Source organism: Myotis myotis, unplaced genomic scaffold (genome assembly GCF_014108235.1).
Source record: "Myotis myotis isolate mMyoMyo1 unplaced genomic scaffold, mMyoMyo1.p scaffold_m19_p_8, whole genome shotgun sequence".
Lineage (NCBI taxonomy): Eukaryota > Metazoa > Chordata > Mammalia > Chiroptera > Vespertilionidae > Myotis > Myotis myotis.
Window position 1 is genome coordinate 26,204,972 of NW_023416390.1, and position 121,896 is coordinate 26,326,867.

Genomic DNA, 121,896 nt, shown 5'->3' on the forward strand with positions numbered 1-121,896 from the left:
TTGAAAGTTAGAGCATTGACTTTTCTACTACAGAGCATTGCTCCTTTCTATGACTATCATGAACATTTGGGAACTAAATATCTTAGATTGCAAGGCTGAAAATTTGGAGAGCTCCAGAAGTCAGGCCAATTTACTTCCTCAGGAACAAGCAGCCAGACGTATTTCGACCACAGCCCTGGGAAGTCTATGGGGGCCTCACCCTGCCGAGCGCTCTGCAAACTGAGTAGCTGAATTCTGTAAATGTCTTCCATTAGTAACTGCCAAGCAGCCCTTTCCTCAACTGACTTCGCTTCTCATTTAAGTAACATATTTCGACTTGTAATTTCTCCAAAGGGCTATTTTAGACATTTCATTTCCTGAAATTATATGTGATTGTATATTTTAGGCTATTTGCAGCCCTGTCTTATCCACCAGAGATTGGGCGTAGAAAGATGGAAAGAACATTAGATTTCCTTTGGCCACATTTGGTTTAATCAGTATGAACTTCACAAAGAACATCTTGCTCACTTCCCCAGGGTCAAGAGAGACTTATGGAAGCTGTTCTACAAAATAGCAATTGTATTTTAATTTGTCATCTCAGTATTTTCTTGGAAAAGCATAGCCTGGGGTTATTTTTGCCTTAGGTTGCAGGTTTGACTTAAATCTCCACCTATACTTCCTGAGGGTAGGAATTTTGTTCAGCAAGTGACAAAGAGCCTGTCTCTAAGAATTATGATGAAAACCTTCACACTGGAGATTTGAGGATGTTTTGGTTATTCTGGTTAACTAAATTACATTCGTGTCATTCAGCTGAGCAGCTCCTTTTTTTCCTCTAAGATTTAAAACTCAACCACCAAGAGTCACACATAGAAATAAACAGTGTTGGCAAAATGTCTCTGAGAAAGAAACTTTACCTTTTAATTCTTTGTAAAATAAAAAGAACGGTATTATTTCCACGTACACTTCCTCTGAATATGAAAGCTTAGCAAAATGCTGGACTCCAGCGTGGTGGAATTAGAGACTCCCTACCAGGGACCACCCCAGGAGGCTGTGTTCCAGGGACTTGAGCTGGCAAATTATTGAAGAGCACAGGATGCTCTGCTCCCTTCCTCCAGGCTAGCTGGGTTTGGGGGATGAGCTCAGCTTTCCTGAACTGAGATCTAATTTAAATAATGGTGGATTTAAATAATAGCAATTCATTTGCTCCCACTAGATCAAGACTGCCAGAAAGGGTGAGGTTTGCATTTATTGAAGGCTGGGGGTGTAGGTGGGGATGGTTGTTTCCACAAAAAGAAATGCCATTCATCCTGGAACAGGAAATGTGGGCATATTTTGGGATTGAAAGGGCGATAAACATCTTCCACTCCTTAGCCCAGGGTAAGAGGCCATGGGGTGGGATAATAATCTTGACATGTGGCTGTGATCAGAGAAACTTCTGGAAATGTTGCGGTGTGCCTTGTGGAAAATGGTGGTGAATGGGTAGTAGGTTTTTAAGTTATGTAAGTATAAAACATGGCAATAGTGGCCTGGGCCCAAGGTGATGGGAAGCAAGCATAGATGCGTGTAGCCCGAGGTAGACTTCCCCTGCCACCCCACTCCAGAGATGCTACAGTAGGTGATCCAGGGATTTCAGAAAGGCATAGAGAGATAGAGAGCTCCAACACTGAGTTCCTCCCATCCCCATTGTGTTTCCTTCTAGGTTCCCCAAAGTAGCCTATGGGCAAAGAATGTTCAGGATAATTGACTTACATTAAATTGACAGGCAGAAAGTAATAGACATTCAATTAGCCATGAAGTTGCCTGTGTGTGTGTGTGTATGTGTGTGTGTGCCTGTCTGTGTGAGAGGGGTGATCAAGAGCCATGGGCAGCTGAGAAGATCGACTGTACTATCTAACCCCCTCTGGACAGGTGAAGTCACCTCTAGAGAATCCCAGATTCCTGGGAGGTTCTTCCCAAATGGACAGGATGCAGTACAACTTCAGAACCTGCTTTAGTTCTCAGAACAGAGGCTGTCCCCAAGCTGAAACCCTGAAACCAAGGTTAGTAGCCTGCAGCTGATACTGGATCTTTTATGTTGTTCTAAATGAAATCTAGAGCAATTCAGCCAGGCCACACGTACTATTATGTGGACTTACTTGCACTAAATCTATGTTTATGAGAACATAAAATACATGTTATTCCTGTTGTCAGATTTTATTATTGGCAATGATTTCTAACATGTGCCCATCAACTGCCCTTTTAATCATTGTCAGTTATTCTTTTCAATTGCATCCAGGTTTAAACCAGCAATGATGGTTTTAAAATAAGGCCCTTCCTCTGCTCAACTGCAGTTAGGGCTAATTAAGAGTAAATAACTATTCTCAGCAAGGAAGGCAGAATCCAAGCAAATCTTTGACAAATGCAGCCTGAGGAACATATTCATGTCCGCTGCCAGTAAATACTCCCATTACAACATGAAGAAACTGTTTCCTCTCATTGAGAATGTCATGCTGCCTTGATACAAGTAGAGAAAAATAAATACCAGTCAAGGGCAGAAAGAAAAACACAAGTAGCATTTAATTAAGAAAAAATATATAATTCCATGTTTCTTTCCATATATCCCAGTTCCATTTGGTTGCAATCACAGGCTCTTAGCTCCCACTCAAGTCTGACATTTCCCCTAAATCTTCCCACCTCCTTCCATTCCCACGCCCTCTGTGATGCAACACAATTCATTCACTATAATTTGAAGGTCACAGTCAATTGCTCCAAGACAAGAATGCAGATTGGATCAGATCAGGCTTCTTGCATCACGAAGGTTCATCTTGATTTTGGTTCCAGGATTCTGTTCGATTTTGCTTTGATTGGGACTTTTAATTTCCCCTTTAATTTAAAACGGAGAGTTACTGTTACTTCATGAAATATAGATTTTAATATTTCTTACATTTTCACTTCTCACTGGAATCTTAACAGTTATTTTTAAGAATTCCTTCTAACTGGTAAAAGTTAAAATAAAATGTCTTTCCAACCCAAAGAAGGAGAATGAAAAATTGTATTGAAAGATATTTAAGTTAGACTGTATATAGAAAGTAAACTGTGAGCTACCCATATGGAAATATAAAAATACACATATTTTTATATTTATCCCAACTTATAGAAATGTAAGAAAATTATATTACACAGAGAGTTGAAAGTAATTAACATAATAAAAAGCAAGAGTACAGTTTTTTTTAATGCAAACATACTTAAACAAGTGTGTTTGATTATTATCAAATTGTACAGATCAGGGGAAATTTAAAATTCTCACTCTGAACACCAGCAGAGCCCTAATATTTGGCTGTTCTGGGGACTAAATTTGGTTTCATGCATTCAACAAAGAGTGGTTGAACTTCAACAATGGAATGCATGGTTTAGTCCTCCCAAACTCAATATGAATTGACAAATAAGATGATCACAAATACTTGCCAACAAGAAAGTGCTCAATGAAGAACAAGAGACACTTTTCTGCCTCTTAGCAATTAAGGAAACAAAAATTATAGCCCATTGAAGAACTAAGGCTGGCCCTAGGATAGAGCATCAAGCCTGCGGACTGAAGGGTTCTCGGTTCGATTCCAGTCAAGGGTACATGCCTGGGTTGTGTGTTCAATCCCCAGTAGGGGGCATGCAGAAGGTAGCCAATCAATGATTCTCTCTCCTCATTGATGTTTCTATCTCTCTTTCCCTCTCCTTTCCTCTCTGAAATCAATAAAAAAAAAATTTTTAAAAAAGAAAGAAAAGGCTGGTTTTCCAGAGTGATTTTTAGTTTGCTAGTGCTGCCATAACAAAAGACTACAGACTGGATGGCTTAGACAACAGAAATTTATATTCTCACAGCTCTGGAGGCTGAAAGTCCAAGATTAAGGTGCCACAGGATTGGTTTTAATTAGCCAACTGCAGCCTTCTTGCTATCTTCACATAGTCTTCCTTCAGTGCTTACACATCCCTGGTGTCTCTCTGTGTATCCAAATGCCCTCTTCTTATAAGAACACCAGGCAGATTGAATTAGCGCCCACCCTAAAAGTCTCAGTTTAACTTAATCACCTCTATAAAGGCCCTATCTTCAAATATAGTCACATTTTGAGGTACTGGGGGATGAAGACCTCAACACAAATTTTGAAGGAGCACAACCCAGCCAGATGAAGTTATCAACAGTTGAGAGACTAAAGGACCAAATTTAATTCCCAGAACAGCAGAATACTAGGAATCTGCTGATGTTCAGAGTGAAAATTCTAAATTTCCCCTAGGTAATAATCAATCACAGTTTAAGTTTAAAGGGTTAAAAATGGTGTGTGTGTGTGTGTGTGTGTGTGTGTGTGTGTGTTGACATAGAAATGAGCATAGTAAAGTTTTTCATGTGGAAAGCGGAGTAGTTAATATAAAAGAAAAAAATGAAAACCACTGCCCAGGGTTTTAAACTTTTCAAAAAATATAAATCTGATGTTAGAGGAAGGTGAACCCCTGACTGGGAGAGAACAGAGGAATGGATATTGTGTCTTTTGTGTGTGGGGGTATATGTTTTAAATTCAATTTACTGGGGTAACATTTATATAACAACATTATATAAATTTGAGGTGTATAATTTTATAACACCTCTATACTCTTATCATTACATGTATTTGAATTTTATATTCCATACTATTTTTATTTTTATTTTTATTGAAAAAAACTGTGACTTTTATGCCCCAAGTCCTCAAGAAAATTTATGTCCCAACAAGATATATCATGCTTGGCCTGACCCCTGGCATCACAGTTACACACCTGGATTATTTATTTGTACCCCAGTTTGAGAATTCAGACCTCAGAGACTTAATTTCCCTTGTAGTGGGGGGGGTAGTCCTCAGGACAAAAAGTTTGACACACATTCTCATTAAGCTTTGGCCAGAGGACTTGCTCTAGACTTATTGTGAGTAAATGAAAGTCTAGAGTCTAATGCAGACAAAAACAGAATGTCTCCTTTCCCATCTCCAATTCTCCCTGACCACTCCAAGTGCCCACCGGTCTTTGGTTAGTTAATATAGCAGTTATCTATTACTACGATTTGGCTGCCTAAAAAACAACTACAACCTCAGTGGCATAAAATAATAAACATTTATTTTCATACATGACTCTGGGTTGACTGTGTAGTTTTGTTGGTCTTGGTTGGGCGCGGCTAATCTTTTCATCTTTGCTAGGGGTCACTCACATGTCTGGCAGTCAACTAGTTTCTAGTTAATATAAGATAGTTTGGCTGGGATGACTGGCTTTGCTCCACAGTCTCTCATCCCTGAGGAAGCTAGACCAGGCTTGTTCTCATGGTTCAGGCCAGGAAAGTAGAGGTGTGCAAGACTTCATAAAATCTGGGTTCAGAAGTGAGGCCCCAGTCTAAATGAGATAAAAGAGCAGCTCAGATTCAAGGGATAGGAAAATCCCTTGCATTCTTGATGGAAAAAGTGGAAAAGTCACATTGTAAAGGGTGGAGATTCTGGGAGGGTTGGAGAATTAAGGCATTGTCTCAATTCGTTTACCACAAGGAGGCATCTTGAGCCCTCCTTTATGTAAGCAAAACTCTACATTGATATTATCTTTTTTCATCCTGCTTACTTATGGAGCCGAGTGAACCTTACTGAAAACCTGGATGGAATATTGGTGTGAGAAGATTTGAAACTCTCTTTGGACATCAGCTTTAGCTCCTTACTCATGCTCTCTTTTGGGAAGAGAAGGGTGAGTGCAGATCTCCCATAATAATGACTTCCTTGAAATCTCATGATTGACTTCAGTCATGGGATTGCTGTTGGAGCCAAATCCCTGATAAAAGTGTTATATACTAATGAGAGATTTATCAGACTTGTGACAATTTGGCATCTGCTTGAGCAAAGATTGCAATCCTGTAGAGAAAGAAAAGACTGTCCAAAATGTGGAGGAGGAAAATTATGTAAGTCAGTAATGCTTAGATGTGTAGAGGAAAAAAAATAAATTATGTTTTTGAAGATAGTTCAAGAAACTTCAGGAATTATGAGCCAGATTTATAGGCCATAAAATGTAGTTTTTCCATGGAATCAGATCACACAGAATATACAAAGGAAGCGAACTCTTCATTTTTATAGTGTATATCATTATCCTGCTAACATATTTACTTTCCTGTATTCATGACTCAAGGTCAGTGTTAGGGGAAGGAGAAGGAAATCTCACATAGTTTCAGGAATAGCCAGTCAAGATGAATCTTGAGATCTAGACTGAAGGGACACAGAGAACTACATTGACTGGCACTGCCACAGGTATATTATCTCATTTGATCATCACTATAACATTGTGGAATAGGCACTCATAGCCTCTGAGTTTGTAGATGAGGAGGCTTTGGCTCAGAGAGGACAAGAATGTGCCCAAATTCACTCACAACTAGTGAGAGTGAAAGCCAAACTTTAAGTTCTAATCTCCTTGTTTTCATTTTTCCCAATGTGATGGGTCCACAATAACAAATCACTTCCATTCGGATAACCTCATCTTTGTAATTTGAAAATAATTTTGATTTGAAGGTTCTTTTCCCTCAAAGGCAGACAAAGAGAGTCTATTTAGTGGCAGATGAATGCCAAACTCTGCTCATGGTCTTCCCTAGAATGATTGTTGTTACACTGAAGACAGAAAGACTAGTCCTGAGGGAGAGAGGAAGAAGGAAACCAGTGGAAATGACAAATACAAACAAAGCAGTGACTCCAGAGTTTACAGATTTGAGAAAGAACTTTGCTCCCGGTAGGGCTTGAGGAAGAGGAGTGATAGCCACCCACACCAGATGTGTGCCCAGGGCTCTGCTTCTGGGGACACCCCGTGCCAGCATCCACGGTGAGGCAATTCTGAGGAACAGCAGGACTCATTCATCCCACATGCCTTCCCAGACAGTGAGAGTAAACAACTTTCAGATGCATTTCCTGTTAATGTTTTTTTCCATAGTGCCACTAGTCAAATAGTATTTGAAAATTCCCTTTTTGTGTTTCCTCTAAAAGTACTTGCTTTTGCAAGAGGTTTGCTGGACATGACATCATCCTAATTATTTCTTGACCAACCACTTGAAAACTCGATCATTTATCTGGGTTTACAAGGTGGTTGGGATCACTCTGGGAATGTCCGAAATAGGAGCAACAGGAACATTCCAATCCTATGTCCAGATCCCACCGTTGGACTGACGTGTGACCTGTCTACCTGGTGAACATTTACTACATAACCTGGACACGGAACTGCTTGGTGGTGGAGTCATGAGGAACATTTCATAAGTGACTGAAAAACACTGTGATTGAAAACATGAAAGAAAATAATGAACTGACAGCTAGTTCTTACTCCATTCTTAAGAGCAAACTATTCAGAATTATTGCAAAAGCTGACACTTCCAAAATTGTCTCGGTTCCCTAAATAAAATTTAGAGTTCAGTGCTTCCCATTGTCCTGTCCCGGCTTTTCTCAATGATTCTCAACCAAAAAAAGCAACACTCCTGGGCTCCCCAGAGGTAGGTGTAGACAGAGTAAAAGTTGAATCCAGAGATGTACTGTTTTATAAGATTCTTGCCTCAAAGGTGAGAGAAAAAAGAAAGAAATGGCATCTTGTTAATAAAATCATTTGAAACAATAAGTCATTCTTAGAAAAATATAAGGAAATAGACATTCAATATTAAGTTTAAAGTTAGAGATAGTTCAGAACTTATTTTGAAAATGACATTTGTCATAAATAAAGTGTACTTGAGGGAGAAGAATCTCCTACTGTAAGAATCTTTTTAGTATCATGAAATACGGTAGCTTCTAGCTAAAGAATGTAAGATAGAGGTCAGCACCTCTAGCTACAGTGGCTAGTTACTGATGTATGTAGTCCAGCTTCTAGAATCCCACCTTTTTTCAAAGCAAATTCTTTTTGGCCCTGGCCACTCATAGGATTCAAGTGCCCTCAATAGTCCATGGAGGTGCCACTCATGACCCCAACAGCATGAGGATGAAGAAGGCAAGCTACACTATCTGGGGATGGTTAGGAATGGGCTGCTGGAGTCTTTGGGCTCCCTCAGCCTGGTAAACCTGGGAATTGGCCCCCTCCTATCCTAGCCGAGACAACACAGGGATAGATTATAAATGGCATTGATATTTCACTGATGCAGAAGATGGGAAAGGGAACCAGGTGTGAGAGCTTGGCAAACTTTAACATAAAATCAGGGGTAGCCTTATAGCTATCAAGTGACTCTTCTGTCTTAGAAGAACCCCACTCACCTTCTGAATGTGAGGTTTTCTTCACTTCAACACCTGCCTCTTCATTATAGTCAGGGTTGATCTGGCTGACCTGCTGGCTAAAAAGAGGCTCTTTCCTTCCCAAACCAGCATTCTCTCTTCTGTTAGCCTCTGTTCCCTACAGATACAACTTTTCCCCAAACCTCCCAAGTTATGAAACTACTCTTCCCCGCCTCCCCCCTCACACACACTAAAGGCACCAGGATCAACCAGGGCCTCTGATTTATTTTTACAAGAAGGAGAAGTGAGTAGGCGCGCACTCCTTTGGAATTTGAAAGACATTTCCTTGCCTAGAGGGCTGATGATTTGAGCTTCATTTCTCCCTTTCCTTCTAAATTCTCTCCTTAAAAAATAACCCAGAAAAACCATAGTTAGTCATTGACAATCAAATATGTGAAAATCATGAGCTTGGCTGAATCACCTTTCCGGTAAGGACAGAAAGAACAGTTTGAGGCAGCTGTTGAAGAATGGTAACCCTGGTAACAGGAAGAATTTGGTTTGCTACAAGATATTACCATAGGGCAAGAAGACCGGTTAGCAGGCTGCTGCAGGAATCAGGTGAAAAATGACAAAGGCCGGAATTAAATAGAGCCTCTGGGTGTGACGCAAAGGGGGCTCATTAAATATTATATGTTCAGGCCTCAGTGGCTAAAAGTTATCTGAAGGCAGATGGATTTGGGAACCAAGCCTAAAATTTATGGACACAGGAAGAAAGGTTTCTACTACTTTCTCCACTTCCTCCTCCTCCTGCTCCTCATCCTCCCCACACCTGATTATTTTCCATTTTCAACATTAGGATATACCCTTGGGTGCACATTCAAGGAAGTCAATGTTACGAAAAATTCCAAAGCTTATTATTGCACTGCACATCCAAACCATATTCAAATGCCACTAAAAATTATTTGTGAAAATGCTTTTGGTCAGCAACTCCATGACTAGCCATTGGAAAGAATCTTACTGAAGAAAAATACTAATAAATAGAAAGCACACAAAGGAAACACATATAAGGATGTTTTTGTCTAGGACTAGAAAAGGCAGAAAAAGAAAAAGATAAGGAGGAAACAATTTAGGTAATTTATCATTTTTTTGGTAATGAACAGAAATGTGTAATTTGTAATGAAAGACATTTGTAGCCTTGATCTTAACTAGGCAACTCAAATGTTTGCAGTAATCCATTATAGCAAAGCATGCTAGCAATGTCATTCTGAAATTGAACTATCTCCTGACCTTGATTTTATAAATATATTTTCCTACATTAAATTAGGTGGTGGTGCCTTTGCAAAAGTTCAGAAATATCTTGCTTCCCAATAAGCAGTTTCAGCGTCTTTCCTTTGACCTCACTTTCAGCTAAAAGACTATGGTATACCTTTATCTATCTATTAATATTTTTAGCACTAAGTGTTAATTTAATTGATTTGGGAATCCTAAGTTTGCTATTCAAACTTTAAGAAAAGTTACAAGCTCAATGTATAACTTTTTAAACAAAAATTGATTTAGGAAAGAGACAAACTATTTTTGCACTCTCAGATGTTCTAATTTGACTATAAGGGAAATTTTTTAAAAAATAGTTCCCTGTTTCACAGTGTTCTTAGTAGATAGAAAAAAATGGTTCTTTTTTTTTTTTTTAAGATAAAATGAAGTCAGATTAAAAAAGAGAAACATATTCCAATAGAAATAGCATTGAGAATTAGTTATATATCCTGGAAAAATAAGACTTAGCACAACTATATTGATATTACTTAGTACAATTGGACACCAGACACCAGAATTGGCAAAAACATTTCTTATTCAACTATTTTATGGAAATCCTATGAAAATAATTGAAAACAGAAACATTAAATTGCTTCAACAGAGAGAATGCGCATTCTTTCTCTCTTACCCTCAATATTTTGCAAATCTATATAAAGAGTTTGGAAGGAGAATATATTTTAAAAATCCTCAATATGTGGAATAGATATAAAAATTAACTGTGAAGCAAGGTTTTATGCATCAAACTTTTTTTCCCACTGACTTTTATGAATGAATATATTTTACTGCTTTAAAACAAAAATGACCTACAAATGGAAATAAAAATGTCACCCAAGAATGCAACACATCTCTACAGAATACATTTAAAGTAAAGTAAACTGGCTAGGTGACTCATATTACACAAAAATACAAATGTCAGAAGTGAAAAGTACAGAATGTGGAGCTGTTGGCTGAGGCTGTGATGCTTGAGAATGTGGTGTTTGCCGGCATCCAAGGCTCACCGATGTGGTTCTAGTTTTCATGGATACAAGTCTGTCCCAATTCAAGTTTCTACTTTACGGCTTGTTTTTAAGTTTACTGCCATTTACTAACCTCTATCAATTCAGTTTTCATGAATTTAATGCTGAGTGATCACTAGATTGTTTAGGACCAGTTATTAGCACTAAATGAACAATTCACTCTTCAATGATGATTTATACCAGCCTTAACATCGGAAAATGCTTATAGCAATTGAATACTGCGGTAATGCCAAAGAATGGGCTTTTAGTAGGAGCGCCTTGTTCAACTACAAGTAGACCAAAATAACTCATCAAACAGAGTAAACATTTTTTAAACCTTTTCACAAGTAGATTGAGAAATAATGAATTATAATATATAATCACAGTCCAAGTGTTGGAGCAGGAAGGTGCCAGCTGAAAAGGAAAGAACTGCAAACTGTATACACTGTGGCCTTCTGAGGCTCCTATTTCTGATTCCTCAAGTCATCTAGTTTTCCTTTCTGGGCTACTTCCTGTAATGTTTATCCAAGCAGTAATGTGTTTCCAGTTTAGCAAGGATCACTCTACTTCATTGCCTGATGTCCAGTGTTAAATAGCTTTGTTTCATGTGTAGTTTCCCAGGGCTTTGCTTGCTTTCAGCTAGAGGATAAATGCAGTCTCTGTCGCTCCCTCTCAATCAGAATTGTCCTTTCTACTGATTTTTAAATTATTTTATATATGAAGAATGACAACCTTTCATCTCTCATATCTTAGACAGAAATTTATACTTAATTTAGTCTTTGTGGAGTTAGTTCTGGCACCCAGGTCAAAGGGAAAAAAAACAAGAAAGTACAAAACTCATATGAATCCAAAAATTGTGCTAGAGTTGATTCATACGTCAAATTGATTCTCTGATTGAGAACTTGTATAATGGTGATGTGTCATGTACTCAGTTGGATTGCTTTGCAATAGGAGACTGATAAATGTACACCTAGGAATAAGCTTTCTTGTAAATAGGTCAGATCTATATGTTCAGGCAAATTTAAAACAAAATAAAAGCAGCTAAATATGAAAACATTAAATTTAACTCATATTTAATTCATTTCTTCATTTAATATACATACATTAAACATTTATTATGTGCCTAGAGTTTTTAAAATACAATATAATTTAATACTAAATACGAATTATAAAATAAACTTTAGATGACACATGTACACATTGGCATGTCCTAAATTCTCTAAAAATTAAGTAGATAATAAGTTCAACCCTTTGAAGCACAGACCTATTTTCAAGTGCTGTTTGCTCTGAAAAATTGAAGAAAAACAAAAGTCGAATGTTTTCAAATGAGGGCAAAAAATAAGAGTTTATTACAAGTGTATCATCATATATAATAAAAGGGTAAATTGCAAATTGACCCTAATGGTGGAACAACCAGAACAACTACTCGACCCATCACTATGAGGCGCACTGACCACCTCTTGGTCCCTTTCACCAGCCAGCAAGCTCCAATTGCCCGATGGAGAATAGGGAACTGGGGGTGGGTGATGGGGAATGCGGGCAGTGCCAGGCAAAGGCCCCCACCCCACAGGTCACCCCACACACAGAGGGTGACCCACGGCGAGGGCAGGGCCAGCAACCAGGCGGGAATGGCTGACCTCTTGGTTCCTACCCCTCACCAGCAGGCTCTGATCACCCGATGGCGAATGGGGAACTGGGGGTGGGTAGCGGTGTGGGGCGAGGCTGGCTGTGGGTAGCCAGGGAAGATGGTCGTGATCGTAGGCCAGGCCTAGGGACCATACCCATGCACTAATTTCATGCACAGGGCCTCTAGTTTAAATATAAAAAGGAATTAACTTAATAGAAGGACAATATGGAAATATTTGGCCTCTAGTGAATTATGTACAATATTAGTCTATCAGATATTTATATTAAATAATTTAGTACTACAAAGATAGCTAATTCTGTCATTCCAATCCCCATGATGATTTGTTCAAAATAAAAGTTACATTTCCAAAATTATAGATAATGCAATAGAGTAAAAACAGTCCAGAAATTTCAGGTTGGATTATTTGTTAGAATACTTAAAATTTAATGTGAAATCTCAAAGTAAAGGCAGATGTCCAAAATGTCAACCAATTATTTCCATTGCCAACCTAACCCAATCAATACAGTACTTATCAGTACCCACTATATTAATTAATCCATCACAATGACCAAAAATTAATAAATTATTTTGGAATGATTTTAAATTTACAGAAAAATTGCAGACAATGCAGAGGGTTCCCATATATCCTGCTCCCCACATAGTTTTCCTTTATGTTAGACTTTTACATAAGTTACTATGGTACATGTATCAAAACTAAGAAACCAACATTGACACATTATTATTAACTAAATTCTAAGTATGTGGAATAACTAAAAAAGATTCAAATATTGAGTATAAACATGTGCTTTTTTTAAAGAAAAAATATTCTATTTTGGCTAATCAATTATTAATGTCCTGGAGTTAAGTTCTAGAGATGTAATTCTACAGAGTTCTCTTGAGGAGAATTGAAAGTAAACTAATTTGGACAGATTTTATAGTGAAATCTTCTTGGATGAGAGCTGTGTGCCCCTCATGCTGGGCTCAACTAACTGAAGGTAGGCATAGCAGCACCATCCTCTAAATGCCAAAGGACTCCAGGGAAGTGGTTTTCCAGTTTTTGCAGTAGGATTTTTAAATGCTTTGGATTTACTTTTTCTTTCTAGTTTACTCAAATTGTACTTCTCCTTAAATTTTCTTAATAAAGACTAGGACTAGTTATTTGACAAAATATTTTTTCTGTTTATGTATTAGTACACCCATAAAAGTAATCAAATCACACAAGCATTTGAATTTTTATAAATGGCCTTTATTGCAAAGAGCAAGATTTCAGGAAATAGAGGTCATTCTGGAAAATCTGGGATGTATAGCTTTTGTCTCCATGGCAACCAACTAACTGGTTGCACCTGGTCCTCCACGGTAATTAATTTCTTGCATGCTGGGATGGTCTGCTGATTCTCAAGGCTAGCAGAAAGGAAGAAACAAGATGACCTTTCTTTAAACCAAAACAAACAAATCTCATATAGAGATGCTCTAATTTCACTCTTTCAGTGGGTTTTACATTTGAGCAATATGATGGGAGGCCAGATTTTTAGTTCTGTTGATCTTAATTTTCAGAGAGATCTATTGAGCTAGCCATTTTTGTAGGATCTCAGAGATTCTTTTCTCCTGCTTGCATTAGTTCAGCTGAGTTAGTACATTATTGTGGCTATAGTGTACTTCCCTGAAAAAGAGAAAAATGCCAGAAGACAGACATACCAAGTATAGACATACCTCAAAGATATTGCAAATTCGGTTCCAGACAACCAGAATAAAGTGAGTATTGCAAGAAAATGAATTGTAATCTTTTTGTTGGTGAAGGTCATCCCTACAATTCATAAACAATGCAACACCTGTGAGGTATAATAAAGCAAAGAGCAATAAAACATATGGCTGTAGCTGAAAACTGGTTATCTTGAACCTGGGTGCCAGTTCATCAGATGTCTATCACATCTGTATTGATTCGGGTCTATGTAGAAAATGCTTTCAAATGTCAGTTCAGCATTTTACAAATAAACATCTATCTACACGGTATTATTTTAGGGGCACAAGGTATTTGCTGTTGTGAAAATGGCAACATTTTGTAATAACTAGGATACATCTAGACAATGGATTACTATGCACCCATGGAAAAGAATGAGGGAGACTTCTATGTGTGAGATGGAAAGATCTCCAGTGTATATTGATGAGAAGCAAGCATGGTATAGAACAGTGTACATCATATGCTACCTTTTTTTTCAAACGGAGAAATAAAATTTACATGATTGTATTTGCAAAAAATGGAAATACTAGAAGGATGAACAGGAACCCAATAAAATAGTTCCCTAGGTGGGAGTGATACAGGGTGGCAGGGACTAGATCTTTCTGTGTTTACAACCAAATGAAAACTCTGAACTGACAGCTGGTAACAACCTATAGCATTCCCTATAAACATAAATGATTTCACAGAATTTCAAGATCAAATGAGGTCACACCATGTCCGTTATGCAACCAGACCCCCCAAAAAAGATATGCTGGGCACCATGTAACCACAAAAGTAACAAATATCTCTCTGTCTTGACTAACATGAGTCCTTTTCTTTCTCTACCTTGACAACGCTAGCTTCACTTCATTTCTCTTGTCTCCTAGATAAAATTAAGATTCTCAATCATTTAATTGCCCTTTTTCCCCCCAGCACCTAATTTGGTCAATGCTAGTGTTTGAACATTCAAAAGAATAACAGTTCTGAAACAGAATAAAATTATTAACAATCAAAGATACATAATAAAGTCATACAAGTTATTATACCAATCTGATTTTATAGTTATCTAAAATAATGAGCCATATAACTGTATTCTCAATGAGTATGAAGAAACTAATTTAATGCAAGACCAAAAAGACCAGGTACAAGAAAGATATGCTAAAATGGAGGTAAAGCAGAAAATATACTAATTTTAAAAAGTTGGCACAAGACTTGAAATTTCTCTAGTTAAGAGATAAATCTTTTCTTCAGCCAATATGAATAATCTTAATATAAGACTTTGATCTTCTTGCTTTTAACTTCATTTCTGTAATGAGATGAATAGTATTTTTCATTGGTTCCCAGTCTTTGAACAGCAACCATGTACCTGGCACAGAGGATTCAAAGATAAATAGGATCTGGTCCCAGCTATCAAAAATTTACTTCCTAGCGGGTGGAACCTGAACTGCTCTGTTCCTTCTCAATTCTGTTCAGATGTCTATTACCCAGGAAAGCTTCTCTACAGTTATGTGTTCAATGTCTGTCTTCTGTCTCCATGATGACTAGTGGCTCTTGGAGGGCAGGGACTATTTATATCTTACTCACCATTACATTCCCAGTGCCAGCAATGCATCTCATATAAGTAGACTCTTGTACTTGGTTGAATCATGTCTCCCCAAAGTTCACATCCACCCAGAACCTCATAATGTGGACTTATTTGGAGGTCTTTGCAGATGTAATTAGTTAAAGTCATACTGGATGAGGTCATACTGAATTAGGGTGAGTCTTAAATCCAATATGACTAGTGACCTTATAGGAAGAGAAGATACACAGAGGCACACACAGAGAGGGAAGAGACCATGTGGTGACAGAGGCAGAGACTGGAGTGATAAAGCTGCAAGCCAAGGAAAGCCAAGGGTTATCATAAACTTCTAGGAACAGGCAAGGAACGCAAGAAAAAAAAGACTTGCAACTGCTTTCTCTGATTCAAAGTGTTTTGGAAGCATAAGAACTTATGTCTCCAAGCAACTTGGAAGGCATATGGCACAGTGGTTAAGAAGCAAACTTTCAGCCTGGCTGGTATGGCTCAGTGGTTGAGCATCAACCCATGAACCTGTAGATCATGGCTCGGTTCCCAATTAGGGCATATGCCCAGGTTGCAGGCTGGATCTCCAGAAGGGGGGCATACAGGAAGCAACCGATCCATGATTTTCTATCTCTCATCATTGATGTTTCTATATCTCCCTTTCCCTTCTTCTCTCTGAAATCAATAAAACATTTTTATATATTTTTTAAAGAAACAGGACTTTCAGTTAGTCTCTGGGTTTGAATCCTGGTTCTACCACTGTGAGCCTTAGGCCAGTTGACTTAACCTCTATGTTGTTTCCACATCTGTAAAATAAGGAAAGTAGCCCAGACACGGTGGCTCAGTGGCTGAGCATTGACCTATGAACCAGGAGGTCACAGTTTGATTCCCCGTCAGGGCACATGCCTGGATTGCGGGCTTGATCTCTGGGAGGCGCATGCATTGAAGTTTCTACCTCTCTCTTTCCCTCTCCCCTCCTCTCTAAAATCAATAAAAATAAATTTTTTTAAATGAGGAAAGTAATAACTACCCTTGGTTGTGAAGACAATTTAATAACATTAGGCCTGTAAAGTATAAACCTGTACTATTAAATACATAGCCCTGGGCCACATGTGGCTATTGAGCACTTGAACTATGGCTCCTCCATGTTAGATGTGCTATAAGTAAAATGTAGACCAGATTTTTAAACACTTTCTATGAAGAAAAGAATTTCAATATCTTGTTAGTACTTCTTTGATACTAATTACATTGTAAATACAGATATTTTTTAACATATTGGGTCAAACAAAATATTAAAGTTAACTTGACCTGTTTTTTGTGTATGGCTACTAGAAAAATTAAAATTGCATATGTGGTTCAAATGTACAGCTCATATTATACTTTTATTGACCATGCCTAGAAATAAAGAGTGCCTGGGCACCAACAAAATTGCTTCCATATAAAAATATTTTGAATTGTGTCAGATACTGATCCAGAAGTAGAATATAAAAGATTGGTGTGGTTGCAGTGAGATAATTCTATACATAAAAAAGATCATATAGTGTTGTTGACCCAATATAGACGCCTTCCCCAAGTCACTTGTCTGTTCTTCCTCAGGGTTACCATTTAGTGAGCACTGGCATTGTGGCAGACTGTAGACTAAGTATTTTGCACTCATCATCTTATGAATAGTGTAGTTCTATTATTTGTGAATAATATACGTAACTTATATTGTTTGTGTTATTTAGAGCCAATATTGAGGTTTTTACTATGCTAATATCCATCACTGGCTCTTGCATCATAATAATCGCTCTGGAGTAGGAAAGAAACGGTAGTCACAGCAAATGTGTGCATGTCACAGCCATAGTGAGTACCTGCAACCTGATATGTCCATGGGAGTGTGGTTCAGATCCTAACATTATCTGATTCGTCTTGGTGGCAAAAGGGCAAGAATCCCTTATGGAGAGAGAGCAGAAGACAAGAAAACCTTCTAAAACCTGGCATTTCCTAGAAGCATCATTTTCACTGTAAACCTTAAAGCTCCTTGCCCTCCAGACATGAAATGTGAACCTACTTAAATAATATTTCTCCTCTTTTGAATTGAGGTGCTGAAGAAACTCCTCCTCATCAAACTGACATTTCAATGGAATTAATCCCTAAAGGAATTGTAATCTCTCATTAAGAGATCTTATCCTTGGCATCTATTCAGAGGCAAGAAAAAGGGAAGAAGAAAGTATCAATCTTGTCCCTGTTGGGGCTGTGTTTATGCTGTGTACTCTTTAAGGAAAGAAGAAGGGTCAAGAGATATTCTTGGCACTGATTTGTAATCCCTCAGCCAAAAGGAGCAAAACTATTAAGAACTTTGGATAAGGCGTTAACCCTCCCCACCAAGGATATATGTCAGGGCTTTATCTCTGGAAGATACCAGAGTAAAAGTGCCTCTTTCTGTTTTCATTAGGCACAGAAATGACCTCTTTATTATAAGATACAGTGAGAGTGAGAACTTGCTGGGTCGCTAGAGTGAAAGTGTGAAGAGTACTGGTTAGATGTCTTTTTGCAGTGACCTAGAAGATACAGATAAGTTTAAGGGCTAGGTAGCCAGAATTTAAGACTTTTCTTTCTTTTTTTAAAAAAAATATATTTTTATTGATTTCAGAGAGGAAGGGAGAGGGGGAGAGAGATAGAAACATCGAAACATCAATGATGAGAGAGAATCATTGATCGGCTGCCTCCAACCTCCTGTTGGGATTGAGCCTGCAACCCAGTCATGTGCCCTTGACTGGAATCAAAGTGGGACCCTTCAGTCTAGTCCACAGGCTGACACTATCCATTGAGCCAAACCAGCTAGGGTGAGACTTTTTTTTTTTTTTGAGACTTTTCTTGATTTGGGCTGGAAATGTCTTACTCAGGAACTTTCTCAAAGTCCTGTAAATAAGCCTATAGCCTTAATGCATTTCCCCTCACCCTTAACTTCTCTTCTATAGAGCAGGGAGAGCCCCTCCACCGCGGAATGCCAGTTCTCCACATTCAGGCAGCCCTTGCTCATCCAGTCTTCCCTTCACTATCTGGTCTTCCTCCTTAACGTTACTTCCTTCTCCTGCAGCCGTTGTTCTTTCTTCTACCCTCCATAGTTGAGTTGTCTGTGCTTGCTGTTTCTGTTTCCTCGCCTGCCCTATCTCTGTGTACTTCAATCTCACTTCCACAGACTCCACCTGAGTAGTTCTCAATGAGAGACACCCAGGTCAGCAAATCCAATGGCTGTTTTGCCATTCTCATAGCCCTTGGAATCCCAGTAACATTCTACCCAATCAACTCCACCATACTGAAATAGTCTCTCTTCTGGCAACGCAACATTCTTGGATTTTCAGTAACCTCCCTGCCCATCTTAGTCTCTTTGGCTGAATTTTTAATATTAGAACAACACAAAGTTCACTAGGAGGCCCAAGTGTCTTCTTCCTTGGTATTCTTTTCCAAGGCTGTGTCATCCACTCCAGGCAGACACTCCAAATGTCATCTCCAGCTCAGATCACTCTCCTGAGTCCAGACAAGTGGGATATCCAATACCTATCCAGCTTTACCACTTAAATATCTCACAGGCATCTCAAACGTAATGTACTCAGAATGGGGTCTCTAATCTCTCCCCAGGCCCTTCTCCCAACACCACCCAGTCTTGGTCTTTCTGAGATGGCAGGCTGTTCACCCCCAGTGTATACCACTGCACAAATGGTTCCACCATTCACCAAGATGCACAAGTAAAAACCCAAGCCTTTTATTTGTACCTATTTCTTCTTCACCTCTGATAGCCAACCAATCACCAATTCCTAAATAGCATTTTATGTCTATTGCAACCACCCTAGTGGGCTTGTGCAAAAGCCTTTTGACTAGTGTCCCACACCTCCACTCCCCCAGCCAAAATTCTGCAATACAGCCAGAATGCATCTCACATCACATTAATTCACTCCCTTACTTAAAACTCTAAAATTGCCTTCCATTTCTGTTTGAATATTTGCTCCAAATCCTTAAAACAGCTCCCAAACCTCTGCATTATCTGTCCCACTGTCCACCATAGTTCCCTTCTTCAAACCAAACCCATTTCTGCTCAGAATTTTCATGCATTTTATTTCCTCTGTCTTCCCTTTTCTCTCTCCTTGCCTTTGAATCTGTTAGATTTAAGCTGATATGGCTTTTTTTTCCCCATGAAGTAATTTTTTATCCCCCAGCAAAACTAAGTGCTTATATATTCTCTCATGTAACGCATTTGAGTATTTACTCTTTGATCTTGTAGACATTATAAAGGTTGTAATTAAATTACTAATTGTATAATTAGTATCTTAATGCTTATTCTCTGCATGAAGACAGAGAAAATTGGTAGGTTTATTTTTTTTACTGCTGAATCTCTGTATATAGACATAGCAGTTGCATAATAAACACCTATTTAATGAATACCTAACATTTAAATGGAATAGGAAGAATATAAAAATTTTCTTTAATACATATATATAATATTACATGCTTTATTATCTTTTGTCTTAAAATGAGCTTTAAATTAAGTTATAGATATTTAAGTAACAAACTGAGGATTTCTGAAATCAATCCATAATCACATAAATTTACAGAAAGATAATTTAACCTACTGTTATCACAGCTAAATAGCGAAGGCCAAACTAGCAGAACTGGCACCGCAGAAAGAATTTTTAAAAACAATCCAATAATATTATTAATAACTAGAGGTCTAGTTATTATTAATAACTAGAGACCCAGACCCGCTGTCGCTGTGGGACCCAGCATCAAGTCCCACCGGTGCCCCGGGACCCATCAATGCACCTCCTGGTGATCGGTCTTTGGTCGTTATGGCGTTACAACCACTAGGTTTTTATTATATAGACTGTGATACTAAAACATTATTGACAACTTTGCAGCTATGTATCTGCCTGTAAAGTACAAATACAAATACCTTAAATTGGTCCCTTTGAATGCAAGTAGAGCAGTCTTTCTCAGCCTTTTTTTTAAAACCATTACTCCCTTAGGAGCCATTTTAAATAATTTTTTCCTACTCATTCTCCCCCAACCCCAGAAATTTTAATACCACAGATATACTATGTATTTGTTTATGTACTGCATGTATATCTGTGCTTTATGCATAAGAAAATAAATATTTTTACCCCTCAAGAATAAATTATGGTTCTCCTGGGAAGAACATTGCCCCTGTTGAGAATGTACAACCTGGAGTAATTCTGTGAAGATAACAATGCATAATCAACAAATTAATAAGTACCCTTAAAATGCCTTTCAGGAGTGAAAGATGCAGACCATTTCATTCTACCTTCTCAGCTCTCTCAAGTTGTCTTCAGTCCACTGGCTTGATACATGGAGCAAATTATCTAGTTATGGTGACACACTGCTCCATGTGGACACTGTAGCTCAATCAATACTGCCTTCAGGGACAGGAGGGTGTTTCATCCAGAACTAATTGTTACAAATAGGATCTCCAAATTACTGTAATTTTTAACAGCCAAAAATATTATTGAATAGAAAGCAAGCTTGATAATGTAATGTAATAATAATATTATCACAAAGGAAAGAATTTCTGGATGGAAAGTGATAAGCTTTTGCTTAGCTTAGTGTCAATTATTATAAAATAATAATATAATATAATATAATATAATATAATATAATATAATATAAGTGCCCAGAAGCATGGAGGAAGTATCAAAGAACATTATTTTAAGCAAATATACTTTTCTGATAAAAGCCCCAGTACTCACCAATGATCTAATTACTAAACATCTAAGAGTAACCACAGTCAACATTTGAATCTTTCTGCAGCTGACACATTTGCCACATTTCCACTGCTAAAAATGTTTCTCCTTGAAACTTTTCTTCTGTTATTATTAGTTTGCTTTTTATTAAGAATTATATGCTTTTGAGGCTGTCTTTTCATTGACCAAATTTTAAGATTCTGAAGGACTTTGAGCTGGAAACCATGGTGATGGCTTTTGTAAATATCACATTAGCATAGTAAGCAGCGGATTTTGATTTTACAATGGGAATACACATTTTATCCAGTATTAAAAGTAAATTATTGAGATTATCTTGAAACCAATTGCAGTAATCCCAACAAAAACGAAGTAGCATGGAAAAATCTTGTGTTCCAAAGGAGTTTGCTGTTCTGAGAACTAAGCAGTGTTCAATTGGACTCATCATTTATCTAGGCTTCAGACCTCTTACCCAAAATAACTTATTTTGATGAGCAATAACTTTCACAAAAGAAAATAAGTTCATTTCACTTGATTATCTGAAACTGCTAAACTTCTTGGAAGAAAAGTAATAAGAGCAGTAAGCAAGCATCATTCTTTCCTGTTCTGAGGAGTATATGCTTAATGTGGTATGTTTTAGATGCAAGCATGATAATGAAATACTAGTGAAGACTAAATTGCCTACTAATCATATGCTTAGATGCATTTTTTGTTTTGTGTTAACAATATGGAATGCAATTTATTAATACATCTTGATGTTTGTTATCTGTTTTATGGATCATTGAGTAGTTACAACTATGTTACCTTCAATTAACATTGCAGGCAAATCTTCATTGATATTCTTTATGATTCCTAGAATGTGCTGAGGGTCAAAAGAACCATTGGAAAAAATTATTTTGTTTCTTATCACATTCAGGCCACCATAGGACTCATTGGTGGCCTGACCATCTTGAGCCACTGAAGCACTCTTTAACCCAGGAACAAAGATATCTAAATATATCTGAAGGAAAAAACTGCAAAGAAAACAAGACAAAATTGTGGGTGTTTTTTGATAAGGGGGGAAGAGTAAGTAGCTGGACGGTGAAATACTCCTTCATGACAGAAAGAGATCACATGGTTTTAATCAGGAAGCCTTGTAGTGTCCATTCAGCTGAGCAGTAACCCCAGGGGTGTTCTCCTGGTGGGTCTGACGACTGAAGCCCAGCTTCCCTATGTTTGGGAGAAGTCAGCCATCAATTCTCACATTAACTACAGACTTAACTGATGACTCTGGCTTGGTTTTCCAATCACGCTCCACTCTATTTCCACCAGTAAATGCACAAAAATCTAGCTACACCCTGTGGAGGCTGAGAAAGGTCTGTATCACTTTCAAGCTGTATAATTCTCTCTACACGCATCATTTTTATTCATCCGGCAGGAAAGTGCCCAGGTCAACACCTATTATCTCCAGAGGAAAGAGTTTCAGAAATTACAAAGTGCTTCCAACCAATCTCATGTACTTTTATATTTTTTTAAAAAAATGACCCTGAACAGAAGAATGCAGACAGGGTTCCTGCCAGTTATATCCGATGCAATATTCCCCAAACAAGGCATTGAGACAGGACACACACCCATGCATAACAAATCCTGATTTCTCTCCCTTCTGAATGCCTAAATTTTACACTTTTATTGATAATCAGCATCAGAAGAATAAAATTTGTAGGAATGTTCATAAGAGGGTGATAAAACAATATTTCAAATTTGCTACTTATTAAACTATAAAAGTTTTACTGTAGATGAAGGCTGAACATGTTATACTTTCTTGAATTATACTTGTTGAATTGTCTGTGGATTTAGGCATCCCTAATGCCACCTTCCAGAGAAAATCTGAAGCTTACTATTAACACATAAAGGGTTGCTACAGAAACTAAATGTAATGAAAGGAAATGTAATTATCTTTTATGCATTTGCTTTCTCACATGCGATAAGACATTCCTTTTGTGCGATTAAGGTGAGGGGTAAGGATGGATATGAGTGGTTGTTATAGAAGATACATCTTCAACTCCACTCTGCAAAACATCACATGAGGCCACGAAATCTGCATTTTTAACACACATTCCAGATACTTTTGATGTAGATTGTCCTTGATCCACAGTTTAAGAAATTCTGGTAGAGTTGAACCCCTTTACAGCTGCTATTGAAAGACAGAACTACCTCCTGACTCATAGCCTATAGGTATAGCTGAAGCCCAGATACTACAGGAAATGGATTAACAGTTGGCTTGTGTGAGGGAAAAAGCCTCAAATCCATAAATTTCCAAGTGCTGGGTATGTACATGACATCACATCAGGTATCAGAGTATTAACTAAATTCCTCATTTCTACCAGGCTATTCAAAAGACAAGTAAGTGTTCATTTTCAGAGAGCCACGTGAATTTCAAACTACTCCCCTAAGGGAAGTAGCATAAAAATCCCCTTACCCCAGTCTATTTTTGTCTCTTTCCAGAATAAGTTAGATTTTTACCTTTAAAAATTCCATGCTGTACAAATTTTAAATTTGCTGTTACCAACCCACATATTTCACAGAATGTTATAAAATTTTAGTTATGAAGCAAAAGGTATAATAAAGCCTCTTATAAATAACAATCTTGAAAACTTTAAAAAAAAATTAGGCATCAATGAGAAACTTCCATACTTGACTATGCTTTCTAATTCCAAAGCACACCCCAAGACATTACTGGGATAGTTCATCAAAATCACAAGCCGTCAAGTGCTGAGGAAAAAATCTGGAGTGAGAAACATAAAGTTTGTATTTGATTTGAATGAGCACATGGGCTCCGTTTAAAAGGAAGAAACTACTGTGCTGTTATTTGCAGAAAGGACTCACATCTTGGCTTTGCCTCATATGGGCTGTGTGACCACCAGTATTCACTTGGTCTTTTGAAGCATCAGTTACAATGCCCACCTACAAGTGTGGTTATTAGGAGTAAATGAGATAAAGTGAATGGAAGTGTCTAGCAGAGTGACTGATTCATAGTGGATGCTTAGTAAACCTGATATTTTCTACCATGTTAGAATGAACATTTAATTTAGAAAGAAAGAAAAGCAAGTGAAGGTAAAATAATTTAATTAGCTTGGAATCTTATAAGTAGTTAAGACAATGTAATCTATGAGATGGTGAAGACATGGCTTTTTAAGAAATTCAGTTTTAAATCTTGACTAGGCCCCTTAGTAACCTTGTGACTTTGGGCAAGTGACTTAAAGTTTTAAGGTTGCGATCCTTGTTTGTGAAAATGAAACTAACATAAAGAGACTATGAGAATTTCCAGGAGAAAGAGTATAAACTACTTAATATAATAAGGTCTGGGATAAGATACACCCTTGGTCTGCAGCAGATGTTATTCCTATCATTATCTCATTATTATCATTTTTATTGATTAACACTATGGACCAGATTAAGGCCTTGAATGTTCATTTCTAGGCAAACTTATTTGGCACAAGTCCCATACCATACGTTTACAAAAGGTCAAATTACATGATTTTAGCCTTCTGGCAAAACAACTTTATCAACCTCAAAAGTAACCTCTATACTGTTTTTCAGATCACTGGAGGCTGGCCACATGATATTTGGCTTCTAAATCCTGGAATGGGTGTTATTTTGCAGTGAATTTGAGACAGCAGAATAGGAGACCTGGTGCACTCCTTACAAAGTGAGCAAGTCCCCTGGCTCTTTGTGTAAGAAGATGGGCGAGAAGTTAATCCTTGGGGTTTAAATCATAGGAAAATGCCTGTACCCCAAGCATTCATGTAATTCTGGTAAAATGTGAGCCTTCTGTATCCCAAAAGAAATTAAAATGCACATATCTTCAACGCAATTATTCAGAGTAATAAAAGAGAGACTTATGCATGATATGCAAATTACACAACAGATATGCAAATCATAACTCAAGTCTTTCCTTGAATTAGAAACAATTAGGAATTGGCTCTACTAGTGACTTCCAAAGGGGATAGGGAGGAAACTGTCACCCTCATCTTGTTCCATGCAACTGAAATATCCAGGTGTGGCGGCGGGGGGGGAAGGAGGGGGACAGAAAGTAGATGTGTGATTCTGCTATTTCAGATCCTTAGAATTGATGTTTGTGGACAGGAAGAGCTGGGAGTTTGTGGACCTTGCTATTCCCAGCACATGTCATCAAGAGTTAGTGGCAGCTCCTTTCTCAGAATGACTCTGGTTTTCAGAGGATTCTGAACTCAACACTGGTTTTAGGTTTGTTTGCAGTGATCACTAACCCAGGTATGTCTAACTCCTTAGAAGAGAGCCATATTTGTAAGACCTATTTTCTCTTTTTGGAAAGCTAATTTTCCACCTAGAGTTGAAGATTTACTTTTACAACTACTTCCTGTGCCAGACCCTGTGTGAGCCACTCCACATACATTATTTCATTGAATGTCCATGATGTAGGCAAATTAGCCCCAAGAGACTTGGCAGTAGCATCCACCTCATGGGGCATCCTGCTACAACTCACGCAGTTAACAAGGGGCAGAAGTTAGGGGAAGAGGGTTTGTGAAGCTCTAGACCCCTAACTTAGGGTGCTTCTCCAAACATTAAAGAAAAACCAAGAGTGATGCAGAGTCTCTGTCTTAGAGGAGGAGGGTATGATCTATTGCAGGCATGTATCCACATGAAACCAAACCAGGTGAGAGAATAAACTCAGTAAGACTGCAAAGAAAATACATGGAAGTTGGGTTGTATCAAGACAGGAGAAGTTTCATCTGCTTGGAGCAATCAGGAGAGATTTCAAGGAGGAAGTGGCCTTTCAGAGGCTAGCAAAGCATGAAGTGAACAGCATATTGTAGACTTTGACTTAAACATAAATTATACACATTAGGACATTCTACTGGGGCAGACTGAACACATGTTGTACTAGCTAATTCTGTTGGTGAAGAAGACTTTTCTCAAAGTGCTTTAGCAAGGGAAACAGTGAGCTAAGAGCTGTGCTTTAGGAAGATTCATCTGGAACTGTGAATAGGAATAAGTGGGATGGGGGAGACCGGAGGCTGGAAGACTCATCAGTAGGTCTGGGAAGGGTCCATGGAGGACAGACCACCCATGACTGCCTTCACCAATCTTTCTAACACATAGCACAGTGTCTGGTACTACATTTGTTCTCGGTGTGGAAGGATGAGAGCCAGGGAGGAAAAGAGAGAGAGAGTAAGGAAAGAAAGGAGGAAGGCGGGAGGGAGGGAAGGAGGGATGTTTTAGGGACTTTGGGAACTTATATTGCATATTCTCAACTTGTAAATGTCATCCCCCAGAACCTCCCACCCCACAAAAAGGAGTGCATGTACAACTAGTCAAATCCAAGGAAGATCGGTTGTACAGTTCGCTGTATCATTCCAGTGTCAATTTCCTGGTTGTGATAATGTGCCATCGTATGTAAAAGGCTAACATGGGGAAAGCTGGACAAGGGAACATGGGAGTTCTCTCTCTATTTTTTGCAGCATCTTGTGAGTTTGTAATTAGCTCAAATTAAAAGCTCTTTAAAAAATCCATGCAAGTTGTAAAACACTTTCACACACATACCCCACCCAGTTCTATCAGATGGCTGGCCTTGCACTGACTCTCTTTGGCAGTTCACCACGCTGAGCTAGAACAGGGTGACCTGCAGGGCAAGACTGCCTCGGTTAGTCGTCCCCATCTCAGGGACATGGCCCTTAATCTCTGACATTCCTCAAAGCCCATTCTTTCCCTAATCTCCCCATAGAATTGTTATTTGTTTTCTAGATGTATCAAAGTTCCCAAGTTTTCCATTTCAAAACTCTTATTTCATGACCCAGTGTATCCAAAGAGCTAAACAATAATGTTATCAGTATATTCACACTTTCTTTTAAATTTCCTGCATCTGCAAGATATTCAGATCATTATATGTTATTCTTCAAATGCTCTATAGGACTTTATTCCTCCCTGATTATTACTTATATCTATATGATATTTCAGCCACCTATTTTGCCACACAAACCCCACTTTTCTGCCAAAATCGTAGAATGCTTTAAATTCCTACTTACCATCTCCTGTTTTTAAGATTCCCCAATTATATGATGAAATAAGCATCTATATATATAAAAGACTAATATGCTAAGTGTCCCTCTGAACATCCAACTGGTCGCTATGACACGCACTGACCACCAGAGGGCAGACGCTCAATGCAGGATTTTGCTGTGACGCGCACTGGCCATTTACAAAGAAACAGTACCGTGGACCTGGCGCTGACAAAACAACACTTGGCTTCCCCCAAGTGGGACACAGGCCCTGCCACCACCCTGGAGCGACAGCCCACCAAATCGCAGCCAATGCTGCCGAGATCCTATGACACAAAATGCGCCCACAGCCCAGCCTGGAAATGGTGGCTGTGGGTGCCAAGTAATGACGTCACGTAGCAATGCCTGGCTTCCGCTCCCTAGCAACAGGCCATCTATAATAATAAAAGCATAATATGCAAATCAACCAAACAACTGAATGGCAGAGTGACCATCTGGACAACCGTCCCGATGACCTTCCAGATGACCACACTATGACACGCAGTGGCAACAGGCCAGCCAAGGCAGGTGTGATGCGATTGGTCAGGGGGGCCCGCTATCACCCCACGATCACCCACAGAGAGAGGCCCAGTCCACCTCTGTGGGGCAATCAATGGGGGTGGGGCTCCGCAATCGATTGCCCCAAAGAGGGAGGCCCAGGCCACCCAGCTAGTGACCACAGAAGGAGGCCTAGGCCACCCGGCTGGCAGTGCTGCAGCAGGTGGGCAAGGCCTCCCTCTGTGGGGCAATTGATCTGGGTCCCTATGATCAATCACCCCGCAGAGAGAGGTTCAGGCCAGCCAAGCGATCACACCCCATGCCTGTCGCCTGCAGAGGGAGGTGACTGGTGGTGGGAAAGAGGGGGGCAGCACCTCACAGATGGCAAGCAGTGGCAGCAGTGGGGGCGGTGCCAGCTGCTGGCAGCTGGGGGAAGAAAGCCCTGATAGACCCTGATCACTGGCCAGGCCTAGAGACCCTACCCAAGGGGTTCTGGATGGCAAGAGGGCTCAGGCCAGGCTGAGGGACACCCCTCCCATGCATGAATTTCATGCACCAGGCCTCTAGTTTGACAATAAACAACACTATGGACCTGGTGACCACAAAGCAACACTTGGCTTCCCCCAAGTGGGACACAGACCCTGCCACCACCCTGAAGCGACACCCCACCAAATCCCAACAAACACTGCCAAGACCCCTTTGTGCAAAATGCAGCCCACAACCCAGCCCAGCCCAGAAACTGTGGCTGTGGGAGCCGGCTTCCTCTCCCTAGCAACTAGCCTCCTTGCAGTTTCTTCAACCCAGGAACTTGACTTTCTTTAGGCAAGGTGCAAACATTTTACACTTTAACCAAATGTCTGTGAAGCATTTTCCCATGTCTCATCTCATTTGATCCTCACAGAAGTCCTGGAGTAGGTAGGTAGGAGACTCAGTGGAATCCTATTTTCTTTTTATTAGCTGGAAAATGGAGATTTAGAAAGTTTTGAAACTTGACCCAACTGAAAAGAAGTAAGAAATGGTGGACCTTGAAAATGACTTCAGGTTTTCTCACTGTGCAGAATATAGTCAAACACTACTGCAGTTAAATATTTTACCCTTTGTTCTCCCTGTGCAATCTGAAATAATAATCTGCTTCATGTTAATATTTATTGCTGTGTTGCTGACAACTACCTGAAAGAGAAATTGGGGTGCTTCACTGGGCTGGAAAAAGTTTAGCTAAATCAGAAAGCTGGTCTAGTTAATCAAGTTTATTCTCTCTATATAAAAGACTAAGTTGACTCGTGCATGTGTGATACATATAAATCTCTTACTGGTGCCAACTGCACACGTGTGTTTCCATCTGTCATTGTCGATCGGGAATTTGGTTGACACTTCTGTTATAGAGAAAGGGTGAAGAGCAATATTAAAATATTTCTCCTAATTAATTTCCTTTCCATGTGCACAAATTCGTGCACATATAAAATATATTCATATAAAATGCTAAAAACCGTGCCTGTACCAAAATGAGTACTTAATTATATATAATATCATCAGTACGTTTTATTTGTCTTCTCTCCTTAACACCTTTTAGAAGTGTTATTCTTTTCATTCTGTAACAAAGTTTTGCCAGGGCTGACCAGCAGACCCTGAGCCATGGATGAATGATTACTCTGCCACAATGTTTGCTGTGAAAGAGAGGTCTAAGGGACTGCCTGGCTAATGGAAGCGGGCAGCCTCGATTGCCTGCCTTGTAAGGCTTTTATTGTAGCAGCAGTTTGAGATAAAGTTTATCTTTTAGATACATCAGTAGGGTAAGTAATATTGGGAGGGTACATGTGCTTGTAGTGTCCTTTAGGCAAGGACACACAAAGATTAAGCATAAAGATTCCAGTAAACACCTGGGAGTTTGCATGTGCACAGACTTGTTTGGGAAGGTCAAGGAATAATTAGGGGCATCACCTTTGGCACTCCTCTAAGTCAGAATTCCGATAAACAGGGTGGGCAGCCTTCCACACACTTCCCTTTTCTCAGAATGTCTTCCTTACAAACTTTCCAACCAAGTCTTATGTTTCCCCACAAAGTTTTATTTTTTTATTTTTGGTGTTATTTAATATTTTGCTTTATTTTAAATTTAGTGTAAGGAAAATATGCAAATACATAAAACAGAAAATACCAGAGCAATCTGCCATATTCAAAACTGGTTTTGAGAATAAGTCATTCTAAAAGTTCCTCAGTCTTCATTGCCTATTACCTCTACACCATGTCCTGAAACATGTGGCATCTCTCCCTTTATTAGTCTATAGTCTATCAGTTGGTAGTTCAGCAATTTTCTAACTTATAACAAATTAGTTTAAACAAACCAAAAGCTGAGTCATCTCAGTTTTTCTGGAAGCCCGAGATCAAGGTGTTGGCAGGACCATCTTCCCTCTGAAGGACCAAGGGAAGGTTCTAATCCATGTTTCTTGCCTAATTTCTGGAAGTTCCTTGGCTGATGGTACCAAATCCTGAAGCACGGGCATATTATGAGGGAGGAAGAGGGGTCTGAGTACTAATCTGATATTGACTTGACACTACACTTTAATTTGAACCCTATTAAATAACTGAAAGTAATATAAAAACAGGACCTTCTTGAAACTGTGACATAGTTCCAAAGCAACATGACTTTTTCATCAGTTTTTAGCTGGTGACTGCTGCAATCATCAAATCCAGATGATCTATAATCCTTAACTTGCATTTTACTTTTTAAAAATTGAAATAATTGATTTTAATGAGTCATTCCAGACTCAGTCATTAGTATATTTTAAATGTCTCCCTGGTGTTTCTTCAGAGATTTAATCAGATCTAGTGCTCTTCAGTACAATTTTCAGGCACTATTCAGAGATTTGGCTTTCAAGATTTATTTTTAAAATAATGGCATTGAATAAACAAGTTACAGAACAGAATTATGAATAGTCACATTTCTGTATGAAATATATGTGCATGGGTACATGTATGGTAGTAGGCAGGGAGACAGGCATGAGCAGAGCAGGACAATAGGCCAGGTACAGATGTCACAGGGCAGGAAGTCCGGGGCCACCTAGCAACAGGCAAAACTGGGAAAACAAGGACCTGGCCCCCAGGGTAACTTTTCTTCCCCTAGCATATGTCTGCCCATGAAGTTTAGACTCCCTGACTGTTCATATTGCCGGTCATGCAGTTTGGACACTCCTCTGACATTCCCTCCTTGGCATGTTGCTAGTCACATGGTAGACGCTCTTGGAGGAGGAATAAGGGGCTAAAGAGTGGCTTCATGTGACTTCCATATGGGCCCTGACAAGACCACTCCCTTAAGCATTAATTCCTAAGATAACATCTAGGCCTCAGTTGTGTTTCAGCTCCAAGCCCAGAAAGCAGCAAAACCAGAAAAGCGATGCCATGGCTGACCTTAGTACCTGCTGCATTGGATAATGACCCCATGCCCTGGTGCTGACCAATCAGCACAGACCACCACCCTGAAAGAACACACCTGCAAAGCTGATGATTATTCTATTGAGATCCTGCCTTGGGAGCTCCCTAAAAAAACCCATCCTTAAAAGTCCTTAGAAAGGAGAACCCAGCCCTGCTCTCTCCTTGGAACACGCCCACCCCCTTGCTCCAGGCACATTTTCCTTGTTTCTCTTTCTCCTAAGCACTAAGAGCCCTGCTTTTGCCTCTGGAACTTGTTTTTTGAACCCATTTCTTCTATGGCTCACTTCTCCCACCTCTGTGATTTTCTATATAAACCTTCTCTTATAGTCTGAGTCTTGGCTCTGAAATATTTTTTAGCCAGAACTCAAGTACCGAGGTTGCTAAACTGAGGTCCTGTCTGACTTCATGGATCTAACACCTGGTGACGTTTTCATATTGCACACTGCATTTATTTTAACACATGGGTAGAAACAATTTGAAAGAACAGACTCCAAGCTGTTAACAGTGGTTATATCTGAATGATTGAGATTGCAGAAGACTCATTTTCTAAGAGATGTGTTTCCATAATATTAAATCAATAAAGATTAAATTATATTTGATGCCCTTCCCAATCAAACTGGCAAACAATATGTATATATTGATCCATTCCTACCTACATCACTATACACACACACACACACACACACACACACACACACACACATATTAGCAGATCAGTATCCCTGTAATAACAATGCAGACAAAAGCTTTAGGGAAGAATCACAGGCATTGTCTTTCTTGCCTCTTATATGTTAATCCAGCCATACACCTCAGTGCTGCTGGGCCATTATATCTTGTTCCTAACCCTTTAACCCTTTCTTTGTCTTCCTAAGAGCCTTTGGGACTATAACACAACCTCCATCTCACTTGTAATCCTAGGAACTCAGTATTTATAAGTAGTCTATGATGCTTGAACCTTACCTTTGTTTTACCCTTTTGGCACAGAGACTTTGTGAGAATTCCTTCTGGGGCTAGTCTTGGGAAAAGTTCCCAAATCCTGAGCTATAGCCAGGGCAAAATACACCTAGCAGCATGGATGTATTATGAGGGAGGGAGAGAGATCTGAGTGCTAGCAGCCTGGCCAGCATGCAGGAGGGGCTGAAATGCTTGCCCTTTGGAGACCACAGACCCAAGATAGAAGATGAGTTTGTTGACAGTTTGAGCTCCCTTCTGCTGATATTCTTCCCAGTCTACATATATATAGAATTGGACCAAGTCATGAAGAGAAAAGCCATAGCCCTGACTCTCTGTGGTAGAAGCCAAAGGTCAATTCACTAATTATCAGGTGAAGGGTGAGGGGACCACAACTCTGAAGCATTTATGAGTCAAAGGCTTGACTTCTGATGACAACAATCACCCTTTCCCCTGGAAAGCATCTATGCACAGTCACACAGAAGTGTGCATAGTCTCAGGGGTTTCAAGAACCCAGCCAGTTTAAGAACTTTTAAATAGTTAAATTTTCTTGGAGAAAGTTAAAACTCAGTGGAAAAGCAGAAGTTCTTAGTGTGGAATTTAGAATATTTAAGAAAAATATGGGGGAAATAAAAGTAGGAAAATTAATCACAAAATAAAAGCCGAGATTAATAGGTTTAGTAAAATAGCAAAATCTCTTTAGACCAGACTTTAAACAGAAAAGTCATCTAATAAAGCTGAATGTTTTCTCAAAAAAAAAAAAAAGCAACACTAGAGAAACCCCAAGGGTCGGCATGGGGGTGGGACGCTATCTTATATTAAATAGAGAAGGAGTGGGAAGAAGCTCAGTTGACAACACCCAAATTAAAATTGCAAAAAGAAACTTGGCTGGCTTACCCAAGGGAACACAGAGAGATAGCAGGTAAATGGGCTAAAATCAGGAAAATAAAAGCCAGAAATGAGATGCAAATTGCAAGACACCAACAAAGACACTTACAAAGTTGTTTAAATACTTAAAGCATGAGAGAAAATTATAGGAAGACTAAAAAATTGCTTTTTAAAAAGTGGCAATAAAAAATCTTTAACAACTTATAACTGTATAGAAATGTAGTTTGCAAAGTTCCTTACAGTCAATAATAACGATAGTGATAGTAATAATCATAATAGTGCCAATATAACATAGACATGAAACATAAACCCTAGGCATGAAACTTTGTTGTAATTCATATATTCCACCAACACTAACTTTTGGAGCAGTTTAGCAGACATCTTAAATGAGTAAATCCACATAAAGCACTCATAAAAATTAGCTATTAATATTCTTACTGTTATCAATGTTTCTGCTTGCCCAGCATTCATTCTCCTTGCTGTGGTACAGGAATTCCTTTGCTCCCGTTGGAAATCACTCTCATCCTACTCTCAATTCATATGCTTCAGATATGACTGACCTCTGCTCTTAGTTTCTGGAAGGTCTCCTGAGATTGCAGAAGACTCATTTTCTAAGAGATATGTTTCCATAATATTTAATAAATAAAGATTAAATTATATTTGGTGCCCTTTCCAATCATAATGGCCAACAATATGTATATATTGATCCCATTCCTACCTACATCACTATACACAGGAGTGGGAAGAAGCTCAGTTGGCAACACCCAAATTAAAATTACACTCCTCAGCCACAGTAGTAGACTCGAGAATGAGCCCGGGTAGTAGTCTGTGATGCGTGAACCTTACCAATGAAATAGACCAATGAAAACCCTAGGTGGGATATTTGCTGACATGATTTTTTTTTCTAAGACGGGGTACTTGGTATCACATAAGCCTGAACCAACCAGAGCCCTCTTGGACCCTACAAAGAAAGGCAGAACATGACTAAGAATAAAAGCAAACGAAGGAAAAATAATCCAAGGAACAAAATTTGAATCTAGGGATACAGCTAGGATGAAACCACCCATTTCTAGTTCTAGACTTTTTAGTTACCCAATCCATTGATTACTTTTTCTTGCACAAGTTGGTATGAATTACATTTCAAGAGCTTGGATAGATGTGCTCCCATGTGCATGTTGGAGAAATAGTGGGGTCTAAGACAGATTAGGTCTCTGTCCTCATGAATCCCCGAGTCTACTGCGGAAGCCTGGCATGAACAATTCATACAAATGTGTTGAGAGTTATAAGGGAGGAATGCAGGTATCCAATGCTGAAATTAAATAATAGGTGCATCCCACCTGGTCTGAGAGGTCAGGGAAGACTTCCCCAATGAAGAGACACTTATTCTGAGACATGAACTATAAAAAAGGAATGCATCTGATTTAAGAGATGACTCTAAACACATACACACACACAATTCTTGCACATATACAAAATCTTTGCACAAAATTCTCACTCCACATCTACACTAATAAAAGAGAAACATGGTAATTGGTGTACGACCGCTACCCTTCCCATTGGCTAATCAGGGCGATATGCAAATTAACTGTCAGCCAAGATGGCGGCCGGCAGCCAGGCAGCTGAGAACAGGAGGCTTGGTTGCCCCAGCGATGAGGAAGCTAAGGTTCCCTGTCTGCAGCTGTGGGGGCTCTGAGCTCCTGAAGCAACAACTCCAAAAGATACAATGTTTCAATTACAGAAGCTAAAAGATGGCGGTTAATTTGCATACTCAGGCTCCAAGTGGAGCGAAGCCAAACAGACCTGAAACGGCAGGGCAGAGAGGCCTCAGGGCCCCAGGAACAGTGGAGCAGACAGGCCTCCCGGCCCGGGATCAGCAGAGCCGCGAGGCCTCAGGACCCCGGGATCAGCGGAGCCGAAAGGGGTCCTGGCCCCGGGATCAGCGGAGCAAGGAGACCTCCCAGCACCGGGATCAGGGTGACAGGGGGCAGCGACCAAACCTCTGATCGCCCTGCAGCTGTGTGTGTGACGGGGGCGTGGCCACGACCTCTCTATCGGCCCTGCTCTGTTCCTGACAGGGGGGAGCTCTTCAACCCCCTGATGGGTCCTGCTCTGTGACTGATAGGGGCAGCGCCCCAAACCCCTGATTGGCCCTGCTCTGTGTGTGACAGGGAGTGGCGCTGCAACCTCCCCATCAACCCTGCCTTGAGTGTGACAGGGGGCGGTGCCCCAACCCCCCAAACGGCCCTACCCTGAGCATGACTGAGGGTGGCATCGCAACCTCCCGATCCGCCCTACTCTGTGAATGACAGGGGGCGGCGCCCCAACTCCCCAATTGGCCCTGCGCTGAGCCCGACCAGGGGCTGCACCTAGGGATTGGGCCTGCCCTCTGCCACACGGGAGCAGGCCTAAGCCAGCAGGTCGTTATCTCCCGAGGGGTCCCAGACTGCAAGAGGGCACAGGCCGGGCTGAGGGACCCCCCCCTTCCCTCCCGAGTGCAAAAATTTTTGTGCACCGGGCCTCTAGTATTATATAAAAGGCAACTTTGGAGGAAACTAAGATGGCGGCATAGATAAACACCGGGAAATTGCCGCCTCCCACAACAATTGAAAAATGCCGCAAAGGACAGAGCAAACATCATCCAGAACAACAGGAAGGCTGGCTGAGTATAAATTCTACAACTAGAAGGAAAGAAAAGCACGCTGAGAGCCAGAGGAGCTGCGGAGGTGAAGTGCAGAGGTACGACGGCTCGCGCGCGAGCGGAAAGGGGGTGGCACCTGAGGACGCGGCTGTCTTTTTGAATCACAAGCTCCTGACTGCTCTGAACTCCGGTTCCGGGAAGTCTCTGGGGACCCAGGACTCATACGGGGAGAAGCTGGTCTGTCGGCCAGCGGGCGAACTTGAGGGCGGCTTTCCCTCAGAGGTGCCTGCAGCAATTATCGGGTCACTGAGACGCGCGACTCCGGGCAGAGAATCAGCCATAGCTGCTTTCTCCGCCCTTTGACTCCCTGAGACCCCGCCCCACCCAGGCTGCGGCAGAGGCGTTTGCATGTGAATGTACCTAACTGCAGCCGAGCCAGGCAGACCTGGAACTTCCAAGAGAAGGCCCAAGGCCCCGCAGCGGCTTGCACTGCTTCACAGCTGAGCCTCTTCGTGGCTCCTGCTGTGTGGCCTCAGGCAGAGGCTGAATTAGCAACTCCTTAGATCCAGGAGCCACTTTACCCAGTGGTCAGAGGGGGACCATCCAGATTGCAACTCCTCAGAGCCATAAGGGACACACTCAGGGAGCAGACTCAGTGAGCACCAAAGCCCCACTGAAGCAAGTCTTGCCCCAGAAGGGTGTCTCAGCACAGAAGTTCTCCCACTTCAGACACAGCTGATTCTCACAGCCAATTGGCCTGTGCTGGGGTCCAGCCCCAGCAGGTCCAGGGGTCCCCAAAGGTGTGGATGGAGTCGGCGAAGAAGGAATGACACAGAGACAGCGTTCAGTTGATCAGCAGCCTAGCCAGGATCTCTAGCCAGGATCTCCATCCAAGTTCTGGTCTGGATCTCCAGCGAAGTTCTGGTTAGGATCTCCAGCCAGGTTCTGTGTCCATGTTCTCCAGCCAGGTTCAGTTGCCAAGTTCTAGTCAGGATCTCTTGCCAATTTCTGCAGTCAGGTTCAGTCCAGGATCTTTTGCCATGTTCTCTCCAACGAAGTTCTTCTGTCTCTAGAGAACGTTCTGTGTAGGTTCTGTGCCTAGGTTCTGTCTCTCTTGGTTCTGTATTCTAAGTTCTGTGTCTTGCTGTCTTGTTACAACTGTATTTATACCAGTTGAGTCAATCCTATCAATCTCTATTACAAAGGTTAGGGCGTTTCTTATCTCCATTCCAGGGAGTAAAGATTATGTAGCTTAAGCATGATTGTTCATAGTTAAAGTGATTAATTACCCACCTGGCACTTAGTTGAGGGGTTTTATTCCCTCCCTAACTTCAGGGGAAAATCCCTACCTGGGGAAACAACCTTTCTCAGAGAGGAGACCTTGGTTAAAACACAGTGCCAAGAAGGTGAGCAAACATATTAAGAACAGTATGCCATATATGCCAGGTCCCTTGAAACAGCAAGCATGGACCGGCTCCCGGCAGGCCTGGAGGTCAATTCCTCCCAGTGATCCTACAACAACCAAGGCACCAAGAGTGCACCAAGAGTGTCCACCCCAGGTAACTGGGGAGGCTGAGCCACTGGGCCCTACAGGACACCTGGCGCGCAGGGCCACTCTATCAACACAGGGAAGCAGCCAAAATGCGGAGACAAAGAAACAGGTCACAGATGGCAGAAATGGAGGAAAGCAAATGACTGGATATAGAGTTCAAGGCCACGTTTATAAGGTTTTTCAAGAATTTTATGGAAACCGCCAATAAATTTAATGAATCCCTCAATAAGTATAGTGAGACCATGGAGGACATGAAAAAGGACCAACTAGAAATTAAGCATACACTGATGGAAATAAAGAATAATTTACAGAGATCCAACAGCAGACAAGAGGATCCCAAGAATCAAGTCAAAGATTTGAAATACAAAGAAACAAAAAATACCCAACCGAAAAAGAAAAAAGAAAAGAGATTCCAAAAATATGAAGATAGTGTAAGGAACCTCTGGGACAACTTCAAGTGTACCAACATCAGAATTATAGGGGTACCAGAAGGAGAGAGAGGGCAAGATATTGAAAACCTTTTTGAAGAAATAATGACAGAAAACTTCCCCTACCTGGTGAAAGAAATGGACTTACAAGTCCAGGAAGCGCAGAGAACCCCAAACAAAAGGAACCCAAAGAGGACCACACCAAGACACATCATAATTAAAATGCCAAGAGCAAAAGATAAAGAGAGAATCTTAAAAGCAGCAAGAGAAAGACAGTCAGTTACCTACAAGGGAGTACCCATATGACTGTCAGCTGATTTCTCAACAGAAACCATGCAGGCCAGAAGAGAGTGGCAAGAAATATTCAAAGTGATGAATAGCAAGAACCTGCAACCAAGATTACTTTATCCAGCAAAGCTATCATTCAGAATAGAAGGTCAGATAAAGAGCTTCACAGATAAGAAAAAGCTCAAGGAGTTCATCACCACCAAACCAGCATTATATGAAATGCTGAAAGGTATTCTTTAAGAAGAGGAAGAAGAAAAAGGAACTCTTAGCATTTGCCACAGCATGGATGGAACTGGAGAGCAGATAAATACCACAGGATCTCACTCATTTGTGGAATATAATGAACAACATAAACTGATGAACAAGGACTGATCCAGAGACGGAGAGGCATTGATTGGACTGTCGGGCCTTGGAGGGAAGGTAGGGGAGGGTGGGGGTAAGGGGGAAGGATCAACCAAAGGACTTATATGCAAGCATATAGGCCTAACCAATGGACACGGATAACGGGGGGGTGAGGGCATGAGCGGGGGGGGGGGGGTAGAGGGTAACGTGGGGACAAGGACACATGTAATATCTTAATCAATAAAAAATATATTAAAAAAAAAAAGGCAACTTTGAATTGACTAATAGAGGATGCAATACCAGAAATGCACGGTCAGGATACACAGTGCATAGAAATCAAGGTATCTTAAAATGTAAGATATATTAAATTGTAAAGAATGAGAAATTATATACAAGGCAATGACTAAAGAAATATAGAAGTGTTCACAAATGCACATTGTCAAAGATTATTCTGGAGAAACAAACAGTATTGGCACAATTTAGATGGTAGAAGGATATTCTGCTGAAATGTTGAGGCATTGGATGTTCTGAGGACTGAAAATTACTTTTGTGGTCTTATTAAAGTCATGTAAGTTTTTAGGCATCAACTTTTTAAATGTAAAAATCTGAGTGGTAACTCAGATGATCTACAAGAGCCCTTGCAGTAATTAAATTCTATGATGAGAGTCTTGTTTGTCAAGCTTAACTTTGACATATTAAGGTTTCTTTCAGACACAGCCAAGTGCTCACTTTGCTGAGTTCCTATTTCACAAGGGCATTTACATGATTATTCTCTACTTGTAGGATTGTAACTTATTTAGAGAACTTAACTTTTAAAGAAAGATCAAAGCTAAAGTTCATGTTTCACATTGTAGAGCATAGAATGTTGGTACAGCGTGATGCTTTTAAAAATCAAACAGTGCTCCCAATGCTATTCACAGAAATGTGTCTCAATTGAGAAGTGATATAAAATTAAATTAGCCCAGCCAACATGGCTCGGCGGTTGAGCATCGATCTATGAATCAGGAGGTCATGGTTCAATTCCCGGTCATGGCATATGCCTGGGTTGTGGGGCATGCAGTAGGCAGCCGATCAACGATTCTCTCTCATCATTGATGTTTCTATCTCTCTCTTCCTCTCTGAAATCAATAAAAATATTTTTAAATTAAATTAAATTAAATCCATGGGGTATGAGTGTAAAATAATGTCTGCTTTCAGAGCAAAGATACCAAGAGGGCAGGATCTCTTTCAAAGAAGTCCTTCAGGAATAAGTAACATCATCCCAAACATGTGCTGAGCCATACAAGAGGTATTTTTGGAAACTACTTTTTTGAATTGCCTTTAGAGACATAGCTCATTATTTTGACTTCTGTTAATAGTGATAAAAATTGCCCTTTGGGTGATTTTTTGAAAACAATAAAAGAGGACTTAGCTCCAAGTCAGGTGAAAAAAAGTGAGTACCAAGCTGTAGAATTTCACTTTGATCTGAAACGTAAACCAGGGAGTTTTGTTCCCCTGTGCTCAGACTGACTCTAGGGCAGTTCCAAATAAGAGCTATGGAAAAGTAGTTTTGCACAGCGACAGTATCTTGAGAATAAGTGTGTCTCCTGATAGGTTGACTGCTCATGTACATACTCTGGACCAGCTGATACATAGGTAATTTTTTATTGCCTATTTTGCCAAGTTGAATATATGTAGAATTAAAATTGGGGGGTCCATCCAATAATTATCTGTAAACTTATCATTCCAACATACTTTGGAACATCTAACATGAGCCATGCCCTGTACACAACAGGCACTCAAAGAATAAGCACAACTGCCAACCTCAAAGCAGGGCAAATGCAAATAAGGACTGGACCCGTCCTTGAGTTTACATCCCTATTATGGGGCCTAGAAAAGGATCATCTGAAAATAGGTAGTGCCAACAGGATGAAAATGCAATACTATAGTGATGGGATGTCTGGGAAATTAAATGTAACTTCTGAAAGATATTTTGAAAAATTAATGGGATCTAACTAAGTATATTCTGAAAAGACAAGTTTTCTAAATGATATTTGAAGTAATATCTTTGAATAAATGTACAGCTTCATTATTATCGCTAAACCACAAACAAATTATCTATAAGAATTATTAAATGTAGGCTATTGTCTTTCTATATGTTTACTGACACTAGTGGGAAATAAATTTAAAATTTTTTAATTTCATGTTTAAAAAATTGTAAGTCTTCACAATTAAATTAATGATATTCAAATCCCACAGTAGTTCACAATCTAATTTTACCCTTGGGAGAAGCAATATTTTGTCAATTTAAGTAATAAAAATTCAAAGAAACTCACCAGTTGCTAAGTTTTTTAATTATAAAATATAATCGATGTTAGTATCCTCATTTCCCCTTACTTAGGAAATACTCAAAAGGAAATACTCAACATGAACAAAAAGTTTCCTGAATTATTTTAAATACTCAAATCTTGAGGGGGTGGGGAGGAAAGTTGGTAATATATACTATAATTTTCCCCAGAAAATATTTGTTTATACTGAAATAAATTAGAAAAAATACTAAAATGTGGGAGAAGATAAAAGAGGAAATTAAGATGATCATATTTTACCATTAGCACAACTCTACCAATAATACATTCCACACATTTACTCTGGCAAGTATCTTTAATTTCCACTTAGGAGAATTTTAATATCCTCTAACAGAATTCACTTCTGGTCAGAAGCCATCTAAAAATGTTTATGTATAACTTTAGTAACTAATGTTGAAGTTTTAGTAACTAAATATGAGTACTAACAAGTGAAAAAAAATTTACTAAGACAAAGGAAAATACCGTTGTTTCATCCATTTTATAAAATGACCTAACTCAAAATTGTGACTGCATCAGCAAATCCATCTACTCAATTCTGAGTTTAAAAATTAGAGGTATTCTATTTTAGGGTGAAAATTCTATAACAGGGACTGTATTTTTCTGCCCATCTGGTATTAATTTGAGTCAAAAAAGATTTTATGAGACCAAAATTTTCATATTTTCTGGTTTGGCACAATCCCATTGAGACTAGTGATCACAGAGGCATGGACCAAGTTTTCTAAGACTCTAAATATGACCTTTGGGAAATGCTTCTCCTTCAGTCGAGATTTCCACCACTCCATCTCCTCCTCACCCTTAAATTTATGTAGAAAAAAATAGATATATTTCTAGAACAAAGACTGTAGGTGAATTTAAGATTCTCTTTTGTTGCTTGATATTTTCTATAAACACTAAAATGATCTTGCATATTTTTTGATTCCCATGTGTTCTCCATGTCTAATCAATTTACAAGTATTAATTGAGCCAACTTAGTGGGCCTATAGAAAACGGCCTTTGACCTAGCTGGATTTGAGGTCTAGTTTCGCAGATAAGAGACACGTGGGAAAGAACAGCAAGATCTACAAATAAGTGCTGGTTTGCAGGGTTCAGACAGCACGTTCTGGGAAATGATGAGACAGGAGAGACGCTCAGGAGCTGTACTGTGCAGTGAAGAAGGAAAGTGGTCTATGTAGACGGTGACAGACAAATGTCACCTGGATGAGACAGCATGTCCCTTGTCTGTCAGTTGCAGAGTGACGGTTAGGCTAGGTGTCTCATTTTGCTAAGCCTCCATGTCCTCAGCTGTATAAAGGGTTATGGTTATCATGAGGATAGCCTGAAGTGATGCCTAGCACAATACCTGTATGTAGTTATGAGCTATTATTTATTCAGGAAATAGGACTTCATCACAATTTTGACTGATGGATAGAATTTTAAGGTAAAGGGAGAGAAGATTTCAGAACTGAAAGTGACATGTGAACAAACCCAGAGGCACAAATAATGATGCTGTGTAGAGATAAACACTACTAAAATTTTCAAGCTTTCTACCAACTTACACTAAGATACAGTTTTACAGAATGACTATGTTGTGCATTTGACCACAGGGAGAATGTAGATACCTATTCCTGTTTCCCTGGAGATTCTGATTCAGTGGGTCTATGAAGAGATCCAGAAATCTGTACATTAAAACACATTCCATGTGACTGTTTTGATCAATTTGGGGGTATAATTTTGATGTTATGCCTAGTATCTAAAGCACTTTAACATTCTAACTATTCTCTGATTTTATGAAAGCACATTTTAACATAAATTGTCAGATGATCATTTACAAAAAGTTTTAATAACTCAAGGCTGTGTATTCTAGAGACAGAGTTTAGAGTAGCTAAGAAGTAGGTGGAAAGCACAGAATCTCAGAATTATTGGTAGTGACATTGGATAACATTCTTTCATTTTACATATGAGAAAACTGAGACCCAAAGGAACTAAATGACAAGTTATCATAGTCACTATAACAATAGCTACAGTATCAGAGGCCTTGGGTGAAAAAAAAAAAAAAAAAGCCTAGTCTTTCATCTTTACATAAGCAGTTTAAGGAATTCAATATCAGTCAGAATGGAAGGGAAGTGAATTGGACAATGAGAAAGCTGTGAGCCTTAAGGTTTTTTAAAAACTGGCTCTTATGCAGGTGCACAGGCAAGGTCCTGAAGCCTATTAAAGCCAACAGAAATGGATTTCACTCAGACTCGGTCAAAGGGGTATCAAAGCAGCTGGGTCTTAGTGGACAAACAAGTAACCTTGCCATGCACCACAAGATGCATAGAAAGTTGCAACCTTCATCACAGTAAGAAAGTGTCCGTGATTTCACCAACTCCTCCCAGATAAAGTCAAAATTGGACAGAATTTTATCTACTGGGCATAGTTAAAACTGAAATGAACAATTCCATACATGAAATAAAAACAAACTCTCATATTACTGAACACTTCATCCCATTGCTTAAGTTTGCTTTGGACATTTGTATTAGGTCTGTGATTTTGCTTGCACATTTACCCATCCAAGGTCAATCACCAGTACAAGTGTCTTAATATATAAAAACTTAACTCTGTCTAAAAATTAATGGGGGAAAAAATATCCTCAGGTGAGTCTTAGAAATAAATAAATAAATAAATAAATAAATAAATAAATAAATAAATAAATAAATTTGGAGAAATGTATTCCAGGAGTTATTCTTGATATCTACCTATTTCTCATACCTTATATCTAACTCATCATTGATATTTACCCCCTAAATCTTTCTAAAACCTATTTCCTCTCACCATTTTTAGAGCAGTAATTTATCCATATCTAGTGAGATACTAAAAGCTTGGGGACATTTGTATATACCAACACCCATGGCAGCTCCTAGATGGTAAAGATAATGAATTACCAACTGTGGAACCAAGGTTATGTCTTGGCAGTAATTAGGTCTCAATGAGTCAGTTTTTCTTTGGGAAGGAGCAGAAGGAAGAGGTCATTCTGAAAGGAGGGGACTTCGGGAAAAGGCAAATTTTAAGGTGAAGGATTTTGAAATTTAACAGAATGAGTGAGTTTCTGAGAACATCTGTGACTTGGCAATACCCCCCAGGGCCCTGAGAACAGATGCTGTGTTGCTGAAAATCTTGCCTGTGCCACTAGCCTGGGTTGCCAGTGGCCAAGATGGGCTGTCAGGACTTGCTACTATGCCTGTAATTCTTGACTCCCATTTTGAGTCTCCCTAGCTCTTTCCAGTCCAGTCTTCTTCAACTTGATATGTATTCCACTCCTCTTCCCCATCTAGGAGAAGGAGAAGGAAAACAAGAAAAAGAAAACATCAAAGAGAAAAAAAATTGTATATATCTATCTGCCAGTTTTTATCAGTGGGGGAAAGGATTAGTTCTCCCTCTTACTAGTTTTCCTTTCCTTGGTGGAGTTATCTGTCCTTTATTATATTGACTTAATACTTAATGTAGTCCTGTTTCCAAGGAATACATTCCTCGAAGCTATTCCTTCCCTTCACAGTTCTCTACCCTGGCTGTGCACCAGAATAAACTGGTGAGCTGTCTACAAACACTTCTGTCTAATCCAGTAAGTCTGTATTGGGAGAGGGGTATAGAATTTTTAAAAGTATCCTAGGGCTGAGAATGACTGTTTTAGTATGTCAAGGGTGTCTTGAATATTTCATTATAGCCAGGATGGAGGAAAGACTGGCAGAATAAGAAGAAGTAAAATAAGAGAACAGGAATGACATTAGAGGAAAATAGTAAATGAGAAGAAGAAAAGCTAAGAAGGTTTCATTTAGACTCCTAGAGAGATCCCCACATGCAAAAGCTTCAGCATGAATGAGGCTTGGGGCAGAGCCTTGTTTAAGCCACACAGGACTACAATCCCACTCTTTTGAACACTCGTCCACTGTTTTTGAACCTAGAGGGTTTTGAAGAGCAAAGCTTAACTCATATTCCAGCTCCAGTGGACAGGGTTGGGGATGGGGGAGCAGGCTATTCTAATTTGGGAGTTTGGGGTCTGGAAGCCCAGACAGTCCTGGTCCACCCTGTAGTTCTGGTCTTGGAGTCGGGGTCACAGCCTGGCCATGTAGATCAGGAGGATCTGCTGAGCCTGCAGAGTTATGGGTCTCAGGGCCTGGGCAGGGAAGCAAATGAGGCCGTGGCAGCTGTGTCCCTAGTGTGAGCCGTCACTTCAAGCGAGACTCAAGGCTACAGCTGGCAGTGTCTGTCCTGCAAGTCTCAGCTCTTGCAGGAACCGCTGCCTAGATGAGCTTGGAGCAAAATGGTCAAGTTTCCCAGGAGATCCCTGCAGTGAGTGGACTGGTGCACTAGAAGAACATAAACAGGAATGAACATGAGGTAAATGAAAAAGGCTTGAAAAAAGTATCTTCTAATTAATAGCTTAACTGAATATAAGAATATATAAAGCAAATATGCCTTGTGGTTTGAAGATAAAATATGATTGATGAGTTAAAGTTTGAAGATTATCTTCGTTAAGCAACATTTAAAATCTATAAACATAATAAAAATAAAATTATTTTCATTTATAGGAAACAAATGTCTTGACTTTCCACTAGTAGATGGCATATGTTGAAATGATTTTCCATTCAAGGTGTTGGATTTCCATTAACCTATTTGCATGATCTTCTCCTGTCCTCTTGTGGCCAAAGGTGGACATTTGAGAGCCAGTTACCTGGGTTAGATCTTCTTCATGGCACAAAACAGAGCAGGTGGGGATGAAAGCTAGTGCTCCCTCCCATCTCATTAGAACAATACCCTATCTAGACAGTGCCATGCCTAGAGACCTCAATGATTTGATGGATTTAAAATTAGTCTTTGTCTGGGGAAGATAGAAGGCCTTTGAGATGACCTTTATGGTCTAGGAAAGGAAATTTAAGGGGAGAGCACCCCCTGCTGGAAAATGTAATCATCACTCGAATTTAATGTCTGAGCCAAAGGAACAACTAAAATGAGACATTATGCAAATAAGGCATGTTAATATGAGACTTATGCAAAATTGCAGTTTCTTTCAGCAGGTCCTCTGACAGCTTCACCTCTCCCTCCTTTAATAACTGGCCCGGTAAATCATTCATCTTCAGGTAGTTGCTACCTTTCTTTACTCTAACGTAAGTACCATTAAAATGCCTTTGGATACCAATAACCCACTCTGTTTCTTCTTCCATTCTCGGAGGTAATGCCAAATGCCATCATTTGTTATCCTTCATCAATAGATTATCACTTTTCCTCAAATTTATTTTTCAGAGAACTCTACCACATTCAAAAAAAGAACTTCCACCACTACCATGGAAATCTCTAGTCTACATCTAGAACAATGACGGCAAACCTTTTGAGCTCAGCATGTCAGCATTTTGAAAAACCCTAACTTAATTCTGGTGCCGTGTCACATATAGAAATTTTTTTAATATTTGTAACCATAGTAAAACAAAGACTTATATTTTTGATATTTATTTTATATATTTAAATGCCATTTAACAAAGGAAAAATCAACCAAAAAACTGAGTTCGCGTGTCACCTCTGACATGCATGATGTCATAGGTTCGCCATCACTGATCTAGAACAACAAAGACTTCCTTATTCAATGAGAGGAAAAATCAAAATACAAATACACTTCTGTTCAGTTCTTGAAATCCTCCAATACCATCTTATGTCTTAGTAGTCCAAATCCTATTGAAAACCTCACCATTGTTTGGGTCATGGCTAGCTTCATCCTTAACCACCTTCTCCAGAGCCAGTGTTTGGTGATGTCCTTGAGTTGCCTTTGGAACCCAATGAAGGTACCCACCCTCTCCTGTTCTTCATGAGCCTCTATCTCTTGTTTATTCCTTCAATATCTACTTCCAACAGATTTAAAAACAGTCACTGTGGTCCCAGTCTAACCTTCTCATATAATGTAAAATAAACAATATCTGAAAGGAATCAAACTGTACAAAATCTTCCCAGAAAAGTAGCCTTAACTTAGGGGAAGAACATTAATGATGTGAAATTCAAGTCAAAACTAGACTATTTTGGCACAGAACCTTTTCCACACTAAGCCGTCCACTCATGTGAAATACACTGTAAGCTTTGTAAAGTTTTTCAGCTATTTCAGCATGTCCACACTGCCATCTGAAATCTCTTCCTCTCCATTTGGGTATTTGCTGTTTGCATGGTCAGAGACCTTCAAACTACTTCAAGGCACTCTAAGAATAATTTTAAAGTAATAATAATGAGCCAGTATGTTTAGTATGGTTTAATTGTATTCATTTCTAGAATTATCTTAAGTTTGCAATTACCTCTTTTTTATAATATGGCAAATCTAAGAAACTGAAAAATTAAATGATTTTGCCAGGATGCCACAAAATCACTAGCAAACAGAGACTTATTTACTGTATTCTGCAAATCCTGATCAGTTAGCCAAGTGGGATGCAGCTTTACTCTAAAATAAGCAAGTAGAGGAATGCCTCAACATTCCAGCTTTCAGAATCACTGGACCACATAAGATTTTATCAAAGTTATAGAAGGCTGAACTTGAATGGAGATTGAATATGTATTCACCTTTGAAAAGTTCAAATATTAAAACAAATTTTACCAGAAAATATATAAATATATATATATATATATTTTTTTTTCTTTTCTTTTCTTTTTTTTTTTTTTAGTTGTTCCATTTTGGTGTTTGTTTTTGGCAAGGAAAACTAAATCAAGTAGAAGTTTTCTGCCTTACTCATTTTCACAGGAAAATGTCTGTAGAGGCCAAAGTTGCCAATCAAGAGTATTTAATCACATGGGAAAATCCTAAGGACATTAATTACAAATGGTTTGAATTGAAAGGCAACTTTGAAACAGGAAGTTTTGCTTCTCAAAAAATAAGAGCTTTTTCTATACTCCTTTGGAAATCACTAAATCATAGACTCTCGCTATCAAAGCAAGAGCTGAGACGTACCTTACCATTTACCCTGTTAAGAAGCTATCAGTAACTATGTTTTCAAGGTTGGATAACAGCTCTGTCATGTTTCTCTTGTGGAATACATCATGTGGGAGGTGGGCATAGATCCAACTCAGGTTGGAGTGACCCTGCATGCTATTGGTCCCCTTGGTATGATTATTTACCAGCTTACAGACTTTTTTTTTTTTGTCATTTAGTGCATTTTCATTATAAAAATCAACTTTTGCTTGGAGCAGTGCCCTTCTACCCAGGGCTGCAGCAAACAGTTTGGGATATTTTATTCCCAACCATACTGCAAGGGATCCTGGCAAGAACTGCCAGCTGCCAACCTGTGTTTTGATGAGCTTCCTGTCCTCTATGATTGCCATGCTGATGTTGACAATGCAGGCTGGCCGCTGAGGTAGAAAGGGATGGAAGTGCTGAGATCTCTACAAATAGAGCACAAACACTCTCTGTTTATGAAAACAAGACCGAGGGATCAGCTGCCTAACATGAGCCTGGCTCTAAAACAACAATGTGTGTTTTTAAAGCATGTTGCCACGAGGCCAAGCTTGGAGATTTAATTAGGCTAATCTGGACGACAGTGAGACATAAATGCATGAACTAGCAATAAGCACTTGCATTTTTGAACTCTCATTTATTTCTATTATGTCATTTCCTCTTGTCACCACTGTGAAGGAGTTCCAAGGGCCTGTCTCCTCCAGATGGTGACATTTCCAAACCAGGGCCATCAGATCATCACCCTGACTCAGAGAATAGCTCATTTCTAAGACTAAATGATCAGTGAGCTAACTCTTTCCAAGGAAGTAAGAAAACGCGCAGTTCACTGTGCCCAGTGCTGTTTTTCAATCTTTCTGGTTTGCCTGCTACGTAAGACATAGCCATACTGGAATCGAAGTTTCCTCAGTCAAAGGAAAACTAAATAAAGTGTGCTACTTAGTTACTTTTCAATGACCTTTCTTCCATAAGAAGATTTTCTATAAACCCAGGATTTTCTTTTAAATCCTAATTACTGAAGGGAAAATCCCCTGACACACTCAATTCACACTGTATACTGCTAGGCTACAAGTAGCTAAAAATTAATTTAAAAGTAGACACACAAAAAAACTTAGGATATGTGTCAAGAAGAAACACAAATGGCCACCAAATATATGAAAAAAGCTTAGTTCTTTCTGTTATCAAAGTAATGCAAATATAAAATGAGACATTTTTTCCTTCTATGAGAGGTTTCTTTTGGCTGACAACACACAGCCCTGGCATGGGTGTTACCAGGCAGGCATTCTCAGGCATCACTCCTGGAAGCACTGAATGGTAGAACCTTTCCAGAAGCAATTTGTCTCATATAACAAGGGCTTCAAAGGGCAAAAATGTAGCTTGGCTCAGGAATTCCACTGCTGCTGACCTGCTGATCTTCCCCACCATGCCACAAAGAGAAGATCTGTTCTTACTGTAGAGCTGCAGTCTCAACGTTCGAGTCTTTTTCCTTATTAATTAAGAACTTTCACCTTTGGCCCAGCCAGTGTAGCTCAGTATCAACCTGTGGATCAGGAGGTCATGATTTGCTTCCCGGTCAGGGCACACGCCTGGGTTGTGGGCTAGATCCCCAGTACGGGGTGTGCAAAGGAGCACCAATCAATGATTATCTCTCATCATTGATGTTTCTATCTCTCTCTCTCCCTCTCCCTTCCTCTCTAAAATCAATAAAAATATTTTTTAAAAAGAAAAGAACTTTTACCTTTCCACTTAAAGGAAGACTTTTATGGCTTCTCTTTGGCATATCCGAATTGCCAGCATCACTACTCTTGTGTTTTGGGGCCATTATTAAGTAAAATAAGGGTCACTTGATCATAAGCACTGTGAAACAGCAACGGCCGAACCCGCCCCACTGCTTGGCTGTGTCCAGAAAATCTGTATTCCAGAAGTTTGGGGCACAGCATAAGCCAATGAAACCTCCCCTCAATTTTTGCTAGAGCTATTGAGTAAGAGGTTTTTCTGCCCTCCAGTGTTGTTAGTAGGACCTTCGTACTATGATTGCACAGACAGACCAAGTCTCGGGAGCTATGCAGAATCCAACTAGAGTTGTCAAAACAAGTTGGTGTTCAGGGGACTATAACTAACACCGGTGATGATATATCTAGGCAAAGAGAGATCAGGGTCTAATTAGCCCATTTCTAATAGGACTAGAATGGAATTAGGCTAGATTCGGCACTTCTGGAACATATAAGAAAGTCCTGTAGGTCAGCAAAAAAACAACAAAAAAACAAAACAAAAATAAACAGAGAGAGGATATGCAAATTTTTTTTAAAAAAGATAAAGGATATTAATAGAAAATTCCCATAAAAACTAACCTAAATGAAGCCTCACCCCTTTAATTATCAGGGCAAAGCAAACTAAAAAACAACAAACCAGACACTATTTTACAATCCTTGGGTTGTCGATAATTAGAAACTTATAGAACTCTAAGCTCTGGTGAGGATGAAATATTTAAACTATCTAGACATATAGACACAAAATATTTTATAATCAAGTTGTCTCCATTGATTGTGGTTACATATTTTAAATATTTCAGAGAAATAGAAGAGAAAAGGAGGACGAGGCGTAGAAGTAGAAGGAGAAGGAGAGGGAGAGGCCCTAGCTGGTTTGGCTCAGTGGATAGAGTGTGGGCCTGTGGACTGAAAGATCCTGGGTTCAATTCCAGTCTAGGGCACATGCCTGGGTTGCAGGCTCAATCCCCAGTGGGGGGCATGCAGAAGGCAGCCAATCAATGATTCTCTCTCATCATTGATGTTTCTCTCTCTCTCTTCCTCTCTGAAATCAATACTAATGTATTTTAAAAATAAAAAGGAGAGGGAGGGAGGAAGGGGGGAAAGACAGAGGACAAAAGGAAGGAATAGTCTTGGGGACCTTTGTGAACTGAACATGCCTCTCAGGTTCACTGTCAGTGTGGGATTGGAGGGTGTTAGTGATACCAGCATTCCCCCGGAGATGGAGAGTGGGATGTAGGGTTTTTGAGTATTCACCTGGAAGCATTTTCATGGTTGCCTGGACTTGAAGCCCTGCTGTGCAACTTAATAGCTGTGTGATCTTGGGCAAGTCATTTCATTTATTTAGGCTTCAGTCTATTCATTAGTAAAATAAAAACAATAACATCTACCTTTGTTGGAAAAACTCAGTCTTTGCACCTATGTTTTTCCTTTATTCTCACACCACTATACGTTCACACTTCTGACACTTATGGTCACCAAATGGGTGGGGGATTTTCCCATACCAACCAATTCTTGGCACAATTTTATTCAATTCTAACACTATCTACCTGAAGACAGTGTTAGATCCCACGAGATTGCCTCCCACTTCAGATGTCAATCAAAAATAGTAGGCCCTCTGGTCACCCACAATTTCTGTTACACTTGGCTACAAATGGGAGATTCCAATGATTTTCTCCCCTTTGGATTTGACTGTTTGTTAGAGTGGCTCACAGAACTTAGGGAAACACCTATATTTACCAGTTTATGAAAGGATATGATAGGGCATACAGATGAATAACAAGGTGAAGAGCTACACAGTGTGAGGTCTGGGAGGGTCCCCAGCCCAGAAACTTCTGTCCCTATGGAGTTGGGGTACACCACCTTCCCAGCTCATGGATATGTTTTCCAACCTGGAAGCTCTCTGAACCATGTACTACTGGGATTTTTATGGAGGCCTTTTCATGTAAACATCAATTATTAACTTCACTTCAAGCTCCTCTCTTCTCTCTGGAGAAGTTGAAAATTCTAAGTTTCTAACCATGGCTTAGTCTTTCTGGTGACTAGCCCCCATTCAAGAATCCTCCAGGAGCCTGCCTACCCAGAGTCACCCCATCAGAACAAAAATTCTCCTAGTGCTCTGATCACTTAGGAATTTACAGGAGTTTTAGGAGCTCTGTGTCAGGAATCAGGGGCAGAGATCAATATATATGTATATGTATATGTGTGTGTGTACATATGCATATATACATATCTTATTATTGCAAACTACTTCATAGGGTTTTTGTAATATTAAATGACAATATATAGGGCTTAGAACAGTGCTTGGCATGATGTAAGCCTTACATAAGTGTTACCTACTGTTTTAATTATGTGAAAGAATAGTGGTTATACTAGAAGTTTCAGGAATGTTCTCTTGGCACTGAATCCAGATCTCCTAAGATATATATCCTGATATCAAGCCTTCCCTGCAGAGAGAGATATAAATTAAGAGCAGCAATAAATGTTTTCTCTGTAAGGAGCCTGCCTCTTCTATTATTTGATTTTTGTCATGGAGTATTAAATGATTTGTATCGCCCTGGTCCCATCTCAACACAGGCTTGGATACTCATAGAAGTTGGAGATAAGGATCTAAGAACTGACTGCAGGGAAGTTTCTTATCCCAGTCTTTTAATTGCCCCCCACCATGAAGTTAGAGGTTACAAAGCGGTTTGAAGACAGATTTCAGTCTGAAATTTCTGACTGTGTCAATCATCCAATCAGCAATTCTCCCTTCTGTAGACCATATAGCTTTTAAAAAATAATATGAGAAAAATAATGATAATTCCTCTCTTTACTCCATATGGTACTTAATGCTAAGAATTATCTGAATAAGCCTATCATTTGATTTTTGCCTATTACAAATAGAATGACTTCATCTGCCCCCTTACCCCTTCCATGCTTGGGGAGCAGTATTTCCTGTCCAATAAAAGAAAATGGTTATGGGTGTGATAAGGGAAGTTTTAGGGTTGCTAAGAATGATTCCAGCTCTTGATTACGGTGATGGGTACACAACTGTAATTATCTGTCAAAACATGTTGAACTATTTTATTTTTTAAAATATATTTCTTTATTGATTTCAGAGAAGAAGGGAGAGGGAACATCAATGATGAGAGAAAATCATTGATCGGCTGCCTCCTGCACGCCCCCTACTGGGGATCGAGCCCACAACCGGGGCATGTGCCCTTGGCCAGAATCAAACTTGGGACCCTTCAGTCCTCAGACCAACGCTCTATCCACTGAGCCAAACTGGCTAGGGCTTATTTTATTTTTTACATTGTATTTTATTGAGGTGATATTACTCAACATGAACATATACGTTTCATGTGTGGATTACTAATTTACAAAATCTGTATATAGGACCATGTACCCACCACCCAAAGTCAAATCTCCATATGAGGTAACAGGAGATTGAACTATATATTTTTAAATGGTTAATTTTATCATGTTTAAAGTATTACATAATAAAGCTAATTTTAAAAAACCTCACAGAAGTCTTAGAATGTGGGCATTTAGTTGGATATAAATTATAACTCAATAAAGTTAACATAAAAATAATGAATCACCACCTACCAAGAAAACATGCTGAGTTCTAGAGTCTAGAGCATTTAGGAGAAGAAGTTATCAAATACGGTCAAATATGGCAAAAGAAAAAGAGCAGGAAAAAATACTTTAAAGCCAGCAACCACTCTGACAAAAATAGTGACAGCTGCCTAGTAAAGGTCTCTGAGAGGCAGGCACGGTTACTCAATAAGGGGCAATGTTGGCCATGGATGAGAAGAATTTAGCACACTTTGCATGGGGCCCCAATAATGTAAGATATACAATCTTTCTAGTATATGATAAATCTCTGGCCTTGATACTTTCCTCAGTAAATAAAGTTTATATTACTTTTAGGATTCATGTGATATTATTCCCACAATGTGTATGTTGGCATGTGTCTCACTTTCACTTGGTGAGGAACGTTGACCCAAGATGAGCCCTGCCAAGGAATGGCTGAGCTTTGGCACAAACCTCTCTTGTTTTCCTTGTTCAGGAGAAAGAAGGAAGCTGCAAACAGAATTCGGGGGATTTCCCACAAGGAAATTTGAAAGGTTTTCTCAACAATGAATCTTAAAGAGAGATTTATTTTAATAACTTGGCTGTTTTCCCCAAAGATATCAAATTAGAGGTGGCCTGTAGAGAGGTGCTGGGCAAACAGGTATATCATGAACTCAATTTTCTCTAAATGTCTGACTCACTCTCAAGATTTGTTGATTTATTGTTTGGTACTTTAAGGGAGTAAAGTCCTTGGGTTCTTAATCTAAAAGACTGCAAATTCTTATAAAGAACTAAGTCAGGAAAATAAAACATAACTAAGGAGAGAGGATAATGAGCATTTTGGCAGGTGTTACACAATGACTTTTCCCGAGCTCATAATGATGTTGCTCTCTGTCAATATGAATGAACTCAATTCAAAGGGAATTTGCAAAGGTTAAATACCACAAAAATGAATTCAGAGTGCTTATCATAATGGGAATAGATCATTATAAATATATGACATCTTTTTCTCATTGACGTTTATGTTTTTCAATGTAGTCAAATGAATGGAATGAATTTTGACTGGAAGTCCAAGGGAGACTCAGGGATGCTTAGGCAGATGTTATCCTTTCAGACCTACTTTTGACTTGCCTCACACCAGGACTGTGGCTCCTAGAACAAAGTCTGCACTTGGGAGGGACCTGGGATAATTAATATCTGAGTGTAGCTCTAATATTAGAGCTCTACAATAGGCATAACCTGGAGATTTTTCTGATGAACATTGTCTAGAAGTGGCTTTTTATTTCCTGACTAGTGCCCCAGTGCATGGATTTGTGCACATTGAAAGGAAATTAATTAGAAGGTGGTTGGCAGGGTGGGACTGGGCAAGATGGGCTAGACATGCCCTGGAGCCAACCTCCCGCAGTCCACACACACACACCCCCCGCCGGCTGCACCTGGGTTGGAGCAGCGGCTTGAAGGGCATCTGCGGAGTGAGCGGTGTCCCTCCAGCAGGTGGGGTCCCCTATCTGACCTGTGGGGAATGGGCCGAAATCAGCTCTCAACATCCCCTGAGGGGTCCCTGATTGCGAGAGGGCGATTACTGGGTGATGCACTCAGAATTGGACTCCCTTCTCTTTGGTTCCAGGGTGCGTCACCCGAGAACCACCGCTGCCAAGTCACCACAGCTCAGCAGCTCCTGCATTGAGTGTCTGCCCCCTGGTGGTTAGTCTGCGTCATAGCTACTGGTCAGAGTGTCTGCCCACTCGTGGTCATTGTGCGTCATAGCTACCGGTTGGACAGTCGCTTAGCCTTATATCCTATCTAACAAAAGAGAAACATGGTAATTAGCCGTACCACTGCTACCTTTCCCATCAGCTAATCAGGGCGATATGCAAATTAACTGCCAGCCAAGATGGCGGCCGGCAGCCAGGCAGCTTGAAGTGAACATGAGGCTTGCTTGTTTCAGTGATGGAGGAAGCCAACGTTCCCCGCCTGCCGCTGCCGGCCTCTGAGCTTGCAGTTTGAAACATTGTTACAAATATAGAAGCTAAACAAAACCCCCAAAACCAGCTTTCAGCCAGCCAGGATCTCAGAGCTGGAGTTGAAACAGTGTTTCAATTATAGAACCCAAACAAACCAGATACCGGCTTTCAGCAGCAAAGGCCTCAGAGCTGGAGCCAAGCCTCAGAGCTAAAGCTGGCCCAGAATAAAAAACAAAAAAGAAAAAGAGGAGCGGTTGGGAGCTTCAGTCACCCGCCAGCCTGAAAACAGCCCTCAGCCCCTCACCCAGACTGGCCAGGCACCCCAGTGGGGACCCCCACCATGAAGGGGGTGTGACTAGCTGCAAACAGCCATCATCCCCTCACCCAGGCTGGCCAGGCACCCAAGCGGGACCCCCACCCTGATCCAGGACACGCTTCAGGGCAAACCAGCTGGCCCCCACCCGTGCACCAGGCCTCTATCCTATATAGTAAAGGGGTAATATGCCTCCCAGCACCGGGATCAGTGGAGCCACGAGGCCTCCCGGCACCGGGATCAGCATGACAGGGGGCAGCGCACAAACCCCCTGATCGCCTTGCGACTCTGTGTGTGACAGGGGCGGGGCCACAACCTCCCTATCTGCCCTGCTCTGTTCGTGACAGGTGAAGGCGCCACAACTCCCTGATCAGCCCAGCTCTGTGCCTGATAGGGGGGAGCTCCCCAACCCCCTGATCGCCCTGCGGCTCTGTGTGTGACAGGGTGCAGCACCCCAACCCCCTGATCAGCCCTGCTCTGTAGGTGATAGAGGGCGGTCTCCAACCCCCCACCCCCCAACAGGCCCTGATCTGTGTGTGACAGGGTAGAGCCATAACCTCCCCATCGGCCCTGCCCTGAGTGTGACAGGGTACGGCGCCCCAACCCCCTGATCCTCCCTGCTCTGTGCATGACAGGGGGCGGCGCCCCAACTCCCCTATCGGCCCTACTCTGTGAGTGACAGGGGGGAGCTCCCCAACCTCCTGATCGACCCTGCTCTGTGCGTGACAGGGGGCAGCGCCCCAACCCCCCTGATGGGCCCTGCTCTGTGAGTGACAGGGGGTGGCGCTGCAACCTCCCCATCGACCCTGCCTTGAGTGTGACAGGGGGCGGTGCCCCAACCCCCGAATCGGCCCTACCCTGAGCATGACTGAGGGTGGCATCGCAACCTCCCGATCCGCCCTGCTCTGTGCATGACAGGGGGCGGCGCCCCAACACCCCCATCGGCCCTGCTCTGAGCCCGACCAGGGGCTGCACCTAGGGATTGGGCCTGCCCTCTGCCACCTGGGAGCAGGCCTAAGCCATCAGGTCGTTATCTCCCGAGGGGTCCCAGACTGCAAGAGGGCACAGGCCGGGCTGAGGGACCCCCCCCCCCCCCCCGAGTGCACAAATTTTTGTGCACCAGGCCTCTAGTATATATATAGATGAGCTACCTATACTGCAAAGCATTCATCCCCCAACTTGCTGGTTAAACCCAACTTATAATTCCTCAGACTGCACTGTGGCTACTGAGTACTTGAAACACAGCTAGCACACATTGAAATCTGCTCCTTTTGGAGGATGTAATAGTAAAAACATATAAAATATCTCATTATATTGATATGTTGAAATAATCCTATTTTGGATATAGTGGGTTAAATTAAACCTATTACTAAATTTAACTTCACCTGTTTGTTCTTTTTATTTTTTAATGTCATGTGGAACTGCCATTTGACCCAGTGATCGCACTTCTAGGAATATATCCTAAGAAACCCGAAACACCAATTAGAAAGACTATAATGCACCCCTATATTCATAGCAGCACAATTTACAATAGCTCAGATCTGGAAACAGCCCAAGTGTCCATCAGTAGATGAGTGGATAAAAAAGCTGTGGTACATTTACACCATGGAATACTATGCAGCAGTAAAAAAGAAGGATCTCTTACCCTTTGAGACAGCATGGAGGGACCTAGAGATATGTAAGTGAAATAAGCCAGTCAAAGACAAGTGTCCCATAATCTCACACATATGTGGTATCTAATGAATAAAATAAACTGATGAACTAAAGAGATTCAGAGACATAGAAGCATGGAATAGACTGTTGAATCTCAAGGGAAGGTGAAGGTGGGGGAGTGGGTGAGAAGAGATTAACCAAAGAACTTATATGCATTTGTGCATAACACATGAACACAGACAAATGTGTGGTAAAGGCCTGGGGTAGGGGCTGGGGGTGGCTAGAAAGGGTCATTGGGGCGGGGGGAAAGGGAGAAGTCTATAATACTTTCAACAATAAAGTCTTTTTAAAAACTAAACTGCTGTATTAATAAGAGAATTGCGCAAATTCTCTGAATACCAAAATCAACTTAAAAAGATCAATTATAATCTATATTTCTGCAATACACCACTTAAAAATGATGTTTTAGAAGATATCATCTACACTAGTATAAAAAGTAAGTTCTACAAGGAACATGCTTTGTAGTGAACACCACAAGACAGAATCTTGTGAATAATTCATGTTTTCTATTAATTAAGTAAATTCAAAGTCATCCTTAAGATATCACTTCAATGAATTTACATGCTGATGTTGAAAGGGAGAGACTAGTCCTTATCTACTGAGGTGAGATTTTGCTATATGTCTGCTTTTGTCCTAATCATGCTAACCGTGAATAAATTTACATTAATGGAGAAGGCCAAGGATAGAAAAACAAACTGTAGACAGTGCATGTACTTCTACACTCTAGGGGTGCAAATATGGGGCTATGAAAATTTGTGGGTTAACTAAATAAAAATAACTAAATGGGAGATGAAGAATTGAGGCAAATAAGGATTGCAATAAAATATTCACTAAAACATTCTTAAAACTGTATATATAATATATTTTAATTAAGTAAGGCCTCTTTAAGTTTATTTTTATATTACATTTTGTTAGCCTTATTAATATTAGCTATTGAGTAGAGGTAATATTACTCATCACAACACTAATGAAATTAAAAAAAGTGAAAAAAAATCTGAATGCTATAAGTAGATTCCCAGTTGAGTAAAATGCAGGTTACTGTGCCATGAGGAGCTGTGTTCCTTACCTGGGAACCAAGTGTTTCATGTGTCCTGTGATCCTGTGTTCAAATCTTAGCTTTGCCACTTAGCAGCTGTGTGAACTTTGCAAATTATTTAACCTCTCTGGGCCTCAGTTGCACGTGTGTAAGAAAGGAGTCATATTACCTACCACACACAGATGTTGTGAACACCAAACAAGTGAAAACATGTAAGGCCTAGAACACAATCTGGCACATGGTAGGTACATGATATATGTCAGCTCTCACCATTTCACCACCAGAAATGTACACACCCCTAAAGAACCAGGTATAATCATCTGCGATGTCAGGCAACTCTTCCACTGAGCTTCAGGGAACATGGTTGGCTGCTTTCTCCCAGGCCACTTGGAGAAAAGGCCTGGCAGAGTGCTTGTTCCTTACTCCACAATTGCTCTTTCCAGAGAAAGGATCACAGAACCACCCATCCCTTCTCCCTCTGTGCACCCCACCATCCACTTAAGAAAAGCATCAGGACAGAGACTAAATGCTTCTTGTCCTTACATTTTCCCATAGAAAAAAAATTGAACCAAACAGCACCACAGGGACAGTTGACCTCACTGGACCATTTTGTGACTACAAGTAAGCAGAAAGTAGGAAGCAGTCACTTCAACATTGAGTGTAAAACTGAGAGGCTGCATACACTTCTGAAAGCCTCACCCAAATCTCTCCGCTTACTGGGCCCCTTCCCTCCACAATCTCCATTTGCAGTAGTGAACTTATCACAGCCACATGTGGCAGTTGAGAGGAAAACATTAATATATTAAATATGTCTTGCTGGTGGTCCCTAAAAAAAAAAATCACACACACACACACACACACACACACACACACACACAGACAAAAACACAAACACTGCCTAAAATCTATGATATTAATTATCTCAACTTTAGTGCACAGCAGGATAGAACAATGCAGTTTTTAGGAGAACCAAATGGTGTCCTCTCTATTTAGGTCAAAAGGTGGCAGATGGAGCATTTTGAAAATTAACAGAGACTATTCAGGAGAAATCCATACTTTTGTTCCTTTCCTAAATTATGGGATTGTAATTAAGGGAAATTTTGTCTTAAGAAGCCAAACTTCATCTCACACCTTGGGACATCTTTCTATTTGCAAACTGCAGATATTCATATAGCTAAATTATGTGTTAAATTATTTTAGCTCCAAATGCACTGAGGCCTTCTTAGGTGTCACTTGTTCCTTATTTGGAACAAATTTGGCCCTTCACAGTCGGTTCAAGCAGGTGGCTTACTCACTAGTTGTACACCCTTCCTCAGAGTTCCCATCCCATACTACCTTTCATCCTTTAAGATTGCTGGATCGGGATTTGTAAAGTGAGGGCTACAGAAATATGCTTATGTTTTTGCACATGGAGGATACCTCCGTGGAGTCTGTGGGCCTTTTTAAAGCTTTGTTTATTTAGCGTGATGATATGCAAAACAACCGAAACAGAGCTCTCCAGTGTGTTCTTTGAATTTAGGAGAGATTTTTCTCTTAGAAGGGAACTGCAGCAATTAATTTGACACCCCTTGATCTTGAACTAGGGGGACGTTAACAATATCTAGCACTATGCTGCTGGCATGTTCAGAACTCAAGAAATATTCGTTGATGGGCTGGTGGGAAACAATACACTGGACAAGGACAGACACACACGTCTCAAAGCTGCGGGAGGTGGGGCGTTGCTGCTGTGATGTATTATCTTTGCAACTGGAGAGGTCTAAAATGGAAACCACTTAATATTAATTCTTAGCAAGCTGTCTAGAGAAATGAGGCAGCTGCACTGCTCAGAGATTTCTAGCTGTGCGCTATTATTTTTTTACTTTTAGATTTAAGGCAGTCAAAAAAATTCAGCTCCCTATTTTTCTGTTCAATTAAAATCAGAGAGTTAGTGTTTATCTGGAATTTTCCTTTTAAGCTTCACCTGTTCAGGGCTAAATTAAAAAAAATAAACATGAACTCAGGATGATGCCTGGCTTGAAGGGAGACGGTTAGATTAGACAGCAGTTTCTCAGCTAATGAGCTCACATCCAACTTTACTGAGAAAATGTAAGGAATCAAAAGAAAACTTCTACCAACTCCAACAGACCATATCTACCCACATCCTCACACCCCTTTTGCGAATGATGAATAATTAATATCAGAATATAAAAAATGTTGTGGTGTTGGGAAGCACAAGAAACTTGGTTAGAAAGTTTGCAAGGAGGACATTCTGATAAAAGGGAAGTGTGTGGAATGCCACCTGCCTGTTTATTGGAATTCCGACCTAGCAGAGACTTAGGGAACTGTTGAAGGCAGTGCCCCTAATTATTTCTTGACCTTTCCAAACAAGTCTGTGTATGTGCAGACCCCCGAGTGTTTACTGGAATCCTTATGCTTAATCCCTGGATGCCCTTGCCTGAATACAATGTAAACATGTGTCCTCCCAAGATTACTCACCCTAGTGATTGTATCTAAAGATAAAAATTCCACTAAAGGCCTAATGAGGCAGGCAATGGAGGCTGCTCTGGCTACTAAAGCCAGGGGCCCCTTAGCCCTCTCTTGCACTGTCAAACTGTGTCTGAGTAATCTGTTCATCCATCCTTCAGGGGCTGCTGCTCAGCCTTGGCATTGTGGTTTATATTTAATGCAATTACTGATGTAGTTGGGTTGAAAACTACCGTCTTGTCTGTTTTCCATTTGTTCCATCTGTTCTCTTTCTCCTCTTTTCCTGTCTGCTTTCAGATCTTTTGCTGGTATGTTAGCTATAACTCTCTGTATTATGTAATGGTTTCTTTAGGTTTCATAATACCCTCTTTAACTTATCCCAATCTACCTGCTCTCTACTTATATGTTATACACCATGCTATTTTGCTAACACTTTTGCTTTAAACAAAAAATTGAAATTATAAAAGTCTTTTTCACTCAGATAGTTTCCGTTTCCACAGCTGTTTGTTTCTTGTGTAGAACTTCAATCCATGTCTTACACTATACACAAAACCAAATTCAAAATGGATCATAGACCCAAATGCAAAACCTAACATTACAAATCTTCAAGAAACATAGGAGAAAATCTTTATGGCCTAGGGTTAGGCAAAGATTTATTTGATATGACCAAGCTCAATTTAAAAAGAAAATAATAAAGTTTATCAAAATTAAGAACTACTGTTCTTTGAAAGACACTATTAATAAAATAAAAAAAGTAAGCCACAGTCTGGGAGAAAATATTTGCAAATTTCATACCTGAATATAGAATATGTAAAAATATAAATATATGTATATAATATAAATTATATATAAGATATATAAATGTATATCAAATTTGAATGTAGAGTATATAAGAACTCTAATAAATTCTCATAAGAAAATTAGCCCAATAAAACAAATGGACATAAGATTTGAATAGACACTTACTAGGGAAGACATATATATGGCAAATGAGTACATTAAAAGATGCTTAGCAGCACCAGCCATTAGGAATATGCAAATTAAAACCAATGAGATATTACTACATACAAATTAAAAATACTACTCCTTACAAAACAGACTGACCATAACAAATGCTGGCAAAAATGTGGAGCAACTGAACACTCATTTACTGCTGGTGTGAATGTAAAATGGTTCAACCATGTTGTAAAATGGTTTGGCAATTTCATAAAATTAAACATATACCTGCCATGTGATCCCACTAGTCCAACTCTAGGTATTTTGCAAAAGAAAAAAAAAAAAGAAAGAAAGATAGCATATCTCTATACAGAAACTTTTACATGAATGTTCATAGCTTTGTTTGCAAAGGGCAAAAACTGGAAACAACACAAATACCCATCAACCAATGGGTGGATAAACAAATTGTGGTATATCCGTGCAAAAAAATACTACTCACCAATTAAAAACAATAAATTGCTAATGCATGAAACAATGTAAATGAGTCTCAAAATAATCGTGTTGAGTGAAAGAAGACAGACAGGAAAGTTTGTATACTACGTGATTTCATTTATATAAAATTCTAAGAAATGCAAATTTATATATAATGACAGAAAGAAGATAGGTAAATGCATTTTATATAAATGGAATCATTTAGTGGTATGGGAAAAGGCAGTAAGGAGGAATTAGAAAAAAAACTTCATAGGTAATGGTATGTTTATTATCTTGATTGTGATGATGGTTTTCTATAACAAAACGTGTCAAATTATATCTTTTACATAAATGCAGTTGATGGTATGTCAATTACACCTCAATAAATTTGTTAAAATAAAATAGACATAGCTCTCTGCTCTTTGGTAGCTTACATGCAAGTGGGAAAAATAAAAGATAAGTATATTTTATTAAGCTGAACCACATAAAATCGACATTTTTTGTAGGCAAAAATGAACAGTATGGTCAGTTTCATTAGGGTTAGGTTTAGGGTTATGAATAGTGACAGTTTCATGGTAGAGGGAAATACAAGGCAGATATTTTATGTATCTTTATATTACATATATATTATGATATAATAAATATTATATGTACTATAAATACATATTTATTATATACTAGAGGCCTGGTGCACAAAAATTTGTGGACTCGGGGGGGGGGGGGGTGTCCCTCAGCCTGGCCTGTGCCCTCTCGCAGTCTGGGACCCCTCGGGAGATAACGCCCTGCTGGCTTAGGCCTGCTCCCGGGTGGCAGAGGGCAGGCCCAATCCCTAGGTGCAGCCCCTGGTTGGGCTCAGAGCAGGGCTGATTGGGGAGTGGGGCGCCGCCCCCTGTCATGCACAGGGCAGGGCAGATTGAGAGGTTGCGATGCCACCCTCAGTCACGTTCAGGGTAGGGCCGACTGGGGGGTTGGGGCACCGCCCCCTGTCACACTCAAGGCAGGGTCGATGGGAGGTTGCGGCGCCAACCCCTGTCATGCACAGATCAGGGCCAATCAGGGGGTTGGGGTGCTGCCCCCTGTCACGCACAGAGCAGGGCCGATCAGGTGGTTGGGGAGCTCCCCCCTGTCACACACAGAGCAGGGCCCATCAGGTGGTTGGGGAGCTCCCCCCTGTCATGCACAGAGCAGTGCCCATCAGGGGATTGAGGAGCTACCCCCTGTCATTCACAGAGTAGGGCCGATAGGGGAGTTGGCGCACCGCCCCCTGTCACACACAGAGCAGGGCGGATCAGGGGGTTGGGACGCCGCCCTCTATCACCCACAGAGCAGGGCCGATCAGGGGGTTGGGGCGCTGCCACTGTCACGCTCAGGGCAGGACTGATGGGGAGGTTATGGCTCTACCCCGTCACACACAGAGCAGGGCCCATGGGGGGGGGGGGTTGGGGCGCCGCACCCTGTCACACACAGAGCCGCAGGGTGATCAGGGGGTTGGGGAGCTCCCCCCTATCAGGCACAGAGCAGGGCTGATCAGGAGGTTGGGGAGCCTTCCCTGTCACAAACAGAGCAGGGCCGATAGGGAGGTTGTGGCCCCACCCCGTCACACACAGAGCCGCAGGGCAATCAGGGGGTTTGGGCGCTGCCCCCTGTCACGCTGATCCTGGTGCCGGGAGGCCTCTCAGCTCCACTGATCTCGGTGCTGGGAGGCATATTACCCTTTTACTATATAGAATAGAGGCATGGTGCATGGGTGGGGGCTGGCTGGTTTGCCCTGAAGGGTGTCCTGGATCAGGGTGGGGGTCCCCACTGGGGTGCCTGGCCAGCCTGGATGAGGGGATGATGGCTCTTTGCAGCTGGTCACACCCCCTTCAGGGTGGGGTTCCCCACTGGGGTGCCTGGCCAGTCTGGGTGAGGGGCTGAGGGCTGTTTTCAGGCTGGGACTAAAGCTCCCAACTGCTCCTTTTTTTCTTTTTTTTTTCTTTTTATTCTGGGCCAGCTTTAGCTCTGAGGCTTGGCTCCAGCTCTGAGGCCTCAGCTGCTGAAAGTAGGTATCTGGTTTGTTTAGGTTCTATAATCGAAACTGTATTAACTCCAGCTCTGAGATCCCGGCTCGCTGAAAGCTGGTTTTTGGGGTTTTGTTTAGCTTCTATATTTGTTACAATGTTTCTTAAACTGCAAGCTCAGAGGCCGGCAAGGCAGGCAGGGAACGTTGGAGTCCTCCGTCACTGAAGCAAGCAAGCCTCATGTTCAGTTTAAGCTGCCTGGCTGCCGGCTGCCATCTTGGCTGGCAGTTAATTTGCATATCGCCCTGGGAAGGGTAGCGGTCGTATGCCAATTACCATGTTTCTCTTTTATTAGATAGGATAGTATATACATATATATCATACATACATATATCATACCTCATAAAAAGTTCTACTGAAAATAACCTTTTGGGATTTGACCATTTAGACCACTGCTTGAAGCATAAGAAAATAAAACACAAATTCTCTGTGATGGGACTATAAAATGGCTATGAGATCTAAAGGATCTGCAAACTTAAATCAACACAGAAGGAGTTCCCAGGAGTTCAAGCCACTGCTCCCTGGTTGATGTGACAGAAAAAGGCTCATCTCCTGGCCAGAGAACCTGGCCCCTATGAGTGAGGATGGTGGAGCCAGACTGCAAGCTCCCTAGTTAGGAGGTGTGACGGATGAATGAGAAATCCCAACACTGAGAGTGATTTGCAAATACTCTACTGCACTGTCAGCCTTGAATCAAATGCTGGGTCCTGCTCTGGAGGAGCAGAGGGGTGGGAGCCCTTGGGAGCTGCGTTAAGTACAGAGCTCTGGGCAGGCTGGTGGACTCCTCTGAGTCTGGGGCATGATCTGCTGATGCCTCTGTTTTTATTGCTTTAATAGCATTATGGTTGAGTTTGTGTGAAACTGCTGGAGCGTGCACAAGGGCTGGAGCCTCCTCTCAGGTCCATCCCACTGCCCAGTCCCTCCTGGGCACAGATGGTGGGTCCCACTCCTTACCACCCTTGCTCCTTGGAGGCCAGAGCACCTGAACCAAAGGGTGGAGATTGGGCATGTGCCCCGGCTCCTGGGAGGTCCGCCTGGGAGTATCCCTGTGCAGAGAGACCGTGACATTAAATCACATAAAAAACACCATAATTGGTTGAGAGAGAACATGGAGAACGAAGCCGTGTTCCTGATTTTTTAACCAGGAGCCTCACATTTCACTTTACACTGCATCAGGGAAATTGTGTCTCCAGCTCTGTCCATTTCTGCCAGGAAAGCATAGCTGTGTGAGTGGAGAAGGGTGGTGGAGGCCAGTGGAGCTCCAGCACCGAGTCCAAGTCCATTGTGGAAATGGTTCACAGCTTGTCTATCCAACCCTGGCTGTGCATTATTTAAACACATATTAAAAAGCAATTACAATGTGCCACGTACTGGGCTGGGTACTGGAGCTACTTTACATAGGATGATGAGAATCAGAGTCACTTAAAAAGTAACATTTGGCCTAAACCCCAAGTGCCATCTGATCTGAAGCCAGCTGAGAAGAACTGGGGACTGGTGATTCAATTAGAAGGAACCAAGCCTCTGGGCGGGTGAAAAAGGCTTAACTAATAGTCGTTTAACTGTGATATGTGAGCAGAAAATAGTTTCACAAAATAATGACCATGACCCATAATATTTAACTGAAGAAATGTTTCCTCTCTTTGACCTTAGAGTGGGAACTATTTAATCTACTAAATTACAGGCTTGACCAACCTCTAATGGGTATTATCATTTACTCTGTCCACTGGAGAGCATTGATAAGCTGTTGAACATTAGCTATGACCTCTATTTACTACCATGAGTTGAGATTAAATGCCTCTTTGTTACTTCCAGCTTTCCCTAAAATATCATTTAGAATAAATATATTCATTCCACAAATCTTGCTTAAGCACATCTCATATTCAAAGTCTCTGTAGGAGAAACACTGAGGAATAAAACCTCCAGATTCTTTGGAAGCTAGCAGTGGGCAAAAGGCGCTTAACCTTGAGAATTTAATGAATTCTACGAGAGGTACAAAATCAGTGCCTGCTGGGACAGAATCCAAGAGGAGCCGAGCTGGGTGGCAATCCTTAGTATCTAAGGCAGTGGTTCTCAACCTTCCTAATGCCGCGACCCTTTAATACAGTTCCTCATATTGTGATCCAACCACAAAATTATTTTCGTTGCTACTTCATAACTGTAATTTTGCTACTGTTATGAATCGTAATGTAAATATCTGATATGCAGGATGTATTTAGGCAACCCCTGTGAAAGGGTTGTTCGACCCCCAAAGGGGTCGCGACCCACAGGTTGAGAACCGCTTATCTAAGGGTTAGTGGAGAGAGGTTCTGTGAGCTGAGCCAAGAATCTGTATATCAAAGAACCAGTAAATATCAGTCTAAAAAAATATTACGGATTCTAAAAACTTACTAGTATCTTGTGTATCATAAGTTTTCCAAATTCTTCCTTAGCACTCTAAAATTAGATTCCAAGTACCAGGCATGCTCATTTATCTTACCAAACTTCTCCATGAATCAATTTGCAAAAAGGACTTGCAAAAAGAAGTCATAGAGACATTGAACCTTTTCTGTTTCCAGGTCTCAGAAAAAAATGTAATTTAAAACTCTCAAGGTTACTAAACCACAATCCTTAGAAAATCTTGTTCTTATACTATGTTTGAAAATTCTGAGGGTTTATATTTCAACACTTTATAGAATTCCTCATTCCATTTTTACATTTCAGAAATGGTAAAACCGAGGTCCAAAGAGTCAATTGGCTTATGCAAAGTTCTAGCCTTCTCAGAAGGCATGTTGGCATATAATAAATTAGGTAGGCTTAGAAGTAATCCTATTGTCGAGGCTGGCAATAAAGTGAAAGACATAGACATAAAAATGAAGACAGCCCAGCTTCCAGATATGGAAGAAACTCTGCTTAGGTTACTTCTGTGGGCACAGCCCCACATAAACTGGGAACCAGTGATAAACAGGCAAAATAATGGCCCCCAAAGTGGTCCACATCCTAATGCCCAGAATGTCCTCAGATGACGTGGCAAAGGGGAATTAAGGTTGTAGATAGAATTAAAGATCCTGAATTATCTGAGTTTGGTCAGATAAGTCTTCCCTGAGCCAGAGATCTCAAGGTGAATAGGACTTAATAAGGTCACCAAGGCCAGGAATAACCATCCAGGCAGTAAAAATAGCATAGACAGAAGTCCTGAGGCCCACAGAACTTGGAAAGTGCAGGGGATGGAAGAAGACAGTGCAGCTAAAAGGAAGAATAAAAGTCCACCTTTATCTTGGAAGCAATGGCTAGCCATTGAATGACTGCCTCAGCTCAAGTGGGAGTTAAAATAATTTATTTTCAGGACACGAATTAACTTGGATCAAATGCATTTTTAAGGAATATTGCAAAATAATCCATATTGTTTTGTTAGGATTTCTCTTAAATCTTGAATTTTGAATAGACATTGTTTAACAATAAAATTGCTTTCTATAGAAGAATATGTGGTATACAAATCCAACATTTTTAAAAAAAATTGAAAGAATGCATGGCCATTTGGTTAATTGAGTATATCTTTAGAAGAACTGAAAAGTAAGCTGTTCTGGACAGAATTTTAATGAAACTGTGCCCATTGGTATCACTGTGAATAAACAGATATGCTGTATCATTCTCTAAGTTCCAAGAGGATTGGTAGCTGATGTTTTCTGGAGATTATAGTATGCTTCCTAAATTCTTTTCCGATTCACTGATGTGGTCAAAGGATATCTGTGGCAAAATTCCCTGGTACAAGGAATGTACAAAATAGGCATCTGGGCCCAAATTGTTTTCCTAACCAAACACACACACACACACACCTAACAATGATTTAACCAAATAACAGGTCCATTAATGAATGTATTTTATTAAAAGCAATAAAAGTACATGAAAATGACATTGTCCTAGGAAATCCTGTCTATATGCCATCTGTTTCTATGGCAACCAACAAATAGGCCATGCATCTGATTGTCCAGTGTAATTACTTACGTGTTGGGATGGTTCAATGCTTCTAAACATCACAAAGAAGACCTTGATGAAATCTCTTTAAAACATGAAATACACAGAGACTATCTAAAACTATTTTCCCTTCATAAAGTTGTCCTGAGGCAAGGCAGAGATATACACATCAAAGGGTATACACAAGCATTGTCAGATGGGGGAATTAGCCTACAGCTGTTCAAGGATCTAACTTTATCCTTGTAGTGGTTTTGTGTTTTAGCTAAAAAAAAAAAAAAAAAAAAAAAAAAAAAAAAGGAGCACTTTTCTTTCTTAAGCGTCTCTGATGTTAGCCACTTTTGCAGATACTCAAAAATATTTTCTTGTGCATGAGTTACTTCAGCTGAATGATTACTTTGGTCTAGAAAACTCTAGATACATATTTACACAGTGAAATTCACCTAAAATGTGAAAAGAAAATGTCAAAATACCTATATGTTAGGTCCCTTAACCCTGGCTGCATATTAACATATTTTGGGAGTTTTTAAAAGTAACCTGTGCACATATGGGTTCAGATTGAACCATTTCCAGAGCCCTGTGCTTTATCAGGTAGTGTTCATTTCTTCCCCAACTACATTAAAGCAAAGCTCCCACCAATTTTTAAGCAGTCCAATCCTATTAACCTAGATCATCTATTAAGACAGTCCCTTAGAATCATGGTTTTAATAGAAACTTGCAGCAAATTTGATGAATTGTTAAACTCAACTACAGTTCACTCTAATACTGACTTGGTAAGATAGTTTTCTTCCTTGGGGGAAAACAAAAAACTTATGCTAATGCCAATTCTTAGAAATTCACATTTAATTGGCCTGATACTTATTAAAAACACATATAATTTGTTATTAATCACCTATTTATAGGTACAAATAAATGAAAGCTATAGAAAAATAACTAAGTTGTCAATTTACAGATTGTTTTTATTCATCTCATTTGTCATCTCAGGAGTATGATATAACTAAGTGCCCAGGCTATGAGTTTATTACCTGAAAATTACAAGCAGAAAGTTATAAGAGCCAGAAATAAGAGCAAAAGAATGATTTATGGTTTTATAAATATTTAATTTTAATTGAGTAGGATATGTTCAATTTTTTTATTTTACACATTAAAAAACAAACAAACCTGAAGCCCAGATAGCTTAATTGACAACTGATGAAGCCAGAACTAGAACCTAGTTAATCAGGCCTGTGTCTTATCTGACTTGACTTGACAGTGATCTAGAGGTATATGCATATTGGATGCTGACTTACTTTGATTTGCAAGGAATTGGGGTAGAGGAGTTTGGGCTGAAATCATGGTGATTGCTTTGCAAATACCACATTAGCATAATAAGCAGATTTTGATTTTGCAAGGGGATGAACTTGAATATTTTATCAAATACTAAAAATTGATTATTTAGATTAGTTTAAAGCTCACTTCAGTAATTTCCAATAAGCAAGATTTAACAGCCAATGGATCCCTGCATTGCACTAAGAATCAAGGCAGACACATCATTAATCATTGATCACTGGACATTTCTAGGCTCATTCTAATGAATACTAAGATTCCTGTAAGAATGTGACCTCAAGCGACTTGATTACTGAGAGCACTTGTAGGAAAACATTTAAGTCCAATAATTAGCAAAATGATTCATTGTGTATCTCTGGATATTGGTGACTGTTTTACCTTCAATGTAAACAAGTGGGCAAGTCTTCACTGATGCCTTTTATGGCACCCAGCACCTTCCAAGGATCAATGGAATCATTGGGAAATGAACTATGCCGGAGACCAATTCCAGCATGACAGCAGGGCTGAATCTGGGAATGGCTGATGGCATTTCCCCAAACCTGAATAGGATACATTAAAATGACTGCTCAACTGCCAGACAGCTCAGGGCATTTTAATCTACATGTTATTGCCTCCTACTGGCCAAACACCTGAACAGCTGTAGGCTAATTCCCCCATCTGACAATGCTTGTGTATACCCTTTGATGTGTATATCTCTGCCTTGCCTCAGGACAAATTGTGTTAATAAAAAGCATGGAGTCCTAGGACTAGGAGAACTGAAGGCCTTAGAACTTAGATCTTAGCTCTTTCAGCTAGGCTCCTCTGACCCCCAGTGCCTTTCAAAGTTATGCTTCATCTCGGGACTCCTATTTAATCTACACACAGCCTTCTCCAGATTGCCGAACCCTTCTTAATGCTGGAACAAGAACCCCGGCAGAAGTATTTCTCCCCATCACATTCTGCCATGGTAGGACTCACTGGTGACCTAAACAGCCTGAACCACTGATCTGCCACTGAACCAGGGCTAAAGAATCTGAACATTGCTCTCGGGGAGACATCTTGGCGAAGCAGCAGCACATCCCTGCTCTCTGAGTCCCGCGATGCCACCCAAGGACGACAAGAAGAAGAAAGATGCTGGAAAGTCAGTCTAGAAAGACAAAGATCCTGTGAACAAGTCAGGGGCATGGCCAAAAAGAAGAAGTGGTCCAAAGGCAAAGTTCAGGACAAGCTCAATAACCTGGTCTTGTTTGACAAAGCCACATATGACAAACTCTGTAAGGAAGTTCCCAACTGCAAGCTTAAAACCCCAGCTGTCGTCTCTGAGAGGCTGAAGATTCACAGCTCCTTGGCCAGAGCAGTCCTCAGGAGCTCCTTAGTAAAGGACTTATTAGTCTCAAAGCACAGAGCTCAAGTGATTTACACCGGAAACACCAAAGGTGGGGACGCCCCCGCTGCTGGAGAAGATGCATGAACAACAGATCTCACCGGCTGTATATTTTGAAAAATAAGCCTTTATTAAATCAAAAGAAGAAGGAGAAGGAGGACGAGGAGGAGGAAGAAGAGGAGGAGAACGAGGAGGAGAAGGAGAATCTGAACATTGCTAGAGAAAAAAATTGCAAAATAAAGTTTGGAAATGATGAAGAGATTAAATTTTCAATCTGGGGAGCAGAAATGAGAAGGTATAAAGAAAAAGATTATAGGGATTGATTTTTTGTGTATGTGCTTTGTTTACTCCTGAGAACTTTGATTCATTGAAATGGCTAAAGGAAACGCTACAATTAAGAAAGAAATTATTAAAAAGCCAATGATCTCAATATGGTTATTTCCCATGGAGAAATCTCTTCAATATACTAAACTGTGAGTTCCTTGTCATGCACCTAAAAATAGTATGATACAATAAAATTGCTTTTCATGTGACTTGTGCATATATTTACAAAAGAAAGTCTACACAAATAATATTCATTTTGACTCAGCCGACAGCATGCACTGAAATCCTGTTCCCTAGAATCTCAACTTCTGTGTGCATATGAGATGTTGGATTTAGACTAAGCAGAGAAAATTAAACATTTCTTAATTAAAGAACCCAGAGTCAAGCCTAGAAAAATCCCTAATAGTGAGCAGGTTAGCATTTGAGAAATGCAGTACTTTCTAAATTAACTTGTAGGAGTGACCCTATATGATCAAGTCCAGACTCCTCAGCAGGGTGTGAGGCCCTTTACGATCTAGTCCTATCCAGTGGTCTAACCTTGTTATCTGGCCCTGCCCCCTGGTCCAACCTTACCGCCAGCCACGGTGACACCATCCCACCTACACTCACCCTCAAGCTATACTTCTGCTGAATATAGCAAAGGGGTTATTTCCATACTTCTATGCCTTTTCCACTTCTATTATCATCTAAAAAGAATAATACTCCTCTCCTTTGATTTGCAGATTTCTTCTTATCTTTCTCCCTGAATCAAAAATTGCTTCTGAATTTTTCCCTGATCTTTCCCTATTGTCTTACTAATTCATTTCCAGAGCTTCCCCTATATCCTTGCATGTGTTTCTATTAAAGCATTCATCCCCAGCCTCTATCACAGTGCCTGGCTTGAAACAAAACCAAAGAATCAGAACTGTGAGTAACAGTTTAGACATGTGATGCCTCTAAAGCAGTGGTTCTCAACCTGTGGGTCGCCAACCTGTGGGTCGTGACCCCTTTGAGGGTCGAACGACCCTTTCACAGGGGTTGCCTAAGACCATCGGAAAACACATATATAATTACATATTGTTTTTGTGATGAATCACTATGCTTTAATTATGTTCAATTTGTAACAATGAAATTGGGGGTCACCATAACATGAGGAACTGTATTAAAGGGTCGCGGCATTAGGAAGTTTGAGAACCACTACTCTAAAGTCTAGCAGCTATATCAAGAATCTATGCATCATCTATGAGAGTTTATAGCTCTCAGCAAATAGGGAAAGATGCAATTAAAGCGATCCACAATGCCAGGAATGGGGCTGAGGAATGACTACGATTATAGATAAGAAGGATGAAGTGGGCATCACTGAGAAGGTGGTTAGGGCATGTATTTGAAGGAGGTGAGGAAGTAAGGAAGAGCATATCCTAGTACATTGCAGAGTAAATGTGCCTGCCCCGGAGTGAGCAGGGTGAGGGCAGCACTGGGAACCACTGTAAGGACAATGGCTGTTCCCCTAAGGAAAATGGCCATCTTTGCACAATTTTGAGCAGAGAAATGTGAGATCAGGTTTGTTCATTAGGGATCACTACCGCTGGGCCAGGATAGAATCTAGAAGCAGGGTAGAAGATTGTTCTAACAATCCAACTGAGAGCAGGTGACAGCCTTGGAGGCAGAGCAGAGAAGGGGATGGAGTCTGGGAAATTGTGGCTCCAAAAAATTAAAAACAGTCTTAAATCTAGATTTTTATTTTCCAAGTAAAAACATCCTTGGGATATGGTCTCAAGAAATTTTCTAGTTCTGACCTAGACAAGCAATTTGGAAACTTGGCTGTGAGGCAAGTATTTTTGGAATACTACTGTATCTCCTATTTTCCTGTCAACTTCCTTCTCCACAATTATCTTTGACTATTTGCAGTTGTACATTTGACAGGGATGTGCAGGTTAAAAACAAAGGCTATTCCCATCGCACAGGCACCCAGGGATTGATTAATGCATGGATGGGGTAAGGCATATGCTCACATTTTTCAACCCCCACATGTAAATACCAAATGTCATCAGGTAACACTTTACCTCCTCCTACACCTCAGCTTTCCTAGGAAGGGTCAGCCAGTCCCTCCATGTATTTCTTGTAACTTAGATCTGGGCATGGAAGGCCATTCTTCTCAAACACTAGACAGGCAGTTGCTGCTTATGTATCATAGAGGTGAACCAAGGGAGGCATTGGTCATAGCTGTACATGGGTCAATAGTGACCTGAGATCCCCATACTCCCTGGAAATCCAAGATTTCAATAGTCCATAACACACACAAGCTCAGCAACAAGCCACTCATCCAGGTGAGAGCATAGGACAAGTACGCCAGGCCTTGGAGGTCAAGGAAGTTCAAATGTGACCTGGCCCACTGTTCATGTGACTTTGCCCAAGCCACTGAAACTCCTTGGTGTCTCTCATCTGTACAGTGGGGCTAATGTGGAGCTGTGAGGATTACAGGAGAGAAAGAACAGAGACTACTTAGTATAGGGCTAGGGCCAGCTAAGTCCTTGGTTTATGGAAAGAGTTATTCATTAACTACGTGGAACTATTCAGGGAGCTTAAATGTTCATTTCTGCGCAAATGTACTTTTTTAAGAAGTCCATTAAATTGGCAAAAGAACAAAGTGTGTGCTCTTTGGCCTTCTGGAAGAACAATTCTATTAGCACTAAAAAGTAACCTCTGAATTCTAGCCAACATTTTAACTTTTCATACAGATCACTGGAGGCCAGCAATAAGTCCTGGACCGATAGTTATCTTTGCAGAGAATTCCAGCCAGCTGAACGGGAGAGAATGTCCCTATGATAAAGTTAACAACTCCTCTTCCTTTCCATTAGAAGGCAAGATCGATGGGAATAAAATTAGTGGCACTTTGATAAAAGAAGCTCAAAACCCTACCCTGTATCATGACAGGGAGAGGATGGCAAATATGGATCTTCCATCTCCACAAAGATGTCAAAATGCATGTTAGTGATTGAGAAGCTCAGGCCAAGCATGCAAACTAAGTGAAGAATATTAAATGATATGGCATTTGCCAAATCTATCCTTAATTATCCTGGGGGGAAATACCAAAGCTACTTCCAAAAGGAAAAGAAAGTTAATCATGACCTTCATCAGTTACACAAAAGTATCGGGAGTATTTCATTGGGAATAAAAGTACACATCGATGGTTTCATACATTTCAGATCCTTAGAAATTGTATTTTTGGGATAAACTTCTTGGGAAGGTTGAGTACATAGACCTAGTCTCTAAAGGACAATTCTTTTCCATCGTCTCTATCCAATTATTCCTATAAACTTTCTTCTGAAACAAACCCAAACAGTGAATTATTTTAAATCCAGAATAAGAGAGAGGCTTCTGCGGTTAAAAGGTATATAGATGAAGCTTGTGGTGTCACATTCCACTGGGACCACTTTCTAAAGTTTTCTAAGTTAAAGGTTACGAGAAGCAGCTGCATTTTGGCATTGAGTAATCATGAATTTACTTTTTGAAATACCTCTAAGTATTTTACTATAAAAGATGAGTAAAATGTGGAAATGTACAATTTTAAAATAATGTGGTAAAGGATGTGGCATCACTGAGCTTGTGCCGATCGTATAATAACAATTAGTGGCTTCAGGACTGGAGATGTGTATACATGTATTCATTCCATTTATTTCTATGGAGAAGCCCACAGCCCATGTGTGGAAAAGTAAACTCTCCAGAATACTGTCTCTAATCTACTTATAATTTCTGGCAGCTCTCAGGAAAAAATACCCACTTATTTCTTTCTGTTCTCTCAGTGTTCTCTCTCTCTCTCTCTCTCTCTCTCTCTCTCTCTCTCTCATTGCTTACCTCAAAAGCTCTGTTGTCTCTGTTATTCTGAACAATCTCCATAAAATTACCCACTAGATTTCCAGGAAAGAGGCTGAACCCATTCTGAGTTCATTTAGAGATTCACAGACTCTGAGGGAAAGAAAAGCATGAACACAATTTTTAATTTCCATGCCACTGACATTACAGATCCCAAATGTAGCAACAAAATGAACTAATGCTAAAAGAAACACTAGACTTTAAAGAGTGTACGCAGTTCCTAACAAGTTCATAATGGCCAAGTTATCTATTTTAGCTAACATTTTTTAAATTTTCATAGAGAATGATTTGTAAATATTATTCCAGCTTTCTTTATTACCATTGCAGATTTTTAAAATTAATTTCACATAAATTATGATACTAAAGACTGTAAAAGTGTTTTTGTATTATTGTGAATTAAACACCACAGTAAGAATGAGAAATTGAAACAAGGAATTTGGTAACTTCTCCTCTTTCATTTCTAATTTTGTTTATTTGAGACCTTTCTCTTTTCTCCTTAGTGAGTCTAGCCAGAGGTTTGTCAAATTTATTAATCTTTTCAAAGAACCAGCTCTTTGTTGCATTAATATTTTTTATTTAAAAAAAGAACAAATTTGGCATTTTTGTGATCAATATGAACTAAATGGCAATTACATAAACTAGGACCACTTATATAATTACATCTTTATTACTGAACTGACTGGATTTATACAGACAATTTGTGACATCTGGCCTTAAACGGATAATGGCAGCATTTTCCCTAAATGCTTTGCATACTGCCAGTCACCGGGGCTCTTTCTGGTACTTGTCACTCCCTTCCGGTTCTCACACAACGCTCCCTCTGCAATGTTCTCAAATTGCTACAAATGCCTTTTTGCTCCCCGCTTTTTAGATTTCCGCATCACTGATTAAATGAACTAATTCCTCTAAATTGCTCAAAATGGGGCCTGACACAGAATACAAATTTAATAAAAATTTCCTCTTACTACTATCATCGCTGCTACCATTCAGACCCATTTGCCACCACTTACGATTTTGTAGAAGTATGTTTCAAAAATTTGGAGCATGCTATACTTAGGGCTGTAGTTGCCATGTTTTAGCCTCCTTTCATATTTTACTTTCTTTCCATTAAAAGAAACATCAAAGGAAATAAATTTCCATTATTATTTTAGACATTCAGTCCTCATATATGGAAAAATATGATTTAATTCTTGTATACAATGTAAGTGTATTTATGTGTCTATACATTCATTTTATATTAGCAGTGCATAGGAAAAAATCTGATAAAAGAATGGACACCAGATTGTTAACAATGATTACCTTTAAGGTTGGGGATGTCTTTACTTTTTAAGCAACAGAGTTCTGTAAAAACTTTAATGTTTCAGTAGTTTGTATATTTTGTAATCACAAAAACAATGAGAATTTTAAGAGACTTGATTCTCTTTCCAGTTATACTGGTCAATACAATCCAAATTCCCTTTAGACACCAACACTACTGTGTGTGTGTGTGTCTACAAATAGCACAGAGCCCAAACCCCATGCAAGAACAATGCAGAGATAGTTGGGAAGAATTAACAGTATTGTCCATCTTGCCTGAAGCCTTTACCATCCTAACCCTGTTGTTTGTGAAGTCTTGCTCCCCGAGACTCCCAGGGGGCCTTGAGCACTTGGTCTCATCATTTAGACCCAGATCCTGCCTCTCTCCCAATGGGCTGAGTGTTTGAAAGTGGACCATGATGTTGGACCTTGGATGTTTCCCCATGCACTTGGCTCCCTCCTTTAGCCCTCAGGCATTTATGGGAACATCCCTCACTAGCTTCGGCCTCATGGTGGAAACACAAACCCTGAATCAATTTTGCAGAAAAGAGCTTTTCTGGAAATGTGGCTAAATGCTCAGGGGAAAAGCGGGAATAACCTGCAGCATTCATACTTTATTTAAATGTCTGAAGCCTGAAAAATGCCTGACATGAATTGGAAATGCTACCCCTTGACCAAAACCAGCCAAGGCATCATTCAGGTTATAGACATTAAATTATATAAAGATGGAAGAACAGCCAGCCATTGCCTGGTATCCAGATAGTCTACAATGCCATGAAAAAGAATTAAAGCTAACTGGTAAAAGTAGAATAATAAAGGTAATGTGAGGGCATTTTCTTAATCTCCCCAAAAAGAGACAATTAGGTGGAGTGGGACCCACCTCAGCAGATTAAACATAGTGATGGGGGATGAGTCATGGGAAGGCTACCCCAAAGTAGCAGGGGCGTCTCCAAAAATGGTCAAATCTGCTTCACTATGTGAAATTTGTCCCTAAAAGCCACAACCCAGAGGGAAGAAAATTTGTTGACAACCTAGGCTCCCTCCTGAAACCTGCTTCACAGTAGATAAGCATTGGGCAAGAGGCACAAGACAATCATCAAGAAAAGTTCTATCACTCACACCTTGAAAAATTCAAAGGTCAGGTCACGAATTACCAGCAAGTATTTGTGGTGAAGAGATCTCTGCATTTAACTTTTCTAAACTTGTTCTAGGTCACAAACCTTGAATCCAATGAAACGCTTGACAACTACACGCGAACATTCAAATTTGCACTCAGCTTCAGAGACCTCACAGACCTCCTGTTGCCTATGGATCGGAGGTAAGAACCTTTGAAATAGAAGCTAAATCCCTTTGTGGAAAGTTAAAGCTGGGTGAGAAAATATCCTTTCACATTTACCATACAGAAACATGGAATTGTTGATACAGAATTTTAAAACACTTAGAAAAACACAGGAAAAAGATGGCCTTTACTAGTGCCTCATTAGATGGAGGGGTGACTCATCCTTAGAACAACTCATATCTCATAGCTCTACCTTGAAAAGTTCCTAGCCAATGAAAATAATCATGGTAGTCAAAGTAAGAGTCATTGACTGTGAACATACCACATGCCAGGTCTCAGGCACAGAAACTATTATTTAACAATTACTGAAAATTGTAGTGGCCATTTTAAGTAAGTTAATACATTGAGCTTAGGAGAAACTCGCTCGGTATATATATCAAGTACTCCAGTTAGCTATTACAAGCAGGAAGTACTAATGTGCTGGTGGGTTTATATAAAAACTCCCACCGGGACACCTGACACCACCCTTCCCTGAAAAGCCATCAATCCACCCAAAGCATGAGAACCAAATACAGTAGCCACTCCTCACCCCTACCTATGGTTTCACTTTCTGAGGTTTCAGTTACCATGGACAATCCCAGTCTGAATATGTTAAATGGAAAATTCCAGAAATCAACATTTCATAAGTTTTAAAACACACAATATTTTTGAGAAATGTGATGAAATCTTGACCCATCCCACCTGGGGCCTGAATCATCACTTTGTCCATTGTATCCACAATGTGTGTACTCCCCACCTATTACTTAGTACCTGTAGATTATCAGATTAACTGCCCAGGTATCCCAGTGCTTGTGGTCAGTAACCCTTATTTTACCTAATAATGGCCCCAAAGCTCAAGAGTAGTGATGCTGGCAATTTGGATGTGCCAAAGAGAAGCTGTAAAGGGCTCCCTTTAAGTGAGAAGGTGGGTACAATGCAATGAGATATTTTGTGTCTGTGAAAGAGAGAAACTACATTTACACAACTTTCATTACAGTATATTGTTGTAATTACCCCATTCTATTTTATTATTAGTTATTGTTGTTGATCTCTTACTATGCTTCATTTATAAATTAAACTTTATCCTAGGTATGTATGCACAGGGAAAAAAACACCTATGGGGTCAGGTACTATCAATGTTTCAAGCATCCATTTTGGATCTTGGAAGGTCTTCCATGTGGATAATGGGGGCTGGGGGACCTCCTCTATGCTCCTTAAATATTGTGGGTAAGACTGACCAGAAACTACATTTAGAATAAACATCTAAAAGATGCTGAAACCTGGGATTGAACCAGGGACCTTTAGATCTTCAGTCTAACGCTCTCCCAACTGAGCTATTTCAGCTTACTTAGGTAGCTCCTACATAACTGTAATGGAATAACAGATGTTTTACAATAACAACAACAAAAAAAGTTCACTATTCAGGTTTGGCTGGAGATAGGTACTTAACAAATATTATAGAAGTCTTTGTTTATAAGCTAGAAGCAATACATAATTTTACTGTTCTCGGTTATGTTTTAACTGCCCTGCAATCTGTTTTTCCCATTTAAAAATAAATCATGGACATTTTTCACATCGAAAGGAAAAAAAAGATGACCTTTGTTGGCATTTTGATTCTGATATATGACTAATTTCTAGAAAAATGACAGCATGGTCCACCTAAATATTTAATGAAATATCAATTTTTCATGAAAGCAATGTTCTATGGATCCACAAACGTAGCCAGGATTAGAAACAAGCTGAAGACTAAAGCTCCAAGGAGCTCACTAAGGGGAAATGACAGACACAGAAAATATGAACAAGGAAACTTGAACAAGAAAGATAAAGTAAACTGGAAAGTTTTGTGATAGCACAATAGGGCTCCAAACATGTCAATCCCCTAATCTCACACATTCCCTCCCAGGATGTTAGACTGCCTGGCCAAGAGAATTAAGGTTGCAGATTCTTTTACCCTATAAGTTTAAAATCCTATAAACTCCATAAATATGGAAGGTCAGGCTGTAGCTAAATTCCAGTATTGGCTTAAATTAGATTTTATATTATTTAAAATAAAGACTGACTAACACCATTTTTCATTGTCAGACACATGTCTCCCTTTTTTTAGGTAGAACCTGTGCAGTGGAAGAACTGAGCCACTCATTTCCCTGGGCCTCAGTTTCTTCACCTGTAAAATGGTGACAACACCTGTTATGGGTTGAATCATGCCCCCTGCCTGCCCTGCCCCCTCCCCCCCCGCCCCCAATTCAGATGTGGAAGTTCCTCAGAATGTTACTTGAAGAGATTATTAAGTTAAAATGAGGCTGCTGGCAGTGCCCTCGGCGGTCCCAGATCTATCTCTTGGCTTCAACAGTGTTTGGATGGAACAGACCCAGGGGCCCCCTTCTTCCAGCCTCCGCCACTCTCCTGCGTCCTATCCAGTCACCACTTCAGAACCACCTCGGGCCCAGCCAACACACCGTTTTTTTCTACCTTAACTCCTTATTGCCAAACAGCCACGCGCTCCCAAATTCGTCAGAATTATTCCCCCCCCCCCCCCCCTCAGGTGGAGGCAGCCGTCAACCGCCTGGCCAGCCCGCCTCTGCGGGCCTCGCACACCCACCTCTCTCCGGGCTTCTGTTTCCACCGCGACAACGTGGCTCTCGAGGGCGCGGCCGCTTCTCCGCGAGTTGACAGCGCGGTGGCCACATTCTCTTCCAGGACGTGCTGAAGCCTCCCAAGGTGAGGGGGCAAAACTCAGGACGCCAGGGAAGCCGCCTGGTCTTGGAGAGGAGCCTGACCCAGGCCCTTTTGGAGCTGCAGTCCCTGGGCTCTGCCTGCGCAGACCCTCTGCTCCGTGACTTCCGGGAAAACCACTTCCGGGTGAAACTCACCAAAAAGATGGGCGACACCTGACTCGCCTCCGCAGGCAGCCGACGCCAGGCTGGGCTGGGCTGCATGAGTATCTCTTGGAAAGGCTCACCCTCAAGCATGACTAGGAGCCTGTGGAGCCCAGTGGCCTTTGAGGGGCCCCTCTGCATTCCCCTGGTGTCTCTGGCTTATACCTGAGTCTCTCCCTGAAACTACTAGCCATTCTTTTAACCACCCTGAAACCCTCTCCCATGCATTGGACCAAATGAAACAATAAAGCTTTTTGCAGGAAAAATAAATAAATAAATAAATAAATAAATAAATAAATAAAAGCTGCTAAGGTGGGGCCTTAATCCAATCTAACTGGTGTTCTTATGAGAGGAAGAGACACCAGATGCTCCTGCACCGAGGGACGTCCATTCAAGGAAAAGGCAGCAAGATGGTGGCCGTCTGCAAGCCAAGGAGAGGCCTGACTCAGGTCCTCCCAGGACGGCCCTAAGAGGAAGCCAGCCCTGCCCACACCTTGATGGAGGACTTCCAGCCTCCAGAACTGTGAGAAAATACATTTCTGCTGGTTAAGGCTCCCACTCTGTGCTATTTTGTTATGGCGACGCTAGAAAACCAATACACTACCCAATTGACAGGGTAAGTATGTAAGAAATTCAGAGTAAATAAGGAGATTAAACAAGGTCATAGATGCCAAAAGCACTAGGTAGAGATCCAGGGGTAATGTTATTGGGTGTAATATAGAGATGATGAACCAAGATAGAATTCTAATTTTTTAAATTACTTTTTAAATATCAAGGATTGAATCTTTATTAATCTCTTTGTTTTGCCCAGTAAATTTTTATAGAAGAAAAGAAGCACACTTCTTCCCCAAATGTAAACCTCCTAATTAATATTGCAAGTAGTTTGGGGACAACATTTTCCAAAGGGCCAGAGTCATTTGTCTGAAATCATCCAGAAATTGGGGGTCTGATAATTGGATAATCACTGCAGTTTTGACTTCTTTCTATAGCAGTTTGGTAGGAAAATATATCTTTTTAAGAATAAAACATTGCTGAGTAGGCACAGAGTCATTTCCAAACATTTCTTTGAAACATGAAACCAAAGCATTCTGAGTCAGGAGACCTTCAAGTTGTGAATACCGGACTCTAGAATTCAAGAGGCCCAACCCTTTAAATGAAAACTTAAAAGACAGAAATATTTTTAGCAAGCCTCTGAATACTAAGAAAAAACAGCTTTTACCAAAATAAGTCAGAATTGAAGGTTGAGGGTTTTTAAGACAAATCCCCTGAAATCTGTCACATTTTCTTGAATAGCTTTGCTCTTACAGGCCTATTTCCTCAGGATAAGCCACAGTGGGTTTACACTGAATAATAACCACTGTGTTAGGTTTCTCTTCAAATTATCTTTCCTTTCAAATGTACCCAGAGGTTCACTCCTCCTATGTGGTTCTCCATTTCCTTTATCCCCAAAGCCAAGTGCAGCGTCGGCTGTAGGATGAAAGGATCTGGGGCTTTAACTTCTCAGTTATGACCATTTTGTCTATGGAATTAATTCACAGCACATCAAGTATTAGAAATTCTCATGTTCAGTTATTAATAAACACTCTTCACAAAGCTCGCCTCCATCTGCCTCAAATTCCTGTTCAGGCTCCTCAAGTGCAACAGTCCACTGACTGCAGGGATGTCCTGGGAGACGAGGCCAGTTTGCTCCAGGCTCATCCAGGCAGCAGTCCCTGTGAGAGATGAGACTTGCAGGAAAGACACCGCCGGCTGCAGTCTTGAGCCTTGCTCAGAGTGACGGCTCACACTAGGGACACAGCTGCCATGGCCCCATTTGCTTCCCTGCCCAGGCCCTGAGACCCTGGCTCCATAACCCTGCAGGTTCAGCAGGTCCTCCTGGCCCAGGTGGTCAGGCTGTGACCCCGACTCCAAGACCAGAACTACAGGACAGACCAGAACTGTCTGGGCTTCAGGGCCTCAGCTGCAAAGTTTGAACCACATGACCATTCCCCAACCTGAGCTGGAATCTGATTCAAAGTTCAGATACACTTCATGCTGGGAGGTTTCAGATTTCTCCAGAATATAATTTACTCCTAGAAAGGAGAAAACATGCTTTTTCAAGGCTGTTATTTACTATTATTGGTTTCTAACCTCCCTGTGGCTTTGCCCTAATAGGTTTGGTCATGGTGAACATGACATAGTTATGACTTTAATATCATGTCCTTCACGCAGTGAAGCAAACTGTCCATTGGCTTTGGATTACATTCTTAACCCCTGTGATCCATTTTAAACCTTACTGCAAACATCTCTGAGCTTCATTCAGTTCCCATTGCTCTGAATTGGACAAAATGTTATCTATAAATTAACCCCTGCCAGGTCCAACTTCTAGGATTCCCTAGGGCAGTGGTTCTCAACCTTCTGGCCCTTCAAATATAGTTCCTCATATTGTTACCCAACCATAAAATTATTTTCATTGCTACTTCATAACTGTAATGTTGCTACTGTTATGAATCATAATGTAAATATCTGATATGCAGGATGGTCTTAGGCGACCCCTGTGAAAGGGCTGTTTGACCACCAAAGGGGTCGCGACCCACAGGTTGAGAACCGCTGCAAGAGCTGCCATAACCCTGGTTTCCAATACATCAAGTCAAGTGTTAAGGAATTCCCCCCCAAAATAGCCAGAAACTATGGTTTAAATACCAGCATAGGTTAAAAACTGCTTCCACCTAGAGAGGTTTAATCGATCATGACATTGTTTTAAAAGGATTATAAAACTATAGAAACACAATAAGGAGCAACTTCCTCTGATTAAAAGAAAAGGCTGATTCTGCCGGGTTAGGTGCCAGTGACACGGCAGAACTGTGAAGTGATCTTCTATCCCACTGTTTCATTTTGTTTTGGTTTGGTTTCTCCTGCTGTAGACTTTCTTTACTGAGTTTTGTGTTTTGAAGTTACCTCCCACTTGCACAATTCACGTGATCACAGCACCCAGCTTACTTCATGAGCCTCCCAAAAAAGAATGCCGCCCACTTTTCTGCAAAGATAGAGCACCTCCGATCTGACCCTTTGTAACTGTCAGGTGACCTTTGCCAGATAGAAGGTGATATTTAAGGAAATGACCCCTCTCCCCCCCTTCCCCCACCCGACTGGTAAATTTTATTATCAAATTTAATCCTTGGGAAATCACGGGAAGGACAAAATTGTGAGCGATGATTGACAAAATCTGAAAATGAGCTTTCAACGTCTCAGATCCCTTCATAGCTAACAAAATTCTCATTTTCCAACGTAGAGCCTCAGACAGTTCCAGAAGCACCCCTTGACCTTTCTTCAGCATTTGAAATAAGAAACTGCTTCTTAAGCCTCCTCTTTTTTCTTACTTCTGCAATCTATTAAAGTATACACCTACATGTAGCCTTTAAGAGGCCCCCTTACAAGATATGTGATCACTCTTAAAGGAAATAAAGATACTTTCTATCCTCTCATTCTCTTATTTTCTTTCTCCACATTCTTCTCTTCAATAGAATGATCCAATTATCTAAGAACCTCTCTTCCTCTTATTTAAAGCCACATTCAAAGCAATCGACCATACACAAATCTTTTAAGTGCAAGAGCAAAGCAGTCTCAAGTGTAGAAAATACACTTGAGTGATTCCTAGAACCACATCATGGTTTCAATAGCCCAAAGTCCTTACATCTGCTAGCTAAGAGAAACATTGTGTGGGCTGGTGTCCAGAGTCGTTCCTTCCTCTCTTGGTGCTTGCTTCTTCTCTGGGGGCCTTTCAGGCACCCCTGATTGCATCTACTCTCACCTGCCCTCTTGAGCTTCCTGCTGTGGAATCCATCATCTCTTTCTGATGTTCACACCCAGCCAACTGAAAAATACCTGTTAAGGCTGAGACCCTACATGACTGTGATAAACTGTCAAAATTATTTGGTAGTGCTCGACCTCAGTAAGTTACCTCAAAGTAATAGATCTTAAGAAAATGTTGGTAACGGTGGAAAATTCAAGTTCATGTCTGATTTTTAGGACCAAGAATTTCCTCTGCATTCTCATGTACAACCTTCCCTTACTTCAAATCTTTTGTTAGCATATCATTGTTGTCTGGGCTTTTCAGCATTATCACCATGACACTGGAAACCTATCTCACCGTTTCTGGATATTTGCTATTATGTGCAGCCAGAGAATTTCAAATGACTTCAAGGTAATCTAAGGTATATAAAAAAATTACCCAAGGTCATTTAATATGATATGATTTTTATAATTCAAACACAGTGATTTTATAATTTAAAAACACAATGTAATGTTTTTAAATTCTCTGCAACCTCTTGTTTAATATAGAGATCTAGAAATTGAAGAATTAAGTGACTTTTTTGGGTCAGGATGGAACAAAAAATCAACATTAGAGCAAAAAAAGTACAGCCCTGTTCTGCAAATTTTCATCTAGTAATCAACTGGGACCCAGCTCTGCTTGTCTAAAGAGGCAAGAGAATAAAGGTTCAATGCGGTCTTTGTAGACGTAGAAGAGAATAGGATATAGCAAAGCTACAGAAAACTGGAAATCATGTGATGTTTAATACTGTTCACCACTGAAAGGTTTAAATGTTACAGAAAATTCCACCTGAAGTGCAATAGGAGATTACTTTTGTCAGCAGTGTCTATATGATTAGAAGTTTTATGCCTTTCCCAGTATAATGTGAATGATGGGTGTTTATTCACATACAGCCAAAAACCCCAAGACAGTAATTATATATAATTCACCATAAAATAGTTAATTATTGCATGTTCTAGAAAAGAGAAGAATTGAAAGTCAACTCTATAATTAGAAAAATATCCCTATCAAAAATGAGCTTTTCTTTTATTTCTTTGGAAATTATAGGCTATGGTTTACTTTACCATTCAAGTCACAATTGAGACAACCCATTTGAAAACCAACCCAGGGAGGTACATAACTACCAACTGTGTGTAACCTGGGCATCTCTCATGGTGCTGGATCACCTGTGGGGTTAGGGGTAGACATGGCTCAAGCTGGATCATCCTGTGGGTGATTCATCCACTTAGAGAAATATTTTTCTATATTAAATGTATAGTTGCCATAAAATATCAACTTTTGTTGGACTGGTACACTGCTGCCCATGACTGCAACAAATAGGTCGGGGTATTTTATTCTCAACCGCACTACAAGGGATTCTGCATAAGAACCGCCAAATACTACCACATATCTTTGGTGAGCCCCATTTTCTCTGCCGTGATGGTTTAGAAATTGGCAAGATCAGTGAAGGCTTGCCTATTGCTGAGATAGTGGAGGGTCCAAGTACTCAGGTCTCTGCAATGAAAGCACAAACATATTTTGCTTATGATACCAGTTAAAGCAGAATGACATGCTCCTTAGTACATGCTTGACTATGAGGCCAAAATGCAAACATTGAACGCATGTTGAGATTTTTCACCCCCTTTTCGCTTTGGATATTTTAATGAAGATGGCCATTCTGGTTAATAGTGATATATGAGTGCAAGCAGCCGAAAGCAGGAGGGCCTACCATGCCTCAAAGTTCATTCTGGGCATGTCCCTGCCATCCTGGGCACTGGGTAGGAGCTCCAGATCCTCTCTCATCACAAGATGGTCTTTCCTCCTGGGCTGTGAGCACTGTACCAGGGCAATTGACGATCAGCCTGACTCCAAGGGTAGCTCCTACTTGAAAAAGATAAGCTGGCATTGCCTCACTGTTTTCTAAGACTTTATAAAACCCATGGTTAATCACCTGGAGGGTATTTTCTAGCCTTTGTGGTTTGCCTGCTGCATTCACATAAAGTCAATATGAGTTTGGATTTCCTAAGTCGTAAGGGAGCCAAATAACAATTTTCCATTGAGCTGTTTCCAGTGGGGTTTTCTATAAGCCTAAAGAAGCCTGTTGTTTGAGGTGAGATTGTTTTTAATCCTCAACAATAAAGAAAATGATTCACATACCCTCCCCACTTGTTAGACATGCTAATTTCAAGCAGCATAATGCCCAAGTGGCTGAATGCAGACATCAAAATAAAAAAGGCGGGGTGGGGTCTAAAGACATAAAATGACAATTCACAAATAAGAAACACAGATATCCAATGAACATATTAAAAAGAATTTCATCTGACTAATATTCATAGAAATATATTGTGATGATTTATTTTCTTTATTAATCTCAAATATTTTGTTTCAATGAATAGTAAATGTTGGCAAGAATTAGATGAGACAGACATTCTTCTGTATACTGGAAAGAATAAAGTAGAAAACTTTCCTGTTTACAGAAGATAAAGGAACTTTGACCCAGTAATTTTATTAGTAGAAGTCTGTGGCAGAGACTGCTAAGATAGCCCCAAATATCCATTCTCCTCGTCTTCTCTTAGAAAAAAAAAAAAAAATTCAGCTAGGCTCATGGAATTAAGACTACATTTCTCAGCCACAACAATGTTGTTAGAGAAAAAATAGAATATAAAACTTAAACACAGTTTAATTATAGAAAAAGAACAAACAAATGTAAGACAAGATTTTAGCAACAATTAGTATCAATAAGTCAGATTGTAAGTAACATTTCTTTCTTTTATTATTTTACTAGAGGCCTGTTGCACAACATTCGTGCATGGGGGGGGGGGGGGGGGAGTTCCCCTCAGGCCAGCCTGTGCCCTTTAGCAGTCAGGGAGCCCTTGGGGGATGTCCGACTGACAGCTCCCCATGGGGAGCTGGCCTAAGCTGCAGTCAGACATCCCTAACACTGCTGCAGAGGTGGGAGAGGCTCCCGCCACCACCGCTGCACTCACCAGACTTCAGCCAGCTTGTGGCCGATCCATGCTCCCCCTGTGGGAGCATAATGACCACCAGGGGGAGCTCCTGTGTTCAGCGTCTGCCCCCTGGTGGTCAGTACACAACATAGCAACCAGTCATTCTGCCATTGGGTCGATTTGCATATTACCCTTTTATTATATAGGATATTTTCTCCCAAAATGCCAATTTCTGCCTCCTAATTCTGTTTGGGAAACTCTCACAAGCCAAATCCTCAGACTCCCTTCCTAATCCCAATTCCAGGACCTTATTTTCCCTTTCTCCAATTTTTTTTGTTTATGGGCATCAATCTAATCTCTTTTCCCCACTGGCATAGCCTTCTCCTCCCTGGTGATCAGGGGGCAGAGTGGTGATAGGGGAGAAAGGAACCTGGCATATCAAGGATTTTCTATAGCAAATAGGGAAGGAAGAAATGCTGTAAACACTTAGGGCTGATATGTTATGTTCCAGCAAAAAAAGAGCAGCTCCACCCCAAAACAATTGATTGGATCCCTTTGATATGTTTCAGGTTAATCAAGAGCTTGAGTCAATCATTGTTTCTGACCTCATAAATACAAGCTATAAATCTAGTCAATACAAGTACTTCCATTTTTGAAAAGTATTTCAAGACAGTACAAAAAAAACCCATCTTGGAACTTTTTATGGAATATCAAAATTCCAAGAATGCCCACACACAAATCACAGTTCCTAATGAAGAAAGATACAGCTAGTGAAATTATTGGTTTGCCACCACATCATAAAAAAATTAGTGACTTATAATTCCAAAATCATATTTTTGGAAGCTAGGAAGAGACCTATGCTATTAACTTAAAGTTATTAATAGTTCTTCACTGTTAAACCATACCAAGAATTATGACTCATATAATAACGGTATCATTTCACTGACATTAATAGCATTCTCAGGGTTGTAAAAAGTAATGCATATGTCTTGTTAAATGAGAATAAAAGACTTTGCACCAAGTTTTTGATCCTTTTAAAACTTTTAGAAGCACTTTATAATTCACTTTGACCTCATCTAGTGATATTAGTTATAAGAAAATTTGAAAATCACACTTTTCCACTACACAATACACAACAATGCCAGGTGGAAAGAACAATATACTGAAGAGCCAGGTCCCCTCGTCCTGCCCCGATGTTGCCTCTGAAGCCAGAACTCGACATTGCACTTCACAACGAACTGTTTTTAATAAAATGGTCACTACTGCCTCCGAGTGGTGGATTGTTTTCAGAGTTCAAATTGCGTTCATTTCAAGTCTTCTTAGTGCAGCTGGAGAGCATTTTGAGATGGACAGGGTACATATCACTTCAAGTTTAACTATAGTTTGAGAACATGAAGAGTCTATTTTATTTAGAGGAAGAGAATACAAAAACTCAACCACACGCAGTGGCCAGCTCTGTCCAGAGAATCTGTGCTCCATGAGGAAGCTGAGGGCTCCCAGGTTCTGGGCGTGCTTTATCCAGGCAGCGCTCTGTGACACTCATGTTTCGCCACAGCACTCTCACCTCCCTCATCAGAAACCCTGGCCACCAGATATACGGAACTCATCAGTCATAAAATGCCCCTGGAAAGACACAATGGAATACTATGCTGCTGTAAAAAGGAAGGAACTCCTACCATTTGCAACAGAAAGGATGGACCTGGAGAGCATTATGCTAAGCGAAATAAGTCAGAGAAAGATAAATATCACATGATCTCACTCATTTGTGGAATATAATGAACAACATAAACTGATGAACAAAAACAGATCCAGAGACAGAGAAGCATCAATCAGACTGTCAAACCTCAGAGGGAAGGTAGGGGAGGGTGGGGGTAAGGGGGAGAGATCAACCAAAAGACTTGTATGCATGCATATAAGCCTAACCAGTGGACACAGACACCAGGGGGGGGGGGGGGGGGGCGGGGGGGGCATGAGTGGGCGGGGGGGGACCAGGACACATATGTAATACCTTAATAATAAAAAAAGACAAAAAAATTATGAATGCAGGACCAAGTGAGTTCTCTCACCTTAGGACTGAAAATGATACTTGGAAAGAGCTTTTTCCTCTGTGGAGTGTCATTGTGTGACTTTGACTTTGTGACCACAGAGCCTGATCAGTCCTTCAGGGATGTGCAGAATGCAATGGGAGGTGTCTACAAGCTTATAAGAGTTTTGGTTCTGCTAGATAAGAAGGCTATGAAAAGAATTTAGAGTAGAATCATACAGTAAATAGTTGAATCCAACCAAATATTGACAGCATCCGGGCAGGAGCTGATAGTCTCAAAGCTGATTTCAGAATTAAATAATAAGTAATTTGAAGAAGGTTATAAGGCCACCCCATTTGACAGGCATGGACTCAAGGTCCCTAATGGCTTAATGCCCATTAAAGAGAGCTCTGCCTGTGCCTTTGGATGGTGAGAGGAATCCCCTCCCAGCCTGTTACTCCAGATCTTCTGTCCTGACCAAGACTTACGGTTGTATACAACCTCATTAAATATGGAAATAAAAACAAGCAGTGTTCAATGGATACTTTAAGCACTGGTAATGCTTAAGAGAATTTGAGTACTTAACAGATTAATCTAATCATTGAAGTGTAAAAGGGCATTTGAGTAATTAATTTAGACTTGTGCGTGTGTATTTTTTATTTTTCAATTACAGTTGACATACAATAGTATTTGTTTTAGGTGTAAACATTAGACGTTTATAAAACTTACAAATTGATCATCCCAATAAATCTAGTACCCATCAGACTAGGCTTGAGTTTTTAAGATGGAAGGAATAAGAGAAGTTGACTAAGAGGAGGAGGAAATTGGGGGAAATCTGTAATACTCTCAACAATTTAAAAAAAAAGAAGAGTTGACTAAGGTTGTAAAGGGTATGAGATTATTTAAGAGAATTTATGGTTCTCCATATGAACTGTTTTAATGTATTTGATTTATCAGAATGCCTAAGTACTAGGGGAGGTTTGTGTGTTAATTAGACATTGGAAGGGCTTCAAAGAAAGCTGATTGTATTAATTTACAAATGCAGTATGAATGTTAAAGGGAATTTTATTAGATTATAAAAGCACCTTTAAAAGTGACTGTTGAAATTTGCTAGGTTTATACATAGACTAGAGGCCCAATGCACAAAAATTTGTCTCTCAGCCGGCCTGCGCCCTCTCACAGTCCAGGAGCCCTCAGGAGTTCCTCGGGAGGGGCCTAAGCCACAGTCTGGCCTCCCTCTGCAGGAGATGACCAGTGTGCCAATCAGGGGACAGTGCCAGCCTGTGAGCAGCCGGCCCCAACCCCCAGATCGCCCCCTCTGCCGCTGCTGGTCACCACCGCCCTCCCCCCATCACCATCCCCTCCCTCTGCCCACTGGCACATGCCTTGGCTGGCCGCACCCTCTGCCAATTGGTTGTTCTGCCATCCTGATTCAGGAGTTCAGAGCTCAAAGCACCTTCCCTCTCTGATTCTTTTCTTCCTTTGAGCTTTGAATTGACAGACGATGTTAGGACAACAAGTATTTATCCTTATATGTCAGTTTATTTAGACATAGATAAATTGTTGGTAGTCCATTTTTGCATGACTAGAAAAGAACCAGGCAAGTTAGAGCACTTTTAGTGTATCAGTGAAACTCCTATAAATGAGATGGGAGGAAAGACAGGGTGCCCAACAAGAAAATGGACAAAGTATATTAACATGCAAATGACCAAAGGAACCAGAATCCTCACTAGAATCAGAAAATGCAAATTGAAACCACCCTGAGATACCATTTTCACCCATGAGATTATCCAAAAATCAGAATTTTTATAAAATCATTTGTTGGTGGGGATGCGGAAAAACAGAGCCCTTTTGCACTGTAGTGGGACCAGAGCATGGTGCTCATCTGGAGAGCAATCTGGCAGGATTTTGTGAGATTGAGCACACTGATACCCTCAGACACAGCTTCTGTGCTCCTGAGTATATATCCCAGGAAAGTGCCCTCACAGGTGCCCAGGGGGCCATGTGGGTTGAGTACAGCTTTGGGGTTTCCGGGAATGGGAGACCAGAAGACGTTCATCAAAATGGGCGTGCACCACACATACAATCCAACGCTCTCCAGAAGGAAGGAGACGGGAAAGAAGGAACTAACCACATTCGGCAACATGGCTTGGAAAAGGAAACAAAGAAACAGAATTGATTTAGAGCACAATACCCTTGTAGTACGTTTTAGAAAACAGAAAACAATAATATGTTTCTCATTGGACACATTTATAAAGAATTCATTTGGAAAGATACATAGCAAATACACCAGACATAGGGAGGGGAATGAGATTGGGGACCAGGAGTGAAAGGAGAGGAAAATAAAAAGAGAATAAAAGAGGGGCTACAGTATAAAATGATGGTGTTTCTACGCCATGAAATTGGGGCATGGTCAGCTCAGTTCCCTGCATCTAAAAGATCTTCATGATCACAACTTAGAATTGAAAAAGGAACAAACTGAAAACCAATAGAAATAACTTAATATTTCCCCCAAAGGAAATTTGGGCATATAAACTCAGCGGCATGGCCGGCCAGCACTACACTTTACCGTGGATGCTGACTGTGAAATAAAAGGGTAGCTTATGCAATAACATTCTGTGGCCATGACAGAGGGAAAATAGAACTCGAAATCACATAGAAACCATGATGAAACTACATAAAAGGGAGAAAATGTGTGAGAGCACAGGGGAATAGAAACAGTTGTGTAAGGAGAGGAACTTGTGAGTAAAATTTCCTATAATAAAAAGTCATTAAAATATTTCTGAAAATTAAGACATTAACAAGATATACAAATATGCATTAAAAACAAGAAACACATTACAGCTGGCCTTTTTGGCAGTCAAATATTGGTTTTGGCTTGTTTGCTTATAGTTGGGCTTCTCCCACGTGTTTCCCTCCTACCACCCCAACTCCCCCCCCCCCCGCCCCCCCCTCCCCCTCCCCCCCCACCCCCCCCCCCCCCCCTGCCCGGCCACAGCAACTCCTTCAAGGACTGAAGGCCCAGGGCCCAGATGCTGAAAAAGACATGGGATGAGATGGGAAGAAATTTGACAAAATGCTGACATCTGTTCCAGCTAGGAGCATTCCATGAGTATCCACATGAGTATCCACGATGTTTTCCGTGCTCTTTTGCATATTTGGAATATTTTATCATTAAAAGTAAAAGTAAGTCAATGTGCCAGGACGTAAAATGCCTAGCTGAGGACCTGGCCGGAGGAGGCATGCGGAAAACTCTGGTTTCTTTCTCCATGGATGGATCTCAGGGACCCTCCACCAGGCCTCAGGCTTATGCCATCCCTCCCCTGTCACCGCCTGTCACCACTGGCCCTGTTCATAGCGTTTTACCTGCTGCCAAGTTCACCCATTACCACTGCTAAAATAGCCAAGCTTTTCTTGGAACCATTGGGCATGTTTGTTCTTCTCAGTGGAATGTGGAGCAGACCATATGTCTCTGGGCAAGGGCAGCAAGGGCAGGGGCAGCAGCCTCTAGGAGCTCAGCCCTGATTGTCAGTGCCGGTCCCACCACTTTCTACAGCAGGGGTCCTCAAACTATGGCCCGCGGGCCACATGCAAATACAAATATTGTATTTGTTCCCATTTTGTTTTTTTACTTCAAAATAAGGTATGTGCAGTGTGCATAGGAATTTGTTCATAGTTATTTTTAAACTATAGTCCGGCCCTCCAACGGTCTGAGGGACAGTGAACTGGCCCCCTATTTAAAAAGTTTGAGGACCCCTGCTCTACAGCAACCACCACTGACCATCCTGCATGCAGGCCCCCAGGCACCGGCATTTTGTTCTTGGTGTCAACCATTTCAGACATCTCTGGACACCACTTGGTGACTTTGGGGACATTCTAGGAAAAAGAGTCTCTAAATACGGAAGAGGGAAAAATCTGGAACCTTCCCACGAGCAAGATCCAAGTATGCCTGATGACGGCCTCTCACTTGGTTCTGCCTGGGCAGATCCCCTGAGTCTGTGGTTCCCAGGCATGAGGGTGGGTGGAGGGTGAGAGCAGGAAATGGAGAGAAGCTTCTCTATCACCCTCTACTCAACAGTTTCCTTGGCTTTTTTCCCCTAGCCTATGAACGATCCTGCCTCACTTTTCTTATTTCCTCCTGGTAGGTACTCCAAGGCCCCAACATAAAACGACAAGGTGCAAATGAAGGCCTCTTTAGCCTAAGATTGCAATAGGTGTGAACATCCGCCTGAACCCAGGGCGTTTGAACCATGGGTCTCTGTGGCACCCTTTGGGTTCCCTTGGCTTTACTGATATCCCTTGCTGACCTCTCCTCCTATTCCTCATTTTCCTCCTTCCCCTCATTCTTCGTTATCTATCTGATTGTCAATCATAATTCCACACTGAGTTTCCACAAATTTCCAGAGCTTCCCTGAAAGCTAGAGACAGTCAGCAAGTTCTCCACCGCTGAAAGAACCTCCAATTGAGTTGGGAGAAGAAGAACCACATAAAAAGCTGTAAAGCAATGACTGTGATATGAAGCAGATGTTGTGTACTAACCAGCAGTGATGCCTCAGTCTTGGGACATTCAGAGCCGCCCTGGACAGTCCTGGAGAGACTTGCCCACTCAGCACCTCCTGATCAGCCAAGAACTCAGTCCAGGGCTGTGGGAGGATTGAGCCGCTTGAGAAGGGTCAAAGGTCAAGGTGGTAGGAGGCTGTTCATGGCTCAAGTAGTCTATTCCCTTGCGCACTCAATGGCTAGCATTTTTTACAGGACTGGAAACTAAAAGGAATGGTGTAATTAAAGAAAAAAATAAGAGTGTATGATTTTAGGGAGGGCCTTAGACATGCTCTCTTGGCACTGGCCCAGAAATCAATCATCATATCCAAGAAATCAGTCTCACTCTGACAGAGGAACTCTCAGGATAAGCAGGAACATGGATGTCTTGTCCTCAGGAAACCCTAATGAACCTGTTATCCAAGTGTCATCCCGGAGCAGCTAGCGGGCTCCTATGGTCCTATTTCCACACAGGTTCTGATGCACCTATTAAAGCAGGAAGTAGCAGTTTTAACCTTGCTCTCAAGATATACTTTCCTGGTTGAGTGCCCTATTTTTCCCCCAGAAGGTTAAGATGACATAGCTGTTTAAGATGTTTCAAGCTAACACTTCAGACACCCTCACTTGACCAGGCAACTCTTCATGCTAAATACCAGGTGGCTTATATGTGTTAGGATCCTGATTCTCTTCTTTACTTATCTAACGTTTTACTGAGAATATCTGAATAAGGCCTAGGTTCTTAGTTTTAACTGATAAAAACAAACACTTGTTATTTGTCCCCTTCCATGCACATACATCTGTGCTGAGCAAAGACTATCCCCGTTGGGTGTTAGATAACAGCGTTAAAGGTTGTGGGTGCTGGAGATGAAGGAGTAAGAGAGGGATGAAAGGGTCCAAATTAGGAAGGAAAAAAAAAAGACCAGGAAGAAACTACCTCTTGTTAAAATACTATCACAGCTGCCAACAGACAGCCTTCAAGAGGCAAATTACAGAAGTAACTGATGAGAAAGAAAAGTAAATAGGAGGCGAATGGCATTAAATCCATGATCCAATTTCATCGGGAGTCAGGGAGGGGGGATAGCTTCTGAAGCTTTTTTAAAAAAAGGTTTAGTTTAGCCCTAGCCAATTTGGCTCAGTGGATAGAGCACCGGCCTGAGGACTGGACAGTCCCGGGTTTGATTCCAGTCAGGGGCACATACTTTCCCTCCGTTGCTTGATCCCTGGCGTGTGTGGGAGGCGGGGAGGCGGGGGGTGGGGGGTTGGTGGGGGAGGGGAAGACAGCCAATTAATGTTTCTCTCTCTGTGTCTCTCCCCCATCCCATCCACTCTCTCTAAAAATTAATGGAAAAAATATTCTTGAGTGAGGATTAACAAAATAAATCAAAAAAGGTGAATCAATGTGAAGTTCTTTTTTTTTAATATATTTTTTATTGATTAAGATATTACATATGTGTCCTTGTCCCCATGTTACCCTCTACCCCCCCCCCCCCCCCGCTCATGCCCTCACCCCCCCGTTGTCCATGTCCATTGATTAGGCCTATATGCTTGCATATAAGTCCTTTGGTTGATCTTTCCCCCTTACCCCCACCCTCCCCTACCTTCCCTCCAAGTCCCGACAGTCCAATCAATGCCTCTCCGTCTCTGGATCAGTCCTTGTTCATCAGCTTATGTTGTTCATTATATTCCACAAATGAGTGAGATCATGTGGTATTTATCCGCTCTCCAGTTCCATCCATGCTGTGGCAAATGGTAAGAGTTCCTTTTTCTTATTCCTCTTCTTAAAGAATACCTTTCAGCATTTCATATAATGCTGGTTTGGTGGTGATGAACTCCTTTAGCTTTTTCTTATCCATGAAGCTCTTTATCTGACCTTCTATTCTGAATGATAGCTTTGCTGGATAAAGTAATCTTGGTTGCAGGTTCTTGCTATTCATCACTTTGAATATTTCTTGCCACTCTCTTCTGGCCTGCATGGTTTCTGTTGAGAAATCAGCTGACAGTCATATGGGTACTCCCTTGTAGGTAACTGACTGTCTTTCTCTTGCTGCTTTTAAGATTCTCTCTTTATCTTTTGCTCTTGGCATTTTAATTATGATGTGTCTTGGTGTGGTCCTCTTTGGATTCCTTTTGTTTGGGGTTCTCTGCGCTTCCTGGACTTGTAAGTCCATTTCTTTCACCAGGTAGGGGAAGTTTTCTGTCATTATTTCTTCAAATAGGTTTTCAATATCTTGCCCTCTCTCTCCTTCTGGTACCCCTATAATTCTGATGTTGGTACACTTGAAGTTGTCCCAGAGGTTCCTTACACTATCTTCATATTTTTGGAATCTCTTTTCTTTTTTCTTTTTCGGTTGGGTATTTTTTGTTTCTTTGTATTTCAAATCTTTGACTTGATTCTTGGGATCCTCTTGTCTGCTGCTGGATCTCTGTAAATTATTCTTTATTTCAGTCAGTGTATGCTTAATTTCTAGTTGGTCCTTTTTCATGTCCTCCATGGTCTCACTATACTTATTGAGGGATTCATTAAATTTATCGGCGGTTTCCATAAAATTCTTGAAAAACCTTATAAACGTGGCCTTGAACTCTATATCCAATCGTTTGCTTTCCTCCATTTCTGCCATTTGTGACCTGTTTCTTTGTCTCCGCATTTTGGCAGCTTCCCTGTGTTGATAGAGTGGCCCTGCGCGCCAGGTGTCCTGTAGGGCCCAGTAGCTCAGCCTCCCCAGTTACCTGAGGTGGACACTCTTGGTGCACTCTTGGTGCCTTGGTTGTTGTAGAATCACTGGGAGGAATTGACCTCCAGGCCAATTGGCTGTGAGAATCAGCTGTGTCTAAAGTGGGAGAACTTCTGTGCTGAAGACACCCTTCTGGGGCAAGACTTGCTTCAGTGGGGCTTTGGTGCTCACTGAGTCTGCTCCCTGAGTGTGTCCCTTATGGATCTGAGGAGTTGCAATCTGGATGGTCCCCCTCTGACCACTGGGTACAGTGGCTCCTGGATCTAAGGAGGTGCTAATTCAGCCTCTGCCTGAGGCCACACAGCAGGAGCCACGAAGAGGCTCAGCTGTGAAGCAATGCAAGCCGCTGCGGGGCCTTGGGCCTTCTCTTGGAAGTTCCGGGTCTGCCTGGCTCGGCTGCAGTTAGGTACATTCACATGCAAAAGCCTCTGCCGCAGCCTGGGTGGGGCGGGGTCTCAGGGAATCCAAGGGCGGATCAAGGAGCTATGGCTGATTCTCCGCCCGGAGTCGCGGGTCTCAGTGACCCACTAATTGCTGCAAGCACCTCTGAGGGAAAGCCGCCTTCAAGTTCGCCCGCTGCCGGACAGACCAGCTTCTCCCCGTATGAGTCCTGGGTCCCCAGAGACTTCCCGGAACCGGAGTTCAGAGCAGTCGGGAGCTTGTGATTCAAAAAGACAGCCGAGTCCTCAGGTGCCACCCCCTTTCCTCGCGCGCGAGCCGCCCTACCTCTGCACTTCACCTCCGCACTTCACCTCCGCAGCGCCTCTGGCTCTCAGCGTGCTTTTCTTTCCTTCTAGTTGTAGAATTTACACTCAGCCAGCCTTTCTGTTGTTCTGGATGATGTTTGCTCAGTCCTTTGCGGTAATTTTCAATTGTTGTGTGAGGCGACAATTTCCCGGTGTTTACCTATGCCGCCATCTTAGTTTCTCCCTCCAATGTGAAGTTCTTGCTGTCAGTAATATTTTGCTTATTTTATTTCCCAATGGTTGGAAATGTTCTTTATGGAAAGGGTTTACAAAATGTGTAACTTGATTTTATAATAATCATTTCATCCAAAAAAATGTGCTAAGTCAAACTAGGAGGGAGGTCTAATCGTCTGGCAATTCAATGTGGAGAAATTTTTAATATTTACTTTGAAGGGATATGAGGAGTAACTCTCCATGCTAAATACCAGGATGCAGTTTAGAGTCCCTAGGATTTCACCTGCTATTTTCAGTATTTGGCCCCAAAGCTGCTAGATTCAGCCCATATGAGAACAGATGTGAACTAGAGACACAGGTTCCTTCCTTGCTTCTAATGGTTTGAGGGTATCTCTTACCCACTTTGGGTCAATGAGGATTTTTTTCAATTTTAGTATAAATTCTTCTAAGTATATCTGAAGGAACAAAACAAGGATATGACAGAATAGCTCAGAAGCATATGAGGGAAGCTAATCCATATTTAAATGAAGGACCTTATTCCACATTCAACACTCATAATAAAAACACTTGCATCTCTGATCACAAGGTGGCGATAGCACCCTACTCATCTGGTAGAGATGAATCCAGCTCTCTGGGACTTCAGGAATACTCATTACACTGGTGAGGGTGTGTATGGAAGATGTGTGACTCCTTTTCCCTGTGCAGGTCGATTTTTTCAGTGAAACTGAATTAATTGGATGAATATTTACTGGATGCTACTCTGAGGGAAGACCCAGGGTTCTTGGTTTTGCTATAGACCTTCCAGGATTACCTCAACACATAGGCCAGGCTTCCAGAACATGACAGAATTTTGAGTGGCTCCCTCACATCGTCTGGGGTTGTATTGGATGGGGGGCTCCAATTAGAAATGGTTTTTGAATATTCCCAGATAAAGATACTCTAAAGTTGTGTTCTTTGTGATAGGGATCTACCACAAATGACAGGGATCTTTAGGGCTCGTCTCATCCTCTCTCACTCTTGCCAATAACAATGACAACTCCATCCACCTCCCACCATAATTCTGCCTCCATGTAGTCCCCACCCTGACCCCTCAGAAGTTATATCCTCCCTGACTCTCTAGGGGCTCCAACTTGTTCCCTCTGGGTGGTAGCTCCATACTTATATCTCTTACCATTGACCACGTCTCTCCCTGGGGTGGTTCATTCTGTTCATAGCCTGCTCATCATCTGGAGACCCTTGTTGAAGCCCAGCCTTAATACCATTTTTCCTTAAGAAATGCATTTTTCATGTAAGAGTTAACTTGAGCCCATTTGAACAAACACCAGAATACAGTATCATTCAAAGTATGTATAGTAGTATATATATATATTTTAGGTCTACAATATTTTGGGTGTAGGCATTTTTCACTCATCCAAAACATATTCCACTCAGAAGAACATAGAGTCCACTCTTCACCCATCTTCTCACCAAATTCATTATCTCTATCACTGCTATTCTTTGAATGGCTCCATCACCTCCATTTAAAAGTACTGGGCCTCTTTGTGGTTTTTGGGAGCCAGACTGTCTAGGCTGGTGACTCTAATTTAGAAGTTTACTGGCAGAATGCCCTTGGGCAAGTCACCTAACCTAACTGAAACAGCCCCAACTCAGAAAGTTGTGTGGGATTGACAGAGTTCACACATGCGCAGCACGTGGCCCAGGGCCAGGCACAAAACAAGTAAGTGCTCAGTGTGCCTTTCATGTGCAAACCAACCAATCCAGAGCCCATACCCCAAGCCCTTCCTTTATCTGGCTCCCATGGGGCTCTCACAGGGGGCCACTATTCCCCTGTCCAATCACTACAGAACCAAGCACCAGGCAACTGGAGACAACTCCTGGATGCAGAGCCTGCTGGAATCATTCCAACTAGCCAATCCTAAACCTGCTTACCCTGCCATACCTGTTCCTTTCCACAGAAACCACAGCAAAGGCTCCTGCCCACATTTCCCCTCACTCCCAATGCCTCCTGACCGACCCTGGCGCTTTCCCATGTGGCCCTGCCTTGCATGGCCCTGCATTGTTCCTCACTACTCGCAATTATGCTTCTGGGAAATTGTTCCAACAAACACGGGTCCACATGTGTTCAAACGGTGAAGGCAGCCCTGGGAATGTGCACAGCCTGGCTACCACCTGCTGGGGCCCTGCTTGCACCATGAAAGCGAAATGAACTTCCCTGCCTATCTCAACACTGGGTGCCTGTGTGCATGACTGTTGTGCAAAAGTAATATAGGACCCAAATCTGTGGATGGTTTGCTTGTCTCATTAAATAAGACTCCAGGGCATGCCAATCATTACCTCACTTCCTGTTTCTTGCGTCCTGACAAGAGTAAAGAGGATGACATTTACGCTGGTAGAATGGAAATGCCCCCGACCTCAGCCCCATCGGTGGGCTGCAGTTCATGTGCTGAGTTGTCACTTGTGCTTTTATATTTGTTTCCTTCTCCTTTTAACCATGGATACATGGAAAGATGAAAAAGCACATGTAGGGCATCTCCACTTACATTTCTGGAGGTCAGAATAATGCTGTGAGCATCTCTGTGGCTGTCAGGGGCCTTTAACAAGCACCAAACCAAGCTAATGAGCAAAAAATCATGTATATCATTACACACAATCAAACCAGGTTTACATATGTTTATTCATTAATACTACCTACTTGTTAATATTCTATGTGAAGTCACAGTAATAAGGTTTAAAACCGAGCATTCGTTTAGTGATTTTACTAGTACATTTTCTTAAAAAATGAATTTTGAGAACTCTTATATTACTGAATCACATCACATACTCATAGCATGTATTTATTATGCCTTGCCATCACAAAATGCACACATGCACACACAGACACACAGACACACACTAGTTAGTTTAGTGGGAGTTGAGGGTGTCCGATGTGAGTGGACACATGCTCCCCCTGAAGATATCATCTCTCTGTGTCTCTGTGAAGGAAGTTGAGAATCATGGTGTATTAGTTAGCTATGGCTGCTATAACAAGTTACCACAAACTTAGTGACTTAAACCACCTTAATTTATAATCATATAATCCTGGAGGCCAGAAGTCTGAAATGCGTCTCTGACAGGGCCGAAATCAAGGTGTCACAAGGCAAGCCACTGGCATTTTTTTGGCTTCTGACTCCTTCCTGGAATCACATCACCTTTCTTCTCCCTGTTTCCATCTCACATCACCTTTTGTGGTCAAATCTCCCTCCCCCTCCTCCTCCTTGTGAGGACACCTGTGATTACTTTGGGGCCCACCAGGTAGTCCAGAACAATGTCCCATCCCATGACCCTCAGTCACCTCTGTAGTGTCCCTTTCCCCTCGTCAGGCAACATTCACAGATTCCAGAGATCAGGAATAGATATGTTTGGGGCCATTGCTCAGCCGACCACATATGTGAGCTAATGAAGAGCCAGGAATTCGGAGTTGGACGGCCGGGGCCCCACTTACTAGTTATAGAAGTTACTTCCACTCCGTTTGCCTCGGCTTCCTCATTTGTTAAGTTAGGGTAATAATAGTGCCTCCCTTGTGCTGTTCTTATGAAGATTAAATGAGTTCACATATGTAAAAATCTTAGAACTTGAATTGTACATGAAAAAAATCTTGAATTGTGAACAATCCTCACACATATTGAGGTTTCATGATTATTGTTATCCTACTAAAGACATGTGGTCTGCAAACTGCGGCTCGCGAGCCACATGCGACTCTTTGGCCCCTTGAGTGTGGCCATGAAGTTTCAATCGCACTGTACATGCGCGCCCGCAAGTAGCATTTTGTGGAAGAGCCACACTCAAGGGGCCGCAGTTTGCCGACCACTGCCCTAGGGAGATAGACAGACAGACAGATACACACACACACACACACACACACACACACACACACACACAGACACCAGTCTCACTTTTTTTTCTTCAAAGGCCTTACCTTGGTTCCAGGCCCAAAGCCAGAAGGCTTTGGTTCTGAGCCCCTGTTGGCTGAGGCACCATGTCTGAGATGCTCAGGGTCCTACACTTGTCCCCTGGGCATCTCATCCTCAGAGAATCGGGGAATCCGGTTCAGCCCTTGTCACACTACACAAGAGGTTCTGTCGCCCTGGCCATAGGCAACCAAGAGTGAGATCTTGGACCTGTTCCTGTCCCCACTCATGCTCCTGCGATTGGCTTTCTCCCAGCAGGCTCACTTTTTCCTTTGCCCTGGCCGCCCCTGGTCTGCATAATAAAATCTCCCGCCCAGACACAGCACTCCTTCCTCCCTCCAGCTTCTCTTACAGACAGACTGAACCCAGAACCTCACCAACAGTCCCCCCGGCTCCCCAGTCGCTCGCTCCGCCTGTGGCCATAGCCTGGCTGCATCTTTGGGCAACTGTGACCCAGGGGTAGTTAAGTGGACACTACAGAGCTATCGACTTAAAGAGGCAGAGCTTTTGCCTTCGTGTAAAAACTGAGGCTCTGGCACTGCTCTCTTAATAAATCTTAAAATCTCTCTCCTCCTCGCCCCTCCCCTTCACTCCACTTGGAATGAGGAACTGGTGACAGCGCCTTGTGACAGCCCAGAAGATGCGAGTTGATTTCACTAGGTACCTTTCTACTTTCACCCAGTTCTGTAGGCTTTCCATAAGAGTAACCTTAAACACCCACACAGGCACAGAAATTCATCATCTTAACTTTAGTCCAATGTAGGACAGAAATTATGCCAGTCTGTGGTGTGACTCAATGGGATCCAGCATATCCAATTCCAGAGGTGCTAGAAAAGCACTTCTCTGACTTAATAAAGACTGTCCAAAATAAACTAATAATAATAATAATCTATAATAATAAAAGCATAATATGCTAATTAGACTGGACAGCCGAACGACCTTCCAGAAGAAGCCGGGGCTGCAAGGGCCGAGCCCCTTGCATGGATTTCATGCATCGGGCCTCTAGTGATAATAATAAAAATAATGAAGGAAGGAAGGGAAAGAGGGAGGAATGGAGGGAGGGAGGAGGGAAGGAAGCCCAGGACACAATTACATTTTTGCTAAATTGTGCTCACAACAGAAGGGGAAAAATTTCTTTATGATGTGGACTTCCATTGCCTCATTGGAATATCTCCTTTTTACATGCAAACTGTAAATACTGCAAAGTCAAGTCACACATTAAATTACTCAGCCTCACCGAGACTTTCATGGGTGTGACTGAAAGCAAACTCTGGCCGGCACCGCTGTGGTGAAAACTGGCGAGTAACCATTCAAGGAGGTGCTTCACTCTCTAATTATGTATCTCGCGATCTGCTCCCAGCCTGGTTTTCATTCCTGAGGAATCCTGTGCTGGGTTTTGTAGGGCAGCATCTACAGCGGGGCGGTTATGTTTTCATGCTTTTGCACTTGGGGAACATTTTTGTGGTGTCTGTGGGCCCTTTTAAAGCTTGCTCATTTAGCACAGCCATGTGAAGAGTAATTGAACCCTGGTTCTCTGGTGTACACTGACGACTAGCTTCAACAATGTGAGAACTCTCCTCTCATGAGAAAGCTGCAAGAATTGATTTCAATCTCTCTGGTCCTGAGCCAGGCAAACAGCTCCTCAGTGTCCAGCCCTGTGCTGATGGTGGTCGGGGCTCAAGAAAGACTTGTGCAGAGGCCATTCGAAACCCTCCACGCCTACACGGGTGACCCTAGAAGCTGTGGGCCATCACCTGCCATTTAATTATCTCTGAAGCTAAGAAGTGTCTCAATAGAAATTACTCTATTAATACTTCTTCCCAATAAGACACTGGGGGATAGGGGAGGCTAGGGGACTGTCTAGGGCGGGGGGAAAAAAATGGACACATATGTAATACCCTTTGTAATACTTTAAGCAATAAAAAAAAAAAAATACTTCTTCCCAGTAGCTATTTCAGACTGATGAGGTGGCTGCTCAGGTGGTAGAGTATGTTAATTACTATTTTTAAAATTTGATTTAAGGTGGTCAAAAACAAGCTTTAGCCTGCTATTTATCAGCCTATTGGAACCAGGTTAGCTAGTGTCCATTGGAAGCCTCTTTCATGCCTCAACTGTCCAGGGCCAACTTAAGAAAATAAAAATTGGCCGAAACTGGTTTGGCTCAGTGGATAGAGCGTCGGCCTGCGGACTGAAAGGTCCCAGGTTCGATTCCGGTCAAGGGCATGTACCTGGGTTGCAGGCATATCCCCAGTAGGAGATGTGCAGGAGGCAGCTGATCGATGTTTCTCTCTCATCGATGTTTCTAACTCTCTATCTCTCTCCCTTCCTCCCTGTAAGAAATCAATAAAATATATTAAAAAAAAGAAAAAGAAAATAAAAATTGAAGAAAGTGAATTAAACAACAACAACAAAAACCCAAAACTTAAAGGTTCTGAGCACATATTGTCCAAGAATTGCTAGCTTAACCTGTAAGTTGAGTTGAGAAAAATATTGGGAAGAGGAGGGAAAGCTAAAAATATTTACAGATGAACAGGCAATAAAAATAAAACTAAAGTTATACAATGTGTTTTTATCCACGTATTTTCTATCATTAATTCCTTGGGCAGCATCTAGCACAATATTGTGGCACATAAATTTTGTTTCTCTGAATTAAAGGATGGAAATGATCAACCAACATAAAGGAAAACAGGCATCAGGAGTGTGTATTAAATGAGAGGTGTATTAAATGAGTGTGTATTAAATGAGAGAGAAACATGTTGTCCAACACGAATACAATGGTTAGGAACAGTAACAAACATATGCAAAATGCTTATGAGATACAATCCAAGGAGATCAACACTTTCATTCAATCAACTAACACTAACTGAGCACCTAATCTGGTTCTGGTGCTGTTTTAGGGTTTATGGATACAGTTATGAAGATGACAGGTAGATATTAACTCTGACAGAATTTATATTTGTGTGTGTGTGTGTGTGTGTGTGAGAGAGAGAGAGAGAGAGAGAGAGAGAGAGAGAGAGAGAGAGAGAGAAGTAGGGTGGGTGAATGGAGAGTGTCAGACAATACAAATAAATAACTAAACTAACCCAGAAAAAAATCACATAATTATAAGGACTCTGTAATGGGTTGAATAGTAAAAAGATATGTCAAGATCCTAGCCCCAAGAACTTCTGACTAAGATCTTATTTGGTAAAACAGTCTTTGCAGATGTAATTAAGTTAATGATCTTGAAATGAGATCATCCTGGATTATCCAAGTGAGCTCTAAATCCAATAGCAAGTGTCCCTAGAAGAGATAAAAAGCGACGTAAAGATGAGAAGGTGAGATGAATTCAGAGGCAGAGCTTAGAGTTTTGCAGCCAGGGCCTGGGAAAGCTGGAAGAGGCAGGAGTGATTCTCCACTTGGGCCTCCAGAGGGAGGTTGGTACCATCACCTTAAGTCTGGACTTGTGGCCTCTAGTACTGTCAGAGATTATGGTCTTTCTATTGTTTTAGGCTATGGCGTTTGTGGTCATTTGTTACAACAGCTCGAGGAAACTAATACAAACTCTAAAGTAAATAAAGCAGACTGATGGAGGCCAGATGCTGGAAGGTGTCATGTTTTCAAAAGCATATTCTTTGCAAGGAAGAGGTGACAGGAGCAGCACCCAAGGTCTCCCTCAGAGGGACAATGCAGAGGGTGCTCTTCTTTTGTTACCAGCAGAAGTTTGGGCCCAGAGTGGATACCTATTTTTGTTGCCTGCCAAACATCTCTTTTCATTTCTTCTGATTAATAATAATAAAAAAAAAAGCTTCTTTCCTATGCAGGACCTACATATTACTCAAGTGGGGCTGACTCCCTCCCTGTGATCCCCACCATCCAGCTCTCATTCACACAGATAGACAAAGAGCCACAGCTTCACCAATCAGAGAACCCCATCACCCGTACACAGTGATTGGTTCATGTGATTCAGCACAAACCAATCAGAGACCTCCCTGGGAATTTTCTTCTAGGATCTCTAAGAAAAGACTTCCTCTGTCCACTAGGGGGCTCTGCTAGTGGGATGTGATGCTGGGGCTGTGGTCTCCTGACCACTTCTGTTAATTAAAGTGACTCAGTAGCTTTTCTTCTTTCCCCTTTTCATATAAATTAATTCCCAGTCTCTCTTGCTTATAAATGAAAGGGCTCTAACTACTATGAGGCCCTGTCCAGCTGACCTAGGCCAGACCACATAGCCCATAGGATTCTTTTTGTCTAGCCTGTACAAAAGTCTGGAGGCTGACCTGCTTTTCAAAAAGCACCTCCCCTCCCACAGTGGGTCCCATCTTACTTCCTTCTTAGACTCATAAAGGGGAGAGAGCAGGTCTTCTTACTGTCGCAGCCATGAGGGAGAAGAAAGAAGCGACCAGAAAGAAAAGAGTCAAAAGAATCAAAGAAAGACAAGAGAACTTTAAAGAGACAATGAGTCCCTAAACAAACAGCTTTTAAGATCTTTGTATATCCCTTTGAAAATTCAATTCCCTAATACAGGGCCCCAATTTTGTTCTTGGCTTTAACCTCTATCAGTGTTTCATTCCGTGTCAATCTCAGTGATTTGGTGTGAGAACAGAACTGATCCTAGCTGACTCAAGCTGGGAATGAATTTATCAGAAGGCTGGAGAACTGGTCTCAGAAAATGCACAAGAACAAAAAAAGGGGAGGGGGTGTGAACTGACAGAATTACAGCCAAAATCAGGCCCTGGACCAGTGTGGACTGAGGGCTCCACAGCCAAAGGTTGACATCACTCTTTCTGGGACCAGAGTGCTGCTGCCCTAAGGAAGGCTTCCTACCCCCGAGGAAGCATCAAAACTCCAGGAAGGATACCCTTTTTGGCAGAGTCTGTTTCTGTGTCTGTGTCTCATGCCCAAGGCAGGAGAGGTGCAGATGGAATGTGTTTCAGGTGGGCTCTGCCTCCCACTGAAACGCCTATGGGGAAATTTCCTGAACATACATTAATTTTAAAATACCCCCTTTTCCTCTCTCAGGATGAAGCAGAACAAACACAGTTTGGAGATTACCCCAGTGACTCGATTGTGTCACAATAGTGCCCACTGATGTCAGACTGGTTCAGGGAGAAAAACAAGGGAAGTATTTACACACCTCATTAAAGAGTCCTGTTGAAATTCAGTCACACTTAGTTTTGCGACTTAGACCAAAGCAGAGAAAATTCCAAGATGTGAATATTATCCCGTGAGAGGGATATAAAAAGGACCGTGACTTATAATGGATGTTAACTTGAATCAACCATGATCCATGCCTGCGGGAATTCAAACACCCTTGTGATGAGAGCAGCAGCATCATTTCTGCTGTGACCGTCTCCTGTGGCTTCATCTCTTGAAGACAAAATTGGATCCTTTGATGTGAGGCTCACTGGCTGAGGCGCTGGGAACCTGGACAAGGTCCTGGACATAAAGGAAAGAGATGCCGGCATCTGGTGGCCAGGACATGCTTGTGGAGTGGATGAGGGAGGCCAAACCTTGGCGTGAGGTTCAGAGAGCACAGCAGCAGGGACTATGAGAGAGAAGTGCAGCAATACACTAAAAGGATAGACGAAATGAGGAGGGAACTGTTGCAAGCTGAGATAGGTCTGCAGTCAACAGACGATGGAGGAAAACTGCACACCTGGGAAATGGGGGAAAGGCTAATGAAACGAGGGGCTGGCAGAAGGAGACTGGCACTTAGGACAGACAGAAATGATAGGATTCATTTATGTTATGGAATGAATGTGTCTTCCCAGATTCATATGTTGAAGCCTTAACTAACCCCCATGGTGATCGTCTTCAGAGGTGGGAGCTTTGGAAGGTAATTAGGTCATGAGGATGGGGCCCTTATTAATGGGATTAGTGCCCTTATAAGAGATACAACAGAGCACCCTCTCTCTCTCTCTCTCTCCATAGCAAGAAGATGACCTCCTACAAGACAGGAAGAGAGCTCTCACCAGAACTCGACCATGTGAGCACCTAGATCTTGGACTTCCCAGCCCCTGGAACTGTGAGAAAAATAAATGTCTGCTGTTAGAACCACCCAGCCAGTGGTATCTGCTTATGGCAGGCACACACACCGCCCCCCCTCCCCCAGCCCAGTAGAACAGCTTCTTACTTCTGGCATCTAGAAAATGGAAGCCTCATCTGTGTCCCCTTGCTGTGTATCCACTGAACAAAATCTTTGGAAATTTTTTTTACTCTGGAACATCTACTCTGGTGCTGGTGCTGGGCTAAGGGCTGGAAGCTGGGGTTGCTCCAATAGGATGTCATCTAGTCAGCTCCCCTGTGACAGGCATTTCAACCTCATATCTAAGCAGGTCTGGGGCAGACAGAACAAGTGGGGGCAGAAAGGAAACCAGGGTGATATGCCAGGCACACAGTGCGGAGATGCTGTGGGCACATTCTGAAGCTGAGCTCTCCCTCCCTGCACCCCACTTTGAGGGGGCAGGGTTGGATAGTGGTTAGGGATACAAACTCCAGCCAGACAACCTGGGTTCTAAGCCCAGCTGTGACACTTACTCATTGAGCAGTTCTGGTTAGGATCTTGATCTCTCTGTGCCTCCGTTTTCTCATCTATAAAATGGGGGTAATCATAGCACCCACCTCACAGGATTGATGTAAAGATTGAAATACAAGAGCACCTTGCATGTAACAGGCGCTGCCCAGGCCAGCCATTATCATCAGTTCAGATTTGGAAATACCGTTCCTCTTTAGAATTATTATCTTTAAAAGAAACATCTCAGAAACATATCTGGTCAACATGGAATTTGTAAAAATAATACATTTCTTCTCATGCTAAGCAGAGACCTCATCAAGATTCTCTGGAATAACTAGACTTTTAAAATAATATATTTGAAAATAAAGTTTAACAGGATGAAATTCTTAACATAAATCTTAATTATGTGCTCGCTGGAGCCATAATGTCTTTTTGTTTTGTTATCACATACCATAGCCAATCGTTAACATTGTTCCAGAACCATCTCAGACCTCAGAGAACGGTTTAGTAGGCATGAAAAGAGAAAGTGTGGAGGGAGGCCAACTTGTTTCTAAGGGATGTTGGGTTAGCGCCCCAGATCAGAACCCTGGGGATAACCTGGAAATGGGAGAATTTCTTCAGAGAAGGGTCTCTTGTTCCTTGGTCTCTCAGAGCTTAGCCAAGGGGCCTGTTTAGAAGCTGCAGCTACATGTCAGCCCCTGAGGAACCCTGGGAGAGGCTGGAAAGGCAAAGTGTTTTTTAAAACGGGGAAGAATGAAGAGTATCAAATTCATGCACACACATAAAAAAAAGGAGGAGAGAGAAGAGGGGGAGGGAGGGAAGAAGTGGAAAGAGAAGGAAAAGAGAAAAAAACAAACACGAGGCCTTAGAAGATACAAGAAAGGGAGACAGAATTCAGTTATTTCAGGCATTCCTTTTTTTATAACTCGACATGAAATTTAGAAGGTTCTCATCAATAGAACATGGGGGTGTGTGCTGTGGTTCCTCCATCTTCCTCTGGGAGGAAGAAAGGGTCTCCCCCTCTCCCACACTTCTCTCCGTTACTGTCTGTGCCATCAGCATCTCCAAGCATAACTGGATGCAGTGAGCAGATTTGGGGGAGTGGTGGAGGGACCAGGACCCCTGGACAAAGTCCCATCAGAACAGAGTGGATAGGGTGCAGCTGAGGTATGGTCTATGACCCTTCCTAAGTCAAGGTGTGTGCACCCCAAATCCCCTGACCTACTTCCCCCAACTAACAAATGCTATCACACGTTCAGCAATGTCTAAATAATGCTTGCAAAAAAAGTGTGAAACACTATTAATAAGGTTAAAAATAGCCAAGCAACTGCAATGCAACCCTTATAAGAAAAAAATAAAATAATCTGATCAGCCGAAACCGGTTTGGCTCAGTGGATAGAGCGTCGGCCTGCGGACTGAAGGGTCCCGGGTTCGATTCCGGTCAGGGGCATGTACCTGGGTTGCGGGCACATCCCCAGTAGGAGATGTGCAGGAGGCAGCTGGTCGATGTTTCTCTCTCATCGATGTTTCTAGCTCTCTATCTCTCTCCCTTCCTCTCTGTAAAAAATCAATAAAATATATTTAAAAAAAAAAAATCTGATCAACAAGAGTCACTCGGATTTTAAAAGTGATACATTTTACATTTTAGGGAATACAGTATCATTATAGTGTAGAGTCTGATTTGATAAATTAGATTAAGTTAGTGTATAGTTAACCTCTTTCGTATAACCTCTTTTGAGCTTTAAAACCTACTTGAATGCTATCTATAATTCTCTTCTTCAGTAGGTGAAAATAAATGGCACACATACTAATACTATTAGAAAAGTTTCTTTTATTTGTAATCATTATATCACTATATTTTTATTGTATCATTGATTTTACTAAAACCTATTTCAAAAAATCCTTTGTCGCCATGACATTTTAAAAGTATGGGTCTGAAGGACCATGTACTAATACCATTTTGCATATTCATAATGCTTGGCAATATCCAAATGCTTTCATATACATAATCTTGATTCTTCTAACAACCTTTCCTTACTATAGATAAGGAAACAGGGGATCAAAGAGGCTGACAGTTCAAGGTCTCATAAATAGTAAATTTTAAAGCTTGAAACCAAAATCTGGGCCTCTCCCAACTCACCCACTGGCATTTTCAACCTATCATGTTGTAAATTGGATTCCTACGTTGAGCAGAATAGAGCAGGTGATATTTGAAGAGTGTTTTATTTTACAAGTCAGTTTTATAAGGTACTCATTCAAATTTTGCAATATTCTCATGATTTCCATGAACTTATATTCTTACCCATGTATTATGTTAAAGAAATTTAGGCAATCTGTTAAAGGTGGGAATGAAATGTCAGAACACCCCCCTGCTGGGCTTTTCAAAGAAGCTCAACAGTTCAACTTAAATAAGACTTTCATTTTTTAAATGTTATTATAGAAAACCATACCAAAGTTAAGTTCTTCACCCACTTTTTAAGATCTACCTTTAATCTGAGGGGGAGAAAAAAATGAGAATGAGAATATATTGATGTTGTAACGACCCCAAAAAATCAATTTAGAAGTTATGTCTTTGTCCATTAGCAACTGTCATTCGTTTGGACCCAGGGCTGGGCAGAGCACCCCAAACTCAGCCCAGTCTTGCTACCATAAGAATCGTCCTTCGGTCTGAGCACAACCCTCTCCCCAGTTGGGTGGACTAAGTAGCCAGGTCTCCCAAAGACCCAGCTGATCAGCATTTGAAGTCTTATGTGACATCTGTCTTGGAGAAGGAAGTTCATAACATAGAATACCTTTATCAAGCTGTGGTACATATTCTACAATGGAATATCATTAGGCCATAAAAAAGAATAACATCTTACCATTTACAACAACATGGTTAGACCTGGAGAGTATTATGCTATGTGAAATAAATCAGCCAGAGAAAGACAAATGCCGTATGATTTCACTTATATGTGGAATCAAAAGAACAATATAAACAAATAAAACAGAAACAGACTCCTAGATGCAGAGAACAGACTGGGGATCGCCAGAGGTGAGAGGGTTTTGGGAACTGGGTAAAAAGGTGAAGATATTAAAAAGTGCCAATTGGTAATTAAAAAATAGTAACAGGGATATAAAGTAAAACATAGGGAATGTAGTCAATAATATTGCAATAGCTATGTATGGTGCCAGGCGGGTACTGGAAATATTGGGGGAACACTTTGTAAAGTATATGATTGTCTAACCACTATGTTGTATACCTGAAATTAATACAAAATAATATTAACTATAAACTGTAATTGAAAAATAAAATACATATATATAATAAAAAAGAATAACCTTATAACTTAACTAAAACACACAGACCTTAGACTTTTTAAAATGTGGTATAGACCCAACTGAAAAAAGAAATGCAGCGCATGAGCAATTGAGAATTTGTCTATTATGATTATGATTGCAATGCATAATCTGCCCAGTCTCCATCTGCAGGTTGTGAATGCTTTCCACAGCCTTGTGCAGCAACTGTGAGAATGAATTATGGAAAAAGTTCTTAGAGGAATAAATTTGGACTTCAATATATTCTTGAGTTGACAGGATGGATTTATCAAACTGGTGGAACCATAATCACTTTTGATTTGATGGCCACAGAATGTATGTATACCATATATCAATGTCTGATTCAAACTTAGGTGCCTAGTAAATATTTGTTGAATGAATGAATATTGCAAAGGAATTTAGGAATTCAAACATGGCCAGATGAACCCAAGTCCTGCTCCAATAACCCAACCAATGCTCTGTGGCGATCTCGAATCACCCAGTCATGTGACATTCCTCTCTGGTTAGTAGCGAGAGCCTCTGGTCTCACCGGAGTAGTGCAGAAACAAGTGAGAAATGGAGGAGCAGGAAACCCTAGCTTTCATTTTTAACCTGATTTTTTTTTGGCTTCCAGTGCTTCTGCTCATTAAACAGAAAAACAATTAATTATTCCTAATTTTCAAAACACTTTGCATGTTAACTCATTCCAGATGCAAACAACTTAAATCACTAGAGGGTATGTGGTGAACAGGGCCTAGTTATAAAAGGAGGTCACATAAAAATTAAAACACTAAAGAATAAATAGCCCATGCTGTCCAGGGGGATGAGCTATGCAACCCCAATAAAAATTAAAACCAAATTACATACACTAATCAACATTGCAAAACACATTCAACTCATTTCCATACAATGCAATTATCCTGATAGGTGCTGGGTTAGTGTGTCTATGACCATGACCATGCCTGCAAACAACCACTTACAACACCATTAGACTTTGAACAAATAAAAGTAATACAGACCTGTGCATGGCTAGCATACAGGCCCCCTCAGATGAACAAGAAAGAGTGCTCCATTTCTGGAACCTTGTATTTGATCTTGTATCTTAGAAAACCACATTGCGTTATACTATATAAAGAATTCTTCTTCTCCTTCTTTTTCTTCACCCTGAACTGGCAGATGAAGACATTTCGAGATTATCTTCCTTGCATCAAGATCCCTTTGGCCAGCAAGTGACAAAGGATGGATGCTTTCCTTCAAGTTTTTGTTGTTTTTGGAGGCAGCTGCCCTTAAGGAGGAGGCTGATGGTGGCTGGCTGGTCTGCAGATCCCTTGGAAACCTGCTCAGAAACGATTTCCTGGGTTCAGAGTTGACCACAGTGCGCCCTGTGTCGACATTGGTCTCTGCCTCCAGCTTCTCAAAGGCATTTTCCCAACCAAAGACCTTCATCCTGGCCCCGGGTTCAAGGTGGGAAGAACACAGAGGCAGTTGGGCATCTGTAGCTGGGCTGCTGACCTGGGATGAGCAGCCAGGGCTTCTCCACAATGTGCCACAAGAGCTGTCTGATGCTGGGTTCCCACTGGACTCAGGAAATTCCAGAGAAGCCGCTTTGAACCTCCTGCCCCGGCTCCTTCGCCTTCTCAGCTCTAGGGTCCTCCTTGTGGAGACCGGGGTCACCCTGGATCCCTGGGGAAGCATGTCAGCCTCGGGGTTGCCATTCAGAAAGGAAAGCTCGCTGTTCCTAACACCAAGACCTGGATTCGATTGGATCTACCGGACAGAGTAAAGATGAACAAATGTAACCAATGTTATCTGTTCACCACATTCTAAGAATAGACTGTTCTAGTCACCCTCTGCCAGGCCATGCCCATAACTGACATTCAGTAAGTCGGGTGAATTGAATAGAAGCAATAAACACAATCCTTCAAAATGCTATGCTGCCATCTTTGACATCATATCTACCTTTGTATTTGATCCAATGAAGTCTTTTCTTCTGGGAATGGAAACAGGCCTGTTTATTTCCATATTCAGAAATCGCTCGGGGTTGGTACTAGACTGCCCAACCTGGTGGAGGAAATCCATCCTCATTTGGGTAAATACCAGCAAGTACAATTGCTGGATCTTATGGTAAGAGTGTGTTTACTTTTGTACAAAAGTGACAAACTATATTCTAAAGTGATTGTGCTATTTTGCATTCCCACCAACAGTGAATGATAGTTTCAATTACTCCTTATCCTCACCAGCATTTGGTGTTGATGGTTTCTTTTAAGGGTTCATTTTCTAATTGATTATCTTTAAGTGCATGGTATGAGACATTAACAGATGTTAACTTCTGAGACCAAATTTTCAACAGCAAGACAATGAATGTGTCTGTGCTATTTGAAGGAAAACTACTCAGTTATCTCATTTTTTTCCTTTTTTATTTTTCAGAAGTAAAAATGGGCAAATCTGTAAGTTTGTTTCTTGGGGATTTTATGTAATTTTTTTAACAACCATGAACAAAAAGAAAAGCTTGCATGCATTAGTTCCCCTAACCCCCTAAGCAGTTTCAGAACAGAACAAAATTGGTCTTGAAGCCATAACCAGCACCAAGACATCTCACGGCGTTCAGGAAGTGCCTGCCTGAGCCAGATTGGAAGTCCCTGTGTCCTGCTGAGCCAGCCTAGTGCCTCCCTCTTCTCAGCTCTGCTCATGCATCCCATGGCCCCTCTCCTGGGCCTTATCGTCTTAAAATGCTCCACCGCTGAAAGACTCAATTTAAACCTAGCACTCTCAGGCCATCTCTGACCTTCAGCTCAGTTCTCCAACTACATCTGCTCTTGAATATCAATATCTCCTCTTTCTCTTCTAAATTTTCTGCTTCCTGTTCATCCATCCTTTCTCAGTGTCCATTGAAAGAGGCTTTCCCTCTGTTAGCTTGTTAGTTCTTCAATGCTAACCTGGGCCCTCTTCTCTTCTCACTCTACACACTCTCCCATGGCAATCCCATTGACACCCATGTCTTCATGATTATCTAAATGACAAAAGCTCCCAAAAGTATACCTACAGCTCAGATCTGTCTCTTAAGCTTCATACCTATCTACCCAAGGCCCCAGCTCCTCAAACTCCACATTTCAAAATTGATGTCACCTCCCTCCTCACACTAAATCTGTTCCATTTACTCTTTTTCTTGTCTCAGATGATGACAACATTAGCCCATCTTACGCAGGGAAGAGCATCATCTTCCCTTTTCTATCCCCAATGTCACCATTCCCATGGACTCTGCCTTCCAAAGATCTCTCAGATCCTCTCCATGCCCACTGCCATTAACCCTAAGGCTGTCATCATCTCTCATCTGAATCACTGCAACAGCCATCTGAAGGGATTCCCCATGGATGCTCTTACCTCCCTCTAATCCAAGCATGTCAAACTCACGACCAGCGGGCTGCACACCTCATTTAAATAATCCCTTCCCCACTTCACCACCAGAGGAGTTTGAAACAGTTGTGATCATGTCACCCTCCTGCTTTAAGGGCTTCGTACTCTTCTTGAGATTAAGTCTCAGCCCTTTAGGATGGCCTACCGCACTCATCACAGTCTGCCCCTTCTTACTCCAGCCTGATAATTCACCACTTCCTGCCTTTCAAGCTTCACCGATCAAACTTGAACTTCTTTCAATTTGTTGGACATTGTTTGTTCTTTCCTAATGCCAGAGTTTGTGTATATTATTCCCTCTGTCTGAGATATGTCTCCTCTAATCTTTTCTCCTAAAAACTCCTACTCATTGTCAACTCCAAGCTTACACATCATTTTCTCTTGGAAGCCTTCTTGATATCACTGAATCTGAGTTAGATGCCCCTAAATATTGGCTCTGCCATTTATTACTTTGAGGACTTCAGGCAAATTACCTAATATTCCTGTGCCCTTGTTTCCTCATCTATAAAATGAGATAACTAAGTGTCAGTGTCACAGGGCTTTTGAGAGGATTAAGTGATAATAGTGCCTGGGGCATAGTAGTGCTAAATATGAGTTGGGTATACAATCGTAATTAATACTATTGCTACCTCTCCTGCCAGCCTATACTTTCCAGTACTTGGCACAGTGCCTAGCACATGGTAAACAAGCACTAGATATCTGTTAGATAAATAAATAAACCTGAATCCCCCAAATGTAAAATTTTGCACATAGAAATGTAGAACCTATAAATTAGGCCCCTAATTATTTGACATTAGGTATTTTAATTATCAAGAAAATGAAAAGTTATTTTATCACATGGCTGGCCATTTCTGAAATCTTTTTAAGAGGAGGAAATGTCCACTTTCTTTTTAAAAGAAAATTCTAAACTCCTTAGACCATGTGGCAAAAGTGAGTACAACATTATTAAAACAGAAATGCAGATGTGTGCAGCTGGAATGAGGCGTTTTTAGAAGAAGCAATGCTGAGTGGTGGAGATATATCCCTTGAGGGAGAACAAAGCGCCTCCTGCCAAAGTAAATAAATTGACACACACTTGTAAAAATTCTGATCATTTAGACCCCATCTTTCTAAGAAATGCTTGTAAAATGTTACAAATTGAGAGCTAGCTTTTTTCAGGTTTCAGGGAACAGTAGCAACTATCTCGATGAACAGGAAGATCACTGGTCACTCTACTGATTCTAAACACTTCAGAAACAAGAAAATACACATCACTGAAAAATGATTAAGCTTGTAAGGGGCAGACTGACATCATCCAGGGAAAATAATATTGTCTTTTACTGAATGTGGTCCCAAGAGATAGCAAAAAGGATTTCTCCAAACGGAGGAGGGAGAAATAGCAAGGAAATGAGTTATAGAGATAGTAAGCAGCCCCCACACAGTGCCAGGCTTGCTTACTTAAGAGCTGCAACCCGTTTCTTTCAATTAACTGATTATTTTAACTGATTAACCCAAACCACTGATATTACCCTGCTATCCTATGGCAGCCTTCAGAGAAATGCCCACCCGTGTTCTTCCAAGGCAGCATAAGCCAAACTATTGAGAGTGAGAGCGTGGGAATGGGAGAAAGAGAGAGAGAGAGAGAGAGAGGCTAGGTGTGGGGTAGATGAGGGACAGGGATGGAGAATGGAAAGAAAATGAGCAAGACAAAGAGAGAGGAACAGAGTCCGAGTGAGTGCCGTTGAGAGACTTAGAAATGAGAAAGCAGACTTCAAGAAATGCTATGGAAGAAGAAAATGAATTACTTATTTCATGAAAGACTATGTTCCTTTATTTTAATGGCTAAAAAGGACATAAGGATGAACTTAGCTCCATGTCTGTTGATAAAATGAAAAGAAATGCATGCTTGTTTACAGCAATCCAGCTTCTGGAATATACATACTTTCTGAAGAGACAAACTTGTTTCCTGAGAACAAGCAGTGGATCAGCAAATGGTTCAGAAGCAGCTGTCTGTCCACAGAGTCTGAACTTGCTTATCTGTCCCATGAGGGGGATTTTACAAGATCAGTGACTCTCAACACCACTACATGCTACATATTAGAATCATCCGAGGAGCTTTTTAAGAAATGCCCAGGCCTGGGTGCCCCTGGAGATTCTGATCTTACTGTCCTGGGAATTCTTTTTAATATATTTATTGATTTTTTATAGAGAGGAAGGGAGAGGGATAGAGAGTTAGAAACATCGATGAGAGAGAAACATCCATCAGCTGCCTCCTGCACACCCCCTACTGGGGATGTGCCCTCAACCAAAGTACATGCCCTTGACCGGAATGGAACCTGGGACCCTTCAGTCCAAAGGCCAACGCTCTATCCACTGAGCCAAACCCATTAGGGCATGTCCTGAGAATTTTTTAAAGCTTCCCAGGGGTTCTGAGACACAACCTAGGCTGAGAACCCCACATTCAATCATCTCTCAGGCCCACCTTGAATGTAAAATCACACCATCCCATGTGTGTCTACCAGGTCACAGAGGCAAAACAGAGATACCTGAAGCAGAATCTTGTTGCCATCGTAGTCCTGCGTTTGCCACCTGGTGCGGCTGATGGGGACGCATGGATGGGGGAGGAGAGGCACTAACTGGCCAATCTCTTGGACCTTGAACTGCAGCACCGACGACTCTTTGGGGTCCACCGACATTCCGAGGGGCAGCTGCTTCAGGGACAGCTGCAGGGCGAAGCTCTCGGTGGCGTAGAGCACGAAGAAACAGAAGTTGCTCTTCTGCGGGGTGGCTTCCCTCTGCAGGATCATCTCGTAGAGGCTGATGGCGTCTTCGTAGTTATCAAAGGTGCAGTAGAGCGTCACCCGCAGGACCTCGGTGCCGCAGTGCACCTGCCTCACGCCCCAGACGGGCATGTGGTTGTCCAGAGTGTAGAACTCCTGACCGGCGAGGCTGTAGGGACACGGGCTGCCCTGCAGGCTCAGGCCGGGGTAGCACTGCCAGGGCCACTGCCGCAGCAAGTGGAGAACTCGAAGCAGCCGCTCCTCTCCGCGGCTGTGGTGCAGGAAGAGCAGAACAGACATCCCTGGGAACCGGGACCGCTTGGGGTGGCACTTGTCATAGTTTCTCACGGCACTGACCCGCTCTGACACCATGAAGAGACGGACCTCTGGGCAAAGGCAGCCCAGGAGCTGGTCCAGAGCTTGCTGCAGGAGCGCACCCTGCCCAGAGCTGGCCAGCAGGTGGACAGTCATGGCCGGGGGCTCTTGGGTCTTGTCCATCCTGGATTGCGGGAGGATGACAACGCGTGGAGGATGTCCCAGCTTCTGAAATGAACGAAGGGGCGGGCGGTTCTCAGCCGGGAAGCCTTCAGCTACATCAGCACAAAGCCCTTCTCTGTGGTCCTGGCTGCTGGTGCTCCCCCGCGAGAGAAGCTGCACAAATCCGGGCACCGCAGCCTCCACGCCACCCGCAGCAGGGAGGGTGATGTCATCCAGCTCGTGCGTCACTACCCGCCTGTGTCGGGCTTTTTCAGGCACTCCCAGGTTTTCTATTTGACCTAAAAGCCTGCTGTCCTGAGAAACACCCGCCTGGGTGGTTCTGACAGACATAAAGGAAATGGCCCAGCAGAAAGGAACCTGAGTCCCTCTGTTAGACTGATAGCGATCTGTTTAGTTGAAAAGACATCCATTTTATGGGCCCACAATGGGCTCTGATTTCCTCCTCACAGCTATCTCTCCTGTTTACAGTAGCCTGCCAGGCCACCTGAACACAATGATCGCTTTCAGACAATTCTCCAAACTTGTCCCCTTGCCAGGATTTTCCCCCCATTGTTTTGTGTGTGTGTGTGTGTGTGTGTGTGTGTGTGTGTGTGTGTGTGTGTGTGTGTGTGTTTTAACAATTGATGCTAGGGCATTGAAGACAAGATGTTTTATCTAAATTCTTTTGTCTGTTCACTGAGTAATTTGCTCTACAGCACAGTCTGATTGTATGTACTTAGTCTCTCTTAGTCACGCCAGTTCCTTAGAAAGCATGGGAGCTTTCCAATGTCAATCATAACACAGGAATTGTTCATATTTATTGAGGATCTGCTAGGCACCAGTCATAAACTGTCCTAAGACTACATACAATGATTTAACCCTCCAGCAAACCTACAAAGAGGGACTGTTATCTCTAAATTACTGATGAAGAAAGTGAGACACAAAGAAATTTAAATAACTTGCCCAAGGTCTCACAGCTAAGAATTGACTGAGGGGAGATTTGACCTGAGGAACTGAGAGGTCCCCTGTGAACCAGAGAGGAGGGTCCTTTCTGGACCCTGGAAGTCCTGGCCTGGATTTTCTTCCTGAGGCTAAGGAAAGGATAACAGGGCCAGTTCTGGTTGAGGTCAGGCAGATCCCAGATACTCCCTGGCTGTTGAATCTTCAAGTGACTAATCTTCAATAAGAATATCAAGATTTAAACACAACAGCCACCCTAATGTTCTCTCAATTTCCACTTGGAAATCATTTCCTATTCTGAAAGCTGTGCTCTGAAAAGGTATGGGCAAGCACATTTTTCTAAACATAATTTCTAATGTAAGCAATGCATTAATGCCTATAAGGGAACATAGAGTGACTTAATGTTTTCTAAATTAAAAAGCACTTTTGTGATGAAAAGTATAACTTTCATTTTATGTATGTAAATTCATTTAATAGTATAATAACCAAACTTAACATCAAATATTGTTGTCCGTGGAAAGGAATTATTCTATTCAGATTTCCTTTCTAAATCTAACCTATACTTCTAATCATTTGTTTTGTAAGTCCTACCCTTTTGCATAGGAAAAATCATTACAGGTTTTTGTTAAGGCATTACTGTTTTCAAGCATTTTGTGTGTGTGTGTGTGTGTGTTTTAACATCTTAATTTATGTTGCACATTGGCGTCTGAAGCCAATACCTTTCTCATCCCTTATGGAGATGACGGTACTTGGGCCCCATCAGCTTCAGACATGGCTATGGAAACAGCTTTTACAATTCTGGAAACTACTCTAAGGATTCGAGGAGAAAAATTACACCCGAGACAAAGATATTAATTCACAACCTCTTGTACAAAGCAAGTGTTTAAGCCCGTATACAGGAAAATCTTTTACTTCTTGATGTTGTTTTAATCTTCCATCCAGTTTTTCCCCATGAGGTTGTCATTCCTATCGGGAGTTAAAAAATTTTATTAATCTGATGGCAGGCAAAGTGCCAAGAAATAGGGAGGAGAGGACAGGGAGAAAGGGGGTACCACCAGTCTCCTTTCTGGCTGGCTGTCTCTGCAGTGATTTCTCCAGGAACAATCTGATATATGGACCCTTCGGATAACTGCCTCCACCCCTTCCACCCACCCCACGCCCAGATTCTCAGCTGCGCCTCAGATTCCATGGCGGGAGCTCGTTGGTTCTACAAGCCACTTCTGTTGAAGGCACGGACATCTGAGGGCAAGTTATCATCTTTGACTCCCAGCACCTGGACAGCTGACACTCAATTTTCTACCTTCTTTTTCTTAAACTCGGCAATGATACTCAGGAACCTGTGAGTCACCAGCTCCTGGACCGCAGGTGATTGGTCAACTCCTTGGGCAAAGTGGAGGAGCTGGTGACAGATGGTACATGGAAATCTAAGCAATCAGCTAGTTTTGAGGGTTTGTGGGAACCTGTGGACATCCATGGGGATTTGTCTCTGCTGCAAACTTCACAAATACAATGGGAGACATTAGAACCCTGGGTCCCTCTGCCACCCCGAGACAACTTGGAGTTTCTTTCTTTCTTTATAAAATGGGTTTATTTGCCTCAGATGTTGAGAATGAGGCACTGTGTCGGGAGCTAAGAATAGATCATCACCATGTCCCACTTCAGAGGATAACCTGAACTGATGTCATCAGTGCTGTGATAAAGGTCGCTGCAGGATGCCATGAAGGTTCCTCGGAAGAGTCACTGACCTGGGTGAGAGGGCCAAGGAAGCCTCCAGAGGAGGAGATGCTATGGGGCGTCCTGAAAAGTGAGGAGGAAGGAGGCAGCCAGGTGAGGGGCTTGGGATGGGGAAGAAGGAGGGACTCCAGGGAAAGAAACCTGATGGGGACCAGCCAGGTCTGAAGAAAAGCGAAGGGCCGGTGGCCCCCCTTTCACCACAAGATGGCTGGCGGGTGGAGACAATGAAGAAGGAAGGTGGTAAGATGTAGGAAAGGCAGCCAGGCCTCCCAAGTCACCCTAAAGGGAACAGAACCACAGAAGAGTTGGCTTAAAAAAGGAAGTAATCCTTTGAGGAAACACAAACACAGTGGTATAGGGAATGTCAGTCAATGCTAGCTGGTTGGATGTGAGCAGAAACTGCAGTGATGGGTTCGGGAGGCCTCACCGGGTGGTAATTATAGGAGCCTGGTGAGGCTGCTATCAGTCACCAAATAGAGAACACTGGAGAAAGAAGACAGCCGGGAGTGAGGATGAGGGGTGCAGTTGGGCTGCAGAGTACAGATGCCTGTGGGACATCTGACTGGAGGTGTCTAGTAGCCACTTAACCTGGAACTTAGAGGGGAGCGTCAGACTGGAGAACTGGGGCTGGGGTGTCACAGGTCTCCAGGTGACCATGGGCATGCATGTGATGAGCCAGGTGGAGACTCCATGAGGAGGACAGAACAGGCAAGAGGATGGGACTCTGCGGTGCCCAGTTTAAAGGACAAGCGATGTGTAAGTGGCATCCAGGGAGAATCAGAGCGTGCCTGTGCCATCCTGACCCTGTGTCAGCGTTGTGTAGTAGATTACAAGGATTTCAGGAAGTGGCCTCGGCTGCACAGGCATCTTCACTCAGTTTGAGAACAACGTGTGTGACTCACTCTACCTCCTCAGTGAAGCAAACAGCAGAAGCACGGAAGGAACCTCAGGGCCAATCAAACCTCTGTTTTCCTTTTCCTTGTTTCCAAAGCAACCTTCACTCTGCTTCCTTGATACTCAGTTGCTCGCCAGGGGCTAGGTATTACAGAACTTAAGGCCATAACTAGAGAAAAAGCATTGAGATGGGATCGTTTCATACTTAATTTTCAACTCCTGACAGCAGCCTACAAACCCTGTATCTGCAGAGTAGGCACTGGACAGGCCTGTAGCAAAAAAGGAATCTTGGCATCTCTTATGGGATAAGAATCCCAAAAGGCTAAGGGACTTTCCCACTGTCACAGAGCTGGTTAGTGGCAGAGCCTGGCTTTCTGGTTTTAAACCACGTTTCCCCACCACTCTTAAGAGAAGCAATGCACAGCAGCTCTATTCAGCTGAGAGCCATTCAAGCTCAGGACACACAGCCAGCACATAAAAAGGAGAAAGGTAGAACCAGGAGTGGGCATTACACATGCCCTAGATACCTCTGGTTAATGTGTTTCCCCATCCTAGGCATTCCTGCCCCAAAGTCATTTCTGTCCTCAACTTTCATCATGGCAGCCTTTCTCCCACGCCCCTACCCCCCCCCCCCCCCCCCCGCACACACACACATACACCTATACCCTTGAGTCAAAACTCCTGGCTCCTCAGGGGAGTTCTGGCAGACACAGCATCAGGCACACAATGGAAGCTATGCGCCCCCATCCTCTCTGGGCTCCTCCCAGGGCAGAGGCCTGAGGAAGTGGCCACTGCAAGCTCCTCCTCCATGCTGCTGTGGCTCTTAGCTGAAAACTTCTCTCCTGGTCCCCCAGAGGATACCTCCTGCCCAACCCCAAACAATGCTATCAGGTTCCTATTAATGGGCCATCTG

General features: G+C 41.5%; 1 protein-coding gene, 1 non-coding gene and 1 pseudogene across 2 annotated transcripts; 1 reads left to right on the plus strand and 2 right to left on the minus strand.

Moving 5' to 3' along the window:
• The first annotated feature begins 70,068 nt into the window (after positions 1-70,068).
• Positions 70,069-70,531, plus strand: LOC118662019 (annotated as a pseudogene).
• Positions 70,532-78,450: 7,919 nt separating this feature from the next.
• On the minus strand, positions 78,451-78,523 carry TRNAF-GAA. The gene has a single exon. It is a non-coding gene; the product is annotated as a tRNA-Phe (tRNA).
• Positions 78,524-110,785: 32,262 nt separating this feature from the next.
• Positions 110,786-117,580, minus strand: FAM124B (family with sequence similarity 124 member B). Its single transcript, XM_036320911.1, has 2 exons — positions 116,685-117,580; positions 110,786-112,515 (listed from the first exon to the last, which is right to left on the minus strand). The coding sequence occupies exons 1-2, from the start codon at positions 117,414-117,416 to the stop codon at positions 111,874-111,876; spliced, it is 1,374 nt and encodes a 457-aa protein (XP_036176804.1). The 5' UTR covers positions 117,417-117,580; the 3' UTR covers positions 110,786-111,873.
• Positions 117,581-121,896: the final 4,316 nt, after the last annotated feature.

Excerpts from the sequence above, each read along its gene's own strand:
- FAM124B (XM_036320911.1), bottom strand. The coding sequence starts at position 117,416 with ATGGACAAGACCCAAGAGCCCCCGGCCATGACTGTCCACCTGCTGGCC. Across the intron at positions 112,516-116,684 it reads GCAACAAGATTCTGCTTCAG|ATCCAATCGAATCCAGGTCT; the intron begins GTATCTCTGTTT and ends TCTGTCCGGTAG.